The sequence below is a fragment of the Pseudoliparis swirei genome, chromosome 10 (genome assembly GCF_029220125.1).
Source record: "Pseudoliparis swirei isolate HS2019 ecotype Mariana Trench chromosome 10, NWPU_hadal_v1, whole genome shotgun sequence".
In the NCBI taxonomy this organism is placed as follows: Eukaryota; Metazoa; Chordata; class Actinopteri; order Perciformes; family Liparidae; genus Pseudoliparis; species Pseudoliparis swirei.
Genome location: NC_079397.1, coordinates 12377715 through 12499610, shown reverse-complemented (window position 1 = coordinate 12499610; position 121896 = coordinate 12377715). Strand labels below are relative to the sequence as shown.

Below are 121896 nucleotides of genomic sequence, written 5' to 3'. Positions count from 1 at the left end.
TCCTGTTAGCCTGGTGTAATGAGTCTGACAGTCATTACTTTGAATACACAGTCACAGTGAAGCCATTGTATTAGTTATTACAGCACAATGAACTACAGTTAGACTTATTATTCTCGTCTGTGACACATATTTAGACCTATTTAATGTCTCTGTCTTTTTATTATTTCTGCATCCTGACTCAAGTAGTCTTTGCAGTTCACTTATTTTTGGCAACATGACAGATTGTAACAGATACCGGTTTATTATGTGATGCATAAGTGTATTTATTTGTCTTCATGCTTCCTTTTTTTTTATGTCTTTCTTTTTTGCATCCTTTATTTGTCTACCCACACACACATTCCAGATGTGTCGAGTTATTTGTTTTAGTAATGCTCAGTGATTTATCCCAGGCCTCCTATACCTGGCGTCGAGCCGTTCCTCGGGCTCAGCGGAGAACGAGAGGAGAGGAGTGAGTGTTGGAGGAAGGAATTATGCAAAACAAATCAATCCCCAGAAAGGGCGGGAAGAGAGGGAGGAGAGCACACACAGAGCAAGAAGAAATACAATAGATAACCCGTGAGAAAATGATGAGAAAATGAATAAGAGAGAAAAGAAGATGACATTGTTTCCTTTATCTAAAGACAGCTGAATGCTTATTGTCTTTGAAGTGTGCAGTGACCTGCCGAGCGTGGACTCAATCAGTGCCTCCCTCGTAGGGAGGGATTCAGTGTACGCCGCTCTGATTAAATAGGATTTAAGTTTAGAGCCACAGAGATATGGGGTCATCTGGTTTGTCTAAAAAGTTGCATCCGTAAACCGCTGCGTTTGAGTGTACATGTGTTGTTCCAATGCGTTTCCAGTCTGTCATGGATTGTGGCCAGGTAGAGAATCATGGGAAACAGACCGGGGGAAATATTTCTTTCTGCATCTCCTTTTCTGTGAAAAAAATCAAAGAAAGGCGAAGAAGACAGAGGAGCAGAGTAAATTGATGCAACATGTATGTCAGAGATCAAATAGTATCCTATAGCTGGAATAATAAATGAAAACCTCTCATCTCCACCCAGAAAAAGAAACGAGTCCTCCATCGATTTAGCAAAGCAGTCCTTTACCATTGTGGGACTCACAGTGGACAGACAATGAAGATCACCGTCGACACAGCAGAAACAGAGATATCGGCCTACATTACCCAGAGATCAACTTGATTGCTTACAGGTAATAGCTTTCATTCCTGTTTCTTGCCTCTAATATTCACTGTTGTTGTTGCTTTGGTTCTGTCTCCATCGACTCCTGAGTGAAATTGCTGCCTCTTCAGTAGCTAAATGCTCCTGTGTTCAACAACTATTTCCACACTGTGTGTGTTGGCCGTTTCGTGCTGGGCAGGTAGCCTACAATTGTTTTTTAGCGTGTTTGTTTTGATAAAAGGCAAACTGGAGACTGATTGAATGCAGAACTGTGCAGCTTTTCCAACAGGATTTGGGGAGTTGATATTTTTCCTTGTGGCGAAGGCTGGAAATGCATCTTTATTCTTTAGCCTATAACGAGATGGCAGTTTCTCATGTTTTGGAGTCACCAGACTCGAAACCATATAATTAGAATGAATCATAGTGACATTTAGATGGATTTCCTACCTCCCAAGAAGCCACGATGTATTTGAAGGGGTGTTTCCATTCATTTAAATATACCTGCCTTCAGTAAGTTTTCTTTAAAAAAATGCTATCTACCATCAACAGTGGATTTTTAAAGATATAATTTGCCTCACAAAATTAGCCATGATCGCGCATTGCGCTTTCATCATGGATTTATTTCGACATTGACATCGTACACAGTGGCTGCAAACGTGTCTTAAAGGGGATGCATTGAGTTCAAAAGTCGAGCCGGCTCTTTAAAGAATGTGTTTGAAGCATTTTAACAAGGCGCTCGTCCTCCATCTCCCCACTGGCACAACAGCTGGCCTGGCACACGGACATCATGCCGGGGTATGGACGCACACACACACACACACACACACACACAGTTATTCCTTTATGCTGTGGCTGTATCGTCCCGGTAAGCATGCATGCTTTTTGCAGATGTGATCGTACAGTAGGCGCTTGGTGTTTAAGGCGAGCATTACCGCCCGACATCCGCTGCTAAACAGACAGTTTGACTGCTTTACGGCCTTTGCAGAAGAAGGCCCCCGGGTTTCCATCGCAGCTTCTACCCCACTTACTTAAACCGGTTGTTCGGTTGGAAGTGCTCTCAAGCTGTTTGAAGTGTTAGCAGTAAACAATCCATTCAAGCCAGCGCAGAATGGTGGACCCTAATATGGAGCTGTTTCCCTCTGTGTTGTTGAAAAGAAGAGAGGAGGGGAGACGGACGGAGCAGCAGTCTGTTGATTAGCAGGGATCACTGTCCCGTAGCTTCATAAAATTACCCAGAATGCCACTTAGTAGTAGAAGGAACTATTTGTGCGGGAGCTGTTTTGTGTCAGCGGTATAGAGAGTGGGAGGAATCTTCACCTCTCTATAAGTAAATATACAGACGTACTGCAGTGGGAAACAATTATACAGAGTTACCCTCCAAGAGGAGCCAAGTGAAGTGAATTGGAACATGTCAAAATAACCACGACAAAAATGACACCAACGTCTCAAAGATGAATCCTCTGAGGACCATGAATGACTGTTCAAAATGTCCTTGCGATGGTTTTATTTCCATATTTTTCAATCCGGACCTCGTCGCCAACGAAAGCGTCGGGACAGAATACACCACGCTATTAGTTGGGATGCAGTCCAGATGACGGGTGTCACACTTTTTTTTAGAAAACCTTGTGAAACCACGAGCTTTGCCGGCAACATGCACGGTCACATCGTTCCCAGGCTTATGACAAAGGAGAGATCTTCCACTGAAGCAGAGGCAGATGTGGGAAGTGGACTGAGGCGATGGAACAAAGCTGCTGCTACTTGCTATTTATATGCACGCGGCTGGAGGCCCGACACCACAGACCAGTGGTTGAGCTTTGTGCCACCCAGAGAGCCAATGCCCATGCTCTCTCTCTCTCTCTCTCTCTAATTCAAAAAGGCTGTACTGGCATGAAAGTTTCAAGCACAATGCTTCCAAAGTATCAGAAGACAAATCGTCCAAATATTTGGATAGTACACAATAACAAAATACGAACGTCAACACAACATTAATATTGATGTATATATGGCTCAGCACAGACTACATGGCGTACAAATTACACACAAATAGCAATAACTACAATTGTAATGTCAACGATATGCCATTCATTGTCTCTTTTCAAGGCCAAATAACAATATGATCTACTTTTGTTTTTCGTTTCTTCATAATTTGACTCCGATTGCTGAGAGCAATTGTTGAATGTCCATAAGTTGCAGCCCTCCTACACATGTACACGAGTGTGTGTGTGTGTGTGTGTGTGTGTGTGTGTAATGCTACACCAGACGCAGGCGTGTGGCTCCTTTGAGAAGCAGCTTTACTTTTGCTCTCTGAGTCCTCTCTCCCTTTCTCTCCTCACATTCTCGGTGCGAGCCAGCTGAGTGGGTGCAAAGCAAGAGAGGCAGCAGCTCGCATACGGCAGTCAATCACCCTGCACCACAGGCAGAGAGAGGGAGAGAGAGAGAGAGGGGGAGAGAGAGGGGGAGAGAGATTGGAGTAGCAGCCAGTTGCTCGTCCCTCACTCCAAGCTCTAACTTTATAGGCAGTCATGCAGATTTTCTTGGCTTAGACGCAGCGCTCATGACAGGATTAGGAGCCGGGGACGCGGGACCAACCGGAGATCTGCAGGTCCTAGTGGACGAGCCTGGGCCAGATTCTATTCCTGTACAGGTAGGACTGAAAACTTCATCTTGGACCAAAGGGCATTAGATCTGTCTCTCTGCAAAAAGATTATTCAGCAAATTCCCAATTCTTCATGATACACTGTTCAATAGGATTCTTTTTTTTTTGCCAAGTATTGCTGGAAAAGAAGACAGACAATTAATAAAGTCTTTAAGGTTGTTAGGTTGCAGACTAGGTCATAGTTTTGGTTCTTTTAAAAACTTTTCTGAAGGATTTCACAAGAAGAGTAACGTATATTTAGGTAGACATGTATTGATAGTGCATGCACAGAAAAAACAATGGATACACCTTCCTCACGGGAAGAGTTTGCAGCAACACAACATCAAGACACCGTGTTCAGTGTCAGACATCGATTAATATATCTTAGATATGTGAAGGTATGAACGGACAGCGCTCCATCCAACAATGCCGTGAGTTATTGTTTTCATCACCATGAAGTTGCGTCTCATGCCAGCTCAGTAGTTGAGGAACTGCTGAAGTAAGCTCTTTTTTTTTGTTCTTCAAAATTTCCAATTTGGAGTTGTAGAACTTGGGCCAAGTTTACAGAGGGTCACTGCACCCTGACTTTGATCGATTGTAGATAGTATCTTGAACAAACACAACATTCAAGGGCTAATTTGAGATGCTTCCTTGCTGCTTTGGTCCCACGCACCAGGACGACCAGGCCTTAGAAGCACATTCATTAACTCAACACACAGAGCCAAGCACCTGGTTGGAAAGCGATGGGTTCATTTACCAACTTGGACCCTCCTTGTACTGTAAGTAACTCTGGAAAGTCATACCCACCTTATGATTCATGTTCATTGAATAGCCAACGCTCGGTCCTCTCAAACATGAATCCGAGACTTTGGTTTTAGCTGTGGTTTAATTGATTTGTCCGACGTCTCTGATATAAAAAATATGTCCAGGAAGGAGCCAAAAGGGCTGCAGCGCTTCCTGCAGAGTTCGCCTGTATACTTTTTGACATGCCCCTGTGTACGTTTTAGAGAAAATTCCAGATTCATGCAGCGCAGAGTGGAGCAACGTGTGGTTTCCCTCTGGAATCCTGCTTAAAAAAACAGGGGGGGGGGGAGAAAAGGCTTGACTTGCAAGTTTACTTGGATTCAAAGAGCTAGGGTCTGACATTTCTGCTGTGTTGGCTCCATTTAAGTTGAAGTGCAACCCTTTGGAGAGTAAGTAGAGCGAGTGGGCCTGTTGCATGTTTGTGTGTGTGTGTGTGTGTGTGTTCAAAGTGCAGATGTGTCAGGCACCAACAGAAACCGGGGGGAGACCACTCGAACGCCTGCATCACGTCAGCTGAAAGCTGGCCGGTTGTCACACACACGCACAAGAGTTGCGTGGGCTCAGAAACAAACGCGCGGGCTTTGGACGTTGACCTCTTCCGAGGGTCGCCGTTTCTATCCTCGCGGTCTGGACTCCAGAGAATAAGAGACGTCTGGTTTCTCATCGGAACACACACAAAGACACACTGGTCTGTTTCAACCGCAAGGGACTACCTACCACCTCTGACCCACTGTGAGAAACCAAAGTGCAATTTTATTTTGTCCTTCTTTTCTTCCTTTTCTGCATACATTTACTTGCATGTTTTTGATTCGGCTCTCAGGTATGGAGGACTCAAAATGACTTAAGTATAAATAAATAAATAAATGAATGCATGAATAAATACAAGAATAAATAAATAAATACTTAAATAAATGTATAAATAAATGAATAAATACAAGAATAAATGTATAAATACAGAAATAAATACAGAAATTAATAGATATAAGTTATAACTCAACAGGACATCATTAAATAAATGTATTTCTACATTTCTGTATTTCTTCATTTATTTATATCTCTATTTATGTGTCCACACGTATTTCTTCATTTATTTATGTGTGACATTTACATGTCCGTATATTCAAATGAGCTGGGGGGGTCCGAACCTCATTGTTGAACAGGATTGGTCAAGTCAGGGAGCAAGACAGAAGCATTATTTATTTATACTTAAGTCATTTTAAGTCCTCCATACTCAGGGGTGTGTGAGGTTTCTCTCTCTCGCTTTGCTCCATTCACAGTACATGCCGCTCACTGCCTCATCCTTTGGTTTCAGGATTCTTGTCGTGCGACGTTTCTTTCCACCCTTTTCCTTCTCTTTACAACCCCGACACTCTCATTATTTCCTCGTGTTCCTTTCTTTGTTTGATTAAAGATGGATGCTGGGTCTGTTGCATATTAACAAGCCACAGACCTTTTGGGCACACTTTGCACATATGAAGGGAATTCAGCCCGAAGGAAAGTACGCTCAGCTTGCTGGGAGGTTGGCTCGCCGAGGAAAACACGCTCACCTTTAAGCGCGCTCCTTGTTGCTTTGTCGCCGTTTCTTTCGGACTGACTTTCTGCCTGCTCCTGTGTTTTCACCTGAATTCTTGACATTTTTCTATGGCTAAGAAGAAAAGGCTCATTCTTGTTTTCGCAGCCTCCAATGCTTGTTCTCGCTTCCTCTCTAGAACACAGGGGCCCCTTGTGTTTCCTCTGGAGGTCTGAACTCTTTCCATCCCCAGTTCCCAGTCTTGTGTTATTGGAGCATGGAGAGCCTCTACAGGCAGCCAGTGCAGGTATAGTGGCCGTGCCGCCTCGGGGTTGTGTGGCATTGTCTTGTCGAAGGCCTGGTTGAGTTTGTCCTTGACAAATGCATGAATATGGAGCAACAGTTTTGGCTACTTGGGGAAAACAGGACAAGTTTGACCTATATCATAATATTAAGTTGATGTGGCTAATGCGTTAGCAAACAATTTCTCATGAATAAATAATCCAGCCTTGGTTTGGAGTTGAGTTTCTGACCAATTAAGTGAATGGAAGTCCAACATTCACTCTACTTTTTGCTCCGGTCCAGCGTCCGATCTTCTCCTGAGAGGACATCTTGCTCTTTAGATGCTAAATGCTATGCTAACCAGCGAGTCGCTAACTGTGTCTGTCTGCTGTTTTACCTGCTGGGCGTGTGGCGTCCAATCATTTGCGCAGCTTTTTCAGTAAAAACATCTCCCAGCTGAAACGAGAGCAGCGAGAGTGAACCACAGTCGTAAAAGTGTGGGCCGTAAAAAGCTCAACAATGAGCTAAAAGAAACATTTAAAAGAATTAACACAGCAGCTAAGAAAGAACAGGGACAAAAATGATGGACAAATAAAGGTAAATAATAGACAGGACTATTATTAACATGTATTCAACACAAGAGCAACAGTGAGAAAACTGAAACTCAAATCCCTCCCCTTTCCCTTTAACTGATATCCTGATATATTTACACGACCGTTCAAAAGTTTGGGGTCATCCTGACAATTTCGTGTCTTCCATGAAAACTCACTTTTATTTATCAAATGAATTGAAAATTGAATAGAAAATATAGTCAAGACATTGACAAGGTTAGAAATAATGATTAATATTTGAAGTATTAATTTTGTTCTTCAAACTTCAAGCTCAAAGGAAGGCCAGTTGTATAGCTTATATCACCAGCATAACTGTTTTCAGCTGTGCTAACATAATTGCACAAGGGTTTTCTAATCAGATATTAGTCTTCTAAGGCGATTATCAAACACAATGTACCATTAGAACACTGGAGTGATAGTTGATGGAAATGGGCCTCTATACACTTCTGGAGATATTTAATTAGAAACCAGACGTTTCCACCTAGAATAGTCATTTACCACATTAACAATGTATAGTGTGTATTTTTGATTAATGTTATCTTTATTGAAAAAACAGTTCTTTTCTTTGAAAAATAAAGACATTTCTAAGTGACCCCAAACTTTTGAACGGTAGTGTATGTCCCATGCATTAACCTCATCTCTAGGACGTTCAGCTTTTCACTTTTATTTTTATTTTCAAACGCTGGTTTTCAAATACAGTATGTGTGCTTCCTCCATCTGTATTTTTCTTCAGGTCAGGGAGGGCCTCTTCTCTCACCGCCTCTTCCTGACGTAGGCGGGTTGTGATGGTTTTAGACGCCAACGTGTCTGTTTCCTCCGGTCTGCTGAGACCAAATGACCCGTTTGAGCCTCCAGGCGGTTCAGACAACATACACAGACACAGAATATGTCAACTTGTGTCTATGTGTTAATGTCTCTCTTTGTGTACATTAGCATGAATATACTCTTATAATATACACATTTATGGTTGTTTCGTGTGTGTGGTATGTGGAGGTCTTCCTTTGCACGTTATACTTTTGGTTCTTTGGAAGAGCAGTCTCACTTCCTCTCATCCTGGCTAACGCCACGGGTGAAGCCACGCCAAACCCACGCCAAACCACCGGGTTAAATTATACTTTCCACTTCATTATACATGTCTGTGATGTATGTGATGTGCTTCTGTAACTTAGTCATTTAAACCATTATATCTAAAAAGCTACGCCTTTTGAGGAAATGCTTTCATCAAAGTACAACATTGAGTAAAGAATGCAGGAATCTAAAGAATGAAAAAAGGAGGTAGGTTTCAGATAAAGGTGCATTGAAGCTGCTTCAGCAGGGAGACACATGATGTTCAGCTGGAGTTTAGATCGAAGTCCACACTCCCGGCACACGGTCCCCCAAAACACATTCCACACATAGACACAGGACAGACTTAAGCATTTATTCAGCGGTTTGTTTTGGTAGAGAGCACTTCTGTCGGGTACTTGCTGTCCCTTACTTGTCTAAAACACTGGGGCATGAATTGTTTGGTTTTTCAAAGCCATTAGAAAGATTGAACACAAACCCACAGATAATTATTATTCCATTTCAGACACAGTGGTGCCTTGTTTGTTTAGTGCACGTTGGTAACTTAATCTCTATCATAACTGAGGACATAAGCATACTCTCAGTGGTAGAAGTATATTTATCTGATGGGTTCGCTGGCAGCAGTGTTGGATTGTGGTCTCCCTGTGAAATCCACCTTATGCGGTTGGAATATGAAAGTATTGAAACTTGAGAACATAAAATGTCTGATTATTACCGCCTGATAAAAGAACTAAACAACATGTTGTGAACCTAACGTGAACCAATTCTTTTAAAATAAAAACGTAGTATTCTGAAAGCTGGAATATGAATGATGAGATACTATTTCACATACAGAGGTAACTCATTTGAGTTTCTTTAATCTTTTATTTAGAATATAAGAATATAAATGACCCCCTACGGAGGCTCTGAAATCCCAGTATGGTGCTCTCCGTGGTGCTAAAGCAGCAAACAGATTTGTAATTGCAAATTTCTTTCTAAATCTCTGCGTTCTGTTAGTTTCGGCTTGGATCTATAATATGCCAACCAAAAGAGTTCCTCATGGGGCCGTTCACTTCGCTGATTGGGGCTGAACAAAAACAAACGGAACAAATTGAAGATCGCTATCTTTCACACATACGGGGCAAATAAACCACCTACCATCACAAATAAACCACCTACCATCACAAATAAACCACCTACCATCACAAATAAACCACATACCATCACAAATAAACCACCTACCATCACAAATAAACCACATACCATCACAAATAAACCACCTACCATCACAAATAAACCACATACCATCACAAATAAACCACCTACCATCACAAATAAACCACCTACCATCACAAATAAACCACCTACCATCACAAATAAACGACATATCATCACAAATAAACGACATACCATCACAAATAAACCACCTACCATCACAAATAAACCACATACCATCACAAATAAACCACCTACCATCACAAATAAATGACATACCATCACAAATAAACCACCTACCATCACAAATAAACCACCTACCATCACAAATAAACCACCTACCATCACAAATGAACCACATACCATCACAAATAAACCACCTACCATCACAAATAAACCACATACCATCATAAATAAACGACATACCATCACAAATAAACGACATACCATCAAAAATAAACCATCTACTATCACAAATAAACCACCTACCATCACAAATAAATCAGATACCATCGTTTCTTGAGCGAAGGCCTTGGATTCTTCTCAGCGGCTCATTTTTCCATTGTCCAGAAAAGAGAAGCACATCGCCACCGCATCCTATGTCCAAACACAACTTTATTCTTGTTCAGCACGGATGGCAACGGCAGCAAACTGTCTGCGTAGTATTTAGAGTAATAACCATATGGAAGTGCCTGGAACCATGAAGGCTTTCTGCACAATGTTTACAGTGACAGGCTGACCAGAAGGAGCTGGGGTGGGAAATAATACCAGACTGGAAGAGGCTAATTTGAGCTGGTGTGGGCTAGAGGTAAACCACAGGGAAGGGTTTGGCCTGAGTGGGCTTGTTATAGTCCCAGCTGGAATGCGACTTGAATATTACAGGCTAACCATGGCCGTCGTTTTTTTTCTTCAAAGGGCTGGACTTTCCTCTTGAACAGCTGTGATGTGGAAAAGATGTGAAAAGTACCGGCACTGGTCCAAATGGTTTTGACATGGTGCTTAAATTATAGTGGGAAGGGGAGATAAAATGTTTAAATGCTTTTATATGTGCAATAAAACGTAGAACTTTTTCATCAGCTTGTTTTTTAAACGTGACATTATCTTTTTATGTATTTTTGGACACCATTGGACATTTCACTGTAGTGGAGTGTGTCTTTGCTGAGCTGAACCGATAGATCTTGGAAATGAGCTCTCTAGGACGACATGCCTCACAGTGCTGAACATAACAAGAGCGAATGACTTACAGCAAGAGAGAGAGAGAGAGAGAGAGAGAGAAAGAGAGAAAGATGATGTGTCTGGGTCCACTTAAGAACCCTTTCCAAGCTTTCAAACTCAGTCCAGTCCAGTCGAGTGTTTTGACTGGTACAAGTCTTGCCTTATTTTGAAACTTGTCTCTCATAAGCTGCACAATCATGCACCACAGGCACAGGAGCATGTGCTTGTGGTTAGTTGTACCTGTGCACTCAGACGAAGATACACACATGTCTGAGAATAACCTCACTGGAAGAGTATTACTGCATGTGACGGCTGCAGTGAAGGAAATCGAACTTTCCCGCTTGCTTCGTTTGAGACGATTGATGGTTGGCCGGTCGACGAGCGCTCAATGGACTGGAAAGTGTCTCCCTTGGTCCATTCTCAGCTGTTTCTTTCTGTAGCTCGCCAACATGCCCAGTCGCTTATTCACAATGGAACGACACCATCTGCATTGACGGGCTTGTTCCACTGTGAGAGAGACTGGAGGACTGTAAGGGGGCTGCGGTTTGGTACAGTTGGACTGAGTGTGTGTGTGTCTGTCTGGTCTTGGCAGACCTGTGGTCTTTGCCTTTGTTCCTCAGGGACCCATGACTCACTCTCGTTTCTTTTTGAGCAGCAAATGCACACAAGAAAATAACACGCACACACACACACACATTGATATTGATGTCTCAAGTCCTGGAGTTTTCATCTTGGTGGCTGATGATGGTTTCACAGTGTGGCAGAACAAACTGTAAGACAGCAAGGCTGCAAGGAAGAGAGGTAGAAACACAAGGGTATGAGTCAAAGAGGAAAAGGGGTTTGAAAGGAACAGTTTGGGTGATGCGAAGATTGAGATGAGACGATTGAACACACTCTCACATCTGTCTGTAAAAACAACGAACGGGCAGTTTATTTATCTTAGCATAAAAAATGGAAACAGGAAACAGCTGGCCTGGTAACAAAATCTGCCTACCAGCATCTCTAATTAACACGTGTATTATGTTTAATCTGCGGAGCATGTGCCAAACTACTCCCTGGCTGGGACGAGTTGCCAGGCGCCAAGCGGAGGCTCTGGGTTTCTCTCACTGTTTGCAGTCGTTATGCTACGCTAAGCTACCCGGCTTTGGCTTTAACACATTCTAAGTCTCAGTCAGAAAGCAAACACTGTAAGTGTATTTCCTAAGATGTCAAACTCTTCCTCTAAACAAGAAGTTCAGAGACAAACAGCCTTGTGTGGTCATCGCGTGGGGAATAATCACTCTCCTCTCTCAGAGGAAAAGAGAGACGCAGTGTAAAAACCTTTTTGAAAGAAAGTATGATTTGACTTTGCACAAAGACTGAAACTCCAACTCCCATTGCCTCTAAGTAGCCAATTATCCCAAAATATATCCTTTGTACAAAAACAGAAGTGTTTTTTGTTGTGGTTTTCTGGGAGGCTACGTGCAGGACTTTTTCCTGACCAGGTGCATTAACTTCTTTTAGTTTCCACTTGTTTCACGGCAACCTTGCAGTCACAATACGGTATCGACAGGGCCTTTATTGAAATTCAGGATAAAGCACATATGGACCTGACATATAGTTGATGGTAAATACAATAGACATATTTACCAGGAAATCAAAAGAGAGAGTGAGAGAGATGGAATGAGAGCTGGCACTTAAGACTCTAAAGGTAGAGAGAAAGGGTATCCGGGTCGGTTTAGCTGAAGGTAGAAAGCTTTTATGGGATATCCTTAAAATAAAACTTCACTTTACTGCGACTGGATTTGAACCCGCAACATGTTAACGCGTAACAAATGTCTCTCTTTAGCTTCAAACCCCTTTTCCTGTTTCCTCTCGCTCTACGACTCCACTAATTATTTCAACATGTGCCGTGTTGCCATTTTAGTCGTCAGCGTGTCTCGACTTGCCACTAAGACCAATCCCCAGGGCCGGAGTGGGGCCACTTTTCAGCCCGGGAATTTCAGGCTCAAGACCAGCCCACTTTTTTCATGGTATCGTGGAAATTGGATAAATGAAGCAACAGTTCAGCTCTTACTATCCTGTAGTTCTTTTATTAATACCATGGTCCAACAAATAATGTAAAGGTTAAATACAACAATAATAATCCACTTAAGATGAGAAGTTAACAAAAAATATGCACAACATTAAAAAGGGCAGAAGGGCATAGCAGGGGTGTCAGACTCAGATTAGGCAGTAGGCCAGATTTGTTGGAGTGAGACCTCATGGGGGCCGTCATGGTCATGGTCATTGTCATGGTCATTGTCATGGTCATTATCATTTTTCTGCATGTGTATTATATAGTGGTGATTTACTCCTTTACTACACCCACTTCTGAGCAAACAATGCATATTGGTTCATCAAGTACTGTACTGCTCTTTCTTAGAATATATAACTTTAAATCATATAGTTTCCTCTGTTATCCTCTCTACATGTCACTGTAGTCATGGCCTCCTCATTGCAAATGTCGGGCTCATCATTTTCAGCAGGAGACTGTCTTATCTGCTCCGAAGCTACAAAGAAAAATTAAGTCATATTACTGCATACTTCAATATCAATAGTATATATCAATATTTGCATAATATTTGCAAAGTCTATGGATCACCATATTTTGGGTGACATAAAAAGGCTAATATTTTAATTCAATTTAATATTTTGCTTGGGAATAGGTTGACAACGCTACAATGATATTAATCAAGGCTACAACGTTAGCCGAATAGTTATGTTGCTAATCATTCGGCCTTTGTCTCTCTTTACCAGTTGCCACTTGTGTTTGTCCTCTTGAAAATAAATCGGTAAGCTTGGCACATTTGGCAGCATCCTCCTCCAATGCCTTTCTTTTTTTCAACCTGGCTTTTTCAGCCCCTCCTGCCCTCTTCCTCCCGTCCATCCTCCCTGACGCGTATCGTTGCGGTCGGGCCGGCCCAGCTATAGGTAGCTGAGAAAACTTTTTGGAAAAGCCCGCTAAGGACCGAACCAACTCTATTTTGGAGGGGTGAACTTCCTCGCATGGTACACCGTTAGCCCATGCGTGAGTTCACCTCCCAAAATGAGTTGGTTGGTTCCATAATGGACTGAACCAACTCTAATATTTGGGAGGGGTGAACTTCCTCGCATGGTACAACCCATGCAGAGGCTGCGGTGTCAGAATGCTGAACGTGTGTAGCCCACTTTAAGAGAAGATGGACTAACGTGACAAATGTCAACAAATAAAATTCTCGACCGGCCCAGAAGTGAAGCGGCCCACTGGGAACTCTCCCGATTCTCCCGATTACCCACCCCGGCCCTGCCAATCCCTGTGTATTTTATTGTATTGGTGAATAAAAGAATTTCGCTTTTATTTAGCTTTGCCTTTTTTAAATCACTCACTCAGAATATAAAGAACTGTACAGCTTATTGTTTTCCTCCATTTAACCAATCCGATTAATCGTTTCACTATTACTGTTATATTACAATTACACATAAACATGTGGTGTGCACATGTTGATATTTTCATGTTTTCTGTCCCTTATTTGTAATTGCACATAATTGTGTCTTCAAATTGAACTGTAACATGCAGAATATTGGAACATTTGTGTTACATGTACACTGTTGCTTTAACCCTTGTGCTACAAACTGATACGGTAGGAGTTTATAATATTCATGTTGTAACTTTGCTTCTGCAAAGCTTGCAAGCTAAAGAAAACATTGTGTAAATAAGCAACTCTTGAATGTGTCAGACATTACCAAACAGCACTTCTCTTCTGTTTGTATCCTTAATCTTGGAGGCAGTGAACTTTCAAAAGAGAAACTCCAGAAACTTTATCGACAGAGAGACATTCATCAAAACTTGGCGAAGACCGCTTTCTGGCTTACCTCTGCATCGCCTTCATGTTTATTTACTCTTTGCAAATTAAGTTAAACATGTTGAACGTCTCACACCTCCTGGTCAGTCCGACATTGTCTGCTATCCAAAAGTACTTACGGTGGTGATTGACTTGCTTCCCATGTAAAAATGAATAAAGGTGAATGTTACTTTACTTTATGTCCCACTGTGCTCACTGAGTGTTATACCTTTCATACTTTCAATATTTTTGACAGGTTTAGTTCACCTTTGTCTGCACTTACGTATATTTCTGTCTTGTCAACTTTCAAGGCGTCAAATGCAATTAAATAACCTCTAAAGGCACAATTCTTTTGACCTGCTTGTTGTCGTGCAATCAGTGATCTTGTGTGAACTGGCCATTGAAGACCTTTAAATATCCACCTCTGCTTTTCTCTTCATACACACAGCTGTGACCGGCCTCCCGTGTCCCGTCACACCAATCTTCCGACAACAGTCGTCCGAGGCCTCCGCGTCTCTCCTCTCCTCTCCCGTCATGCGTCTCCTCGCCACCCTCGTCCTCTTGTTGCTCCTCAGGTCAGCTGAGCCCCGGAGAGGCCCTCGGTCGGGGGCTGCGGAGAGGGGCGCCAGGGGCCGCGTACGAGGCAGAAGCAGGGCCGGAGTGATGAGACGTCAAACTCAGGAGTGTCAGGAATACATGGAGGCGGGGGAGAAGTACCTGGACTGTCAGGACAGGCAGCTGACCACCGTGATGCAGGACTGGCCCAAAGATATCCACCACCTGCTGTTGGCAAGAAATAAGATTCAGGTTTGTGCCGACTGTTAAAGAGGCAAGACATAAATGGACTGTGGCAGGTGATCTGAGACCCAACGACAAATAACGAACAGGTTCTGAGTGTCGAGCACAGTATTGGGCAATAGAGGCATCACTATTCTGTGCATGAGCTTCTCGAGACTCTTACTCGGACTCCAAACCCTGCCAGCTTGTTGATATCGCGAGCATCTGTGAGCCATTTATTTGGCACCGGGATCAAAGGCTGACTTTTCTGCAACGTATGTGTGCGTGGATGTTTGCGTGTCTGAGTGAGCGCACAGGATGTGGGTCACAGGTGTTGAAAGCAATACAACATAAAACGTTGCCAGCAAAGTCACAATTAGTCAGAAAGACTTCTGGAAAGGCTGAAAATGAGTATAATTACTCCTAAGTTCAAAGAGTTGGCTTGTTGAATGAGTCGTTAGGAAAGAATGAACAAATTGGGATTCGAGTACATTTTTAGCTGGATGTTTGGCCCTGATTGTGCATACAATTATAATCATTTAAATGTATTCTTTAAAACTACACATTATCGAATATATCTTGCAATTTGTACTTAAAGCTGCAATTGTATATGGATCAAATGTTGCTTATCGTGTGGAGGCAGCTGTAACTTATGGGGGGAGCGGACATCCTGAGACCACAAGGTAGTCTAGTTTAGTTTAGTTTAGTTTATTTCGATCAGCAATAATATACAAAAATCAAAATCTCAACAAAAGAAGAAAGTGGCTGACCGAAAGGGTCAAGGCTGAAGCTATCAAGCTTATAAGTGCCCTAACCTATGTTTTCATGAAAATACTTATTTTAGAGAACCATATACATACAGGACTGTCTCAGAAAATTAGAATATTGTGATAAAGTTCTTTATTTTCTGTCATGCAATTAAAAAAACAAAAATGTCATGCATTCTGGATTCATTACAAATCAACTGAAATATTGCAAGCCTTTTATTCTTTTAATATTGCTGATTATGGCTTACGGCTTAAGAAAACTCAAATATCCTATCTCTAAATATTAGAATATCATGAAAAAGTATACTAGTAGGGTATTAAACAAATCACTTGAATTGTCTAATTAACTCGAAACACCTGCAAGGGTTTCCTGAGCCTTGACAAACACTCAGCTGTTATAAATCTTTTTTTTTACTTGGACTGAGGAAATATTCAAATTTTATGAGATAGGATTTTAGAGTTTTCTTAAGCTGTAAGCCATAATCAGCAATATTAAAAGAATAAAAGGCTTGCAATATTTCAGTTGATTTGTAATGAATCCAGAATGCATGACATTTTTGTTTTTTTAATTGCATTACAGAAAATAAAGAACTTTATCACAATATTCTAATTTTCTGAGACAGTCCTGTATACCTATATATATATATATATATATATACATATAAACATCAGAATCAGAATCAGAACCAGAAACAGGTTTATTGCCAAAGAATGTTTTCACAAACAAACGAGGAACTTTTTTTGGCGGAAGGTGCAAGAATCGCGCACCAAGACACCGAGGCGCCATCTAGGAGAGGGTGGATGAAAGATGACAGCATAACATGAGGGAAGAGAGGCGAGAAAAAGAAAAAGCTACCCCCCGACTATGCCCCTAGAGGGGTACAGTGTGGGAGCAGAAGAAACAAAAAACACCATTGCACATAAGCACATACATCTTAGACATGACTTGCAACGAGTAGGAAGGGGGGGAGGGGAGGTAATCCAAAGACTGGGCGATAGCCCCGTCATTGGGGGCAGAAGGTAACCAGCACCGACAAGCAGCCAGCCCGGTCCTTCGCCCACGGCGCGGACGCAGACCCGTCCTGTCACCCTGGGGGGGCAAAGCAGGCGAAGGCGTGGGATGGGGGGGGGGGGTAGTGAGTGCTTTTTCAGTGTGATGGTTGTGTGTGTAAGTGGCCTGATGTATCGTCCTCCCCCAGTCCACAACAGACAAAGTTCTCAGTCCACAAGATGGTCGTTGCCATGGAGATGGCCTTGAAGGGTCCTGGGGAGAAAACAACCACAGGTGTCTGTGGATAGGGGGAAGGGAATGAGAGAGAGTCTCGCTTCAGTGATCTTCGGGGGAGTTGTTGTTCCAGTCACGGCCTTGGCCAAGGCCCGTCCTGGTAGAGGGAGCCGAAAGCAGATAAGATTGGGATTGTTTGGTCTTCCAGTAGCTGCAATTCAATTTTGCGCACCCACTATTCCTCCATTTTCCTCCCGTTTGCCAATAGGATTTCAAATCGATCCAATTTCATTTGCAGAGCCGTAGACACATGCATACAAATTCACACCCATATAAACATATATACACACACATAAATACACATACCTACATAGCGGTACATAGTCTCCCCATAGCGTGCATGATGTGTCTCCTTGAGCAAACACTGAACCCTCAGGTGCTTCACAGCAGCCCACTGCTCCTAAGGATGGCTGAAATACAGAGAACTCTTTTCATGTACCGTATTTAAAACTGCAGTTAAGTTTTATGAAGCATTTTAGTAAACTTTAGCTCAATGTTTCTTTTTTTTATGGCTCACATCTTCACTGTTTTGGTTCAATCTCACTTCTCTCAGGAGCCATATCTTAGACGCTGCCTAACACAGATGGAGTGAGTGACTATTGGTGAATACAGTGGAGCACGTAGCAGCTCAAGATGAATATTATGAACATCTCGTCTGTCTATGAGTTTATGACAAAGCTCTGCTCGAGACAAACATGATTTTAAAGCGCTGACGTATACACCGACTGCTGACTTTACGTCTCGCCCTTTAGGTTTTGAGGACCAACATGTTCTCCCAGTTCACCCAGCTGAAGAGCCTGGACCTCCAGCAGAACCACATCTCCATGGTGGAGGACGGAGCATTCAGCGGCCTCTCCCGGCTCACCACCCTGCTCCTCCAGCACAACGGGCTGAAAACTGCCACCGAGGAGGTCCTGCTCCCTCTCCCCCGCCTCACCTACCTCCGTCTCTATGACAACCCCTGGATCTGCCACTGCTCATTAGACAGCCTGATCAGGACCCTGCAGGTGCCCAGCAACCGCAATCTCGGCAACTACGGCAAGTGTGCGGAGCCCGAAGCCCTGAGGGGCCAGAAGCTGAGGAGGCTGGATGTGGACTTGTTGTGTGCGGACAACATCCAGGTGGACAGGAAGCCGGGGGGCGGAGACGCGGGGCTGCCGAGGATTACGCCAACCAAAGTGAAGACGGAGGCCACGTCGATGTGCCACACCTACATGTTCCCCAAACCTCGGCTGGACTGCAGCAACAAAGGTGAGACCTCCATGTTCTTCATCCCTGTAATTGAACTATGCCATATCCTGTCTATAATTGTTATGAAGTGACTTCATCCAAACACAAATCCAAACCAGTGGCATTTGTGTGGTTAACTGAAGCTTCTCCACTTATGTGATGGATATCATGTGTGATGACAAATACTTTTCCTGGCAAACATATCCATAACAAATCGACTGCCCTGGCAGAGGAGTACCTTGTATAAGAGGTGTAGAGTCCTTCTTGCTTGTTCAGGGAAATTGGGCTCAAGAATTAATTTGCTGTTTCCTTTTTCGGTTTACAATGAGGCTGAGGGAGCAGAGATGTGTTTGTTTTATCAGGTTTGCAAACCGGGGCGTCTACACTTCATTGTAAAGAAGTAAAACCAGCTCTGTCAAACTAAAAGCTTCATTTTCCAGCATGGACCATCATGTTCCATTGTAATCTCACTTGGTTGAAAGCAGGATAAACAATGCAATACGATCACAGCATTGTTTATCCCTTTGATGAGCTGCATTGTGGAGCGTGTGTGCGTGTGTGTGTGTGTGTGTGTGTGTGTGTGTGTGTGTGTGTGTGTGTGTGTGTGTGTATTCTACTGGTGCATTCCTTCACTTTCTGCAGATGTGTGTTTTCCAAAACATTTCAGTAATTGCCACCAGCATCATACCCGGTTTGTGTTTCCAGCTTTAACGCTGAGTCAGCATGTCTAGAAAGCTGCGGAAAGATGGAAAGAGGCGGGCATCGGTACAAAGAAAGAGAGGAGAGATGGCGGAAAGAGAAAGCGAGGGCTTCTTTGACCTCTTCCAGTTTTCACATCTGGTTCTCTCCGTGTGTAAAAAGCGCCACTATGAGGCGGCAATCATAGACGCCATAACTTCTCCAGCGCGCCGTAAAAAGTGTTGCTTTTCATACACAGACTGGACGCACGGGTGACACTTTCCCAGATTACTTTTTTAAAAACTTTTATGCAGGCTCTTTGGTTGCTCTTTCATTTTCTCGTTATCTGTTTCCTCTGTATCGTCTTCTTGTTCCGCCCAAATGCCATCCGCACTGTCTGTGTCCATGTTTCAGAGCAAGTGAGCGCCCAGATTTAAATGAGCAATTGAACGCATCTATAAATGGAGAGCTTATGCCCTTTCGTAAAAAAAAATCTTTCCCGGAGCACGGAAAAGCCAACACCACACAATGCAGCGTCTCTTCTGTGTAAATGCTCGAGGGAGAGTTTTTTTTAAATATTTCCCCCCGTTTTTTTCTTCTAAAGTAAAACTTTTGAATCAAATTCTTTATCTGTACCACAGATAAGGTTTCTCTGTTTTTCTCACAGGCCGATTCCCTCATCCATCTCTCCAGATAATTTCCTCTTTTTGTGTGCTTGATAATAACTCACCACATCCTGCCTCCTAAAGCATGCCCCAGCATGAATGCTAGATGTGACGTGTGAATGTTGCTGTGCTACAGCTGCTGTGGATGACATTCAATCGATCGTCTCTGGGCAAGGACACACAGAATTGTGCTGTGAGCTGATGCCAGTTGAGGTTTGGAATCTCTTCACTTGTTTTAACTGCACCAACCTTTTGTAAATCTAATAACAGGTATAGATTAATTATATCAACATATATTATCTTTTTTCTCTTTCTCTTTTCGTGTGTTTTCCAGTCTCAACAATAAACAGATGCTGGCAGAGTTTGATAAAATATGGCTTATCTTTCAATATCCAAATGCATATTGAATTTTCATTTAATCCAGTTTCCATTAATCCGGTTCTGAATCCAGTTCAAACAAAAGTCATGTTCACAAACAGTGCATCTTTACAACATGCACTGTGTTTGCCCTATTAATGTGTGTTATATGTGTGGTCATTTCAAGCTTTATTATTAAGAATATGCTCATATATTTTGACACTAGACTCGTCCACAACATCTGCAGATAATTGTCCCCTGTTTTGTCCGACCTTGCAGATTTTAATTTAATTGCAAGACTGGTAGCTTTAAAAGCACATTCTTTGCGGTTAGACTGTAAAGATGTGGGGAATTTGACAAATATTGTCAAAATGGTCAAAAACAATAAGTAAAAATGAATGTGTGGAGCTGAAAGCAACAACATTTTTCTTTCATATGGGACTGGAAAGCCAGTGGGGAGCAATAATTAAACAGGGCAGAGTGGAAAATGTTGCTGAGGTCCTTCTCCAAACCCTATATTTTCCCATGTGCATCTCTTTCTCGCTCACGTTGGTTTGAAGGCTTTCTCTCTGAGGTGAACCACAGCAGATTTCAGGCTCCGTAGTATTCTCACGGGAGGCCAATGCTCCACAAAGTGGTTGGAGTTAATATGCAAGTTCTTCAGGCTGTTTCTAAAAAGATGGGACGTGGATTTGGGAGTACTCTGTGGTAATATCAAAATATGCCTTCAAAAAAGTATGAAATTACTGAATAAAGTAGATTGATCTGGATATTGTATTAGTATGACAGCAGATTGATGCCAAATGAGTTTTCCATGTTGTTTATTTTAAATACATCTCCTGATGGAGCTCAGAAACATTCACATACATTGATTGCTTTGGCCAAGTTCTATACTTTGCCTTAAAGATGTGCTCATGATGTCAAGACATCATTGGTTTGAGAAGGAACATCCTTCATATAAACTCATCATTTGAGTCGGCTACTTGCCAGTCACACAAACGCCCCCACACACATTATTATGTCAGGCTCTCCCTGGACCTCCTGGATCATAGACAGCGAGCCATCAGTCAGCAGAACAAAATGAATCTTCCATGGTGTCACGGATCATAAAGCAGAAAGCATGAATGAGAAAGAGGACAGTATCAAACATCACTCTGCGAACTGTGGGATTTAGATTCTGCCAGGCGCCAAGACGCTTAATAGTCTGAAGGTCCTGTCGACACTCTGAATTGAGCAGCCGTCACAAATCTGAACTGATGCGTCACTTATGGGGTTCACAGTTTCCCATAAAAATGTTTCAACCCTGAGGTGAAGAGGTCACTGACACATTATGAAAACAGAATGTGGAAATTACACCAAAACCAAATTACTATGATATTATTGTTGGCAAGTTGGCAATTACCCCCGGGTTATATTTTCATTCTCCTATTATTCCTGAGTAACTATTGCCATGGTGACATGGGGGAAAAAGAGGCAATCACATGTATTCAGTCTGGGGCAAGACAGGCTCTGGATTGATAAAACCTGATTTGCAGAAAGGAAGTTAAGCCTATACAGTTTATACTTGTCAATAACTCTTTTAACAAAAGCACTGATCTGTTTTTTGTAATATCGATATCTTATAAACTGAGTTGTCAGCATGTTTCGAAAAAGAGAGTTACGTGTATTACATGAAGGCCAAATAAAACCGCATGCGCAATCTAGAGCATAGAAGCCAAGGATATGAAGATATACTTCCAGAAAAATGTTCTGCACTTTCACTAAATCATGGATATAGTATAGCTCTACCTCTTCAAACGATGTACAACTGATGAGCATTTACTACAATACATAACCCTTGTGTTATGATAATCCACCTAAATCCACATAGTCCAAATGACCAACTATATTGTAGCAGGAAGTAATTCAAACCTGTCACTTTAACATAAAGCAGGCGCTATATTTGAGACTCAATGAATAAAGTATAATAGTATATTGTACAATCTAAAGTTTTAGCTATCTTGGGACATGCATAGAGTTTCTTAGGTAGTAGAAAAGCACAAAGCCGAGAGGGACAGATGTTCACATGTGCCCTGAAATAATAACTTTAGCAGACTGAGTCCACCCAACAACAAAAAACTGTCCAAAATTTAGAATGAATGACTTCCACGTCCATGTTCCCTCTCTTTCTCTCCCGCTCTATGCGTGTTTATTCATTCAGCAGTCTGCAGAGAGACAGATGTTAAAGTAGGAAACAGTTCCTCCCTTTAAAAATCCCAAGAAACCCAATACGCTCCTGATAAAACATCTAACTTCCCAAAAGCACATTTGGCTCCAGGAAGTAATGCAAAAAAAAAAAGAAGCAAAAAGAGATACGCAACATAATCAGGATAACATGAAAGATAATGTTTCCTTCTTTCGTTCAGCATCAAGAAAACGGGTCCGACTGGCACAGACGCCACTTATCCAGACTTAACCGACTGGTACTGTACACAGTGTGAGCTTCTTTGTGAAATACAGAAGACCACAGACGTATCCCTCATGGACAGAGAGGATCTGTTTGGGCTCTAAAGGTTGAAGCCTGAGATCTCACAGGGGAGAAACAGGGAATTTAAGACTACATGTATTTTCTCAACTTTTTCTCATCTGAAAATGCTGCTTGGACGAAGCTGCAGACATGGACACCGAAAGCAGGACGGGATTCCCGCTAGACCTCAATGACTAACAACGTGTGGAAAATCTGTTGGTGCCTTTGTAAATATCTCGGCCTGCTGCGCACTCAGCAGCCATCCCTGCACAACAATAATCACACTTCCTTCGTGGATTGGCTACATCTGTGTGCATGCCATATACATGTGTCCTTTGTGTGCATGTTTGATTATATTTCCTCCGTCAGTTATGATTTATGGCGCAACGGCTTGATTGATAAGTAACTTCGACATCTGTGGCGGTAAAGCGTGCGCACAAGGACTGCAACATCTGCTCCATAAAATGGCCACTAAGCATTCTTCTGAGCATGTGTATGCATGAATGCTAAACCACACACATATTGAACACAATCATGTTTTTTTTTTTTTTTAATCAATAAAATAAAGCATTGATTGTATACAACAATAAACATTGTTTGATTATCCCGTAGTCAGTTTTAACCGCCTGCACGTAATCATGTTTCTTCTCATCAACATCAATCAATGCATGTACATTTTGATGATGCAGGTTTCCGGGGCCCGCTCCTCCGTTTTAAACAGAATTGCATCATGATCGGCACGGCAGACGTTACCTCCCATTTAGATTTGCATATTATTACAGAAAAAGGTGTCAAGCCCGATTCAAAACCCATAGAAATGCCTGTTTTTTTCATTTGAACTACAGGAACTTGTGTAATTGGGGTCTTGAAACAAACCTGGATCAATTTATTATCTGCAGATAAGCTCCAAATAGATATATAGATTCATGCTTCAGCTCTGTGGTGTATAACTTTGGTACAAAACCTGTTGTCACTAATCTTTATTATATCCGTCCCAACATTGCAGGGACATTTTTTACAGTGTGTGATTTAAAACTCCAGAAAGGACCTGTTATCGATAGTGGATGTGTGGGAAACACTGTTTCATACATTACAGTCCCCAACAGCACTCTTACTGGGCGGGAATGAGTGAGTGAGGCTGGGAACACTGGAAAAGAGTGGAAACACTCTCCGCTCTGGCACAGAAGTCAAATAGTGTTACTCATGCTGTCACACTCGACTCCATCTTGGAACGGTTAAATGTTGCACACAACCCGCACAATATCTTAGAAATGTACCCTAATGCAGGCATATTCCCAGCTCTCCTCCTGATTCTGGAGCGTTGCACTTTGTATTCTTAGTTCATCTGCCTCAATCCTGAAAACCGAGCAGCGGCAATACAGGAATTCATCTTGATCGATGTAAATATGCACTCTGTCCTTCCAGCCCCTTTCACGGTTGCAGAAATGACGTTCTTTGTCTTTCTTTGTCTCTCCTTCTTTGCAGATTTGAAAAACATCCCGTCTGAACTGCCATCTGACATAGATAAGATGGATCTGTCCAGAAACACCATCAAACATCTCAGGCCCAAACAGTTCCTGCTGTCCAAAGACCTCAAGCTGCTCAACCTCAGCAGCAACAGCCTGCACCATTTAGACACAGGTAAAACACCACACACACACACACACACACACACACACACACACACACACACACACACACACACACACACACACACACACACACACACACACACACACACACACACACACACACACCTGAGCACACCTGAGCACAAACATCTGGATACTTCAGAGCATTATGCCCTGGCCACATGATTGGCTGGCAGGTGTTCATTAAAGTCATATATAAAGAGATACAATGACATAGTTCCTGTCTAAAGGTAAATTACCTTTCTACCTGTACATTTGTCTCTGCGACATTACCAGTTAACTCTCAAAGCGACCCAACCGTGGGTTAAACTAAACTAACGGTGGTGATTAACACACCTGCACCTAAATCTGACATGTGGAAAATGTAGGCAAACATCTACATTTAGTTAATCTTTGACTCTGATATTTTTTCTTAAGATCTACTTGATAGTTTTACATCTTCATGCCTCTTACAATTATTTAAAAAGAACAAAGTAAAGAATCCCACTCAAAAAACACTGCTGATGATCACAAGATAGCCTCTTTTTTGTCAATAGCCAAATAGGTTATGACACACTCTGATAAACTACAAATGATCTTCAAACATAGATGAAAATAATGATGAAAATACTGGCAAAAACTACATAAAAGGCCTATTTCAACCCACAAGTAACCCAATATTTGACTCTCAATACGAAATAGGGACACACAAAATAATTTAGTGAAATATATCTGCACTAAATAGTAGTTCCGCCTGAGTACAAGTGCAGACTCATTACTCTCTCCGGGCTAATGATGTCTGGGCTTATGTCTTCCGGACCAGGAAGGAAATCCTTTCCAAAACCTTGTTGTTTTTTCATTAGCTGCAACACATGTAAACAATTGACTGCAGTTCGCCCCAGTGTGTTGCATTGGAAACTGAATAATACATCATGTGTAAGTGTGCTCCATATGGTAACAATCATGGTTGCTCCGTCTAATTCTTTTCACATTTGGAGTAAAATACAATATTTATAATAGATTTATAGAGGTTGTTTGTCAAGCCTTTTCATGCCACGTTTCTCTCTCACTCTGGTCACACTCTGGCTCCGGCACACTGCTTTCATTATAAAGAGATGCACAATTATCTGCATTAGTCTCTCCTTGTTGGTTTTGGTTGATGTTTGTGCCCGATTGCTGTTTTTTTTCTCGTAGCAGGACTGACCCCCCCCCCCCAAAAAGACAAACAATAATTAAATTTAGACACAGGAGAGTACAATGTATTTGAAGGTGAATTTAGTGCATTTTCCTATGACTAATAAAAAAAGTCACAATGTGGGGGCTCCACCCATCTGAAACTCTTCTCACTCTGCAGAAGAAAAGAAGAAAACACTCTTAACACACTTTAAGCCCTTGGAGAAAATCTTGCTTGCTTGCATCTTTTTTGTAATACTGTAACTGAAGCAACAACGTAGCAGCAGACAAATGTAATTGTGGGAAAGTGGTATCTGTAGTTATAGTGACCAGAGAAATTGTGTTTATTTGTTGTGTAAAGCTGTTGCCAACATCAACCTGGAGTGGGGTAAGCCGATGCTTGTGCATTGCAGCTGGAAGACGACAGGCTTTAAAGCTTCATTCTCTGTTATGATGTATTTATCGGCGATCTTGGTGGGAGAGATGATTCAAATGCTTGGAGGTTCGTGTGTTATGTAGAACTCTTTGCTTGCAATTTTTTCCGGGACAAAAAGTTGGCAGTAGTTTTCAAGGATGGTGAGATAAGAATGCTTTGGAACGATAATGGTGCAACTGACATGTCAGACCAATTAGCTAAAGGAAGTGTGGTCATTAAAGGAATAGTTTTTTTTCAAGGCCGGTGAACTTACACTAGTACTGATGCTCATGTGTGTCTTACTAAAAGGGAGGAAAATGTACCGAATGTGGATTTTAAGACACAGTCCAAGTGTAGGATATTACACTTCTCTAAGTATTCCGATGACACCTGCAAACTGAATATATTTTAAAGAGAATGTTGCTTCAGTCCATTTTAGTGCATGGGAAATTACCAGGAAGGTAGAGCACACTGGGCTTCCTGTGGCCATAGTGGTTAAAAAAGCAATTACCAGTAGCCTATTTGGGAGAGTCATGAGTCTCATGAGGAAGAGAGATAAGACAGGGGAAGGGAAGGTTAAATGAGCTCCATCTCTCCTTTTTACTCTCCTATAATTCTATCTATCTGTGTCATCTCCGTGGTTGAATGACGAGATTGCAGTCACGATTTAAATGGATTTCATGAAGATTATCATCCCCAGCGTCTGTCCTTTTTTCTTTCATGCCTCTGTTCCGGTGATGTCTGTATCCTCACTATAATTCATATGTTCCACACATTCTCCTCTTTTTTTTCTCCTACTCCTCCTCCTGCTCCCATCTTCCTCACCTCCTCTCTTCCACCCAGTTAAGATTAAAGCTAAAGGCCCAAGGCTAGTGGACAGCATGAAACGGTCTCCGCTGTCCCATTCTTACACAGCCTGATTAAAAATGTCCGGAACCTTCAACGGACGTCAACGGTCACGTCTTTAACTCAAGTTATGCCCAGCTATTTTTTATGTCCGAAACCGCCATATTCCACTTTTTTTTCATTGGACAGCTACAATATTGTGTTGAAATGTAAAATAAAGTGCATTGTCCTGAAAATAACAGATGGCTAATTCTTAAAGCTGCACTCGTCATCAGTATATTATCTCTCAGCGACTCTCAAAATGGCTACAGCTGAACCGGTGGCTAGCAGCTAACAGTGCTAACAGCTAACAGTGCTGACGATACAAATAACGACCAAAAACGCTGGCAGAGCTCAGTTTTTTTCCGGAGTGTAGCATTTAACAGCTTATAAGTCATATATTTTCCTTCAGGAGTTGGTGGAGACCAAATAAAGAGTGACAAAAAGAGTCAACGTTGGGTTTACATTTGCCAGGTGACCAGGAAGTGAAGAGTAATGTTGCATCGTCTCTTCAGGATGTGTAAAAAAGCGTCCAGGAAGACGGGATGACCTTCTAATTGACCTTTCCTAATTTGCTCATCTTTTTGTTCTCCTCCCCCAGCTTCATTCGCAGGCCTCCTGCACCTCCGTGAGCTCGACCTGTCCAATAACAGCCTCCATTACTTCAAGTACGGTGTACTGGAGGACCTCTACTTCCTTCTGAAGCTCTCGCTGGAGAACAACCCCTGGATCTGTGACTACAACATCCACTACCTGATCTACTGGCTCAAGCACCACCCCAGCGTTTTCTACACTGGCCTGATCTGCTCCGAGCCACGGGAGTTCAGGGGCTGGCGCGTCGAGGAGTACGTCAAGACGTACAACGGGGAATGTCCCAAGGATAAACGCACTGGAGGGATGGATACGGGACAGGGAGGACAAGAGGGGACGGACAATAATTCACAGGAGGGGGCGGGGGAGACGGACGAGGCGCTGTCTGAAAATCTGCGTCAGCCCCACAAAGAGAAGAAGCCCAAAAAGTTTGAGATCATCCGGTTGAATTAGATTGGTGGTGGATCAGACGGGCGTGGTTTAGGATAGGGTCAACGGAGGGTTGTATTACAGTTAAAATGCAGGTCTTTGGAGGAGCTGATAAATGAGTTCATAAAGGTAGAGTCAGTGATTTCATGTTTAGATGTGACGAGTAAAAAGTAAAATGTTGCAATGAAATACTTTGTCATTTTAATAATGAATATTAATATTATTAATTGTACCTTTCACCAAAGGTTTAGAAGCTTTTGTTTGATCTTTTTGCAGAGCATTCCCAACACAGTCTGTATCAGATATAATAACCTCAACAGAGACACCTACTTTCCTACACAATGAACTGCAGGTGCTCACTTTATTTCTGTCATATTCATTGTGTTATCGAGTTCAGGATATTCTTTTTTTTCTCCTCATAGAAAGCAGTTTTTGGTCTTTTTTTCTGTTTCATTAATGTACGACGATGTCTGACCTGTTTTCTGGCAATAAAATTGGGTTTATTTTTTCTGCTAATTTCTTTGGACAGGCATGACGGACAGTCAAAGTGTCGATAGACGTAGCAAACGGTCATCAGTTAACCACCAAATAACACATGTGTGAGTTTCCATCTCCACCTCAAGCCTGATATCTGAATTTAACAATGATGAGGACGAACATATCCTGCCTTTAGCATCCAAATCAAATATTCCCTGAAATTTCCCACAGGTTATATTTATGCATTGAGAAGGTTTGACATGCATCCAAGAAGTACATGTGGAGTCATGGCAGGACTTATTGCTTGTCAGATTTGGGGTAAAGGACAAGGCTACTCTTTGTTCCCATCATAGTTCTGCATTAATCAATATTGCAGGTTAACTGTGTTAAGTTTAGGAATAATAACAATCAGTGCAAGTCCTGCAATGTGACCTCTAGATTGATGTTTGAATAAAACAGATTATATCCTGGATGTAAACCTCGTCAGTTACTTTAGCTGGCCTGTTGTGTTGGCTTTAAGGGGTTTTGGTAAAGTTCAGCTTTCATTAAAGGGAATTTTAAAAGATATTTCCTGGGTTGTATCAATGTGTGTTACACTCAATCAATTGTTTCTTTGCGCAGTCAAGGATGTTTTAAATCATCTTTCTATTTATTGTTGAAAGCAATGAGCCCTCAACCTGCAGCTGCTGGTCATGTATAACAGCACATTGCCCTCTAGTGGTCAACAGGAGGACTTCAGGAACACATTCAAAGCCTGACATATACAAGACCATTTAATGTAAGACATAGTTTTGGAGTATCTATTTCTTGACATGTTATTGATTTGTGAAGCCGCGGTACGATGATATGTAGTGTTTTCTGTGCAGGCCGCCTGTTAATAGATGTCATTGAGCTGTATTTCATAGTTGTTTGACTTGCAGCCGGCTCTCTGTGTCACACTTGGGTGAAAAAGACATAATAACATAAAATAGTCTGCAGAGTGAAGCATGAAGACTGCTTTTTGACTAAATGTGTGAAGGAGAATGTGGCGGAGGGCAGCAGGTGTTGAGGATGCGTGAGTGTTTTATGACCACCATAATGAAATGCCTGAGCTTTTACATTCAGATTTTGATTAATTTTACAACTGCAAACTTTAAAAAATGAAATAGTAACACTCAAACATTAAGAGAACAATTAATGTCTAGCTATAGCTGAAATAAATAAGATTAATTTACTGTAACTTCACCCAGCGCTGATCCCACCCGTCACCACTCCCGGTCCGGGTCCTTGTAGCACCAGCTAACAATTCTCTCGGGTCAGTTAAGCTACAAAAAGCTCATTGAAATATACTGAATTCATTTCTCAAGACTTTCAAAAAATTGGAAGCTTCCTCAATGCAAAACAATCTTGAGGCCTTGCCAGCCTTATTTAACATACATGCATCTTTGGAGCTTCGTCCATTTTGTCTTTCCCAACATTCGTAATCAAAAGTGTCCTCTTCCTCTTTTCAAATCAGCAACACGTCTTCTTCTCTGGTGGCGTGTAGGGAGCTCCAAAGTCATCGACAGCCCGAGAGTTGGACCGGAGGAGAACTTGAGGTGTGTCGCTGCTCTTTAATGACTCCTGATGGACATTAAGGCCGTTACGAGACAGCAGCTCTCGAGCCATCAAGATGAAGGCTTCTTCCACATTCTGACTCTCCTTGACACAGAGGAGAAGAAGAAGAAGAGAGGGAGAACTTTAGATTGTAGCCAACTCCTTCATGATTTACATGTGAAAGCACTCTCATTACCTTTGCTGATGTTTCTAGAGCAGCCAGTATCTCTTTGTCCTTTGCCAGATCGCAGGCTTCCTCAAACAGAACCTGACGTTCCTGCTCCAGGTCTGTTTTGTTACCTATGGAGACAATCAGGGAGCTGAGAGACGCACATACACCTCCAGATCATCTCAACCAAGCACGTTCATATAGTTATTAGTGCATCTCATTTACATGCTAGTGCTGTCAATACTGCTGAAAATGATCCATTATCATTATTATTATTATGCGTGATTATTATTAATTGCCACGTGTTTAACCCTTGTGTTGCCTTAGGGTAATTTTGACCCGAATCAATATTACACCCTCCTGCCGCCTTAGGATTAATTTGACCCCATTCAATGTTTAATGTCGGTGTTCTTTCGGTAGTCAACAAACAAACATAAAGTGCCTCACACTTAAACTTGGAAAACAATATTAATTCTAATAATTTTCTGGAGGTTTTAATTGCTGCCGTCAAATTGAACCCAAAGGGTAAAATATGTTAGTAAATATAAAGGTAACAGGAGGGTGAAACATTGAATCGGGTCAAAATGACCCAAAGGCGGGGGGAGGGTGTAATATTGATTCGGGTCAAAATGACCCTAAGGCAACACAAGGGTTAAAGTTCTTTTCTTGTAATATATTTGAAGTCAGTTCTTTAATTTAAAAGTCAAACACTTTACCACACAACCGATACAGTGCATTCTGCTCTGCGTGCGTTTTTACTCGCTTGACTCTGTTTTTCCTAATTCCATTTAAGTACATTTAAGGTTAGAAGTTTAGTTTGATTCCGCTCTCTGCTCAAAGTCCTTAAGATACCATTGGAGGTGTGTAATGTGATGCTTGAATACATTTTAAATATGCAAAATGCAAAGGTAGTCCAAGAGGTCTGAGTCAAGTTACGTAAGGTGTGAATGTTTTTATGAGCCAACCCACATTAAGTGGTGTATCTATATATTTGTATTTTCTGTACTCAGTTGAGTTAGATTTGGTGCCTTTTGCACAAATTATAAAAGTACCACAGCTGATTATAATTACCTTACATAACAATGATTAAAAAAAAGCAGTGTTGGCATTTTCCTCAAAAGAATATTGCGCATTAAACCCCCCCCTGCTGTGACCAGCTCTCATTGAATGGCTATTGCACCAAACAGCATTATGTTTTCAAATGTTTCTATTATTTTGTCCACCCAATCCCTCCAAAAACACAGACAATGTATCCATTCACCTCACATGTTAACATGCCAGATCCACACTCACCGATGAGAACCAGCACGACGTTGCTCGCTCCATAGGTCTCCACCTCTTTGATCCAGTTCTCCACCGAGTCAAAGGTCGGGCGTCGCGTGATGTCATAGGCGATGATGGCGCCGTGAGCGCTGCGGTAGTAGCTCTGAGTGATGGTACGAAACCGCTCCTGACCTGCCGTGTCCCACACCTGCATCTGTTACACACAAGAACAAGGGATCAGCTGTAATAGGTAAATGGATTTCATATACATGTACATGAATAGAGGTATGGCTGATATGCACATGAACAAAAACATGACAATAACAACCAAATAACACTGTTTATATTTACACACACACACACACACACACACACACACACACACGCACAGAATAGTGGGTCCCTCTGCAGATTACTCCCTGAGCAACAGGGCTGCTGAGCAACGTGGTAACGGACGTCATGGCAATTAATCTAAACTCACCAACTCATCCAATTTGTTTTCAACAGCAGTGAGGAGGGTTTGAACTCCGTTTTCCTTTGTGCATCTGGACAAGATTAACAACCAAATCAAAGCATCCTTTTTCAGCTGTATTGATAAAGTAAAAAAGACAAATGGGAGCCCTCATTCTTTGGACTGTTATTCTGTTACTTTTCCAACCATATGGGGGATCCTACATTGAGATAAACTGATTCATAAAACCATCACACGTCACTTAACTCTACGATGTTTATATCTTTTTTAGATTCTACAGTTATCTAAGTGGCTTGTCTACCGAATACAAGAGTTGGTCTAGGTGTGTTTGTGTGTATTAGGTGACTGGCTGCTCATTCCTCCTTACTAGGACAAATCTCCAGATAAACCATGTGACATGAACAAAAAAGAAAATATTATGATGAATTTTGATATATCAATTACTTTATTTGATAACTCTGGGCATTATTCCCCGTAGTAGTATAGAAAGAGACTAGCAGTGACTGTGTGGACCCAATGATCAACACAGAAAGCCAACTGGCACATAGATGTGAACTGATGGGATCTCAGGCCATGAGTACTCAGGGAAGAGACTGACTTTAACGTTAGATGTATGGGGAAACAATCACTGTTCACCTTAGTTCCCTTTTCTATATAAAGGACATCACAGAAAAGTCAGCAGGCTCCTTTTTATCCGTGTAAAATCTTGAGCAGGGCGACCTGAAGGGCAGGTCCTTCATGTGAGCAGCTGGTCTGACTGGTTTTGGATTGAGTCTAACTGACACTGGGACACAAGGTCAACTGATACGGTGTGTGGTGTCATTTGACCTTCAACCGAAACTGGTCCATCCTGTCGGACAGGAGCTGCAGTTTAAATTTTTAGCAATACTTTTGATTTTTGCCAAAAGGCATGTCCCTCATGTCAGTCACAGCCAGCTGACTCGACAACACCCATGATAATTACCGAGGCAGATAACAGGCATTACTTGTCGGCCTTGTTTAATGTAAGACGTTTCAATACCACATGCACTTACCAGCTTCAAAGGCATAGGGATAAAAGGATAAAATATAATATAGAGTGTAGGATAAACTATATAGGATTAAAATATGATATAAAACAAGAGGGATGATATGGCCAAGCATTATTTTGTACTATATACAAGTTTTGTTAATACTTCCCAGATGTATACTACAATATTATTAATGGTATAATTGAAATAGGATCTGGACCCTGATAAGCCACATAGAATGCATGAACTAAAAATGATGAATTAACCAAAGTGTTTTTCATTACTGACTTTATCATTTACGACTTTTTAATACCGTATAAGGCCTTTTAGGATGAATCCTTTTCATGGTTTTCAACAACCGAGGCTACGCTGATAATTTGCCCATCTTCAAGTCATTCTTTATCTCTTAATAATGCCAAACTGTGACTTCGATTGACAGACACATGCTGGTCGGCCCAATTTTGACAGCAGTTAAAAGCTTCACGGACTACAACATGTACTGTGCTTTCAAAATGAAATTCTGAATCTGTGGCTTGCTCGTAAATATCTGCATATGGGTGATTTGATGTTCTACCACATATTCTTATTACTACCTCAACACATACAGTACAAGCCCCAAAGGACTCAAGACACACAGAGTGCTAACCTTAACTCTCTTCCCCTCGATGTCCACGGTCCGTACAGTGAAATCCACTCCGATGGTGTTCTGCTGTCTCTCTGAGAAAATCCCTGACTTGAAATTCTGAACCAAGCAGGTCTTGCCTACGTTAGAGTCTCCGATCAGGATGATCTTGAACAGGAAATCGAACGTGTCGTCGGGGTCAGTTCCTGTGGGTTGCATGGTGGAGGTACAGTCGTGTCTTCTGTGGATGTGAATGTCTCACAAATGGAGGAAATGCTCTCTCTCCCCTTGTACCGTCGATCACTTGGAATGTTTGGACTTTGAGGCCAATAGGTGCTGTGTTATCTTGAAGCTTAAATAAAGGCACCCTCCACTGTGTCTCCTTTCAGTCAAAGCTACAGTTGGTCACCAGCAGAGTAAATGGAGCCTGTAAAACCAGTTTAGTGTTTCGAAAGGTTGTCAAAATATAACATGGTGCCATTGAAAAGGTTAGAAAGTGCCTAACATCCGTTTATCTCAGCAATGTTTTCAAATATTACATATAAAATAGTCTAAAAGTTGAACAATTTAGAGTGTAGGCCTACACATTGTGAAGGACTAGCAGCAATGTGGACACATCAACGGTTCCTGTTTTCAGGGACTACAAACTAAAGGTATAATAATGCTGCATTCTCTCTGTCGTGTGTCTCCAGCCAGTTCACTCTGTCACAATCCCCTCGTGTGCTCCCTTTTAGTAGGACAGAAACAGCCTCGGCCTCTGCTGCTCCTTTCAGCTTCTTCTCAGGTGTTGACCCACTTTGTGGCCCTCAGCAAACGTAAGCATGAGTAAACAGACCATCCTTTTTGTCCACCTGCACAGGTTCTGGTTAGCCGTCCTTGAAAGGAAAAAGGAACTTCTTCAATAAGATATACTTTCAAAAAGATCCTTGTTTGTAGGCTAATCCAGGTTCCTGTCCAATCCACTGGCTGTCCTTTAATACACGGCAGTTCTTTTCCTGTTCTTACTGACGTATGGTCTCTCTCTCTCTCTCTCTCTCTCTCTCTCTCTCTCTCTCTCTCTCTCTCTCTCTCTCTCTCTCTCTCTCTCTCTCTCTCTCTCTCTCTCTCTCTCTCTCTCTCTCTCTCTCTCTCTCTCTCTCTCTCTCTTCATAGCACCTGCGGAAACAATAGAAACCCGCCCTACCTGTTCTAGGAAGTAGCCCAACCCCATTGTGGCTGTGGGATCCTGGGAAATGCAGTCATTTTGACAGTAAATGAAAATCACCAGTCACACTAAAGAGTGCAAACACATTTTGGTGGTTTTAAACTTTGAGATCTCTCACTATAATTTAAAATTAAGCTCTGCTAATGTTAACAACTCTTATCCAAATGTAGGATATACTTTGTCTATCTCTCTGCTGTTGTTATAGACTCATACTGGGTGAATAATGAGTTGTGTCATATAATATAAGCGCAACACATTTGGTGTGGATCGCAGAATAACATTGCAGCGATGTTGTGAAAGATTTTAAGCTGAATGGACCATGCATGATTTTTTAAATGATAACTGATGGACAAAAATATACTTTGACCTCCCAATATAGTAGGAGCTGCTTCAAACGAAATAAGAAAAATAAAAGACTACTTAAATAATAGCTTAGAGACAGTCTTTCTGGAATGTCGTCGAAATGTTCTGAGGGTGCTGTGTGTATTTCAGTAACTCAGTCATTTTCGTGTCACTGCTCACATTATTCACACCCAATACACCTACAATTCCTCAATGAATTCCTTTTAATCATGCCTGAACGTCCTCCCTGTGCGCGTATCCTCTCGATTGCAATATTTCCGACTGCACGTGAAGGCGGCACAGAACCCTCGCCCAGTGCATCGCAGTGACGTCCTGTGCGGATAGATAGATGCCCTACAGTTCTAATCATAGGTCCATAGCCTTAATCTTTTCTTTATGTGACCGGGCGTGAAAAGCCTGGGAGAGAAGCAGCAGCATGCATCAGAGTGCAGTGGTCGTGGTGGCGGATAAAATGAGCCTGAAAAGGCCATTTATTTTTGCAAACGCTGTGCATATGGTAGGTAGCCTTCAATTCAACGCTCTTGAATGCAATGCAAAACCGGGAGGCCTATTGGTTCGCATTTTATCGCTTGTTTCCCCCTCCTGTGATTAACTATTTGTTTAGCTTGCTGTTGTTTTGACGCACATCATCATTCGCCCTATAATTAAGCCAAATAACACAATGCTAGTGCTGCCTGTGTGTCTGTCTCTCATACACAAACATGCTGCAGCCAATCCCCTCTATCAAAATGAGCATGGAGGTAATTCCTGCAGTTCGTTTTATGTAACATGTAACATGTGTTACGGTTATATACTAAATAACTGATGAGGAAGAACAATCTGTGCTAGCCTGTATCAAAAAGAAGTAATAGTGGTGGTACGATTTGATTGCATTATCAAAGGATATCCGTCCTCAAATAAACCCCTTTGTCGATCTATCCATAAAGAGTGCCTGTCATGCTCTTATGATGCTACTGTTTACAATAATATTTCCCAGCAGTTGTAAACATGAGCAGTCATGGGCAGTGTGAGTCTGGATATAGCTGACGTTACTGTCCTGCAGAGGTATTATCTTAGACTAATCCTGGATAGCTGTGCCACTGCCTACCATTCGTGCCGACTGAACTATACAACATTTCAAAACATTAAAACAATGGCTGACAAAATAACATTTGTAGATTTAGAGACACTGGCATCATAAACTACGTTTTCCCTAAATGTTCTATATAACACATGTTTATGCTCTTTTCTCCAAAGGCACTGTGCTTCTTCATGTTGACGATGACCGTCGCGTGGCATAGAGACCTGATACTAACTGGCAAAGTAAGACTAACTTCAGATGTTCTTCTGAGCGGATGAAAATGATTTCCATAGCAAATAATATTATTTATCGGAGGCAGAAATAACTCTTTATCAGGTTTCACAAGGGAAAAAAGAGTTGCGTGGACATCCATTGACAATTTGGGGATTATTAATGCATGAGTTTACATGGTCTTACGTCAATATTACACCCCACAGAGATATTTTTTAAATATTCCTTTGGAAGAAGCTATCGTGTTGGCAAGCATCATGCAGTTGAAGTGTCCTTGGGCAAGACAGTGAATTATCTTCAGATGTTGTAGCTGACCCTGACCGTTGACCTCTTTTGTAGCCACGCTATCTTGGAAATACATCTGTGACAACAAAAAACTATGAATATCAACATGGTCAGGCCTGTCCATGTATCACTTTAAAGCCAATGCTGTTTTTCTCCTCAGCTGGTGTCCAATGTTTCCGTCGTGATAATGTACGTTGTAGAGATCGGCTGTATGCTGCTCTCGGTGCTCGGTGTGATTGGAGCCTGTGCAGGAAAGAGATGGTGTTTGATTCTGGTAATATAAAAAAACTGCTTCATGTGCTCGTACTACCAGTGTATGTGTGTTTTTTGTACAATTTGCTTTTAACCTGCGAAGGACAGATTCCATACGTTTTACAAATAACTAGTGTTTGCTCTTTCACTTACTGTTGTTGGTTTATCTGTTTGTGCAGTATGCAACTGGGATGGCGGCAGCCAGTCAAACAATAATTGTCAGAACAGCACTAAGTTACCAAGATGTTTATGAGGTATGGTAATGTAATGCTCTGCTTTCACAAGCAAATTCAGATTTTTACAACATTTTATGTATATTTATGGTATTTTCTAACAATGTCTTGATGTCTCCCTCCTCAGAAACGAGTTGTCCGTGAGGAGAATAAGTTGCTGTCCATGATGCCACTGACTGGAATCAGCAAAGCCAACAGGACCCTGCTCTACAGTATTCAACAAGAAGTAAGGAGCTTTTTTAGATGTATAATCCAGATAATACATTCTGGGTAAATTAAATAAATAAAACTACTTCCAGTGGTATTTTTGTTCACCACACAATTCAAAGTTGTCTCATTTGTCCAATTTGAAAGCAAGTACAGTATATATCAAATAATGTACGCTATTAGTATTTTAATGCCTCTGCTTATTTGATTATTTGTCTTTCTTTAATTTTTTTGTGGTTCCAGTTTTGTAATTAGAGTTCCCATAATGCTAAGCATGTAAACAGGAAGTACAATCTTGCAATGGCACCGTATGCCGAATTAGTTATTAGAAGTCCTTGTTTGCAGTGAAACTACAGGTATACAGAAAAACATCCCTGGATTAATATACTGACAAAAACCTGAAAACTTTATTATTTTCAAGCAAGTTCAGGTTCTGTTGCGTCTTTTCCCCCGAAAAAGTGCATTTATTGAGGTGCAATCGTAACAATATGCATTATTTTATCTGTGTGTCGAGAATTTAATGATTTAATGACTACGGGAACACTGACCACCGTGCTCACCGTGGACTACCGCCAGGCATTTTCTCGGCCATCTGAGGCGGATAGTTACCAATTCTCGCACTCGCTGTTACGCAAAAATCTACCAGAATACTGAAAAGATAGAAGGATACAATGCAAATACATCTATGGAGGCTGCTTAACCCTCCTGTTACCTTTAGGGTCAATTTGACCCCATTCAATGTTTAACGTTGGTGTTCTTTGGGGTCAATTTGACCCCAGGCTGTTTTTCACTGTGTCAAACATAAGAAATATCAACTTTTTTATATATTTAAAGGGCTATTTAGGTAGTCAACAAACAAACATAAAGTACCTCACACTTAAACTTGGGAAACACTATTAATTCTAATAATTTTCTGGAGGTTTTAATTGCTGGGGTCAAATTGACCCCGAGGGTAAAATATGTGAGTAAATGTGAAGGTAACAGGAGGGTTAAAGAGGACAGGCAAAGTATTTGTCGGTAGCACTCTAGGTGGCGAACAAGGCCACAAAAACACCAGCAGTGTTGTGAAGGGTGTGGCCGGGCAAGCAGGTGTGTCTTATCTTAAAGAGCCAAGAGGTACTCGCTTACCCGGATGATGGGAAGGCGAGGGTCTGCAGACAAGTACATGTGCTTGCTTATGCATGTTATTCTGGTTCATCTGTTTTGGATGTTCTTCTTACTTGGCCTCCGTGTGCATGTGTGTGTGTGTGTGTGTGTGTGTTTGTCACCTCCAGTTTGAGTGCTGTGGACTTATTGAAGGCTATAAAGACTGGGGTCCCTCCATCCCTGCCTCCTGTAACTGTCACTATCCAGGAAGATGCGTGAGTATCTCCCTTTTATAAAAGCGACATATAACCAGTGAAGGTGGCTCTTATTATTAGGATATCTGATTATGTAGCTACACATTATCTTTGTCAAATAAAACACTTAAAGTAAAAAGAAATGTGTATTGGTTTGACCAGAGGACTACAATAGAGCTGAGCCATATTCTGATATACAATATTTAAAAAATACATGAAAGTAGCTCGATAATATCTAACACATGTTTGCAGTGCAGCTGCAAAATACAGCAACAACATTAGAGAAGTAATGTTATCACCACCGATGGGCAAATCCCTATGAATAAGGAAATGTAAAAGGAAGTCAATTATGTATCCTCCTGTTATTGATGTTGCACCAACCTTTTCGATATGGGGAAACTTATTTTTGTCATATTATGTCATGGGATGTTGTACTGCTCTCCAGATTCGACTACGAGGCAGCGCCACACTGGGGGCGCCAAAGAACCAGTACGTTTATCAAGAGGTAAAAAAAATGCTAAGACTGTTTTGAAAGTGAACTCTTAGTTTCTTTCCCATCTTTTTTAGCTTGTGACAAAACATCCAAATGAGCTGCAACATACCCAGATCAGTTTTTTTATTTTTACATATAATTATAAATACTTTAGCTATGCCTTCACAATAAACCCGCAATTTTTTCCCCACAGCCTTGTTTTCCAATTTATGCTTCTGAACTGAAGCTTGCGTTCTCATTGGCGATGGCTGTGCAGTTTGGAAGTGGAATATTTTGGGTGAGTTTTATTGCGTACATTTTTTTTTTACACATTGATATGCGTTAGAGTACTTCACACAGCTACTAATGCAGTGTTGAATTATTAACTTGATCTATTATATGCCAGATAATTTTTATTACACAACTTAGACTTCCTGTCATGAAGAAGACCTTCTACACAATAGTTGTGGCGGTCAGGCCAGCAGAAGATCCTGCGGGAGCCATTACTGAGCACCACAACGTGCTTGTAACTCCTTTGCTTCCCTCGCCAGGTGGTTCTCCTCATTATGAGCATCAAGCTGATGGGCCAGATAAAAAGAAAACAGGAGTTCATAGCTCTTCTCCAATCAAACAGATATGTTCCTCGTGCCTTCTAGTCACCTAGTATGTTTTGATACACGCTTTAAATTATTATCAAGCATACCATATTTGTATTTGCACATGTAAACATATTATGATGTATACCATATTCCGTCTATTTTGTGCTATAGCAACTTGTGTTATTCTTCTGTTATTGCATGTTACTGATATTGAAAAGTAATCTACATGCAAAGATCAATTTAAAATGACTTTATTTGTTGCCTTACTGTTGTAAAAACATTGCAATTTAATGAAATGAACTGTCTTGTAAAATGTGCTGAATATCAATATAATCTGCACATTTTCAGATGCTTTTGTTCAAAATGAATATCTTATCAAGCATTATTAAGCCATCTGTTTTTATTGAGTAGCTGGAGCCAATCCCGGCATTTTGTTATTTACAGTAAGTGTCTTATCTGGAATATATTCAGATATTATTTATCTCCATTTCCTTCATACATAACTTAGTGTTTGGAAAGACATATTAATCGAATTGAATCTACTGTACCTCAATTACTCAAATAATGGGTTTAACTCAACACTTGTCAACTGGACCAACGTCTTTTAAACACATATTTCCATATTCATACTTGTCTTAAGCTCACTTATTGAATTTTCAGCATTAGAGTAACCAATAATCTATAAACAAATAATAGTATTAATAACCCTTATGGAGCACATTTCTTCAACATTGTTTACAAAGTGCTTTGATTGAAATATAATCATGTATTTGTTATTGAGCAATGTATTCTCTTGGGTAAATAATCAGGTTGGACATTAGGACAACAGAATGTCTTGATGCCTTGTTATGCACAATGTATATGTTAAACTTTGTCACTCCACTCAGTTGATCTTAAAGCACATTTAGTTGGTAAATGATACCCACTATGAGGGGAAGGGATTCTGTTTGGTTGCACACCCAGTAGACATGCAGTAAATCCTCAAAAAGTTTTGCATCCCAAATTTAATTTTACGGTTTGGAGACATTTTGGCAATGCCACTGCAGACAGGTTGTGAGAGACTCTTGTAGGAAAGCGCGTCACCAATATTCTGTAACATCCCTACTGAAGCTACTCTCACCGAAGCCTTTACGCCACGTCACTAATATGACTTGCTGCATGAGCTGCCTGCGGCTGAAATGTCTCCTTGACCAATATATTGTCAAAATGAATTTCATCTTAAACAGCAGATCCAATGTCTACCTGTGCACTTTAACCATTAATGCCTAACATACAATATCTTGCTAAATATGGTATTTTCATTTCTGTCACACAGTTTTTATTTATTTATGGAATGAACGTATGTAAGATTTTGTAAATAGCAGGAATAAAATATGTGATTCTTGTTCCTTCTTTGAAATTGTTTTTTAGAGCTGAAAAAAGTACATTTACCTAACAGTATTAAGATTGTCTGGCACGTGTACTTGAGTATTTCCATTGTATGCTACATTAGATGCTCCAATCCATTTTATAGGGAAATGTTGTAATTTTTTATTCTTCCATTGTTCAGTTTATGCAAGAGAAAATAACTTGACCGCAGAGATGTAAGCTTGCCAACCAGAGGGGGGAATGTTGGATACAGTGGATTTTCATTTAGTCCATAAGATTGATTACAGGATGTCGTCAATGTCAGTAAGGTCACACATATTTGGAACTAGAGGGACAAGAATAAACTCCTTAACAGTCTCCTTTTGTATGCAGACAATACGGAAGTGAGAGGAGGCTGTGGAACTGCATTTGCTTCTTTGGCACCAATAATATGGAAAATACAGTTTATTAGTACCGAAAGTATCACATCCTCAAAATGCATGTAGATGGATTGGAAAGTGGCAGCTGCACTGCTCCAGATCTTGAACAGTATTTCGGGTGCATCGTAGCGGCAAGGACCAAAAAAACAAAGCGCGTGTTTCGACGAGAAGCCATCGGCTATCTGTCTTCGTTTCTCTTATCCAAGTATGTACCAAGGACATCACAATGTTTTAAAGAATTTTTAAAGTTCTCCAGTAGCTTCTTTAATCAAAATGTGATAAGCTTGGCAGAATACAGAAGATTCTAGCTTTCTATAATACACACAACCATGAAATACAGACGCTTAATAAAGCTAAAGATATAAAACATTCATAGTATACATATTTCTGTAGTAGTTATCTTCTTAATCAGTGCTTTTATTAAAACCACATTTCTTTTACCTATCTCATTCTCTATTGTCATATTTTACATTACGACTCATTTCACCGCTTGCCAAACAAATGTGCAAAATGACGATGCCACACCTCTTGAATACCAGAAGGGTGTAGGTCTCAGACTTAATATCAGGCTTATACTATATATTTATATATACACACACACATATTACAAAGAAAATATTCTCACAGTGTGTCCCGTTTCTGACCATTTTCACAGACCACATGTTTCCCCATTGAGTAAACATGTACTGCATCTTCAGGGATGACAAAAGTGAATAAAGGTTACATGGTTTTACCACACATACTAACTAACCAAACATTTTAAAACAGAAACAATGAAATGTACATGTTTTTCATGCGACATGCGAAATATAAAAAAAACACATCATAAAACACTTTGTATCGTCGTACCCAGTCAGGCGTGCTCTGCTGCGTCTGTGAGGGCTGCGTAGTTGCCTGCTTTGGCCTCTGCACTGTAGACCACCACCGGGACGTCGTCCTTCTTATTCAGCTGACACAAGATGAATATACACAGCACCACTGACGATAACTGAAGGAAAGAGAAACAGAGATGGTTCACTTTAGAAAGAGACCATGGGGGAGAGAAAAGACCACGCAAACATACGGACAGATCGCCTTTTGTCGCTGAAGACACGGCACAGGTGTAAACGATTAACTAATTAACAACGGCTGAACTCCATTTAGCTGGAGAGTCATAATGAATGTCATTGGTAACACCTGTGCTTTTCATACTGAAGCATGAGGGTTATGTGTTCTTATGTAGTCAGACATTTTCTATATTTTTGGTTTTGATTAATTGTGCAGGCATTCCTTTCAGTTTTCATATAAAACCGTCACCAATAAGATAGGGAAACCTCTGTGCCGCCAATGTTGATTGAGTGAGTTATATCAATTAGTTTAAGTTTTTCTTATTAGTGGAGAGGGTGTTGCATTTTGTCTTTTTCTTTTTTGGAAGTCAAGGACACTCTTGAAAATGTTGGGAAGGGCCTTGCTTTCTAAAAACTGAAACATAGATTCAGCTACACTCTTTAACCCAGGCATGTTTGAGACTGTGTGTTGCAGTTTCTAAGATCAAGATTGTACTTTGAACTTCCACTTTTAAGTATTTTAAGGGATTCCACTTCAAATTGGATTTAGTCAACAGCTGTGTCTCATTGTTAATAAAGGCTTTAAAGCCTAAAGAACAAAAGAGTAAAATGAAGGATACACAAAGAACAAGGGATAGTGAAGTTAGAGTAGAGGCTCACTGACAATACATACCAACAATAAACTGATTCCCAGGAGTATGCCCATTGTAGCATCAATGATCATCAACGTATAAATGAGCAAGTATGGAATGCAAGACTGAAAAAGGAGAGCACATCAAACAATGTGACTTAACGAGAGTACAATGCTTCATTTTAAGGGGCCAGGCCAGAAGATAAAAAAGGCTGGAAATCAGTTTCAGACAAAAAATACGGATATTTTGCACAATTATCAGAAATGATTAGGACCCTCCCTTCATAGTAGGAGGTTTAATAAATACAACAAACTTCAACAATACAATACAGGACACAGCATGCCTTCCTATAGTTGACTTAGAAAGACAAAAACAAGAAGCGAAGAGGAGGAAAATTGGCAAAAAGATGGACATAATGTGAGGATTAAAAAGTATATATATTAAATAGTTGTTACAGTTGAAGCATAGTGCAAGAACACTTTAGACAATAGTAACGTTCACCAATTTACTCCCACCTGAAATTTTCTTTTGTTCCTCAAAACGAAAAAAACAATCCCAAAGAGATAACACTATTCAGTCTCTGTGTGAGTGTATGAACACATTGTTTGGTGGTTGAACGCGCTGCGATGCAAAACTGTTTCAAAACTTTTGATCAAAACACTAAAATAATCCCATTTTTTTAAGAATCAATATTTTTGGTTGATGTTTTTTTAATAGCCGTTGTAAGAGCCAAATGTTGTGTGTAGGTGCATGTATGTTATGTATACACTGGGTGGCGCTGTTGCTGTTATTTGTCCGCCTACATTAATCACCAGGTAATTGGCGACAGCAGGTGTTTTGACCCCGGAACGGGGAAATAGGTTTTGACCGCATCATGGTGGGCTGGTGAACTGTTTGTACCGGACTTCACTAAATTAAAACCCGATTAACAACATTCAGAGTCTCGGAGGCAAGTTATTCGAAACGAACAGCCAGCAGCAGAACCACAGAGCGCGTCAACCATCAAGCCGGAGGAACCAAAATGCCTCAGTAGCCCATGTGAAGGACAGGGCTCCTTTAACAGCAGTCTTGAAATAAAAAAAACATCATCAAATAAAAAAATTCTGTATTTAATTCAAGATTCTTTTTTTTACATTGTAGTTCAAATCTAGTGACAATCATTGATATAGTACCAGTTTGCACATCAACCTGTAAATGTAGAAATAAACAGTATGTGTGTTTTTATTACCTCTTCATAAATCATGATGGGCTGGTCATCGATCATGTGCTCAAACAGACTGCTGTTTCTGGGAGCTGCCACCTAGAAGACACAGACATAAATCAAGGATCACCAGTTATTACAATTCACGACGAGGCAAGTTCACATCCCATATTTCAGCAACAAGGCCATTTGTAATCATACTACTCTGACCCTCAAATGTCAACGTCCTAGTGGCCTTGGATGAAAGCCAGGGGGTCGACGGGCCTTTTTGACTTTATTACCATGTGAAACTTTTTTTGAGTCATAATAATATACATCATTATTTGACTTTTACCGATGAAGACAATAAACCAATTGATACAAAAGAGTTTGGAGAAGAAATGGAGTAGCATTCACTCTCACACATGGATTAGTGGACTCCTCCGTGCACAGGCAGGATTCTGGGATGTTGTAGCCCCAATCCAAGTAGCCCTGTTCCAGTCCACAGCACTGATACTGAGAAGATGGAAGGGTGGCGGATTACTTCAATGCACAAAATATTCAGCCTTTTCTCTGCAATACGTTTTTTTTAGTTGAAGTTTTTCAGAGTAACTTTATCAGGAGAACATAGGCCTCTGTGTTTGATCCTCCACATCCATACACAAACATAATCCGCTTTATATATCAATTTGTTTTATGCTGTTGGTGGTGTGGTGTGTGCTGTTGGTGTTGGGTGTTCTCATTCTAAAGCACTTGCAACATAAAGAGCACTTGGGAATTTAGAGGTACCAACAATATGCTAGACATTTACTCCCCCCCCCACACACACACACATAAGGTTACCTACATTATTCTGTATTTCAATCAATTCTTCAGGAATGTCACTTCCATTAGAATGCATGAACTCCATCTGCAGATCTTCAGCCATCTGCATGACAGAACAAAATAATATTAATAATTCATACAACCAGCAATTTGAAAATGTTTGTATTTGTGATTCACAAAATGTATTTTGTCAAACCAAAAAACACAGCCATGTTTTTGTTCTTAATAAATCTGTCAACTTGAAAAATGTCAAAAGTAAAGTTTTAAAGTAGTTTGACATCTTAACCATTTCATTTCATTTAATTTTAGCTGACGCTTTTATCCAAAGAGACTTACAATCATGTTACATTCATACACGCAGGGAGCAATTCAGGGTTAAGTGTGTTGCTTAAGGACACATGGACTAGGGTGGGGATTGAACCTCCAACTCCCTGATTGAAAGACGGACCTGCTCCTGTAATAGTTTCATCAGGAATTCAGTTGTTGATGCAGCCTGCTACACAAAAGGACAACACATCAGTGTCAACTTTGCAATACCTGTGGTCGATGAACCAGTACTTGAATATCAGTTGCAATAAAAAACAGAGTACCGAGGATCATTCCGATTGCAAACTGAAACACACACATATACAGACATTAGCAATCAGATTCATGGAAAAGATTAAGGGTATTCATACTTGTTCATTACTCCATCTATTTACGTTGTAATGTATGTTTGTTTTTTTGCTTCACCCACCATTATGAGTGCCCACTTCTTCTTTTTGCAAGCACCATACATACCAATGATGGTCAGCATCATAGTTATGATGGTGAGACTGTACATTAACTGAATGCTTGGCAACATCGTTTCCATCTGTGCAGAGAACAGAAGGCTCGGTGAGTAGGAAAAGAAAAGATGAGTTTAATAATCTGGGCAGAATACGAATTGTTGCCTTTTATCTCCTGAGGTCAATCTCGGCCGTTTCTACACAGATTGCAACTACGTCAAATATTCGGACTGTCAAGGCGAGTTTAGGTAAACATCTACACAGAGCAGGATTATTCTACCTTTATTACTGTACACAATGGGTTCAGTATTTACTATTTACATGAGTCATGACGTTCAATTCTTATTTACTGAAAGACATGAGGAATCAAGCACCATCACCACGTTCAGGTTTCCCGAGTAACGACCTTTTGCAAAAGATGTAATTGATAACATGGAATTGCATCATTCAGAGAGTTTAAGAAAGGCAGGTATGAACCTGTTGAAAGTCTTCTTAGTCCTATGATGCTGAACTGGTTTAGAGCCTCGAATATTGCAGTAGAAAGATATGTTCTTGGATAAAAGTGTCAGCGAAATAAACTTAGTTAACTTATTCTAATCTATGGGATGGAAAAAGTATACAAACATATGGTCAATGTGGACTCAGAGTTGAACTTTTACCCTTTCTTTTATTTTGATTCATGGTAAAAAAAAAAATGAATAAAGCATTCAATAGAAACAAAAAAGAGTGACTTTTTGAAAGACGTTCGACAAGTCACCATCCAATCGAGTCTGGTATCACGTGTATGGACACAGTGCTAAAAAGCAGCAGTACAGATCAGTATAGGAACACAAAAAAGAGCTCATTTTAGGCATAGAAAACAAAAGTTATTAGTTTAAGAACCATGCCAGGGTTTTTGCTAATTTACGCTCTTGCAAAATGCATACATCACAATGTATGAATGCAAGCCTTACAGCTGTAAATAGATAGATAGATAGATAGATATATACTTTATTAATTATGTATTTCACAGGGAAACATTTATTGCTATACATTTTTGTACAGCAGAAGCTCTCGTCACTATAGACTGCTCAGGGATGCCTGTAACCGCATAAGAAATACATCAAATTAAAATTAAAAAACAGTAAAAAATACAGTACAGAAAATGGTTATTGCTGGTTTACTATCATGTTCAGAATTAATTGTGGAAGGTTTTGCAAAACCAGTGATATTAACCCCTTAAATAAATTGTATGAGAACTATGTTGAGTATGAGTTACCTCATCCTTCTCTGTGTGGATGTGTCCGTGGGTAAACAGAGTGGCCGCCAACATCAGAGCACTCAGTATCTGCAACAAGAGCAACACACTTAATTAGTCTTTATACTTTCAGTATAAAGTTAGCAGAAAAGCCAAGACCAATTGGAATGCATACGTCCACAATTGTCACGAGTTCACCATCATATCAGTTGTTTTCATTCTGTTTGCTGATTTAATTAACTCTAATGTCATTTCAGACCCGCCTGATCATCATTCATCCCCTTCACCTGGTTCTCACGCCTGTCCCACCTGCAGCCCATCCCTTCGTTTGTGTGTTAGTATTTAGGTCCCCTCACTTGCCCGTGTCCTCTGCCAGACTATCTTGTGTGTTATTGCCAAGCTCGCCAGTGTGTTCCAAATATTGATTCTGTTCTGACCCTGATTGCCTGTTTACCTCACCTAAGAATTTTGCCTGCCCCCTTTTGGATGCGTTGCCCTATTCGACTGACCACCTGGTTTTGACCCTGCCTGAAAAGACAAGTAAAGATCCTCTTCTTGCATTCCTGTTTCCGAGGTCTGCTTTTGAGTTCAAGTACCTGTAATCGTTACAACGATACTATATTGTTTTGATGGCCATGAAATATATTCATCTTCAGCTATACTGGACAATGTTGAAGAATAAGCATAATATGACCTTATGAAATGTGTACACGTCCGATAAATCATTAGAGAATTTCCCGGAAAACTGGAGAGCGGGCCTAGATGCTAAAATGTTATATCTGTTGTACAAACATGTTGAGCCTTGCAAAGAACAGTCAATGACCGGCTTGGTTGACCTGATCTGGACAGGAAAGCAAGGGTCGGTTGTAACGAGTGTGTGGAAATGAAAAAGAGATATGGAAATGAACAGTCCAGATGTTTTCGGGTTGACTGCTAACATCTGATTGGTGGGAAGAGGTGGGTGTATAATTCAGCCTTAGGGAGTCTGCTCTTTTGGAAATGTTGAACTTGTATGAAGAACAAGCAATACAAACTTCTCCCCGCTGGTTGCCAGACATCTGAATCCTGTCTCTCCTTCATTTACCACAACAACAAGTGCACTTCAATTCATGGTGCAGTCCGAACGTGTTAACAATTAAGTTCCCAGAGCCCAAAGTGACATCTTCAAACAACTCATGCAGTGAAAATCATGAAAAGCAGCATATTCAGGTATTACACAAGGGCTGCATTAGTAATATTAATAATTAGGGCTGTGAAACGATTAAAAATGTTAATCAAATGAATCACAGGTTTCTGTGGATTAATCATGATTAATCACATATTACCGATAATCTCGGTATATTTTTGTTTATTTATACACAGGGATGCACATAACTTGCTCACCAGTGTGCGCGCATCGCGGCTGAGCAGAGTTGTTGACGGGGCGGGGGCGTTAACGCCTTATTTTTCACAGCACTATTAATAATGTAACTCATGTCCTGGATTAATGTTTCATTTACAGGACCATACTGTCCATATTCCTTTCATCCACTGGGGATTCCCTTTCTCCCCTGTATGTTAAATCCAGCTTTTTCAAAACGAACATTTAAATAAACAATCCCTCTGGTTTGCCGTAGACTTTAGCCGCAGTGCTAATGTCAACAACTAAGGCAAAATAAGACAATTGAAAACAATTGAAATCATCAACTTGCAGATTCAAGCATTCGAAGCAACAGCTGGTGTATGTATACTTTGACACTGCTAGACACTTTCCGTCTCTGATTGTGTTCAACTATGAACAGTTTTTTATGTGCAGCAGGAAAAGAAAAACACTTACCGCAATCAAAGTTATCACTATGCTGTAACTCCGTGTCAAGCAGGCGTTCACTTTCCCCATGTTGATGCGCTTGAATGTAGGTCGAACACAGTTTTATGTTTTCTAATACTAATAGTAAATGCTATAGCGAGGCAATGCTGATCTTAATATAACGGCATACCCAGTGCGCCCTGGTTTTAACAGGAGTGGAGGAGGAGGCAGCTCCCCATGAGTTGCTGGCATAAGGTCCTCCCCATCTGGAGCTGAGTATGTGTGTGTCTACTTGTGCGAGTGTGTGTGTATGTGTATGTGTGTGGAGTTGGACAGGTGGAGGGATTCATTTATTTCATTTCATGCCACACAAGTTTTGCTTTTTTCTTAGCTTTCTTCTTTAGTGTACTGTGCTGACTTCATTGTGTGTGTCTGGGTGGGGGCAGAGAACGAGAGAGAGAGAGAGTAAAGAGAAAGATTGTCAGTGTAACTGTTGGTACAGTTATCAAACCTGATCATGTTACCGGCGAAAGATTAGAGAAAGAGGCAGACCTGGAGACAGATTATGAAGAATTCAGTGATGTGAATGGCATCAAATTCTTGTTTTTCTATTTATGTGGTTCTGTGAGTGAACTTGCCTTCAGTTCAGTTCCATAAAGTACTTTCTGTCTGCTGTTGTTTTGGATACAAACAAAGGAACTACTGTAGTGAAAGGCTGCATCACATGACCTCCCATCAGAGACGCCCCCCCCCCCCCCCCCCCACACACACACACACACACACACGCACACGCACACACCATCCATCCACCCATATTGCTGCAACATTATTGTTCCCTAGAGTTCCTGATGAAGGATTTCAATTGTTAAAGCAGGTCAAGAGTGGAGCATTTCCTAATAGCATAGAGACATCTGGAGAGCATGATCAACACACACACACACACACACACACACACACACACACACACACACACACACACACACACACACACACACACACACACACACACACACACACACACACACACACCTACACACCTACACACACACACAAAACAGACATCTAAATCTGAGAATGCTTTATTAGAGCTTCCAAAAGTTTCAGTGAACTTCACATCAGTTATTGGCTCACACATGTAGGACAGGAATGCAGAGAGACGTTCTGTGTTTCACAGGATGTTGGTGGGCGGAAGGCTGGAAATGTGATTGCGTAACTTTCCAAACTTAGTTTTCCCTCTTTCCATGTGTGAATGAGAGTCAGAAATATATTGATATGAGAATATTAAGTTATATGTAAAGTTTTTGTGGTCATGAAGCTAACTGAAAATACTTGACACCACATAAGCATCAGGAGCAACACAATAATCACTCATGGCAGATGAGGACAAATAGTAAATCACTCGCAGTGTCATGATTTTTGTACAAAATCAATACTAAATTGCTTTTCAAAGTGCCCTTTAGTAATAGCAAGTCGGAAAATGACAAAAGATTAATATGTTTTTCTAGTGATCACCAAAGTCAACTTACAATAGGCAAATGTTACAGTATAAGATGTCTATGTCAAATACATACTTCAGATGCAGATATATATATCTTTGAGTGTTTTTAGTGTTCAACTTGCAGGAACCATATTAATGATTCAGGAGAGTAGGAAGTGTGTGTTCTGTTTCAATCATAGTAAGTGTGCTTATAAGTAGCCAAGATAAGACGTGGCAATAAGACGATCAGATATCTGGCAGTACAACATAATTCACATACTTTGACAGTAAAAACCCTCATTTAAAACACCCCATTAATTTGTTTATAATATTAAAATATTTCGGTTGATCGCAAAGATGCAATAGACTCCAAAAATATATTTATATTAGCACGCACAGCATTATTAAAATGGCATGTAGTGCTTCGCAAACGGACCATGACTGTTGTCGGCCCCTTTAAGAAAGGTCACATGAAAGTCACATGACGCGGAAGTAAACTGAATATTTTCAGCGTTGTTGTGTTTACATCAACAGCTCCTCGTCTACACACCGCGTGCAGGTTCGTTGAGTAAACAACCAGTTACGTTCTCGTTATTCCCTCAAAATAAATGCATATTCGCGCTTTAAATGCAGGCATGTGTTTTAGTTCCTTTGTTACAGCGCGTACAGCTCTCTGTCAGCAAAGTGGGGGTAGGATTTATGTTTCGGATACGCATCCTACTGTAACTAGACGGGCTATTTCGCGTGAATAACCAAGGTTATAAGCAGTAATGCAGCACCTATCGTTTTTATAAACCACCCTAAAATATTGTGTAAGGTGTATCTTAACTCTAACCGCTCGATAAAGGCAGGCTTTGAACCTTATTATTTTGTCTGTGCCGTCTATTCGCATGAGCTAGCGTGAGAAACTATCTTCTGTATCGGATCTAATTTTCTATAAACGTTTACATTCTATTTCGGATTCAGTCTTGTACATGTTGTTCTCTCTTTCTCTTCGAGACGAGTAAAGCACTGTAACACAAGTGTATGAATTGTGTCGCATACATTCAGATGCCTTGCTTTTTTGTGCCTCTAGTAGCAGCTGACACATTTAGTCAAAATGTGATCCTTTTTTACATTACATTACATGTCATTTAGCAGACGCTTTTATCCAAAGCGACTTACAATAAGTGCATTCAACCGAGAGTACAAACTAAGAACAACAAGAATACAGAAAGTAACATTTCCTCAACATAGTCGAACTACAAAAGTACCATAATAAGAGCTATTTAAGTGCCACTAAAGTGCTAATCTGTGTTTTAATCCAGATATTTTCCTTTTCAGAAACAGGAGTAAGTGAAAACTCTGCAGTGTTTGGATGAAGTGACCATGAAGCAGGACGGTGATGCTGTGAACATCCCTGTGTGCTTCATATCAAACCATGAAGGTTTTCTCGGAAGCATCAAAAACTTAATCAAAGACTTTGTGGTGACTGAGATAGACGTCACTGGACAGCGCGTTAACTCGGCAGCGGCCACACAGACGCCAAACTGTGCCTCCCCCGATAAAAACGATGAAACCAGTGACGAATGCAAGTGGAAAAGTTATTCCCCAGTCTCACAGGAGACTGATGTGTCAGCCGATTGTGGGCTAGATGTCACCATACCTAGTCCAGGCAGTTTTGATTTAAGCGTGATTTTAGGCCAGTCGGTCAGCGAAGAGCTGGAGCAGTTTGTGTTGACTCTCAAAGAAAAGCCAAACAAGCAGGAGCTTTCTCTCGGATCCTTCGCTGACAAACACCACAGAGCTAACGTCCACCGGGCCGTCAGACACCGCTTCCCCTTCCTCATGACAGTCACCATTCAGCCTGAGATCAGGGTGAGGGAAGACCCAGACTACAGAGAGCTCTCCCATCTGGTCACGGAGGACGAAGCAGAGGACTTCTTCAGGTTCATAGACGCCAAAGTGCGAGGTTCATCCTATACGTTCGGGCCGGATGACGATAAGGATCACAGGACCACGGTCCACCACTTTCTCAGCCGAAGGTTCGGCAAACTGGTGGAGACTAAGAGCTTCACCGACCAGGGGACGACGGCAATCTCGGTGAGGCTGAGAGAGCAAGGGAGGCCGAAGAAAAGAACAGCAGAGGAACGTAAAGAAGAGGAAGTTTACACTGGTATGGGGAAGAGTTGCAACTTTAAAAAAAAATGTATTACTTTTTGAAATGACACTTGAAATGTCATGAAATAGCCCCAGGTCACGTCTTAAAACTGCCTATTTGTTCAAACCAACAGAACCCAAAGATATTCAAAACACTCGCATACAACACGAAGAAAACCAGTAAAAATTCACATTTAAAAAGCTGAATTTCAGGCTGGTTAAAAAATGACTTAGTTGTAATTCCATCAGCTTCTGAATGCATAACAATAGGCATTTTCTTGATGAGTGTAAGATAGTGTATTAATCCCACAGGGGGGAATTCAATTGTCAGAAGTCAGGACAATAAGTGATTATGTGATCAATAAAAATGAGGCGGGATACAAATTCATCATTCATCATTGTGAAATAATCCTGAAAACACCCTGTGGTGCATGTGTGTGTCCTCTCTTGCAGCTTTCACTCTGCGGAAGGAAAACCTGGAGACTCTAGAGGCCATCAGCTACATGGCAGCCGCTCTCGGGGTCCTGCCCTCAGACTTCACCTACGCTGGGATCAAGGATAAGAGAGCCATCACCTACCAGTCCATGGTGGTCAAGAAGGTCTCAACTCAAAGGTAGTTCTGCGTGTCTTTCAGGGATTTGGGTTTGCAAATCCTTTTTTTACCCACTCATAAAAAGCTGCAGTCGTTCGAAGGTGTTTATGGGTTTGTACTATTGTTAGAGTTCCCTCTAAAGCCTCACACGTCATGTCAAATATAACCCAACTCATTTATGAATTTGATGTTATTGATTACCAGGTTGAAAGAGAAGACGGCCGAGTTCGAGAAGAGAGGGATGCGCCTCTTCCAGATCCGCTCCGTCGGCGAGCCCCTCAGGCTAGGGCGACTGCAGGGGAACCACTTTGACCTGGTGGTCCGCGACCTGAGGCCACACGGGGCCAGTGACGCACACTCCTCTGGTGCAGACACGCACACTCGCCTGGCAGCGCTGGTACATGAAGCACTGGAGAACGTCAAGGTACACTCAAATTCTCTCCAATTACTTTCACACATTTGTCGACAGCGCGATGTTCGCTCACAACAGTGTGTATTGTCACACGCTTGCTTTTACGGTGACACTGAAAAAATAAACAAATATTGTCCTAATATAGATACACACAAAGTATAATTTGTGACACAAATGATCTGTTTTTAAGACATGTCCCTCATTCGATGGAGGTGTCGTAGTTGTTATCCTAACATGTAAAAAAGAAATAAGAAAAAGCTTAGAGATTTGCATTAAAAGGAAGGTAAGAATCACAACGTGGCGCATTTACTTTACATTTCTGTCTTGAAGGAATAATAAGGTCATTGATAAAGCCTGTTTGCCTGGCGTGTAAGATCAAATAAAACAAGACAATTTAAGTTTTATTGTAATATTCCATTATCAAAAGTTCCACATGCTGTCTGGGTCAAATGTAAACCTGCATTTACCAAGATCCAATACATTTCTCATGAAAATTTACATTGACAAAAATAGCAAATAACGTGTGACTTCCTTTACATTTATTCTCTTGAAGTAGTGATGTTAAAGCCTTTATGACTTCAGAATCAGGACAAGGCACCCTGTTTCATTATATTATCAGAGCCGTCCTATAAAATGAGATTCCTTTTAAAGGGCGGACCTGGTGATAGTCTATAGTTTTTAAATATTTTATTATTGTGTAACATAGAGCTTCACTATATTAGAAACACATCAATGAGCCATTATTGCACTCGCTGATATTTTCCTTCGTTACGATGAATGAATGAAATGATCATTGAAGTTTCCTGCTGCTGTATCCTGATGAGAGCACCACCCATGCACTTATCTGCAGCTGAAAATAGGGCTATACTAATGCACCATTTCCTCCCATTTTAGTAATAATTAGTGAAAACTACAGTGCCCAACAGCTTGAGGAAATTATTGTCGCTTTTCTTCAGAAATTGTATTCAATTCGTGACACAATTTTGAAGATGTTCCTCATGACTAGGATCCCAGACAGGCAGGCTTTGTATAGGATTTGTTGATCGTAATATAGAACAGTACCAGCCTTATGCTTGGGACGCTCGTTCTTCAAAATAACTCCCGCTGTTCAGTAGTACTTGAATTATGCAAGTGATTTTTAAAATAAGCTACAGTACAAATACCTGATTTGTTACTCTTCGCAGGCCAGAGGTTTTGTCAACTACTACGGACCGCAGAGGTTTGGGAGCGTGAAGACCGTTCAGTCTGACCGCGTGGGCCTGGCTCTACTCAAAGAGGACATGGTAGGTGTGGCAGACGGGCGCTAATGTACCTGCTACTTCCCGTTAGGCCAGGAAATGAAACGGCGCGTACTGGTTCCTCAGAGTGAATATCACTAACTGCATTAAGAGCCTGGGACATTGCCAGAAAGAAGTGTATATATTGTATGATAGATTAAATTAGATATTACTTTAGCAGCGGGTGCACATTAGAGCAGTAGTAAAAGATAAAAAGAAAGTATAATACAAAATACAATAACATTATTGGCCTCAGCAGCTGGCTGATTCAGCCAGCAGCCGAGGCCAATCAGACACCCCCCACACACCTCCACAGGTGCCCCATCAGACTTGTGATTATGTGTGTGTGTGTGTGTGTTTCAGGTGAGTGCTGTGCGTCTCTTCTTCACTCCAGAAGACGGCAATGATCCTCAAAACCACGCAAAGAGACACTTCCTACATACCGGTGAGAGCGAGGACAACACTGACCACTTTGGTTTAATTTCTCCTGTTGGGAAGAGTTGAATGACATAAGCTACCCAGTTCCTCTTTATTTCAAATAATTTGCTGAAATCCATCATATTTAGTGTTGAAAGCAATTAATGAAGCACATTTCTGATGGGTTCCATACATTAAGTTTAGCTTTATTCAACATGCTTCACCCCCCTCCTCCTTCTTCTCTCTCCTGCTTCTGCGTCCCCAGATAACGCCAAGGAGTCTCTGGCGCTGATGCCGTTGTCGAAAGCCAGGGAGCGGCTGATGCTTCGGGCCCTGAACCGCTACGGCTCAGGTCCGGATGGTTGTACCCAAGCCTGGCTCAGCCTGCCCCACAGCATGAGAGTCTTCTACCCCCACGCCTACTGCAGCAGGTCAGGTCTCCTTCCTTGTTTCCTTCAAAGACTTCCTGTCGATTATTACTGCCGACTATTTAGCAGCTCCGCTGCAGACGTGACACAAAATAGGAGGCAGCCTAACCTGTGCTTCTTATGTATTGTCATCACAACTGAGTTAAAAGCTGGCGTCTGATTTTCAGAAATGTTTAACCCAGCATCTCCTGCTTTTAATCTCTTTGGTTCATGAAATGAATGGTTCTTTTTCGAACTATGCGGGCGCGTGCGTGTGCTCGTCAGAGTGTGGAACGAGGCGGTGGCACACAGGCTGACCACTCTGGGCCACAAGGCCAGGCGAGGAGACCTGGTGTGGAGGCAGGATGACACTGGAGAATCCAGCTCGCCTCAGGTAAGGGAGGGGGGGGGGGTCGTTTTTGGGAGAGTATCGAAAGATGATGTCATATCTGAGATGTAATGCAGGTATCTTTTCGGTGCACAGTTTTGAGTTTTTTGCGACTACACATTCTTTATCCGGGGCTCGTGACCTCTCGATCGCGGGACGCTCTCTAAACGTTGGGACATCTTGTTCCGTCTTTGATTTTCCAGATCCATGTGGTGACGGACCGAGAGGAAGACGAGGGAGTGTACACCCTGGCACACGTATGTAGTCCAGGGAAATGCGTCCACTTTTAAATGCTCCTATTTCTTTCTACTTGTCTCAACTCTGTTGCTACGCTGTGTTTGTCGACCCGTCAGGTGTTACTGCCGATGCCGGGAAACACTGCGAAGTATCCCGAAAACGCCATGGGGACCTGGTTCCAGGAGAGACTGGCCCGAGACGGACTGGACGGCTGTCGCTTCAGAGTCAGCGGCCTCAAACTGAATCTGCCTGGCTGCTACCGCCCCCTGCTGGCCTCGCCAAGCAATCTCAGCTACCAGCTGCAGAGAGCAGCCTGTGGGGAGGGAGGAGGAGAGGCGATAGGGAACAGCAGTAGGAATAGTGACAGGCAGCTGAATGGCAGTACAGCAGAAGGGAAGCAGGACTCGCTCACTCTCACCTTGAACTTCGACCTGGACTCCTCCTGCTATGCTACTATCTGCCTCCGAGAGATCATGAAGTGTGACCCCTAGAGGTCACGGGACATTGCTCCTGTTGTGTTTCTATATATGTTGCAGGAAAGAATGTTTTTTTGTTCTTGTTTTTAGTTTTGTAACCCATCATTGTGATACATTATCAGTAGCCTTTTGATTAGTTGTTGATGTATTGAGCATACGACTGTTTATAAATTGGAAAAATGCATAATGTGCAATTGATAAAAGAAGTGAACAAATCTAAATGTTAAACCATGTAAACAGTGTTAATGTTTTGTGCCATGAATAAAACTTTTAGAAATAATGACACGCTCTGCACTTTAATTTTGAAATGTCAAGTTGTCCAACTCAAAACAATCTCTCTTTGCATCCTCTCCCCATTTGGATTAACCTGCAATTCTTAACAGTTTAAGATTTTATAAATGTGAAAAAGGCTCAATTTCTCTCACTGTTTTTTGTAATAATTGGTCAAGAAATAACTCATCTTCCAGGATAATACACTAGATGTATGTGCTGAATAAGTAATCATAATTACTATATCCTTCTGTTACTGAGAGAAGGATCAAGTGCAGTGTCAGACAGATACATCCAATCTCTTTTCCCTTTCGAACAAACATTATAAATTAACTATTAAATGCCGACTTTTTGTCTTTGAATTTTCTATAATCCAGTATTAGTTTTATAGTCCGCCAGTTGTGACCATTTCCTTTATGCATTGAATTAAACTCCTAAAGCGAATGCAGTCCGATACAACAGCCATAACGTCCAACCTGATGAAGGCTTGAATGTAATAGTTGTGAGTGCTTTTAATATACCTAATTCAATAACTTGACATTGTAAACTCACTGCATACTAACAATTCGAAGTATTTTTTTATTACAGAATATTGACACTTTACGTTTGTGCACATTTGTTGGTTATTGTACCTTCCACCAATCACCACTAGGTGGAGACAACACACAATCAAAGTGACTCACGTTACATCTGCTCCTCATCCTCTGGTCTAAATGATGCCCTCTTATTTCTAAACCTGTGAAATTGTTCCACTAAATTACCCTCAGCCTTGTTGCCATGACATTGAGCTCCTAAGGTGAGAGGAGCAACAGCCCTTGCACCACATGACTAAAAGCACAATGATGTTGAGTACATGAGACTAAATCCATGCTGCCAGTTCATATCATCCACTCTCACGAACATTAAACATATTAAATAAACTGCACCAGCAGGAGAGGCATTTCAGAACCAATATAAAATATAATGAAGCATAAAACTCTGTTGTAATTATGGTACTGAGGGGCAAACATCCGATCTGTATTGCAATGGAGCCAGCTTGGCCTCCTGAGACTAATGTATGCAGTTTTGATGGGAATGTTTAAAGACAGCAGCATATAAATCCTCGTGATTAACCCTCCGGGCTATTTTTGTGTAATACTCGTTACTGTAAGCATCATGGGAAGTGACTATATGGATGGTGTAGTCGTCAACCCGCAGCGCTGTTTGATAAAGTGGCTGCCTGAGACAAACCGTCTGCCAAGGAGACACATTACCACTAATGAGTTTATTCACCATTTGAGGAGTTTGGTTTCAAAATGACACACAATCCCCTAGAAAGCAGAGTGGGTAATTGAAGGCGTCGCAGTAACACTTAATGACCCGATATTAAGCGTTTTTTTGCCATGCAGTAAAAGTTTATCTTGATAGAGCTTCTCAACGTTCTTTACACTCGTAAAGCCCTGGATCTCATCAAATCCTAAACACTTTTATGTTTATGAATCATCTCAAACAAGTGCAACTGCATTATCAATTATAATAAGAGCCAAGTAGCAATGACTGTTTTATACACGATGAAACATTAAGACATGAAACACATGGACAGCGACCCTCTAGAGCAGGGGTGTCAAACTCATTTTGGGCCACATCAGCATCCTGGCTGCCCTCTTAAAGGGCCGGAAACACTTTATAAACTCCTCGAACATATTGTTATATAACTCTCTTTGCATTTGATTATTGTTTATTTGAGTGTAGAAATATTGTACATAAGAACATTTCTCCAGTATTACAACATAAATCCATTTAATTTGAAACCTTCAAAATAAAAGCACGGGATATTTTTCTTCCATTTCTTTGAAGAAAATGTGATCACATGTCTTTCAAGCCGCCAGGGGCCACATAAAATGATGTGGCGGGGCCAAATTCGTACCTGCTCTAGAGGAATTCATGATGAAATTAATCTTCCGCCAACAAATGTAAATGATGCATCACCAAATGTATACTTCACTGGCACACTTTTGTGATTCTGTACTGGGCGCATATAATAAACTATATTGTAGTGTGCTTGTTTGGCTCAGGCCCAGTGCAGTTACAGTTCAAGTAGAATTGGCCTGATTACAGTGCAGAGAGGACTTCATCTTTCTTTGCTATGATTCTTCTTCGCAGGCAGAAATGCACGAGTGGCTTTCCCCTCATCCTCGGGCTGAATCCTGTTCCAGCCGGCTGTAGATAAATGTTGACCCACTTCAGCGGCAAAACATGACAACTTCACTTTTCGTCTCGCTCGGTTGAAAGGAAGGAGCGAAGGCCTGAGAATGAGGAGGAAGTCAAGGGAAAGACGTTCGGCATGGATGTAAAGTGAGGAGGAGGAGGAGGAGGAGGAGGAGGAGGAGGAAGCCGGGGGTTATGAAAGACACAAAGCAGTATGGCTTTTTTCTGGCCAAGTTTTTTTTCCCGCAGCCCTTTTAAGGCCCTCAAACATATTTTGTTAATCAGCTTCATACTATGAGACATGGGGCCCTATGTGAATACAAAGCTTTCTTCCTAGATTTGAACAATCTTTGGTTATTTCCCTTGAAAGAACGTTTTTCCATGCGCTCTTCGGACTGGTTTGAAGTGCACTGGGCTCAGGGTTAAAAAGCTGATGTCACATACTTCTGTTCCCCAATAACAATTTGTAACTAGAATGGGCACTCGGTAGAGCGCATACCTTCACATATCACAAGATTGGGCATTGAATTATGAACATGTTGGCATTAGTTGCATGCCAATTGGACAAAAATGTATGGTGCTATGGTAAAAAATAGATTTGGACCTTTCCATGACCTTGACCTTTGACCCGATTGATCCCAAAATCTAATCAAATGGTCACCGGATAATAACCAATCATCCCACCAAATTTCATGCGATTCAAGAAGATTTTGACCTGTTCATGACCTTTGACCTTGACCTTTGACCCGATCGATCCCAAAATCGAATCAACTGGTCCCCGGATAATAACCAATCATCCCACCAAATTTCATGCGATTCAAGAAGATTTGACCTGTTCATGACCTTTGACCTTGACCTTTGACCCGATCGATCCCAAAATCTAATTAACTGGTCCCCGGATAATAACCAATAATCCCAGCAAATTTCATGCGATTCGGTTCAATACTTTTTGAGTTCTGCGAATAACACGCATACAAATAAATAAATAAATAAATAAATAAATACACGGCGATCAAAACATAACCTTCCGCATTTTCAATGCTTTTTTTTGACACCTTCTGGCTTTTCTTTTTCTTTTGCCATCATTGTCGATCTACAGGGATGAAACCACAGCCAACCGGAAGACAAACAGTTAGCTGTTCTCCTTTCGTCGAAGGTTGTTTCCAAAACTTGGACTCTAATTGAAAAAAAACACAGATTTGAAAGTTTTTCGTGTGAGAGCCATATACGTATAATGAATAGCTAACTGCTCTTGGTCTTGAAAACACCTGAGGAGGAAGACGATGAAGGCCGTAGTGACCATCATGTTCTGATTTGATTCGCCTTCTCTGAGCTCATGGTAAGGTGGGAGGTTTACTGGGCCCCCGTCAACCTTGTTCCGCAGGAGTATTGTCCAGATGTGACAGCATCTGTACACAAGGTCAAGAGTGGCTGGATGGAAGCATCAGAAGCAACGCTGCAGTTACAGTGGCGAAATACATTCACCCTGTAACGTATCTTTTACAGTATGTGCATCTTTACTTTTAAACGGCCACATTCATGCGATTATCTTTCATTTAGGCTTTAAGGATTTCCAGTGTTGTCTTTAGAGTTCCCACCGTTACATTGCAGTCTTTTATTTAAAGGATTTATTTGACTGATGGAAGGAGTTCACCGAGCATTACAGTTTCCTTGTACTCCGTCTCTCCTGTCATTGGCTGTCTGCGTATAGACGTATAAATAGCCTCGAGATCGAGGTTCAACAAGGTTGGAATAACTTGGGAAGTGTATTAATGTGATGAATGAGGATAGATTTGGCATTGTAATGCGCTGCGTCATCATTTGGCCTCAAAACGGATCAAAATCAAATCAGATATTTTGAGCAATTAACTTCACAGTTTTTATTATATGTGTGTCCCATAAATAAATAGATGTGGAAATAACTAAATGAATATCCGGAATAATAAATTTGATACATTATTTACATAATTTACCGATTATGAAACATGGGTTTTGAGTAGTGATGCGATACCAGCGTGACATTAATAAGCTGTACGCTCACTGTGCATGGGGACGTCATGTGACTGGAGTCATTATTTAACGTCATAGGCTTGACTTCAACATTTCTTGCCTAACTTTATCAAATACATTTTAACAAATAAATAAGTAGATGAAGATAAATTGAATATTTATTAATTAATAATGATAATATAATACCAGATTGGCATATCGTCACAGATACCAAATATTTCAGTCAGTTTAAGACTGATGTTAGAAATATGTTTCGGTATCGCTGAATCTCAAGAAATAAATAACATTAATGTTAATTAAATCATTTTTAAAGCCATATTTCATGTTACAAGTGATGCTCTTTGGGTAGGTTATCGAATTGGATTCTGCTGATGTGATTATGAGGATTGAAGCCAAGACGGGTGCCATTTCTGGAAGGGAAAAGTCAAAACCAGCTGTTGCAGTGCACCAAATTGTACCTCATATCGGACCATACATGTTAATGGATGAATGTACATAATAAGAACTCATGTAAAGCTCATGCACTTTCCATATGTTTTTCGTGTATGTAGAGCAGTCGGATCCATTGGACACAAATACATTGTGTGCAAGTCGGATGAGACATTCCCACGATGATGTCAGGTGAGATAAAATCATATAAACTGCTCATTGCATGCTCAGTCAGCATTCCCTGCAGAGGCTGTTCACCATAACATGCGCTTAAGCACAATTCACGTTTTAAATTAGATTAGATTGTTGGACTAACAAGCAACTGTGGCACAATGGGTGTTGCAACCTGGGAGAAAAAATGATTATAGTATTACTGGAAACCAAAGGCTGGTAAATTCTATGTCTGGCCTCGAATGAAAAACTTTTTTTCTGTCATAAAATAAATAAGAAAGCTATAAAACATCTGGCTGCTTCAACATAAAAAAAGAGGCTGATGACTCTTGGATCGGACGCACTCACTGTGTCCAGCTGGTGAAACAACTTAATTTCCTGCCCTGTGTGTGACCCAACGAACAACCCAACTTTTAACACACTTAAGCACAACACCAATCGTGGTAAACTACTTGCACGTGAGTCATAAATGGGTTACTCGCTACAACTGGTAATATTTCTCACACTGTAAAAGTTAAGGGGAAAAGAAACTGTTAAGCCTCTGCCTGGGTACAGTGAGCACTCTGTGCCAGAGTGGAAGAATATGTTGAATGGCAAGCACAGGGAGGTGAAGGAAAGCTCATTATTTTTAATGCCATCCCTCCACTGGTTTTGAGAGAGAGAGAGAGAGCGAGAGAGAAAAAGAGAGAGAGAGAGAGAGCTATGACACTATCTAGGCTAGCTCCAGATTGTAACACTGAGACCTTGTCGAACACACACACACACACACACACACACACACACGTGTGCAGGCCATATGAGAGGCACATGGCTGCAGTGTGCCGTCCTGTATCCTTTCTTTGTCATCAGCCTTTCTCCTTTACATCAATCAGTGTCTCGGTGGTGTAGCTAGTTTGGAGGCGACTGCAGTCCTGTAATTACATTGTTGACTAAATCCCAGCTGTGTGTGTGTGTGTGTGTGTGTGTGTTCATACACAGATCGGAATGGAAATGGGAGGCAGGCCACTTTTGAGCAGCTGCACCGGCGCGTCAGTTGGGTTCAGTGCCCGAGGAGGAGGAGGAAGAGGAGGTGGAGGAGGAGGAGGTAGAGAGAGATCTGTCCTGGTGGTGATTGATAGACCGACTTCCTGTCCTGGTAAAGGTTATTTAGGAGCTCTGAGGGACCAACGTTATTTCCTCACGCTCTTAAACATCCCGCTCCACTTTGCCCTCCCCCTCTTCCTCTTTTTCACTTTCTCCGTCCTTCACCCTCCCCTCCATACGAAGCCCCGTGCCCCGTCTCCCCTCACTCTTGTTCTACAGATAATGACATATATTGTTTACATAGGCTGCATACGGCTGATATCCCCCACAGGCCAAATTATCTACCCGGTATCTCATATCCAGCCATGCTTGGACCATTAGATAATATTTTGAGAAAAGTAAAAGCACCATTTATCAGAGATGTAAGCTGATGGACACATTACAGCCGAGACTAAGACGGGATACGGACAGCTGTTTATATTTCTCTGCGTCTATACAAACAGTCGGGCATCATGCCTACATGCCTTATATCTGGCCTGTTTGTCCACTCCCCTCGACATCTCTGTTCTCACTTTGTTTCTATCGCTACATTTTTGTTCTGCTTCATATCTATACTGTATTAAAAGCTTAAGGAAATAGTAGATAGAGATATTGGGAAATTCTTGCCAAGAATTTGATTGATACCATGCGTCTGTCTGTATGCTAAATATGGAGCCATATGGATACTTTCTCTTGACTTAACCCTCCTGTTACCTTAGGGTCAATTTGACCCCATTCAATGTTTAACCCTCCTGTTACTTTTATATTTACTGACATATTTTACCCTTGGGGTCAATTTGACCCCAGCAATTAAAACCTCCAGAAAATTATTAGAATTAATATTGTTTTCCAAGTTTAAGTGTGAGGTACTTTATGTTTGTTTGTTGACTACCTAAATAGCCCTTTAAATATATAAAAAAGTTGATATTTATTATATGTTTGACACAGTGAAAAACAGCCTGGGGTCAAATTGACCCGAAAGAACACCGACATTAAACATTGAATGGGGTTAAATTGACCCTAAGGTAACAGGAGGGTTAAGGCAACTAAGCGTAACTATTCTTGACCTAATAAACCGTAATATGTCGACCTTTATACGTCTGAGCATCACACGGCTGGTATTTAAACCCAAATGACAGTAACTGCTGGTGAATAGGGCAGAGACAGAGAGAGAGAGGACAACTAAACAAAGGGGTTAAGAAGCAAGAACACAAAGTACAGCGTGCAACAGTTCAATGTCTAATTTAATTTAGAACGAGGGGAAATTTGCCAAGAATGGAGCCATTGTTTTCGGGGCAACTGGAAGAAACAGACGTGCATTCTTTTTAAAACTGTTGTTCTGCAGAGGAAACATTCAGTGCACTTTGGAGCAAAAAAAAAGAAAAAAGAAAAGACAAACTATTCATCATAAACATAGTAGAGTAGAAACAACTGGGCACAATAGATGTGCAGTTTGGTTTTATGGTGAAACAGTTCAGACCACACAGGGAGAAACAGACATGAACTTTTCTTTTTGTCGATGTTCTCGACGATAAAGCGGCGCTACTCTGAAGCTACATAAATACACGATCATGCCGAGACTGATCCGAACAACCTCAGCCATTTTCTTCCCTCTGTTATCAGCTCCTTGCTGTGATTTGTGTAACCACACAGGCTCAACGGACCGGCATGCCCTCTCTTTTTTATTCGCTGACATGGTTCTTTGGCTGCATGTTTCACCGATCACCAATGGGAGCGCAACACATTCCGATAAGACACATGAGAACATCCGTCGCAGCCAATTTACTCCAAAAGGATTACTCTCCATTGTCAACAATATCAAACCTGTCAAAAAAAAAAGAAGGTCTCGTCGGAGGGCGAGTACAAAGCGTTCGGTCCTCTTTTGACCAGATGTGTGAGGTAGAGGAGTAACGCTGAAATGGAGTTCTAATGGAGGTTAACTTTCTCAAGCCTGAGAAATGTTTGACAACAGCAGGTTGCAGACAATTTTTCTCAAACAGTTTTTAATAATCAGAACAAAATGCAAGCATTACTCATCGTGGATCAGCTGCCAGTTGGAGGGCTTGTTGTTGAGAAAGAGCACCAACAGTTTACAGTGTTTATACAAACTGAACAGCCATTTATATTCCTGCATTGCTCGAGATAGAAGGTGCACAGAGTTAAATCAGGAATACAATGTATTCAATTCCATCACCATAGCAACATATCGTTCGTTGCATCACTTTGGTCCACACACAAATATTGGATGGATTGCCGTGACATTTGTTTCAGCTATACTTTATCCTCAGAGCACGAATCCTCCTGACTTTGATCATACTCTACATTTTTAACACTTTTACCGTAAGTTAGTATTACGTAATGGTACACATATTTCATCAGTCACTGTATGGGATGCTGTTGGTAGCATTTAGCTGAGAGCTAAATACTGCTCTTCACAAATAACATAACCTAATCCTATTACACCGTTTGATTTAGAGACGTTAAATGACTAGAATTAGGCTGATGATTTGTGTCTTTCATTTGGTTAGTATTTTTTAAATAAACTATTTTGAGAGCGAGAGAGAGAGCGAGAGCGAGAGAGAGCGAGAGAGAGAGAGAGCAATGGGAAACAGAGGCTCTGAATTTAAATGTCCTACTTTTAACTCCAACCATGAATCCAATATTTGACACTGCCCACAGACCAGGGTGTGACATTCTTCAGCCTATTTAAAAGCACTGTTCAAGTCTATTGCTTTGTAAAGTTGTGTTTATGGCAGTGGAAAAAGCGTCTCACATTGTGTCAGCCATAGCCAGGATTTCAGGAATGACTGAAGCTCTTGACTCTGACTGACAGTTTTGTTGTAAAATAACTTTTAACGGGCTAATCAATGAGCTATGTGGTCAAATGACCCAACATTACCAGATGATGACCTCATCATGTAGGGGTTGAGTATGAAGTGATCAGGCAATAAATTCCACAAAATCCCATTTGGAAATGTACTTTGCAACGATTGCACCTCATGTGTTGTTCATCTGCTTGAAATACATGTATCCCAAAGGGAAATGAGCTCTTTTTAATATTTGTTTTGATTTTAACGATGGATGAAATTACCTAAAGTGCAATGTTATACAGGTTGCTCATACCGATCAATCTACAACTAATTACCGTCCGACTCTGCAGTTCCTCTCAGCTCTAAAGAGACTTTTAGCATTTCTTTTGCGGACCAGCAGCTTTAGGATATGAAGGCACTATCACTCACTCTATGAGTGTGTCGGATGAAATGAATGAGACTCCAGAGAGAGATTTGAAAACGTAGACTTTTTTTCGTTTTTCATTTTAATTTAGTTTTTTGTAAAGCTGCTATTTTGAATAGGATGACTGACATTCTCTAATGACAAACATATAACATATCCATAAAACTATGTGAATGAAGCCAACACTTACATATAGGGAAAAAACAGCGATGTGAATCACTGATTTGGACCAAAGGAAATCCATAAATTAAAGAAAAACACCTACAACGTGTCTTAATGGAGTGCTGGGCCATTACACACATGCCAAAAACATGCTTCAGTATATTTTGGCATTGATCCAAAATAAAGTGTGACACTGATTGAAATGACCCCAGTGGTGTTCATTTGGGTTGAGGTGTGGGACAGCCAACAGGGTGTTTCCATTGCAGCCAAATAGGCAGGTTGCAGCACCTGAGCAGCTGTTTCTTCTTTTTAAGGAATTTAAATTGACAAGTATAGTCCAAGTTCCTACATCTGTACCATATCACAGCACAGGAGTGCACTCTAAAATATCCCTTTTTTAGCTTCCCATCTGCATTTCGTTGTAGTGCTCCTGCTGGATTTCCCCTCTCTGCAGGTATGATATCGGATGACACATTCCCTCACTCGCTTCACACGTGCCCCGCCGCCTCTGTCAGAACTGGCCCACGTAGATATGGATTGCATGCACCTACGCAGATGATCCACCCCGAGATGTCCTTGTGCACGCACAAACCGCATGAGAACACAGTGAGATAAGAGCGGAGACCAGCTCAGGCTGCCGTCTAGATTATGACGACTATCGAGAGAAAAAAAATAGGTCAAACGTTTTTTGAGACATCTAACGATAATATCTAATAGAATAATTGGGAATGGGATGGGAATATAGAGGAAATAGAGGGCAATAGACTGGAAACAGAACTTACTCTTCTTGGTAATAAAGCGACTAACATTTCTGCTAAGGATATAACTCTCCGTCATTTAGACAGTGTAAGTCGTCCCTTGACTTTTTTTTAACCCGGATGCTGAAGTTTCTGTGATGGACAACATGTCGGATCACACTGCTGTGAGGTCCTTGTGTTTTATGAAGTGTCTGTGATGTTCCTGCTCCCGTTGAGTCTCTCCCTGATTTTACACCACCACCGAGGGACTCATATTCCACAGATTGACAAGAGTAAAGGGTGAGAAGCCGGCGCCACGGTTCAGCAAAGTCACGTGAATGGACTGACCATTTAACGGTCGGAAAGAACGGCTTCACACATGCCTTTGAGGGAATGTTTTAGTATCTTTTAGCGTGTGTGTGTGTGTGTGTGTGTGTGTCTGTGTGTGTGTGAGTGAGTGAGAGAGAAAAAAGATGGATATACACAAAATCTGTAACTAATCCCTTTTCCGAGATGCATCAGCCTCCCCGCATCTCGATATTACCGGTTTACAACACCACATCCACATGTTCAGCGCCGGATGCCGAGTAAACAAATACGTGTTTGTGATGTTTATTGTTTCTGGCTTGAGGTTTTATCATCGAGCATATAGTTTCATCAGGAAGAGTGCAACCCTCAGAGCACAATGCTGATTAAGGACAGATCTGCTCGAAACAATAGATGTAAGAAAGAAAGATGGCTGAATGGTTGTTTAAATAGCACAAAGGCTGGTTAGATTGCATGTAACTGATATATATATATATATATATATATATATATATATATCACTGGTTGTCCTGTATGATCCTGAGGTATGGAATCCACCAATCTAAGCCAATTTATAAGAAAACATTCCCCATAGGACATTAGGGATGATGGAAGACAATGATTTCCACATTGTTGGCCATCATATCCTTATTCAACCCACCGGCACTATCCTGATGGCCCGCCTCCTCCCATGGATACGATTCAGAGCATTTACATGGTGGTCTTCTCAGCCTCTCGTCCATTGAGTGCAACTGCTGTTAAGAAATCAAATGTAATTGAAAACTAAAACAATTATCTAATTTACTAGATATTCAGTGTGAATTCAAGAAAAAAATGGAAGGACATTTGGTCAAAGTGGTGGTCCGTGTCACTGGGTGGCTGGTTATTAGTGCCACAGGCCATCACCTTCAGCCGGGATTAACTCTCCATAAGCAGCCTGAGCAATGTCCCAGACTAAACTCCGAACGACAGGATTTAGTGAAATGTGTCTAAATTAGCGTGTGACGGTTCCTTAATGCCTCTGACATATTTGTCCCCCTCCTTGGCCATGTGAACGCTGCAGCCAGCCAATACAAACTATATCAGATTAATAGTCTCTAATGGATGTTATTGTTGAGTAATAGGAGAGTCAACTGCCAAGCTCCGTTGTGTGTTAGAGAATTGGGATGGGCAAAAGCTTATTGCTGATTTACACTGTAAAAAAACTATTATTCTTATTGTGAGATGCTTTAAGTATTTAATTATGATTTCAATTGATTCCAAAGCAATTTAATCTAAACCTGTTTTCTGGCCACTTGAAAGCAGCTGAAAGAAGCTGGACGCACAACACTGACACATTATCACCTTTTCAGTGGGCGTGTTAGCAAATAATTTCTTGCTTACACACCCGACAGACACGCAGCAACATTAGCATTCATTTGGTGTCTTGTCTCTGCCACACGAAGAATATTGATATTCATGCTTAGTTTTGGTCTCCACCAGCGCTTTAGGGTAATATTCGGCCTTTTAGCTGCTACATGCTACACTGGAAGGGGGATGATGAGGTTCAGCACTGCTTGCGACGCCTCCAATTTGTAGTTTGTCGGTCCGTGGTGAACAGAAATATTGATTATTGCAGCTTATGATGACTTGAGTCTTGATTTTGGTTTTAATCATGCTGTGATCTAAAGAAAATATATATATTCTTTAAAAAAAAAAATTTTTATATTGTCTGTCACTGTTTTATGTTGTATTGTCTGAAACTTTGTGTAATGTGCTACTGCTGCTGTCTGGGCCAGGACACTCTTGTAAAGAAGATTTTTAAGGCATTTCATGGGTTAAATAAATTTAAAATGTAAGAATCTAAAAAAATCTAAATTTCACCGGCTTTAGTTTAAAAATTATTCACAATGGTACCTCTTTGCAAGAAACATATTTGAATTGATGTTAAGTAAACAAAAGAAGAGGACCAAAAAGATTTGCACTCACATATACAAATTAAATAAATGCTAAATAACTGAACTTTTATAGTGTATCCTGACTGCAGACTTTCCAGCCGAGGCCAAAACAAAGCTGTATCTTGCGATCCGACTCCTCAAAGCTTCTGATCCCGTCTGCTTCAGACAAAACGCTGGTCCATGCCAAAATGAGATATCCTCCATCTGACAAGAGTGACACCTACACTGGAAAGTACTTTGTGGCATTAAAGTAACGGCTCATAGAATTAGTTTACCGTGTAGTTGGAGAGACTTGACATTTGGGATGGAAGCATCCATCGGTATTTTTTATATTTCAAGTTAACGTCCTATAAAATCGAAAACACATGTGCACATTAACATTCCGGTGAAGGAAATCTTTGTCAAACGGTTTTAACATCAGTCTATGAAGAAAAAAAGAAAAGGTCCTGCTGGTTTGTCTACTTAAGAACCTCGGTGTGCTTTCATTTTGAGCTCCGGCGTCAATCATTTTGAAAGCGCAGCTGTCACTTCGTTGTTTTTTTCCAAATGATGGATTATTTTTTATCATTTTGGAGAACAGTGAACACTGCATTCCAAGTTGTTTTACACTTTAATGAACAAAGCTGCATGCACATCATTAAAAAAAACATTTTCATGGCAACATACAATGACATTAGAGATGTTTAAATTCAGCATTATGGGTGCTCTCCAAACACCAACATTTGCATTATCCGATAGTAAAGGTGCAACAGAAAAGTGCAGATGTTTGGGTATATAAAACACTGCTAATGGTTATTACAGAGTGTGTGCCTGTAGCTCTGTCAAACTAAACTTAAAGCTTACATTTAATCAACCGGCTTTAATTCCCGTTCGCCAAATCTCATCGGCAACAGGCTGAAGCTCGCTGAGCCGAGCCCACAGCCGCCTCTCTCCGCAGCCACCCTGTCACGGCTCCACCGGGGGAAAGGAAGAGCATGTCACAACACATCAGCCGTTTGTTAAAGGCAGAGTCGCGCGCTAATGGCCGCAGCGTGTTTTCTCTCTCCCCGCTGACACTTCGCCAGCCGATAACCATGTGTGCTCCCGGCTAGCTTAGCGCATAACCTGCAATTTTCCAAGGATGAATAAGGGAATTCTGGGTTTTTTTTTTACGCCGGGGTCAGGAACAAACACAGGTGCGACATTTGAATGCTGTGAGCAGGTTCAGGAGGAGTTCAAGGGAAGCAGGGCAGCATTTTCACAAAGTTGCCTTCCTGTAAGTACGGAGGCCCCTAGCCGTGAATGAACTTGCCGTGAATGAGGCTTTAAAAATTTTTTTAAACACTGTGTTTATTAGCTTTATTATGGCTGAATCAGAGCCGGTCTGAACAGTTCCTGCCGTCTTATTTCTTGTGCCATGATCCCCATGAAACTGAATGAATTTGGTAATACTACTGCTCCAGCACCACCAGCTGGTCACAGTTTTCCCTCACCCAGTGTAAAGGGGGTAACATTTAATATCCATGGTGAACCAATTTCCACGTAACTTGGTTGAAGGACACAGCGTGGGCCGAGGAAGCAACCATTACATTTTGGAGCAGATCCCCAAAAAACGGGATACGGATACAGGTATCATTGTTCACTTTCGTTATTATTGCCAGATGCGACATTGGGCCTCGGCGGACGTCTGGGCTCTGCAAGTCAGATTCTAGTTCACGGATGTTTGCATGCTCACATAGAACCAAACTAGCAAAGATGGGAACGATCAAAGCTTTTAAACATCCGCATGTGAACATTGCCATGTTCCCACCAGCATGGCTGCCGACGTTGTTTTCCCCAAAGTTCCGGCCGCTGCTTTAACTTCAGGTGTCAGTTAAAGGTGCTTTCTTCTGTTCCTAATTTCTTTATTAGTGGGAGGTTGAAAAGGACAAACGAAGACCAGAAAGGGAAGAGTAAAGGTGCCTCGCTGTCTGTCAGATGTTTTATTCATTTTGTATCTTAAAGCCAGATGGAAGAGGTTTGCTACGCAGCCTGTCATATAAACTCTTGAGACATAGGTTTGGGCTAAACACAGGGAGAAGAAAGTCAAGGGTTATTAAAGACACTAGCCATGCAAAGAGTGTGATATTTTTCCTCTCAGACAGCAGAGGAGACCGAGAGGAGAAAGTTTGATGCATTTCCTTTGCACATGTGAACTGTCACATACATCTTTGCCACACATAAAGATTTCGGGTTGAAATGTAGGATCTGGACAATAATGTTCACACCTCCTCCTTGTCTTCTGTAAAGGTGTGTGTCCAAAGGAGGAACACTCATCATAAGGGAGGTTGGAAAAGTGCTGAGGGGAGGCCAAAAGGTTTCAGGGTGCATAGACAGGAAAGGGGAGGTAACTTCGGGGGAGCAAAGGGCAGGGAAGGTAGACAAGGGTGAGAAAGGGGAGACAGAGAGGAGACCAATGTGAAGTGGATGGGAGGCGGAGAGGAGAATAAGAGGGGGGGGGGCTTTAAAGTGTCTGGGACAGATTATCCTTGGAAGGCAATCAATCTTCCCCGAGATTTGGACGACTGCAGGGGGGGCAAACGCACGCACACACACACACGCGCACACACCGAGAGAACACCCCTCTTAACCTCGCCTGTCTCTCTTTTTAATCTCTCCATCTCTCCTTCCACCCTCGCTCTCTCTCCGAGCGATCGCTCCCTCTCTTTATACACTTGAAGTTTAAAGTCAATTGTAGATAATCGTGTTGTTTCTCAAGGTGTGCGTTTGAACCTCAGACATGTGGCTGCAATTTCTGAAACGCAGGGGGGATCGAGCACCGCGGAGAGGGAGAGAGAGACGGACAATGTGTTTGGGGAGGGGGGCGTGGGGTTCTCTTTTCGGGGGAACATGAGGGTGCATTTAGCCCGTGTGGAGGATCGCAGGATCCACGTGAGCTGCTGTAAAAAAAAAGGACAGTTTGATTTGCGGATGGATGAATCGGGCCTGGATACACTGAGGCACCCTGAACTTTGCTTTTCAGCGCGCCTCGTTGCCCACTTTAAAAAACACTCCTCTCACAATATTCGTCCATCCCTCCTCGGAGGCTTCTTGCCTGCATATTAAACTGAATATCAGAGGGAAATCTGTGATTCCATTATGTCCATCTACTTGGTATGGAGGCCATGACGACATGCTGCGGAGCAAGACTCAATTTGTGTGGCAGCAGCAGGTCAGACGTAGCAGATGAAATATGCTGAGAGATTAGAAAAAAAGGATCTAATTAGTTTGCCATGTCAGAAGCTGGGGCAAATCACCTCAAGGTGATTTAATTTGACAGAAAATGTAATTTGTTTTTGATGACTGCCACAGTATGAGATTATGCAAAAACATAATGTAAATTAACATGTACAGACGTGAGTGAAATGTTAAAACTTCCTCTTGAAATTGGGTTGGATGTGCTCAAAGTTTGTCATCAAGCATCTTTCGATGTAGAACGGTTATTATTTTGACTCCAGGGTTATCAGGAAGTGTTTATACTGACAAGACGTGTGTGTTTTTTTTTTTTTAAATAGAGTATTTCCTGCTTTCTGACTGACTTTGATAGTAAAGTTTGTTGGGCTTTAAAATTAAGCAATTTAAAGACACTTTGGCCTCTGCGAAGTTTTGATAGGCATTTCCTTTCTTTCTGTGTTACCATCTAACAACATTTTATAGACTAAATGAGTCACAAGACATTACCTCACACCTACACACAATGAGTAAAATGCGTGCTCTTATTTTGAAGGTTGTATGTAAGATAGTATGATTATAACTAATAATGAATTAGGATCAAAACTCTGACAACACAAAATATTTTTCTTTTTTCATTCATTCATTTTGACAGAACAATAACGCTTCCATCTTTACATCTGTATTTGAATAATGATATTTAGGTGGAAGAGTTTCATGCATTGCATTTTTGACTTTCACGATTTAAATAGTCCCCTATGTGAAGAAAGGACTCCTTGTTGGAAAAACTAGACAACAGTGGCTCCACGCACAAATTGGTGCCATGGATTTTGAGTTAAAACGCAAATCCCAGGATTAAATATGTCTTGTGTTGCTGTGTCAGAGTGATTGAAGAGGTAGAGAGTTTTTGGCAGAACGTGGAGCACGCCAACCTCCGTCCGTGCGCTTACCTCCAAGTCATGTGTTCGTTTTCTTTTCAGAGATGGGATGATGGCAAATTTAGTAAAAGAAGGTGAAGAAACTTTCACGAGGCGTAAAAGGAGGTTGTGAAACGAAACGCACACTTTTTTTTGACTTCTTGCTGGTTTGCAGCAGTGAGATCATTGTGAGCGTCCATCTTTTAATTTTTTTTCTTGTCTCTTCCTGAAGACTCACACACATGCACACACACCCCAATACACACACACACACATAGAGATGAAATCACCCTGTCTGTTCAGCTGCCAAGGCTAAGTGCCCTGAATCTGCAAGATCTCTATCAAATTTGCAGACCCACAAAGCAATTTCTCAGTGTGATTGCACATGCATGTGTGTGTATGTGTGTAGATATGCGTGTGTCTCCCTGTTGTACATCTTTGTATGTGTGTGTGTGTGTGTGTGTATGTGTTGATCCTCAGTCTGTGTACACCAAACTCGGACCTCTGCCACAGCATTTGTTCGCATTTCTTTGTGCTCAGCTTTAAGACAAACAACTCTTGGCACATGTTATCCCTCTCTCTTTAACACACACACACACACACACACACACACACACACACACACACACACACACACACACACACAAGGACGCTGCGGTCTGCTGTCCCTGATTGATAAGATGTCTACTGAGAGGTCTATCTGATCATTTCAACATGGTTGTGTTGACTGTGGCTTTGCACCGCTTAACTCTCTCTTCTTTTCTTCCTCTTCCTCTTCTGTTTCTTTTCTTTTGTTCTGCATCACTTTCACTTAACTTAACATTTCTGGTGTGTATCAATTTAGTAAAACAGAGATGTACTGTAAATTGATTCTGATTCCACTGTCATTATATTACTAGTTTGGTTATGCCAGGGAAACATGAATATTCCTTCGATGTACTTTCATCTCTGTGGTTGGACACAGAGGTGGTCATCTGAGAAATGAAGCTCTCTCAATTGTTGCTCTCATTTTGGATAAAAGCATCAGGGAGATGCTTAAGATGTAAATATTTAGACAGGGAATACAAATTGGAAATGTACTGCCTCAGGCCTAATGAAAGACCTGGCAGGAGTTCACTAGATTCCTTTTCCCCCCAGACAGAATACGAAAGGAAATGTTCGCGGTGGCCTCGATTACATTCAAAGTCAACGCGAAGATACAAGTCGCTGTTTCACCAATCAAGAGTTCTGGGAGGAGTCCCACGAAGAAATGTAGCAACGTGTCCTTAAAGGCAGTTAAGAAACTTCACAAACATTGATGTAAACATTGAAAAGAATTATTGGTTTTATGATAAACCACATTCATTGTACAAGTTGGTTCAACCCATAGACTGTATAAGAGAATAGGATGTAGTCACTGCGACATCACACATTGGTTTTTTTAGGCGATCAAAAAGGTTACAATTAACTTTCCCAGAGGGTTAAAGTTGTAAAATGAAAACATGGATAACTCCCGGACCAGACAACGCCGTGGTAGCGACCTGTCAATCACAGGGTAACCACTCCCTAAATTATACCTGATCTATCGTATTTTGTACTAGTTTAGTAAATGAACATCATTCTGTAGTGAACAAGACTTGAAACTATGGACTGAGACCATGAAGTCATGTTTGCAATGTTTACTGAGGTAATACACATTTTCTCATAGACTTCGATACAATCAGACTTCTTTTTGCAAACAAAGGAGTCGCCCCCTGCTGGCGATTAATAAAAATGCAGGTTTAAGGCACTTCCGCATCAAGAATACAGACATTTTAAAGCCCTTTCTTTCTTGCCCTAAGGTGGTAGTATAAAGACAAGCAACGCGCGAACAGTTGGGGGTTTGGTGACTTGCTCAAGGGCAACTCGGCGGTGCCCAGGAGGCTAACTGGCCCTTCTCCAGCTGCTAGCCCTCACTCCGCACTCGGTCGGGACCTGTCTCGTCTGGTTCTCAGGCCAACCTCTGCATGACGCTCCCTATTTGTCTTCCCCTATCACTTGTCAGTACAGTTGTTTACCGCTGCCACTCATTTTCTTGCCTTTAACCCATTTATGCGTGTGAGCGTGCCTGTAGAAATGTTCCACGCATCAGAAACAGGGAGACTGGTTTTGGCTCGTCTGTCTGTCAGAGACTTTCCCGGGCAGCTGCTTGGGGTGATGTTTAAAGTGGGACTCTTGGCAATGCTGTGAATCATATGTGGCTGCCTTGATAGATGTTTGAGGAATGCCTCAAGGCTATTTCAGTCTCCGCGTCTCCAGGCCTTTCAGCATCTCACACAATCCTTTTCTTTTCTCTTCTTCTGTGGCTCTCAGTGGTATAAATGACGAGCCCTCTAATGTGACTTTCTCTTCCTCTTTCATCAATCTGAACTTATTCCACTATGGAAGACAGACAGGAGGGATTTATCTGAAAGAGGCCTAAGTGGGTGTATATTTGTGAGTCTATATGATCTTGTATCCGGGTGAACCAGAAGAGAATTTCTCTCCTCTGTCATAAATCAGCCCCGAGGCGAGACACTGAATATTATTTCAGTGGCAGAAACAATAACTTTGGAGCAGCATGACTCTGTCTACAAATAGTGTTTGATGGATGGCAATGTAATTGTTGATGTATTTATTGATTATGATAGCTGAAATTTTTTTTACTTTCTCCGCAATAAAAACACGGTGAGAAAAAAATAAGGACATAATTGCACCTTTTACTAGTGTGCGTGTAGAGTATTGTTTTTTAAAATTTCACAATTTCATTTGAAACGATGCGTGAATGCAAACACACAAACAGGTTTACTCACTAGAATCGGTGCGTGAATTGCAAATACATGTACACACATGTGTGCTGTGCCCTTGCAAAACATTTTCAAGGGCACTTGAAGAAGAAAACATGAAACATACCCTTTTTTACGTCTCTCATCTGCTGTCATTTCTGGATCTTTTTTTAAGGCAAATGAAAAATACAAGCACTAGTTCAAGAATTACTTTTATTAAAACAAAAGAAAGTTAGCAAGCCGCTCTGGAGACTGTACTAATACATTTCTAATTCACACCACGTGACTTGAGCACTGACTTCCACTCAGCGATAGTTTTCGAAGCTCCTGGACAAAAGCCCCAGATTGCCAATACCTCGCAGACACATTTCAGATATCAAGCCGGCCAACAAAATCAACAAGCATGACTACCTGCGCTAGATGAAGAAGTCAAGGGGTCACCAAAGTCACAAGGACTCACCGTGAATGTCTTTTAAATAAACTTCATGGTAACCCATTCAATAGTTGTTGACATATTTCGGTCTGGCTCACGTTGGTCTGCTGACCCATCCAACATCACCATTCATGGAACCAAAGTAATATCTGCGCTACCTTCGTCTAACTTCAGCTTATTTAGCTATAATCAGTATCTTCATCGGTGGAGTAGTTCGCTGAAGAGAATAGGATGCAAGTCTATGTGGCCTTCCTCCCACTATACTTCCTTTCCTTTGAATCGATACTGCAACAATGGATGCTCTCACGGTTTAAAGGAATGCTACTTAAGAGCGTTAAGCAATTTGTTGTGCATTGGAAAAAGAGAAGCCCAATTAGGAAATATGCAATATCAGATAAAGATCTTGGTCTCATCTAAATGTCATCGTGTCATTGCTTTCCTCCCTATCTCTCTTGATGAAGCGGATATGACCTTTATGTCCACTCTCATATTATTGAAGTGGTTTCTTGAAATCGTATTAACCGAATGCATGAGGGATATATACCTCATCAGATGGGAGCTGAACTCTTAAGTAAGTATTATGAGCTGCATATGAATGAGTCCAAGATCAACACAACTGATGAAGAGCTCCACAAGGTCTGCGGTTAGTTCTGGGTCTTCAAATTGGGCGCCCTTGATCACCATGAGAAAAAAACAAACATCCAAAATACCTTCTGTGTCCTTGTTTCAGACATTGTTCTTCTATGTCATACCAGTACAGATCATCTTGCTCTAGGTGTTGTAACTCCATCAGTCTCCGTCTCTCATTAGGTCCACAGGCCGACCGTTGACCTGAGTCTGCTGACCTGCTCCAGGGGTTGTGTGTCTGGGGTGTAACAGTGAGCCGACAGGCACACGGAGAGTGAGATAGTGATCATTTGAAGTGTCGAGAGGAGGGATTGGTTGGTCTGCATTTTTGTGTGTAGGTGATGGGTGGCATGTATTCCCGGGAACATTGTCAGTAAAACCACCCCAAACTACCTTTTCTACTACGTTTTTTCTGTTATAGATAGTTTTGTGTGTGTGTGTGTCTGCATGTGTGTGTGTGTGTGTAGGTGTGTGTGTGTGTGTGTGTGTGTGTGTACGTGCCTGGTGTCCCTGTACCTCAAGGTCCGATAATCCACTTGTCAACTGACCGTAAACTGGAGAGTGTGTGGTCGCCGTGACGGCTGCTGCGTCTGCGTGTGTGATGTGTGACATTCCTGCCATACCAGACGATCACGCAGACTAGGAGAGAGAGAGAGAGAGGGAGAGAGAGAGAGAAATAGAGAGAGAGAGAAAGACAGAGGTAATAGGAGAAAAAAGGAGGGAGAGAGAAATCAGCTTGGAAGTCAGCAGTGTGAATCTCTCCAAAAGGTTTTGTTTCTGAACCATGAATGTTAGAATATGCAGATATGAAAAGGAAACATGTCATTTTTCGTGGGTGTTGATATCAAAACCAGAGAGAAAGCAAAAGGTTCAAAGAGGTGATAATGAAACAAATCATGTGCAGTTAAAGGATTAAATGTGGGTCTTCTAAGCGTTGCCATTTTGCAACACTATTGCTCAACAGAACAGATTCACTTGTGGTGTTAAATAGAGATGTAACACCACAAGTGAAACTGAGCTGTCGCAGTTTATTTGGTCGCTCTCTAATTTTAAACTAAATTCCTCCTTTCTCATTTCCCTGAGCCCTCTGTGCTCTTTCAAGCTTGCAGGATATTTGTCGTTAAGCCCCTCAACATGGCCAAACAGCACAAGAGCATCTTAAAACAATTATGGGCCTCAGCGTCATTAAAAAGCGAAATGTGTTTGAATGGACAAATGAGCAAAGTACCATTTCAAGGTGTTGCTAGGGAACCAGTTGATTGGGATAATGTTACTGGAGGATCAGAGGAAACACATTTGGTCATATAATTCCTGTTTTGTAATTTAAACCAGAAACACAACCACACACACACACACACTCTCAGATGTACGACCTCCTCCAACATAACACAAACAAATGGCAGTGCATGATTGTGTGACTGGAAAAGATGAATGGTGAAGCTATAAAACAACACAGATTAAAGTGCAGCTGACATTGTGTGTGCATGAGCCAGCCCGATGGTGTTATTCTGTTGTGCCACTATCCTTCTTTAAGAGCCTGCAATTTTTTCCGCCTCAATTATTCCCATTTCCGGTGCATCTTGATGCATTCGATGAGTAACACAATCAAACCTTAGTTTGTTGAATGATGCAAGATGGCAAAATGTCACATTTAAACTTTTATGACCCGGCATGCTAGTGTCCTCAGCAGTGTCGTCCTCATTCCTCCGTGTAAATATCTCTTTATTGATTTAGTGTGCTCTCAGGTATACAGCTTACTTTTATTGCTCTGCCTTATAAAAACCACATCCTCCTCCCATTGGACGGGTAACCACCTCTTAAATCACGGCAATAAAAAGTTCACTGTCTTGATTCTGACATGTTCCATTTTTCTACAGTTTGTCCCCCCTTCCTCTCTAGCTCAACATGATCTTGTCTTTATCGTCCACGGCCCCCGTTATTCTCGCCCTCCTTCTTTATTATTTTTGCATACAAGCAAATATTTTGAAATTGACTGCGCTCCAAAGTGTTCTCCGATGGGTCTTTCCACACTTACTCAGAGAACCAGCAGGAGGTCTGAGCCTGATGTGAAAAGTATTTTCACAACTCTTTCCTGCAAGAAATGACTCAAAAACACATAGATGTTGCTCACCCGAATGTGTCTTTATTCACTTGTGTGTTACAATGAGAAGTGGTTTGGAGCCAGAATCCTGTGGTGTGAAGAAGCTCAGAGAGGCTTGGATGGGAATCTCTATACAATATAGTCTCTCCTCTTTTCTCAGGGAAAAGAAAGCCTTCCTGGTTGTTCTTGACAGTCCATACACTTATCACAGAGAACATACAGATGTAAGTGTATGGCATGATAACTTACACTTCCCACAATCATCTGTCTAAAAAGAAAAGAAAAAAAGAGGTCCTTCGTGGACACGAGGCAGAGCTCCGTGTTCACACTGCAAGCAACACCAGCAGCACGTCATCGGAAGTCCATCCAGTTCATCTGACGAGTGACGCAGGGAATCAGCCAACGTGTGATGATGAACAACTTTCTGAGTTCAAAAACTGAACTTCTTATGATAATCCTCCACAGCTTTTTGGTGTGATGCCTTTTTAGGAGAAAAATAAGTAATGGTTTATTCCAGCCATTTGAGGCTTTAGTTCTCTTATCATTCTGATGAAAATATTTTTTAACTCATAGACACATACTTTGTATGTCCAAAATATTGTGGAAATTAAATACTTGACAAATGAAAAGTATTCAATATGTTATTGCATTAAGAACGTTAGTGTAGAATGAAGAACTAGTTTGAAATGATGAATTACAAAGAAAAAATAAACAACTTTTTCTATATATTTATCGAGACAAAATGTCAAACTCCTACTTTGTATTTATTTTACAGCTGCTTGTGGTTATTGTCATCTTCAATTGGATTACACAGGTCTTAAACTATACTGTACATGTTCTGCACTGTACACACAGTGTAAAGTTAAAGGTTTAGCTTGTGTTGAAGGCCAACCTCTTCAGGCATTTCTGAGTCAGTCAGTGTGAGTGATTTAATGTCCACGGTGGTGAGATAAATGCCTGCCACAGAGATAGCATCAGCCCTACCTGCAGACTTATTAGGGCCCATCCCATTCCATTCGTCCATTATCTCTCTGTCTCTCTTTCTCAAAGTTTTCTTCCTCCTCCATCCCAAATATCAAACCAGACATGTTTCCCTCGGGCGATAATTCAGACGACTGCAGGGTCAAGCTGGTCCTTCTGCCCGCGGCTACATCTCACCGCCTGCGAATGAGTGATGAGCTCTCAAGTGTAATCACAATCCTGCACCGAAAACATATTTCTCATTTAGCTTCCACTTTTTTTGCATGTCTGACCTTTTTCAGAATTTGACCACATCGTCAATGACACATACAAATTACTGCTAATAATTCACATTTAGGGAGTTCATAGTGATTAATTGCTGTCATGTGAAAATTGCAATACACTTGCTTTATCAACGTTCTTTTTCAAACTGAACATGTATTTGGACATTTAGGGAAAACACACTATTTGACAAGACAGGATAGTTACACTGACCTGGGTGAGGCTAGTCTGTAATTAACTAGAACGAGTGTTGCTGGACATCTCCTATCACCAAATCCAAGAGATAATGGCTACATTAGCATCATCCCGGAGACAGGAGAGAGGAGACATAGTGCTGCATTTGGCTGGAATGTGACCCAGATAAGGAGATGCCCTGGACAAGCTACAAAGAGCTAAAGCTAAGCACTCATCACACTCTTATGTTCCCCCCTTTTCTTTCCCACACTTCACTTCTCATTCCTTCCACCCCGTGTTTCACATTCTACTTCGGTCTCCTTTCTCTTGCCCTCTCCCTCCAATCCTTAGCCTTTTTTCCCCTCGTTTTTTTACCTCCTTCTTGTCTTGTGTCTTTCTCCCACTCTCAGTCCAGTTGAAAAAGAGCCAGGAAATGCCCTGTGACCCCCCCCCCCCCCCCGATACACAGTGTAAATCCAACTGTTCGCAGTTTAACCGCCCTGCATGGGGCTGCGTGAGTTATATTCCCGTGTCTGCCCACACTGCTGGCTGACCCCACCGTGACACTGTAATGCAAAGCAAAAGGTACGCTAACTAATGGCTGCCTGCACATGCACGCCCACTCACGATGATAAACACACGTTCACGGTTGAATAATAATGTACTCCGGTGTGTGTGAAGCTACTTGCGATAAGACGATATAGGACACGGTGGCACGATTACTTCTCCCGTCCTCTCTCCATCTCTCTTAGGTTCTTATCTTTTCTTTTTATTGTCTGTCTTTTTCCTCCCCCACATGCAACTCTGAAGTCAGCGTTAGGCATGCGGTGCCTGATCAGTCACCTTGGGCTAATCGTGCATATGGACATGTGGAAGTACACAAACGTGTTTGTCTGCGCCCACAGCTGGAGCCTGCACATTGTGTTGGGGGGAAAACATGAGTAAATCCTGGCTAAGCAGACCACATCCTCTTCACCATAAAGCCCTGCAGGTAATGAGACAGTGGGGTGTTGCCAAACATCTCTTCCTACTAAAGAGTTTTCTGCTGTACAGGGGGAATTATTTTCTGAAATTCATTGCAGTGTATGACCGTGTGGCACTGTTCCAGTTCATTAACCTGTGTGTACTAACCTGTAGAAAAGTTTTTTGACCTTCACCATTTTACTATGTGCTTCATGAGAAGGTCCCCAGCTGAGCGCATTGTAACGAGAAACAGAGTTATGCGCTTTATTTTAAACGGAGCATCATCAAAATAACTGCACACCATCACCTCTGTATTCAAATGTGTGTTCGGCAGCAGAAACACGATGAGCCTGAGTGAAACAAGAATGGATGAACTACATGTGTTGGCAATCAATGAATTAGATGTTGAGATATTTCACTGGATGAGTGAAAACCGTGACTTTCTAAATAAAAAGTCATGAGACCAACCGAGTCATTCAAGTTCATCCTGTGGCAATTTCATTCTGGGCAAACATTTAATACCTCATGGTTTCTCAAGATGGATGAATCCTATTGGCATCACGGAAGTCAATAGGATTCATCATGTTGGGCCCATGAATGTCTGCAGAAGACGTGACGTCCCATGCAATAGTTGTTGAGATATTTCAGCCTGGACCAAATTTGAGTGAACAATCGACAGACAACAATGTGCACATTCTCAACACAATACATCACGCAAACACATCATAAAACAACACAGGTCCGTGCATTGGAAAGTAAAACAAATGTGCATTGTCCCAAAACTCTCCCAAAAAAAAAAAAATCCTCTTCCAGAGTTTAAAAAAAAAACATCAATACATATGTCATTCAGATAATGTATGGTAGCATGCCATTGAGTTTCAGAGAGGGGATGTTGTGACCACATCCTCTCCACAGTATAAGCCTGTGTTAAATCCCATCGGTTTGATTTTACTGCTCATTGCTGTTTGTCTTTAGCTTAGTGGTGTAACACTTTATCCACATCCTGTCTTAGAAGCTGCGAGGGAAAAAGAAAAATATGGCATGAATATGCTGTTCAGTTCACATGCATGTACGTCGGAGCCACACTGTGTCCGTCTCAACACCTTTTGGGTGAATGCCAGTGAACTGCCCAAACGTAACCTTCAAACACACCAACGACATTCAACCCCTGTTCTCGTGTAAAGTTCCTCAAATGGAAAAACACGCTGATTATTGCCGTTTAGCTCAGCGCGATGCAAGCAGCCAATTTGTGACTGACATTCTACATAAATATACCAAATGCAGCAGTAGAAACTTCTTCAAACCCATTTTATTTAAATGGAAGGAAAATGCAACTTTCAAACTCTGCTAGCAGACATTTTCTCTCATTGAAGTGAAAACAGGACCGTAAGACTGAATGCTGGAATATAAAACTTGTTGAGATGAGTATTTCTTTTGATGGTGAAAGAGATGCCAACTGAGGACAAGGCAGCGGGGAGGAGAGCGGCGCAGAGGAGAGCTGGCTGTTAGCAGACATAATGGGAACCAGGCCTGGTGGTAGAGAGGTAATTAAACTGCACAGCACAATGGCATCACCACTCATAAACTCTTCAAGAGACGTTTTTACCTCTGAGCTATTGCTTATTTTCCTATTGACTCCCTTGTATCCAAGATCTGTAAAATGTGATTGCATTGAATTAGGTGATGGACTCAGCTTAATATCATCAACTGTCGTGTGGAAACATAAGCATAGTGCTGGGATAAGTCCCGGGATAATCATTCATTTCGAGGTCAATTTCGAGGTCAAAAAATGGGGAGGAGTTCTCTACTTCTGCCGTTGTTTTTTAAATGTTAATTTTCGAGTTTCTTTACATCCACATATGCAAATTACAGCATATTTAACTTTAATCTTAAAGTATTACAACGTAACATTGTGAAAGACCATGACAAACAATCTGTGTTTGCTTAAGAATATTTAAGATTGTTCAGAAACAACTTTTTGCCATCAAACTTTCTGCCAACAAAGGACTTTATAAATACTTTGGGTAAATTGGAAATTAGTAACATTCAACAATGACCAAACTCAAGCGTGTTGTTACCTTCGCATTGAAAATGCGGAAGGTTATGTTTTGATCGCCGTGTATTTATTTATTTATTTATTTGTCGTGTTAGCAGAACTCAAAAAAAAAGTATTGAACTGAATGCATGGATTTTGGTGGATGATTGGTATTATCCGGGGACAATCCAAAGGCCAAGGTCAAGGTCATGGAAAGGTCAACATTTTTTTTTTTTATAGCATAATATATTTGTGTGTCCAATTGGCATGCAACTAATGCCAAAATGTTCATAATTCAATGCCCAATCTTGTGATATGCGAAGGTATGCGCTCTACTGAGTGCCCATTCTAGTTTTCTATGTCTTTGCTTGCAATTTACTTGTGAAAGAAGACTGTTTAAGGTTGTGATTAGCCAAGTTCAGTCCAATTAGTCTAGTCTAGTTGAGTTGTGTGGCAATTCAAGTGGCCACTATGCCCAGAGACAAATAAGTACAGCTTCTGCAGTCGTGTGATGCTAGAATTTAAGGTAAATGTTGTTGAAGTTTAGATTATTTTATTAAAGCAGCACTAAGCTATATTTGAATTTGCTTGCTCATGCACATCACTTTCAAGATACTGTGTCAATAGTGTGTTGACAGCTTGGATTAGAAATGAATTAATGCAGCTTTAATGTCATGAGTTTCAAAGTAAGACATTTTTGTGCACGTCATACTGTAAAGGTGTGGAAAAATGTACATTTTGTAATGGATACTAAAGTTATATTGCATCGTAAATACAGATATCTGCAGTGGCAGTTAATGTGTGTGCACAGGGAGTGGATCGAATCAGTGGCATGTCATTTCTTCCAAATTATTGACTTTCTAAATGTGCAATGTGTAGCTCAGGTAGACCAGCCATCTTTGAGAAAGAAGTAGCGTGCTATACCTCTCTCTGGAAGTGATACGTAATTCTATAGACATCCATGAATCGGGCGAAGCTGAGCTAAGCATACTTAAGATATATTCATAAATAAAGAGACATTTTACAGCATCCAATTTGCTTCATTAGCAACCAAAGAAAACGTTCCCCTCATGTAAATGATCTTTCTGAAATGATTAACATGCTTTGGTTGAACCTTATCTCTTGCACTCTCCTCCCACTCACTCAACTGATACAGTCGAAGTGAGGGCACAGCGTCGCACCCCGAGGCTCTGTGTGTGCATGTATGTAAGCCAATCACCCTGAGGAGGGTGTCATAGTTCAGGGGGCATCAGAGGGGTGCAGGTCACGACCTGCCATGTCACGCTCTAATTGTGATTGTCATGTTGATGGAGAGGAAAGAGACTGGAAAATTAGCAAGCTAACATAAACTGTAATGGTAGGTACTGGGCCATGGAATTGTGTGACAGAGTTTGTGTGGAAGTGTGTTTATGTGGGTGTGTGTGAGTGAGTGAGTGACAGAGAGAGAGAGAGAGAGAGAGAGAGAGAGAGAGAGAGAGAGAGAGAGAGAGAGAGAGAGAGAGAGAGAGTTATTTTGTCCCAGGGCAAACGGAAACCATTGTTTAAGCACCAGCTCTTGTCTCATACGTGTTTGTGCTGTGGTTTTGGCGTCACAGAACAATAATATAGTGTTACACTCAGAGAAACAGAAACGAAGTGAGGAGAAGAGAGAGAGCAGATGGAGGGAGGAAGAGAGCAATAGGGCAAGAGCTGCAGAAACAATATGAGAAAAGGACATAATGAGACACAGAAAAACAAAAAGCCGGAAAGAATTTCCATGCAAACCAGAGACGGAAACAAAATAAATTGCATGAGAGAGAAATATAGACAATGAGAGACAGATACCGAGAAAGGCAAAAAAGCAGAGAGAGAGAAAGAATACATTCAGTAAAGTGGAAAATCGAGAGTGGACAAGACAGAGGTGATTCCTGCCATGCCAGTCATTTTTTTCTATGATCTTTCTTTTCCAACCTCGGGCCGTGTGTATCCTCAGGCCGGCCCGATGTTGGAATTTACAGTCCGGTCGGCCTGCCTGCTAATAAAACACATGTGGACTTGTAGAGGAATGGGGAGGGACGGGGTCCTGAGAACAGCCTCTCTCTGTATCCCAGTTACTCAAAGCCCACGCATACATGCACAGGAACAAACTCATTCACATGTAGCCCACGTTTATATCTGCTAATGCTAATAACAACACATTCACATGCTGGTGAACATGTTCAGTGCACATTCAGTTGGTCCTTCTGCTTCTACGACACAGCAACGCTTTGGGCTCAATGCGAATGTAAGCATGCTAACACGCTCACAGGGACAATTCCAACATGCCGACGCTACCATGTGCACCATCTTTACGTTAGCATGCGAGCATTCTTACGTTCGCTAATTAGTAGGCCTACTGCACACAAAGTAGGCGACCGCTGTTAGTAGTTGTGTGAGTATTTTGTACCAGTGGACATTTTGAACTGGTTGTCGGTACTAAATTAATAGTGAAGGGACCACACGTCATTAGGATTCATGTCTGTGTTGAGACGTTTCAGTCTGAACAAAAGTGGTGGACTGACTGACCAACATTGACTGCCCGAACCCTCGTGTGGCTGAGAAATGTGAATACAAAATATGCAAAACAAAAGAAAAAGATATTCAAAATACTATTTGTAATAGAGTCCTATAAATGATCTCCTTGCCGGCCATTGATAACCATTTGAAAACACAACAAAAGCTGTCCTCGGCTGAAAGCATATATTCCAACTTTGTAAAGTGGATCATTGGGGGATTAGGGTACAAATGTTGCACACATGTCATTAATTTCTATTCGGCAAAGCATGAACACTAGCCCGAGCAAAGTGGCCTCAAGTCCAACTGAAATCAGTCCTGCATGTCTTCCCGGTGCTTTGCTCCAAACAACAACTGAGATGAAGAACACATGCAGCTCTACTTCCTCCATTCACAAAACTGTGGCTCATTGTCTATCCTCCGCCAATGGTAAATGAACAGGATCCCTGTCTTACTTGTTTTCTCTCTTTTCCTCTCTTTTTCTTGTCCCATTATTTCTCTTTCTCTGTGATCCATCCTCCAGCTGTCCACAGAATATGTCCTCGCTGGGCAGATATGCTCTAGGATTATCTCCTGCGTAGAAAAGCTTGAATTAAATGTTTTATATACTTTCTTTTCCCCTGACAGAGGAACAGAGAGTGTGTGTGTCATCTGTGCTTCCAACCGGGGCCCTTCTGAGTTTTGTGAGACTCGAGGGGGTCGAGAAGAGAGACAGATAGAGAGCGCCATCACCGCAGCCTCTCAAACTCAAACTCTCCACTCGTTAATCTCGGGCCCTCAGAGAGTGTGCAGTGATGCATGTCTGTTTTAGAGAGATGTGTACAGGTCGCCCCACCGGTCAGCATACCTGTGAGGTGATGAGAACACAGGCACCAAAGTCAAGCATGTGAGCATGAACTCTGCAAAACAAATTCATTGCTGCGACGAAATCTTATCGGCACTTTAGAATAATGAGTCGAGGTTTGAAAATTTGGGATTTTAAAACATGGCAGAAATAATTAAAAACATTAAATGTAAGCTAAAATCACTCCATGTTGAAGCCGCACACACACACACACACACCATTCACATAATAACGTGTTATATTTGTTGATATAGTAAACTTACAATTGCTGAGAACTGTAAGACTCAATCAAAACCAAAACATTGATCTAAAATAAGCAGGAAATAAGAGGAAGTGCAGAGTTGAGTTAATCATTTCTGGGTTCAACACTCGGAACAACCCCTGACATGTAATCCTTTTTAAATACAAATATACTAATAAGAGCATATTTAAGGTAATGTATGCTCAACGTAATGTACGCAACGGTGTTAGCGACAATTTCTGTCACGACTTTTGAGACTGTCAAAACACACAAGACGCCGGGCGGCCTTGACACCGAGATACAATCCATCAGATGTTTCACAATGAGGAGGGTGTAAACAAAGAGGCGGAGCTTCGCGGAGGGGGGGGGGGGGTAGGAATCATAGTACTGGGGTCACACCTATAAGAGTCTCATGTCAATGGAAGGAGGAGTTGGAGTGGTTATTCGCTCGCTGTCCGTGGATTGTCTCTGTGTAATCTGTGATAATGAGGAGGGCAGAGAAAGTATGTAGGGCACTGTTAATATGAATCTGAATTATTAAAAGGTACTGGTGTGTTGCAAGCTCCTGCAAATACAGAATAACATCACACAGCAGATGGAATATGTGTCTGATAAGAAATATTATGTCTGCCCCTCAAAGTGTAGGTGCCGTGCCTCGCACAAAGCCAACACACACTTGTTATCATGTTGTTACAATGAGAGAGGGGGACGAGGCCACAGGGAGAAGGGGAGATGGAGCAGACGAGAGCCGGTCCGAGGCCAGGATGACGCCACGCAAATGTGGGTGCTTAGAGGGCCGTGCTGGGCTTGGGAGGGAGAGGCGTTTTGGGGTTTCAACGTGATCAAGAGATTAAAAGTCTCCCGAAAAGACGAGAGGACGAGAGAAGGTCGTTGGCTGAATTATTCAGCGACATTGCTGGAAATGAGTGAACTGAGTCACTTTTCGGCTCAATAAACTCGACTAGAGTCGTTATTCGTGCTCGAGACATATTTTGAGAGAAACTCTGTAACCGTGTGTGTCATTTTTGTGATGTCAGCGTTTACATTTTTCTCCATGGTGGATATCTCATTAAAAGATTAAACTTGGGGGGCCCATCCGGCTCAGGTCTGGGGAGGGCTTTTGACCCTCTGGTGCTTCTGCCCTGTCTGACAGCAAATCTCCAGGGAGTGATAAGGACTCTTCTCCTTGCATGTACAAGGGAAATGGGAATTAGGTCCAGGAAACTTCACCACCTCGTGTGTAAGTTATATCCACTGTGCATGACCATTATTGTCAGTGTTTATCCTTTTAGAAATGGACAGTTCTCACAAAGAAGAAACCAGTGTATCTGTTTGCCTGGGCAGTTGTTTTGTGTCTCTCTCTAACCACAGCCAAATACAAATGTATTGGTTTTATTCTAGTTTCTAGTTTCAAAATTATCTTTTTGTAAATGTATGCTATGTAAATTATTCTGTGCATTCAGAATCATGTGTCATCATTTGGTTCATGTCTCACATGTATGGTCTAAATATGGCTTTGGAAGGTTTTACATTCTCCTATAAAGTCATATGAAAGGTGCCATAGAAAGTTCATGATGATTATAATTTGGCACTTTTGGTGAATGGGTCACAGAAAATATTCTAAAATGCTGAATATGCAAAAGGTAAGGGACCTCTAGCACAAAACCCCAAATGATTGGACTCTTTACCTTCGCATTGAAAATGCGGAAGGTTATGTTTTGATCGCCGTGTATTTATTTGTATGCGTGTTATTCGCATAACAAGAAAAGTTTAAAACCGAATCGCAGGAAATTTGGTGGGACGATTGGTTATTATCCGAGGACCATTTGATTAGATTTTGGGATCAATCGGGTCAAAGGTCAAGGTCAAGGTCATGAAAAGGTCAAAATCTTCTTGAATCGCATGAAATTTAGTGGGATGATTGGGTATTATCCGGGGACCATTTGATTAGATTTTGAGATCAATCGGATCAAAGGTCAAGGTCAAGGTCATGAAAAGGTCAAAATCTTCTTGAATCGCATGAAATTTAGTGGGATGATTGGTTATTATCCGGGGACCATTTGATTAGATTTTGGGATCAATCGGGTCAAAGGTCAAGGTCATGGAAAGGTCAAAATCTTCTTTTTACCATAGCACGGTCAATTTGTATCCAATTGGCATGCAACTAATGCCAACATGTTCATAATTCAATGCCCAATCTTGTGATATGCGAAGGTATGCGCTCTACTGAGTGCCCATTCTAGTTTTAACATGAAATGAACGTTGAAATAACCTTTACACAAGAAAGTAAATGAGTCTTTTTTTTCTCATTTTACTTTCTAGTGTAACGGTTCTTTTCCATCTCTTCCCTTGTGTGCATTAATGTTTGTTAAAGTACGTGTTGTGCAACATGAGGCTTGAGCTTGTGTAAATGTGGTTTCCATAACCCTATAATTGCTCTCACATCCCTGATCCCTGCCGCGGGCCCGATCGTCCCGTGTCCTGCTGCCGCAGTGTCAGTAGCATGCCAACAAACACTGTTACATACGCAATTGATCGGTCTCCATGATGATGTGGTACCTGAGGAGTCGTCTGTTGCAACATGGATGAGAGACCAGACGAGTTAAAAAAACGATGGACATTTTATTTAAAGAACAACACAACTAGCTTAAACAAACAAAACAATTAAGCTGCAGTGTCCGCCACAGGAGAGCAGCCAGCCAATCAAGGGAGCGACCTCTGTCTTCAGGTGTCAACTTTTTATAGCAGCCTCCAGGCTCAGGTGTGGCTCAACAGCTGATGAACGGCCTGAAAGACAAAACTCAAAGCAAACAGGATCCAGAGCCCTAGTAGGAGGGAGGAGTCGTCAGATCATCGTCCTGCTGATCTCGAACCGATTCACAGGTTTCTTATGTGATTATGTCATACTCGTGTAATTCTTACTTGATTGTGTAATTAAAATGAACAAACACGTTTCTTTTTTTTCCTAACATGTTCATTTGACATGGTTCAGGTGGCATGCAGTTGTCATTTTCACTACTACTGAACAGGAGGACTGTTGAACCCCTCACACATGATTTGTATAAAGGCACATAAGAAACGCTTAATAAAAGAAAATGTGTATTTTTTTATTTCATTATGAATAAAATGCCCTGGAGACCACATTTATATGCATTTTGGAGTAACAATAGTTTTATTTGAAACAATGAAGCACTTTTTTTTTAAACTAATGGGGACAAGAGTAAAAACATCCTTGTCTGGCAGATGAATTAATCATTGATACGTTCCCAGATTAAGGCCCGGGGGATGAGGGAACTAACCGTGATAAATAAAACCCAGGGACAAAGAGTCACGGGCGACGAATGAATAAGCAGAATATTGATTTATTATAACAATAAACTGAAATGCTCACAGGGCAACAACTGGAAACTGCTTTCTTAAAAAGTAAAGCAACATTCGTTGACAGCAGTGACAATTGAACTCAAAAGACGACAATAGGAAACGGACCAATCTCCCAGCCTCTGCACCACCGTGGCTCTAATCGGTGATTGAGTCCAGCCATCCACACTCAGCCCAAAATCACCATTTATGAGTTGACGTGAAAACAAAAAATCTCACCCACGGGGACAGAGCTTTGTTTTTCTCTCTCTTTAAAAGCGCGAGAGAAGTTGGGAGAAGACAACACTGCAGAGGAGAGACATTAAATGCCCGACGACGCTCAAGGGCATGGCACGAGAGCAGAGAGACGCGTCACAACCGTAACAGAAGCAGGTGTGTCTTTGAGCATATATCAAATTATATCTGGAAAGCATTCATATGTTTCGGCTGTAAGTTGTGAAATTGCCCGAAGTTAGTGGGGTATAAATGCGCCACGGTATTTGAAGTATGCTCAAATAAACTATCATCGCCACAGGTGCACATGCATTTCAAGGTCTGATAGGTTGAAGAAAGCTGCAGTTTGACAGTTACAAGCTGAGACTGATGGGCTTTTGCTCGAGGACGGGAAAAAAAAGTCACTCAGAGTTCAGACACGTCTGTCTGTCCGTCTGGCGGATGATCGATGTGCAGCTTCTTTCTGCATAATGTGGAAATCCCAGTGGAGTCAGCCAGAAAGGGCACAGCTGAAAGGGAACAACAGGCTTTAAACCCACTGGGTAGAGCGTGACACGGACACTTGGGAGGTTTTGACATTCAAATGCAGTCCAGGACACCAATAGTAGAAAAGGTTAAAGGAAAACTCTGTGGAACATACAGTTAATACAGGAAATAAATAAATGTCAACACACCCAGCGTGAATGCAGAAATAGTTTGGTGCTGGTGAGCTGGGAACACACGCATCATGGCGCGATATTGACAATTTATCAATTCAAGATGCAATTATCTGGATATCATAACAGCAGCAACTGGGCACAGCCAGACTATAATAGCTGGGTGTGGTGGTTGAGGAAATGATAGAAATGATGCACGTGTATCAGGCACAGACACACAGATCTTAGACTGGCTGTTAATCTGAATATGCCCCCCTTATATGAACTGTTTCTACAAGGACAGCAACCCAGAAAGATAGGGTCAATTTGGGTTGATCGTTGTTTTGTGTGTGTGTATGTGTGTGAGAGTGAGAGAGAGAGAGAGAGAACTTATCATCCTGTTGCTGATTGATTGGCCCTGTAGTGGTGACACTCATGTGACTGGATGGATTCATCTGATGCTGAAACACACGGATGTGAAAGTCCTCATTCTCACATTCTACGTGGTAGACACCTTGAAAATCACAGAATAAAGGATTTGCAGGCAAGTGGACACAATTTCGATTTTTTTTTTTTTTTAAGTCCTCCAAAGAATAGATTGTGCATCATTGCCTTTTTATGAAGCGTTGTTTTCAGCATTTTCTGTATTGACAATGTATATTATTATGCTCACGTTAAACCCCCTTCAGAAACCCGGATAACCTTAGACATGCCGAGGAGTCTCGACTTTCTCTTCATCTTTCTACACCGCCCACTTTACTGAGTGTCTCGTGGTTTCTGTAGAAATACAACATTAATAGTCACTTTCATGTGCTGTAAATGCAGTGAGGGAACACAGGATGTCTATCCTAAAATACAGACGTTTTAATAACAGAGACTGCAATCCGCATGGCGTTGCCCGAGTGGGGGGAACTCTGCAAACACTTCTATTTGTAATAGGAATAATAGCTTCAGAACAATTAACGTATTTTGTGTCTTCTTGCCCTCCAAATAATTGCTCGATGTACAGAAAATCCACATAATGAACACTTGGCCCTGAATGCACAGATTATCAAACAAAAAGCTCGCTAATCCTGCGGCATCACTTGTTAATGAGTGTGTGCAGCTCTTTGTGTTAATGAGCCTCCACTGTACACCACTCTAACGACTTTCTCCACATCACTTACAATGCCTCTGTGGTTGATGCTGGATCCCAGAATCCCTCAGGCTGCCGAGAGATGTCGTCTGTTGCTCTGCGCGGCGCCACCTTGTAATTAACCTGTTTATTTTTATTTTTTTAAACATTTAAAAAAAGCTTTCTGAACAAATGTGACATTGCTTGATGTGATGGATGTGCGGTTAGCTTCATGCGTTGGCCCTGCTGACTTCTGAAGAGCTTTGGGCCCTGTTAGTGCCTGGCTCTGATATTTACTTTCAGCGTTCAGCTCCAGGGGGCCGCGCCGCTGGTACGGCTTTAATGAACGCCACTGCAACAGCAGGCAGTTACCCCCCACACACACACACACACACACACACACACACACACACACACACAAGAGGCAGCATACGTAGACTACGCACAAAGAGAAAACACATGCACACACCCGTGGTCACTCGAGCAAATGAGGTTAATCAAGCGCCTCCTTTAGGTGCTGTAGTTGTTTACACATTTAGCCGATCCTCCAGTTTGTGTTATTTATTTGACCGACTGTGGCCGGCAGATTCTTTTCTGCTGTAGTCATCGAGCTAATTGAGCCAACGTCGGTTTAAATAGCAGTGTCCTGTTTTCAACGGATTACGCCGTTTCCTTTTAAGACAAGAGCTCTTTAAAAGGAGTCTTTTTATGTGCACTTGAGAGCCACTGTACATGCAGTGCCAAGGAAGAGCAACTCAATTTCTTAGATTTCTGTGGATTTGTTTTCCATTCCCGGTCCTAAAGGGGACCAATACGTGAAGATGACTTCAGTTACTGAATAAGGATTTGTTTTCAATAAAAGCAGCACAGAGACCATTCCATATAAATGTATTTATTTTTTCGTTACCTACATTTGGCCAATAAGATAACTAAAAGGCTAATACAAGTAACCACAAGACAATGACGCAAAGGTTGTCCACGTGCAAAAGTAAAAGAGTTCGGACAGCCACAATTAATAACATGACATTTAATACGACTTACACGTTACATTCATACACCATAAAAAAAGCTAAAGGGAACATTTCAGGGTTTAAGTGTCTTGCTCGACTCGGGCGGGGATTGAACTGCCAACCCCCTGATTGAAAGGAGGACCTGCTAACCACTGACCCACAGCTGCTCTAATATCAACACAATGCATCCAAAAATGTGACAACAATTGTATTTTTCGCTTAAAATCATCCATCACTCTCATAACGCATCCTAACATGCATGCACACACACACACAAACACACACATAGAGACGCACACATCGGACGCCAAGTGCATGCCGCGTCGTATTTATTGAACTATTTGTTTGAACGTTAACGATGACTTGGTTTTAATAACTAATTGAACCTTTTATTACAGCAGTGGCGTCGACCAAAGTTCCCTGCATGTTTTCATCGTCTAGGAGGAATCGTAGAACATTTTCCTGCAGTTTCATTATATTGATATTTCGGGAACGGCTTGCATGAATGGCTCTCTTCAGATTATGTCAGAATCTCAAGGCCAGGACTCACCATAAAGATTTTCAAACCATTCTGAACCAGATTTTTCAAACTCTGTTCAGGTACATTTTTGGTGCAACGTCCCTCAACTTTTATGAAGCATCAGATGACTCACAGCGGCCATGAAACTTTCAAACGTATAAAGGGGATTTTTACAAGTGCATGCATTGTGTTCTCAATGAGTCATGGTTGTTCAGGCCCAGGGGGAGCAAAACTGCTACTAATCATGGTGAACCTTTTTCCGTGCTTCACTTTAAGGAGGATGCTATTTTAGGCCATTAGGCTATTTGTTTCAAGTTTTCACATAACAATGTCCCAGTAACAGGATAGATGTTCGCCATTCTGTAACCCCACAGAATGATGCTTGATGTTAATGCTGGGTTAGTCTTACTGTAGGTAGTAGCAGCAAGCTAGTCACACATGCAGTTTAAGTGAGAGTGAGAGAAGACAAACAAGCACGTTAATCCATTTCTTACACTCGTGCTATTTGATTTTTGGTTTCAGAGAGGGTAAGAAATATGGCAATAACCTCTATGCTGCTGACATAACTGGGCACGGTATTGTGGAGATACAGGGGGCAAAAGGATACAGGCTTTATACCTTATGTTACCCATAATTGTAATGTTCCTCCCTCCTTTCCATAACTAAACCCCCTCTGGTCTCAAAGAGAGTGGCGGCGCTGCAATATGGACTGCTTGTTTGGCTCAACGTTTCATTGTGAGTCAATGGGGTGTGAATAACAAGCATGAGCTTTCTGCAGGTCACAGTTGGGCCTTAAGAGATGAGCTGCAGAAAACAAAGGATCATAGGGTGTGAGGGAGACACTGCGCCGGACTGGAAAGGTTTACACACACAATACAGTAGAGGGATCAAAGCAGAATGATAAACCCTTCTTTTGTAGAGGTTTGAGGATTAGAGAATGCAGTTATATGCATTAGTGCTTTATATTAATTATTTGAAATGGATATTATTCACAAATAGTTACGTTTAGAGCAAGACAGCGTATATTCTGAACTTACATTTGAATTCATCCAGGCAGGTTCTGGAGCAGTCTACATCAGTATATGCTTTCGTGTTTTCTCCCCCCTCTGCCTAAGTAAACAGTAATCGGGCCAGTAAGTCAATGAATAGTGTCTTTATTCCACATGGATGGCTGCAGTAGGGATCTACTTGAAATATCCCCTAGGTGGTCTTGATTCAAGTGCAGAAGGGAGGTGAGGGAATTACTGACCAAGACTCGTATTTTTATTCAAAATGCAAAATTTAGCAACAAAACGTGAGACTTGTTTCAGGTTGCCTTGAAAACTGGATTTGGAGGGAGCCCAGTAACAACGTTAAAATGGCTGATGTGATTACCAAACTGTCGGTCGGCACAGAAATGTGACTTTAAAAGCAGCCGACTTATGATTGCGACGCTTCTTGGTAGCAATCGGTTTAACTAGTGGAGGTGTCAGAGTTGCCGGGCGCACTAAGAGGGACATAATCAAACATGATGTATGGTTTCTTCTATACTGGGAGTTGGTTGGCCGGAAATGCACATCCATCAAACTAACAGGCAACCTATTTAGTCTCTGACTGAACACTTTCAATTGTGTTTAATTTGATTGACTTTTGTAAAAGGGTGTTTCCCAACCACATTTGCACACGGATCCTATTGAGGAGCCTTGTTTTGTGTTTTTGCATTTTGCAGTTGAAGGTCATTCAAAAGGGTTTTACCAACATGAACTCACTGTTTGTTAAAGCAGTACATTTAGAATGAAAGGTGGTGTAAATGTAAATGCTTGACAGAGCGAAGAATCTGTGGCCGTGTTTAATGCTTTGTGCTCAATGCTTACACCATGAGAACATGTGTATATATGGCTGAAGGGAATGTCATTAGTTTTTCAGATATAGGGTCATAAACCAAGTATGAGACAAAGTACAGATTTAACCTGTTTGACCAAGAGATCACAAAATATATAATAAGGGCTTACCAAAGTGATAACTCCTCTTCCTCTGGAGACAAGGAATGTCTTTACAAAATTAAGTGGCAATCTATCCTAATTTTTCCTGAGATATTTCACAAAATAAAAGATCCAAAGATGAAAATCCCCTGGTGACCGTGAATTATTTCATGGCAATGCATCCAATAGTTTTCGATATATTTCAGTCTGGATCAAGGTGGTGGACCGAATAACAGGCCAAGATGGACATCCATAAAGCCACTGCGTCGTGGCAAAACGTGTTTTTAGCTTTCTCAAAACACTTTCTGTGCCTTAAAAATATACAGAAATAAGTATGCCATATTTGTCCAAAGTGGATATAAAAGTTTTGGGAAGAAACCTCTAAATCTTTTGTTTTTGTCAAAACCAGAATCCTCCGTTATTTTCTGGAATGCTTCGTCGACTCCAAAACATTTCAGAACCGTTTAAGGTAACACACGCGACCTTGTGAATGTCTTTTTTTGGTTGTGGTGAACTGAGGTCACTCTGTGTTTTGTCCTCAGGCTAATAGCGGGTTAAATGAGCCCGGCAAGTTGCAAAGAGGGCAATAGTCTGACTGAAGGGTATCAGAGCTGATTATTCCGCAGACATCCAACACGATGCAATTCATGCAATTAATTAATCTTTTGGAATGAATTCAATTCTTCTTCTTTTTTCTTCCTTGGACATTGCCGGGGTAGCATTTGGGGCTGTCAAGTTCGATGTAGTGTTCAGACTGTTGAGTCAAGCCTGTAGGTCCGCGTGTCGCCACTGGTTCCCCCGGGGATGGGTGACCTTTGACCCCCTTGGTAGCCAAGGGGTCGCCAAGCTTTGACCTCGGCAGTAACAAGGGTGCATTCCCACTGAGAGGGTTGAAGAGCTGAAACATCAAGGTCGCAAACACAGACATTCAAACAAACAGATGCACATACACACACACACACACACACATTCACAAGCATAAACACCTTCAAAATACCGACTGAGCTCTCGCCTCTTGTGCCGAGTCAGCAAAAACAAACTTGCTTGGTTTTGATAATCAAGTTTGACTTTGAAGGCGTTTCTGTGAGCATTTATTGAAGTTTCCCCAGAGTCACAGAGTCTGGCACGGCTTTATTAATTAGTGCAATGAGTAGCGAGTGATTTACGGTGGGAGTCTTTGGTGTCAGAGTTTAGAGTGGTGGAAATAGGTATCATTAGTCTGTGAGACGCTCTAAGTATTGGCCATATACACATAATGAAAGCTTTCATTAGGAATCTGGGAGGATTGGTTGTGCAAGGTGAGTAAGTGTGTGTGTGTGTGTGTGTGTGTGTGTGAATGAGTGTGTACATGTACCTTTTGACCTGGTTTAGTTTGGCTCCCCTTCTCATCAGGGTTGTATTTGACAACAAGCAACACGAGTAGCACGCACACAGAAGTTTCTCTTACTCTTCACCTCTGACTTTCCCTCTCATTCTTTCTTACCTTTCCCACCTTCACCTCCGTGTAAGATCTGACCTCATTATCCATGTTGCCATTTCTTCCTCACCCCACATGACCTGTCTCCCACCCACAAGAATGTGTTTTCATTTAATTAATTTACCATTTATCTTTCTTGTGTACACGTATTTTGCATGTACTCAAGTATATTCCCACAGGTTGCTGACTGTGCACACATACTTACAGTACTGGAACCAGCATGTTTCTTTTTAAACAGAGAAGGTGGAGCTAAGTACAACTGAAAGCTGAATAAGACACTTTTAGTTAACCAAAGTTATACAATTAACTTTCACAAATTGAAAGCACAATTTGAAAGGGTCAAAGTTCAAGTACAAAAACACAGCGAGACAACAACGCTTTGTTCGTGACCTGTGAATCACAAAGTAGCCATACCCTAAAACTTACTCAGATTTTGTGTCTATATTTACTTGAAATGAGACCATAATATACTAGATGAACATGGTGGGGTTTTAAAGAATACAAGAAACTTGTGATTTAGCTCATAAATTCATGTTTACAATGTTTACGTAGGTAATAAATCAGCGTTTTATCATAAACTTCTATAAAAGTCTGACTCTTTTTGAACCAGGAGTAGCCTTCTGCTAGCCATTATACGTAATGGTTAGTCTCATTCACTTCTGCATTGGCTTCACTTTTCAGAAATGGAGGTTGCTGCCATGTAAGTATGCTGACGTACGCACTTAACTCAAAGCACAGTTGTGTTCAATTACAGCCTCATGGAGCCGCTTACACAGCCACAGACTCTCTGTCTTGTGATGCAATTTGAAGGTATGCTGAACAGTGAGATTAACCGAGAATGACAAACCAACTATTAAAAATGTTACATTTCATTTTGATTTTAGGACAAATCACAGTTGAAAAATAACTAATTAAACTTCGAATCAAATGTTTGTGTAGATACTATACCTAATGAGCTGAATGTGTTTTAGAGGCCCACAAATATGTTCAACAGAGAGCAGTTTTATTTTCTTTGTAGATTACACTGTAAATATTTGCATGTGTTTGTAGTTCATGCTTGGATGCAGACAACAGGGCTGAGGTCAAAGAAATAACAAGGGGAGCAAGGCGGTATATGTATCTTCTCGTTAGGAGCAAGTGATTGCACCTGGGGTGGGGGCGTGTCCTGTCCAGGTAGAAGCGTTTGTCCTGATCTCTCTGGCCCAGGTGTCAAATCAGTGGCCTCTTGATGGGGATTTGTGACAGTTTCCATAGGCTAGAAACTCATTTTAGCACCTTTTACTTAATAACTGAGAATAGGAGGCGCTACTTTCTTCAAACAGGACATTTAAAATGTGTCCGCCTCAGGAATGAAAATCCAATGATCTCTTTACCAAAGTCTCCCATTCGATGTGAATTTATGCAGCACAATCCCATTGAAGTGTTAATATGAGCAATGCCTTCTGCCCACATGTGGGTTTCAAAGTTGAAAGTGGATAAAACTAAAGCAAACACACACACACACACACACACTGCCAGCTAAAAGCAGCTAATTAACCGCAGACCACACCAGTTCATCATTAACATTGTGAGTCTCTCAGTGTGTGCGTGTGTTTGTGTGTGGACAGAGGGATCTCTAACCTTATGTAATCTGTGCATATCCTGTAGGCTTGTCATCTGTTGGTAAATTAATCATTAAATCGTGCGGCTGCTGAACTGAACTATCTCTGGCCCTCTGTTTTTTTTTTCAAGCTGGGCATCAAGCTGTTCTTTTATATAATACTAAATCTAGTGTAAAAGAAGTAATACATTATCTTGTATGACATTGTTATTCCTGTCTGTAAAAAATAAAATACAAGCTGACTTTAGCGTAACTGCACTTACTGTGAGTGAAACAGCATTTAAACAAAAAATTAGACATAAACCAAAGACTCTAAGAGATAGAGTTGCATTAGTAATACTATTAAGAGCTTATCCACAGGGGCATCTTCTGATGGATTTGGTCCTCAGAGACTCATTGATCTCAGCAGCAGGTTTTATCTCAATTCCTGTCTTCCCTGCTGCATTACGCACATGGTTAGCTCCTTCAAACAGCTTAAAAGGTTTCTTAAAAAAGCACCTTTAGGAGAGTGAAATATCTGTGCTTTCAGATTAATGTATTCTTTATCGGTTATTCTCCTCTCTCTTGGTGCACATACATTTGTTATCCTCTCTTTTTCCCTCAACACACACTCACAAACGCACACAGTCTGTGGGAGTTGACTGCCATGGTGGCTGAGTGTGCGATGCCAAGGCAGCAGCCTGGTGCGGCAGTGACGGTGAGTCATAGCTCGCAAGAACACAGCAAGAAGCCATGGCACCCAGTCATTACACACACACACACACACACGCACACACACACACACACACACACACACACAAGACAAGGTAGAAACCAGGTGCAGTGCAGATGCAGATGCGGCAGTTTCTTTGATTCAGTATGTTGAACCGATGAGTTTCCCTTCGCCATCACTCACTCTCTGTCTATTTGTATATTTCTCTAATTCTTCTGTGTGTATTTATTTCTTTTTTATCTGTTCTCTCATCAAAGTAACATGATTTCCAGACCACTTAAACACTGGGCCTTAGTCCTGTCAAACAACACACTCTCGCTGTTGGGAGCACAATCAGCTATACAAATAACCGTAGCCAAATACACGGCATCAATCCTCCCCTGTTTACATACTTGAGGAGATGGCGATGCCTGGCTTGGTTTCATAAATCGATGGTGGTTTGCCGCATGCGTGACCATGTGTGTGTTGACGTCTGTGTGCCTGCATATACACATCGGCGTTCATGGCCTGCGTCTGCATTAAAAGCCCTCATTAATGATCTGGAGACTTGATTACATGCAGGAATCAGAGTTTTCCTTCTCTCGATTCGCGAACCTCCAAATGTCAGCTGAGGCGAGCACAGCATGGTTAGCGCTGCGCTGCACGGCACCACTCTGGTGGCTGTAAGCCCCATTTGACTCTAATGTGGCGTGGTAAGCAGCAACACAGGTCAGGTAGAGAGCTGACTTATCGCAGATGAAGAACAGCGGAACAAAATCAGATAGTCGTCATTTGAAAATTACGGCTCGGTCTAATGGGTGGAAATGGAAAAAAAAGACCCTTTAAACACGAGTTAATACCCCGTTCCCGATGCTGTAATCGTGAATAAATTGCGTCATCAACTGTGCTGACCTCCAATAAAAAGTGGTGAATCATAATTTATGGACGGACGGGGCAGACAAATGGTTCACACGGGCTCTCCTGGAGAACACACAGGTCACAAGTTCACTCCAAACAGCTTCCCATTTGCTGACATCACGAGCCAAGTATTAACTCTCAGTTTGAGCTGTTCTGACTGTTCCGCTCGTCCGCTGTAACTCCCTATAATGAGGGTGTTTACAGAGTGAGATGAAATGATCCATCAACATGTGAAGTCATTAAAACAAGTATGTTGTGTTCCCTGTAAACAGCATGCGGGTTCCCGAGGGTGGCATCTTTACTTGCAGATAGTTTGTCAGGAGATGCACTGAGGTGGAAAAAAACAGCAACCCTAATAGTTCTCTGTCTTTCTCTTCTCTGCACACACACACCTGAGCCCACATGGTGTGTGTTATTCTACACTCGGTAGTTGCCCCAGGAGAGCTCAGGCAGGTGTCGTGTTACATCACTAAGACAATTAACCATTAGCCACAGCTCATTAGGGTGCTTCACTACCTGCTAATCACTGTTTGGGAAGTTCTATTTCTTGACATGTTATTGATTTGTGAAGCCGCGGTACGATGATATGTAGTGTTTTCTGTGCAGGCCGCCTGTTAATAGATGTCATTGAGCTGTACTGTGGAGTACCTATATTTAGAAAAAATTAGAAATTGTGCCGACGTTACGCCACTATATCTTTGCGAAGTAGTTGGATGCAATATCAAAGCTCTGAGTCCCATATAGACAACTTTTAAGTACCATTTTTTGAGTATATTTTTATTTGAGTTTTTCCATTTTATGCTACGTTATGGCAGTTTCAGTATTTAAATTTCCCCTTGGATTCAAACCGTACTGACGAAATTATTAAATGTAAACTACATATTGTACTTCATAGTATCTGCAGTTTGCCCTGGTCCAAGTTAGTTAAAAACACTCTCCTCTCTGCTGCTGCAGAACGACTAAATGGAAACAGTGTTTGGATTTGTAATGTTTATTCATAGTGTTTATATATATAGCACACTGTCTGTCATACATTGTGCACCATCCCGGTGCCCCTCTGCCGAGTGTTCCAGTGTTCTACTTGGGTTCGTTCAGTATTTGTTGATGTGTCTCACCACCGGTCTCTAAACCAAAACAACCTCCTTGTCCATTTATTGCCCTTGGCGAATAAAGTGATTTGGATTCGCATTATGAGAGTGTCAGAGCTTGTCTCGCCGCTGCTTTCTATACTTCAGAGATGGATGAGAGACGAAGACACAGAGGGGAGGAGGAAGCGTGAGGGACAGAATGATAGATGGACCAGGCTCAGGGGAGGCATGTTCAGTGGACACAAGCCAAGATTTCTTTCGGAGGGGCCGAACCCAACAGGGTGAGCTTTCTCACATCCTCCCCTGGAGAGTTTCAGCCCCTCTCCTCCGCTATGTCCGTCCCACCCATATCCCCCCTATCCCTCATATTCCCCCTCGTTCCTTCTCTTTTTATAGCTCTCCTCCATCTGTCTCCGCTCTTCCCTTCCTTCCCTCCACTCTTCTCCCTCTCTTCACAGGGGTGATGACAGAACTTCCCCGGCACGTGTTGCGCAGATGAACCTCCAGAGTCTCTGGACACACACCGACACACATGCACACCCCCGTGCAGAACACATGCTGGATGGATTTCTTCACCGTGCCGTACCCACCTGGGTTGATGAGAGGCTGATGGAACACACAGGGAAGTCTACATGCAGGATGCTTTACTGCGTGGCCGTGGCGTACCATTTCCCCATCTGACGATTTGGCTGCTGATGTGCAGTCATGTAACTGAATGTGCGTCCGTGCCAGAAACAAGGTGTTACACAGCGAGCTTTAAGAGTGCCGGAGGGCGGATGTTTTCTACTGTGAGAGCCAGGTTCGCTGTTTCCCCCCCGCTTTCACTGTTTATGCTACGCTAAGGTAATTGGCTTCTGGATATTTAGCAAACAGTCATCAGAGTGGTATTCATCCTCTCATCTAACTGTTAGCAAACACGTCACATGTGTACAAAGGTGTCACGTCCCACCCTGCTCCTTCATTTCTGTCAGATTTGTCAATGTGACGCTCTGATATCCGTGATCAGATCGCAATGTATTTCTACGTCTTCAAAAGGTATTCAACGTTTTCAAGATTTGGGGATTTTTTTTGCTAAGTGTGTACATATTAAAATAACTCCAAGTTTGTAGCATCCTTAAAGAAGCAAGCAAATACTTATACATCTGTTTCTTTGCTCTTTTCTTCCTCCTTTGATTTATTTGATGATTAATGGAACATGGAGAGCGTGTGTCCTCTTGTGTTAGTAGGATTGTACAGATGAGAGGAGTTTTCTTCGTTCTCTGGACTATGTCTTGTAACGCTGCGTGTGCTGGCTGGACTCAGACCAACAAAACATTGAGCTCATTCAGCCACTAGAAAGCCGCGGACTTTTTATATGTTTGCTGACATCAAGCGACCAAGATCGAGTATGTAAATGTATTTTCGATAGAGATTTGCAATAGATGACCATTTCTTGAGTAATTTGAACAGATGTTATGGAGTAAAAGATGCCTCAAATTAACGTATTGGATTTCAAGCACATGAAATCAATCTGTGGAAATGCCAGACACATTTTTTCGTTGCCAGAAAGTGTTTTGTTTCTTCTCAAAGAAAATAATGACTGCATTATCTGGTCAAAATCTGCACTTGTTTTCTCTCCTGGGCCTGTGGGTGTCTGGTTTAGTGCTGGACGAGGCTGTGCGCATTAGTTGAGGCTTTTACGGCGCGTTATTCACGGTGTAGTTTGATAGGAAGGCGTACAACACAGCATTGCATCATAATCACTGTATATATCATAACCTATATGTTATGAGCCCCGTGTATACACATTCTGCGCATACATCATCTGAAACATAACACGGCTATGCGTTTCTGTGAACGTGTCTCCTTCGTAGATCAGAGAGGCTGTCCATGTGTTTCTCATTTAGTTTAATTTGCCTATCTGAGCCAGGTTCTCACCTCTAAAGCCTCTGGGTGTATGTGAAACAGAGAGAGATATATACACGAGACAGGTTTGAAAAATAGATTGTTCTAATGTTACAGATGCAGAGGAGAACTGGAACGCTTCTGACCACATACACGACTGAAGGAACGGCAGGGAACCGTGGAGTTGGAGGAGTGCCCGTTGTTTGTTGACCACCCACTTTGGTTTTCTCAAAGTAAAGGAGGAGTTAGACGAGAAACTAGAGTTTTAAATCTGCAAGCTAACGCTAGCAGCGGGTTACGTTAGCACAAAGATTGCCTGGCTCTTTCGATATGTGACAATGCCTCTATAGCTAACCTATTAACATGTTATATGTTATTTGTTGAATGCGTTCTGCTCTGTATTGTTTCATAAGTGTTGGAGCCTGAATAGCTAACCCCCCCCCCTGCCATTCCTTTCCAGTGTTTCCAAGCTAAGCTAACAAGCTTCATTGTACAGTAGCCTACAGATATGAGAGTTGTATTGATCCTCTCATGTATCTAACGCAGGCAAGAAGCATATTTTCCAAAATGTTGGATAGTCAAACCCCAATATGGAGGTCAAGCAACACGCCTGACGGCATACCGTAGGGCATTTCAAAATGATCAACTAATAACATAATACGTCAAAGAAAGAAAAAGAAAGAAAAAGTTCCTCGATAAATCTTTTGATGGATCTAAACTATAAGTGGATACTGAATTGTTTTTAACAGCTGTTTGGAATTGAACACTTCATCTGCAGGAGAAAGACAGAGTCCCCGGGGACACCTCAGTCATGGAACCTTCAAAGAGTTTTTAAATCAAGTATTTTTCTCATATTTTATCCGTCTTTGACGTGCTGGTCTGGGGACTGTAAGGGAGGATTTGACGTATTTGGCTGCAGTTGTAACCACGGCAGGGAAATTCATTTCTGGACTGTCAAAGACATTTGTTCTCCCCGGCCTCCCAAGGCGAGAGTGCGGTCCAAGGTCTCTCCTTTTCTTTTCTTTCCTGTGGTCCCTCCATCCTCGCTGTCTTTCGACCCTCCTGCCAATCTCCAGTCTTGCCCTTGGCTGCCATACCCCCTGGATTATGTGCGTTCGCACATGTGTGTGTGTGTGTGTTTCTTCGTAAGACATTCCTCAGTATGGTCGAGGAACTATACATGCTGTCACACACTTCCTCCCAGAGGCCAGAGCCTTGAGGAGGGGGGAGGAGGAAGAAGAGGAGGAGGAAGAATAAGAGGAGGAAGATGAGGAAGAAAAGACAGGGGGGGTTGACTACTTAAAAAATACATTTGAAAAATGCACACAGGTGCATTAATATCTCATAAATACTTAACGATAAGTGACGTGATGTCATGCAAACTATCCCAGAAGTAATTTTGCATTTTTGTTGAGAATCATCTCACTCCTCGTAGCTTACACACCTGGATACAATTTTGCTTAAATCCACAATATTTAAATTAATATATTGTATTTTATTCAACTGGCCCAGATGACAATGCTACTGTTGTCTATTACTTCCTCAAATAGTATCTCACACCTGCATGTTAAATAGTAACTTGCAACACAAGATGAATCCGTCATCATTAAAGTTACACATCCACACCCAAAGTTACACCCATTTAAAATGCCTTTCTTTGTTTTACTGCTTTGGAGAGTTGATCATATATGGTGTTGATCGGCTTAAAGATTAGACAATGTCATATAGGAGAGGTTTAGCATTAACTCAGTGAGCTAATCCCGTTAAGATTTATAGAGAAGCAGACAAGACATCCTATATATGGTCACACAAATATCACAGTCAGTGTCAAGATTGAATTGTCGAATTATAAATTGCAATAGACATAAAGATAAAGATTTCTATATGATGAAATCTAGAGATAATAGTTTTAAGGCTTTTGTTTTTGCAGAGCCCGATGTGGATTGCATGTGTGATTATTGGCCTCTTTGATAATAAATGTAATTTCTTGAACTGATACACGTATATAACTGATGGAAACTCCACACAGAGACACAATCAGATGTTTACATTGCAGATGTGGATGAGTTTGATCTGTAGGCCAAACATTAGTTGAAGTGTTGAAGGGTCTGGATTCTAGATGAAAAAGCACAGCATCAACGCAAGGGGCAGAAATGTAGAATATAGTGGCATAACCGACAGGTCTGATGGAAACTTTGATCTAATTAAACTTCGATATCAAGTCATAAGCCCAAAATCACAGATTTGAAGTACTTTACAAGCTGTAAAGCATCCAAGATCTTTAGAACGTTGATTTGGCAAGAGTAAAGTCACCGAAAAGAAACTTAAACTGGGAGAACAAAAGGGAAAAGAGGAAGTAACTCACTGTGAGTAAAAGCATTGAAAGTATAAAAATAATTGCGGGTACAACACACTTAAACTCATTAACAATTCATTATTTTTCTTCCGCACAAGTTGATTTTTAGATGTTTCATGAAATACATGTTTAACAGCAACCTCAAAAAGCCTCCACATAGTGTAGACTTTGCAATAAAACTATATTTTGACACTCAGTTTACAAAGGGGTGCCATCACATCCTTTGGGTCGAGTGGAGTGTGGCTCTCTTGGCCATGCAGTGACTGACATCTCCAGTCATCGTGTTCAGGAGTGGGGATGCGGCAGGAAGCCGCAGGCAGCGATGTGGCGACTTCCATCCCCTCCAGGCCACCTTAACGACCACCCAACCTAATATGGTCAAAGACTCAAGAGTCAAACAGCTCTCGGGGGTTCAAGTGCCTCACAAAGTTCTCAGGTATGCACAGCTATGGTGGCTTAGCTGCTGGAGGTCCTGCACAGGTTGGAGGTAGCACGCCGGATGTGATGTGTGTCTTTCGCCTAATTAGGGCAGTTTGAGAGGTATAGTTGCATATATGTGTGTGTGTGTATGTGTGTGTGTGTTTAGGGACTAAATGTGCCTTGAGCAACGAACAGTAATGGGATTAAAATGTAACCAGTGCGCTCACTCTCTGTCACACACCTGTTTAAGAAAACACCACACCAGTGAGTCAGGAAACGGTGTGTGTGTGTGTGTGTGTGTGTCCCGGTAGGAGGGAGCAGACTGTTGATTTACTTCATTCAACGATTACCACTCAGAGGTGGCTGGAATTCCAGAAATGAGGAAAGATTGCGTTCCACTCCATCCACTTTGAGCCTTTCCTCTCGTAAAAATGCCTGAATTGGTTGCAATAGTTGCCTCAGTCTCTCCTGTGTCATACCACATCTCACCCTTGACGGTCCACTTGGCATTCTGAGTTACGTATTCCTCAGTAAAATGTGATGTGTGGTGGGGCCGGACGTTGACTTTACACAGCGACGGATGTGTTGGTCAAAATGTACAGGTTTGACATTTTGTGAAATATTCTCTCTTTTCAGATGAGGACATTAATCTTTGTGCAGTAAATATGAAGTGACTGCCGGGAGCCAGTTAGCTTAGCATTAATCAAAAATGTCTGCTAGGGGGGCAGGAAACAGCTAGTCCAGCTCTGTCCAAGTCTGCCTCCCAGTACCTCCACAGCTCACAGATCAACACATTCATGAACGGCAGGAATAAACGAAGCGTGAATACAAGTGTGTCATGGTGAGCGCAGAGCATTCACACCAAATGGGAACGCACGTGATCAAATAGATTATTTAGCCACATTTTCTCTGGTTTAAAGTGACGGTTGAATCTATAATTCAATGTGACAACGTGAAAAAACAGCCCGTGTGTGCGAGTATAAATGGCTACAACTGCATCTGAAAGGTGGACGACCGGGTCATGCATCCTATAGATCTTCCCAGCGAGTGTAACCGAACACCCCCTGACTTGAGTTAACGGACGCATCTGATGACAGCTCAGTGACAACAAACCCCCCCCCCTCCCCCCATTCTGCCCGGGGTAATGACAGAGATGACACAGGCAGATAGACTAATGGCAGGGGAGAGAGGCAACAATATTACAGGTAAAGATACATGTGATGAGTGGCAGCGAGTGAGCGGACATCCGGAGAAATGTGAAAAGTGAAACTTTTTAGGAGACTTTTATTAATTTTTTTAAAAGGTCTCATTTCATCTGAAGTATAAAGAAACCTCGCCCGGACTTTATTTCAAGTGAAACAGAAGAGGATGATTCAGGCCACATTCCTGTTCACTGTCTCCTCCAGATGATGTTCTGGGAACGACCGGACGATTATGAAACCTTGTCCATATTCCCACAGCTTGATTGACAGTTTTCCTTCAGGGCCATATCTGGAACCACTTATCGTCTTCTCTCTAAGAGGGTAGGTAGATTCGGAGCTGGGTTATACAGGGTCACAGAAAGAAGGGGGACCAGGAAAGGGAATGTTTTTTTCGGGTTGTTTTTTTTGCACATCGCTTGATGATCCATGAACTATTTTCACCAGCTATGTTTACCGTGTACCCAAAGCTGCCTTGACCACATCTCTTGGTTTGTGGTTTGTTCTACCAGCTGGTCGTTATCTCTCATCTATTACAGGGTTAAATATTACTTTAATGCAGGAATGCATCAGTCACGTTAACGACACAGTGTGTGGTTCTCCAGTGTTTTAATGACCCTGCACTAAAATAACTTTTTTTTCCATTTTACTTTCACGACTGTCTGGTACACTGGACCACAATCCACTTTTAAGTAAATTGCCAAATATGAGCAGGGACGCAAAAGCATGGCCGTGCTTCCCATTCCCACAAATATGCCACACATCTGGGATAACTAGATGAGCCTGGTGTAGTTCAGATGAGAGGCTATTTTCTTCTTCCTCCGACATCCAGATAAAGGCAGATATTTTCATGGAGCAGTTTGCCACTCATTGCTCTCGACATCCAAGCTGCCGTCACAAAGCACACAGTCCCACATCAATCTGGATTGTTTTCAAAGCAGTGTTCCATAAAGAAAAGAGAAGGGGGGGGGGACAGATATTAAAGACAGGATCAGAGATGTACAATGTGCAGCGCCTGCCTCTGACACCCAGAAGGTGACAGGGGCAGGATTTACTCACGCAGAGGCCCCTTTTGTGCTCTCCACGCTGCACTGATCCTCACTTCCTCTCTGGCTGCATGTGTAGGCCCATTGGGCTTACCTTTTTATACCCCTCTCCCTCTCGGAGTGTCTGCTGTAAACAGGCTTAATGTTGCAGATGTCTGTGCGCGAGCACAAAGAGCCGAGGCCGAGCACGGCGAGCGGCTCTATTCGGCGCCAAGGCCACGAGAACAGGTGGAAGGAGAGCAACCGGGACACAGGAGGTGATCGGATTTCCCACTAAAAAGTTCAGTTGTGTTTTACTGTAAGTGTGGAGCTGTATTTGTGTGTGTGTGCGTGTGTGAGTGACGCAAAACAGGTTGAATTAAGTGGTGAGAATAGATGCTGAGTTAAAGACATACACTGTTTTAGGAGTTAGTGTGGATGTTTTTTTTTTTTTTTAAGTATTTAAAGTATTTTTCAAGGCATCAGTGAAATATTTGTTAAACATCTGAGTTAAGACATACCGCTGTTTGTTTTCACCAGTTTTGAAGTGTATTTTCTACCGCTGCGCTCATTGTAAGTCCCTCTGGATGAGAGCTAAAAGACTCAAACGTGAGGGGTACATTCAAAGTTGTAAATCAAGCTGTCAGAGCGGCAGCCAGCAGGGTGAACGAGGGCGTCCGTGGGTCCCTCGCTGTGTGGGCTGGCTGGCCGGCCGGCTGGCAGGGACAATAAGCCATACTGTTTGACTTGCCCAGTCGGTGCCACTGCCAGGCTCACGGATATTCAAACGGCTCTCCTCACTCCCCGGACTCCACGGCTGAGAGCGAAAGATTCGATCCAAACGCGATGCTTCACAAATCAGGATCGGCTGCTTTCGGAAACTCTTCGGTACTTGATGTTCATCCACTATTGTTCTTCATGTACTATTATATCATGGTTTATTTTGTTGACTGTACCTTCTGAGTCACGGGCTTGCAGAACACGTTCATACAGCTACACACTCCCTCTACCGAGCTGCCCAGTGCAACCATCCCTTACTGTACAGTGACCATGGAGCAGTGTGAGATGAAGCATCCTCAAGGACTCAGCAGCACTAATGGGGATAAAACCGTTTGTCACTCATGTTCCAAGAAAGCAGGAAGCAGGAAGCCACTTCTGGATGATTGAATGACTGAACACATGGGACATAACACCTGCACACGTCATGCCCAAGTGTCATTGTTTTACTTCTAGAGGTCATGGTGTGGTGTATGCATGGAGCATGTGAGCGTATATGACAATTATTTGATCAATCTAGGACTGTTTTTGTACTTATGCATACAGTCTATCCAATTAAATATTCCTTGTCAATCGGAATAATTTACGGAGAAGTGAACAGAGGACATTTTGTTATATAATTGCTGCTGTATTCCTATACGGGCACTTTCAGTGTCTCTAAGGGAGCAACTAATGAGTTTACGATGACCTCATCATACTTTTAATGGTGTTTTTAGTCACATAGATTCGAATGTGAACCTCATGTGTTTCTGAGAAATAGATCACGTTGACTTGAGCATGCTTTCAAAACGCATCCATAAAGTCGTGGCGTGGATGTGTACACAATATGATGCGTGCCTGTGAGTGAGAGGGAGGCGTGTGTGAGTGCGTGAGGGAGAGAGGGGGAGGGAGAGGGGAGGAGGAGGGGGGTTAAGCCAATGGACGCAGAGCAGCGCTCGTGTAATTTCTTCGACGCTTAAACTTGGTGCCAGAGCTGCGCAGCGTTCAAACCTCGGTGAGCGTCCTTCCCTCTGCTTCTCTTTCCACCATCATGCTCTGAACGACTGCCTCCGTCGAGCTGGTTCAGGACTCGGAACGGCACTGAGTTGTGTTTTGCTGGTTGCAGTCAGCCCGGATGCCTCCAGAGTCGTGATTTTATTCTGATAAACGGAATATTCAAACCCGATCCCGGACCAAGTTGTTGCTTCTGAGGTGAGTGCGAAGTTTATTTTTTTGAGCTCTGAACTATTTTAACAATCGTTTATGAATGTTCCAAATGTTGTGACTTCGCTGTTTGAGTGCGCGTAGTCGTGTGTGGATAGATTTTCAATCATAAAAAGTGCAGTTCAAGTCTGGAGAAGCTTAGAAATCACCATGGTCCAACGAGACTGAGGGATGGACATGATTTGTTCCTCCATTACATGGCCGGACGCATCAAGACGCGTTGAGAAAAGAGTTAGTTAAGGCTCTGTGACATGTGTTCAGTAAAGGAGGAGAGTAAAAAGTGAAACTGTGACTGACTCTGGGCTGAGGAGGGGGGAGGGGGGGATCTTGGAAAAGTGTTTGTGCGTAAAGACGCACCGTAATGGAGGGTTGCATTTTGGTTTCCAGATGCGTGCACCCAGCTGTTGCTTGTCTCTCAGGTGGTCTCTCTCGGTCTGTCTATACTCTTCTTTTTCCTGTTCTTTTCTTTTCACGCACTCACTCACTCCTTTCATGCAGCTCATCGGAACCACATCAGTGTGGACGGACCACAGCCCAAATGCTCACCAACCATACACAAGTGAAGCCACGGCGCTTCAGCCAATCAGAACAATTGACCAAGGAGGGCATTTTCTCATTATATAATCCTATGTCAGAGACTTCAGAGAAATGTACTTTTAGTGCAGGTGTTTGTAATCAAGGTTGCACTATTGTGAAAGAGTCATTCTCTCCATTTCGTTTCAGTTACCTCCCCTGTTCTGAGATACTGACTCTTGTCTCAGAATGTGTATTTAAAGATCCCAAAAAAAATGTTTAAAAGGCAAATATGAGTCCTTTGATGGACTTTCTTCTCAGTCCGGTGTGATCTGTTTTGAAGCCAGTGGCGGCACCTAGTGGCGGGAAAGATTAGGAAAGATTAGTAAAGATGCTGTGCAGTTATAGCATCATTACAAATCCGCACAGATGTTCAGAGCACAGTAAAAAATCACTCGAATCTACCTCGAATTAAAAATCTCTACATTTTGAAGCAGTGTCCTGTAAGAGTGTACGTGCCGTGCAGTCTTGGTCCTGTAATTGAATGACAAGCTGCTGTGTGTTTAGCTGATCCAGGATGAGAGCGCAGCCGCGGATCAGGTGACTGAGGCGTATTCCCCCTCTGTGGGAGGCCAGTCCACTCGTTGCTGGGGGTATACACACTGCAATGCTAAGCCTTTGTTAATGAGTATGTATCTGTGTGTGTCCATGTCTGTGTGTGGTAGGCCCACTGGGGGCCACAGGATCTGCGTGTCTGTTACTTTGTTTGCTTGTGTGCACGCATACATGTGTGTTTTTCTGTGTGTATGCATGTCTCTGCTTATTAACATGCATATGTGTGTGTGTTTGTGTGAGGGAAAGAGAGAGAGAGAGAGATGGGTGTTTGGACCCAGGAGTTAAGCTGCTGTTAATTGGTCAGCCATTTGAAGCACATGGGAGTCCAGTCAGGCAGTAGCTGAGATGATCGGTATGCTCGGCTCGACAACCGCCAGTTATGGGACATAACATTGATTCTATGCTTTCAATGGATGCTGAAAGAGGTCTTTTGTCTCTCTCTATTTCATACTTTGGTTGTAACTCAACAAACAAGTTATTAGTAAGTGAGCTTTCGAGGTGCTGGGAGGAAGACTGAGCTCTGATTGGGCTGTGGCTTTATATTTATCCAAAGAAACAGGAGCGATACAACTCTGCTCATTTAACTCTCGTCAATAAAGTTCATACAAGTATACTTCCCAAACAATCACAGGCGTTTGTGTCCTCGAGTAGCTTCACAAACGAGACTGTGTGTGGAAAAAGTTGATTTAGTTGAAAGGAGGAGGGAAATGACGTGGCTGAAGAGGATGTGAATCATCGGTTTAAAGACAGAAAATGACTGGACATGGACCGTCAAGCAACTCTGAGCCTTTGGCGTTGGCAGCCGAGACACATTATGAATGCATGCGTGACTTTTTTTGGCTGCACAGCTTTTTGTGAAGCACACCCGCTGACTTTGTGTTTAAGGACACTTTTCTCGACAGACAGACTCATTTTTCAGAGCAGTGTCTTCATCCTACAAGTCTTCATTTTCTCAACCCATATTCTCCAGTGGGGTTTTAGTGCCAGAGAGGAAATCCAGCCTGCAGATTGTTTTGATATTGTTGGACCCTCTCCCGGAAAACCTCTTTGCTCAGCGACCAAGGGTGTTCTCCATTTAGAACCATCGGCTGCTTGAGAAACACCTCATCTGATCACGGCAGTGAAGCTGTTTGAAGAGCTCCAGATTTCACTTGTGTGTGTGTGTGTGTGTTTGAAGCTGAAGAGGCTCAATCCAAAAGGAGATTTTCGCCATTTAAATACAACATGGAGATAAATTCGACAACTTTTTAATGGATAGCAGGCAACCTAAATCCCTCTCTACCTTATCATAATGCAATTCCCACTCAATGATGAATACGGTGTTTCAGAGCAGTTCACTTTTACAGTGCCTAATATTATAAACATGCGCTAACAATATAAGGGGGGGGGGGGGGGGGTCATGCAGCTGGTGTAGATATATTGTGTCCCGTGGATTTCAGCATTGGTTGCCATTAGACTGCAAGAATGGAAGCAATAAGAAACACACATATGTTAAGTGTGTTTGTCTGTCCACATTTCTTTATGAGTAAGTCCACAGTGGCCTGTCTGTGCTGCCTCTGTCAGCCTAATGCCTCAGACCAACGTGTGTACACACAGGCAAGTTTGTGCTGTCATACTGGAATTAATCGGGTGTGGGGTTGTGTAAATCATTCCAAACCTCAGAAAACACACTCAGTCACACACACATCCCCGCCAAGCAGCTTTCCCCTGTCGATGTGCGTGAAGGGCCACGGAGTGAAGGACCAATCGCTGAACGGGAGAACTAGAACTGTGAACAATGGAAGACAGAAAAACTGTCTTGGAGGAACCGAGATTAAACAAGTCTCAAAGTGATACTGTGAGTTTGACACGGGAACCACGCAGTTATATACCAGTTATCAGCAGCATTATCACTGGTGCAATGGGAGACTGCATACAGTTCTGGAACCAACCTTGACCAAGCAACACATTCCCTGGCCACAGCTGGGCTTTTTCTATTCACATTTGAGACTAAACAATTAATCAAGATATCCGTTGAAAACTAAAAAAGTTTAGTTGCAGCACAAGGTGCATTTTTCACATGTGATGAAAATGTCAAGTTCAGTGTCTGTCAGATTGTTCATGGTCAAGGAAATATTACACTATAGATGTTGAAAGAAGGTATATGTACAATATGCATACAGTGTATGTATATTGGCCGACAGTAGCTATAAACCAAGGCCATGCCGAGGGATGTGAGTGTGTGTGTGTGTGTGTGTGTGGGGTGGGGGGGGGGGGGGTTAGGAGGGCAGTCCTTGATGTGCGAACACCAATCCTGATCCCTGTGCTCATTGAGCGGTTACAGACCAAACCCTGTCGGCCGCATTGGCTTCACAAGCCTGGTATTATGGTCAGCTTGTGGGGAGGAAAAGTAAACGGGGGTTTATAAGAGTATCAGACGCTAAGTAATGGACTCGGCATTGTGTTAAAACGTGCATGGACTATAGTTGCCCGCAGCACTTGCTATAAGCGATGCAACTCTGAGGTTTCGTTGAGAGTTCCTGACTCGTGCCTGCGAGTGAGAGTCGATTTGGCACCGACTTAATTACCTATACACACAGCTCTATTTGATGATGATTAAAGCCACTAGCATACACAGATACACACACCTGCCCAGACACAGCTCGCCAGTCACAGTAGTTTGGGAGACATTAAAGGTGATGATTATTAGATGGTAATAATTAAAAGGCTTTAAAACCCAAGTAAAGGAAAACTTTATAGATAGAAGCACAGTCTCGCATAGAAAGACAAGATTGCCGCGCAACAACCACGTAATTATTGCTCGTCAAATGACCACCCTGAGGCAGGACACAAATGATAGCTTCCAGTTTTGTTTTTGATGGGGAAAAAAACATTAAAGGTCTCCATAACAGATCCTGGTGTGTTGGGTGATACATCACTCGTACACTATTGCTGTTGTGATGTGAAAAACTCCTAATTCCATCCTTCACAGTCTGCTGCTTGGTGGTTTCATGTTTTCAGCTCAGAGGAAGGGCGACCCTTTCTAAATCCAGGGGCTCATGTCAGAAATGCATCGCCGCAGAGCCAAAAACAATCCCAGCTTCCAACTGTTTGCAGCGTGCAAAGAATATATTTTGAAAAATGTCCTAAAATGTAAGGGACACCCACTAAATTTAGCATGAAAAAAAGTTGATGGTTGGTAATAGATGCAGAGAGACATTATTGAGCAATCGTTGGCTAAAAATAGCTGCACTGAATCAACATAAATAGGAAGGAAAAAAAAGGTAATTATAATTCATTCATAGTTCATAAATATTCTAAAATGGATATATAAGGAAAGTCATTATATGTGATCGAAGTTGCGGTGCGTTTATCAGAAAAACATGGCTACGCTGCCGCCGTCCCTCTTTAAATTGGTCTCATGTGTTAGACAGTTTTCTCATGAGGCCAAGACGAGCTCCTGAGCAGAATGTCTCAACTCGGTTGTAATCAGGGACATTGTGCTCCTCTCCTCTTCCTCTTCCCACTTCACCTCTCCTCCAATATACATCAAGCATCAGATGGCACAGGATGTTCACATTCATCTAACTCTGTTTTTTCCACTGCCTAATCATTGTCAGTCTGCCTCAATAAACAGATGCAGATGAGGTAGAGAACACTTTGGAAGTTTTTTGACAAATGTTAAGTTGCGCAATTTCAGGAAGACGTCCACATTTATGTAAACGGTCCGCTGTTGGCATGTCTCTGCAGAGGTCTCTGAGGACATGTCCTATCGGCCATTTTATCTCCATCTGGCTGTACACTGTTACAAAGGAAAACCCGCCAGTTTATTCCCCCAAAGGGGAAACGTCTCCATCCAATCGGATGCCACTCAGTCAGGAAATGGCCTTTTTTGTAGATAACTACCGTGTAAATGAGGGTGGAGAAAATTACAGGATTCCACCAAATTCACAAAAAGTGGCACACTTTCTTCAGCACTCATGTGAGTCTTGCTTTCAGAAGGAAGTTGTGATTAAAGCTGCTTTGAATAATATTATTTCTAATAGCAAGTAATGAAATGACGGACTGTATAATGTGAAGGGGGTCAATCTGAGTAACCCAGAGAAGATTGTTTTTTCTTTTGGTTCATCAGGCAGCTAACAACTCACTGTTAGCACCATAGTGGAACATTAAGCCAAAAACCGAGATTAAAAAAGAGTGAATATTGAATTTACATTTCTTAAATGGAAAACTGTGGCTAAAAACACAACTCTAAATGTTGCTCAATAAATATTGGATGTGTTAATAGACTAAAAGGAATGCCCACATGTTTAACATGTCAACTTAAAAGGTGATATGTCAGCTTATTTCAGCTGCCCTCACGTAATTTCAAGTTTAATTTGCATTTGTTAAAGCAGAAATCATGCCAGGCATTTCTAGATGGTACTTACTCCTCAAAGGGAAAGTCTGCACTTCCTTTTAAGAGGAACTCTGCCTTCTACTCTAGCCTCTCCTCCCGTTAACACATCCACAACTGCCTTTATGTTCTATGGGAAGTAATCAAACAGCAATATATCCTTCGGCTAAGACAATTTCATCTCCAGGAAAGGGGGAATGTAACAGATATTCACCAGTCGTGGTTTGCTGGTGAACGCTCGGGGCTTTCCAAGTGACTGTCGCAAAGCCAATATAAACAGTTATTTGACAGCTTTCTGGGTTTCTGGCTGTCGGATGCATCCGTTTCGTTTTTTATGCCTGAGAACGGGAGCTTACATTGCCACTTGCATTGTTGTTCGAGAAAATAAATGGCTTTTGTGTTTACACTAATGACCTTAAAAAACCAGACAGTAAATTGAAGGCTATGGCGTTTATTATCTCTGACCAGCCACCCGTGAACTCCCACATGCGTGTGCTTGTTTATGAACATACATTCGCTTGTTTCAATACATTTTGTATTTCTTCAGTACTTTACGCATAACTGTGAGTGTGTGAATGAGTGTGTCTGCATGTTCCCGTCAGAAGAAGCGCTCATGAATCCCCACTCAGCCATTTCAGACATCTGGTTGCGGATGTACAGCTTATATCTCCAAGTAATATGTCCAGTTAAGCCCCTGGGAGCCGCCTCTGTGCACATCATTACAGCCCTCCTCCGGCTTCGCTTGGAACTTCGCAGAAACCCTATCGTTTGGTTTAAAGGGGTACAAATATGCTGAATATCCTTTTATACTACTTCCTCCGGTCCGTCTCCCATCTGTTGCAGATTAGTCTTCGGAGTGTGTTTAGAGAGCTGAGCGGGACAGATAGTAAACCCAGAAGGTTTTAGTCAGAACTGTCAGGTAGGTCTGAATTAACAGAGAGGCCAACTGAGGATATGGCTGGCTGAGAGGAAGAACAAGGGGGTCCAAGGAGAGAGAGACAGCGAGAGGGTCAGTGTGGAATGCCAACAGCGGCTGCTTGGCCAAATTCAACCACACTCACCGGGAGCGGAAGGGGGGGGGGGTGACAACGACCAGTTGCACCGCGTTCCCCGTGATACTGAGTTTATTCAAGCTTGGAGCACAAAGAGAGCCTTCCTGTGACACGTAGCCTCCATGTCTGTCGCTCTCGTGGCATTCCAAACCCGCCACCCAAAATGTTTGCGTGCTGAGCTCAGCTGATACCACTCAGCTGTTTCGTTAGCCGTCTCATTTTCTATGGCTCAGTAACCCATATGCGGCGAGACGAAAAAGCGCCTTGGGAATTGGCTATCGGAGCTAAAGGCTATATGGTTACACACACACACACACACGCGCACACGCGCGCGCACACACCCTTCTCTGACACTGCGCTGCCTCGAGAATGGTGCCAACCCACGTCGGCCAAACTGCAGCCCAAGTGTGACAAGGTGCTCGGGGCGGGGAACTTGGTCCAACCTGTCGTTCCTAGCTCTTGTTGTGTTTCCAATTCCTGATTTTGAGAAAGTGAGGGCACTGGTTGTGTAATACACAGACGGTTGTGTGTGTGTGTGTGTGTGGATGTCTGTATGTTTGTCTGTTCCCCTTGACTGATGCTCCATCCCTCCAGGGTTCTCTCATTAAGCCTCTGTGTACACAACCCCGATCCCTGGCCTACATCTATCTCTTGTTTAAAACTCAAAGGATTCTCTCTCACACACATACGTGCACACACACACACACACACACACACACACACACATATGAAAAAACAAACAGCTCGGCCTTACTAAGTGTGATGCAATGGTGCTGCTTGTCTTGCGTGATATGTCTTCACGTGTCATTGTACATTTGCTTCACATTTGGTTTTTTTAGAAGCAGTGCTTCCATTCATTGAGTGACACGGCTCATTAAAAACCTGCCGTATCTGTTTCTTTTGGCTGAATGTGACATGTGACACACTGGAGTCAGACCGATGGAGCCTTAGATTAATAGAAGGATTGCAATAACAATGCTGCATCATTCTTTTTTTTTTTACCAACGAAGTAAAGCAAAGCTGCAGTGATATGCATTGTCAACAAGAACAAGACAATCTAGTTCTTGAAATTGTTCAATTATACCATCAGTCCATCACTCACCAGTGTTCCAGTTATAGATATCTGCTTGTTCTTTCTCTTCTGTACTCTGCATGTGAGGAAATGTGATCGCAGCAGCCTGAAACAAGTCTTCTCTTTCTTTCAGACACACACACACACACACACACACACACACACACACACATATATAGTGACAGGAGGTTCCTTTTGTTAACTAATAGGTATTAAAGTTTTGTGATGGTGTTTCTCACTTATATTCCAGTTCCTCGCTGAATGTGATGAGAGAGTGTGAAAGTATTCTGCTAATACAGTGTGATGCTGTTTAACACGGCGGCCTGTTTGATCTCTATTCATTGTTGACAGCAATACAGAAGCCCCACCTGTATGCAAAGTTGTGATTTCACAGGTAAAATATATGCCTATTAAATCCAATAATTTGAATATGTGCATATCTTTGAAGAACTGGACCAGCTACTCTAAGACCGTTTACCATTATATTGAAATGCAGAGAAATTCTTAATTGTTTTTCCACGATGGATAACTTGTATAACCCAGTTGCCTGATGAAACCCTTTGTTTCCAAGCGGATACGTCTGCTTGGCAAGATGTGTTCGCCTACAGGGATCGTCTAGGACTTGCATGCCGTGAGATTCAGGTAATGACTCGTGTTAAGCTGTTTAAGTTATGCAGACCCGGCCACATCACGGAAAGAAATGACAATAATTAATAACTTACCCCTAGACATGAAGCTATTTAGCCCTGGCATTGCATATTTCTTCAACGTAGTCTAATCAGCCTGTGAGTAATGAAGGGATTTATAGAAATTTCATAATAATGGGCTACATATGCAGGGATATGGGCAGATCCAAAAGCACAATAAAGATCAGATAAACATGTCAGGCTGAACAGAAGCTGCATTGAAGCAGCGATTATTATTCATTGTGCAACGATTTATCTCAAATCTGATGCCTACTATTTTGGAAGCCAATGAATAGAACATTTGATCGCATCTGTTGGATGCACGCTGGTGACTGAAGTCAGCTCTAGTTTCAGATGGCCCGGAGCAGATGAAATGATCTTGCGAGAGATTACAAACACTGTTGCACAAAGGTTTCCTGTCTAATCAAGGAGTTCACTCGTAAGGCTAATGCCAGCATGCTAACATGGTGTCAGTTGGCAGGTACGTCCAGCTAATGTCATTGGTTTTGCAGTTATATGGTCCAAACTTTAAAACCTGATACTCTTTCTAAATTGAAAGTTGAAAGCTCACTGAGGGCTTTGCTATTCATGAATAGTCGGAACCTATTTTTCTGGCAATATATCCGATAGTTGAGAATCGTGGAGTCATGTCACACAGTATCCCATGGGGGCAATAGAGGAAGAGGATCACCAACGTCATTATTATTAATTCTCTGGGCTTCCATGACATGTTTTAGTGTGGGCCAAACCAACACCGCCATCCCAAAAAGTAGATCAACATCAATCGGGGACGTCCACTTTGCATTCTCATAAATGGTTGAAGTCAAGCGCTTAACAAGAAGAAACTTGACGGAAGCTTCCCAAACTCTATAAGCTCCCGTTACTTGACAATTTCCTGCATTTTACAGCCCTTTTATTGCGCCTCCTATTGTCCCAAAGGTGTGCAGGTAACACCCTGCAGTGGTGAGCAAATCTCTGCAGAGGGTTTTATGACAGAAACTTCCATCTCACTCGGGCCGGGAGTGTCAGGGAATATTAACACCAAACTGGAGAGACCACTTAGCGGCACTTTGGCGGACCTGATATGCAGTAGCGAGTTAAGCTGGTGGGCCTTGTTAGCGAGGTCTAAAGATCCATTTCCTGGTGTGAAAGGCTGCTGAGAGGCGTCTGTCGCCGACAATGGGGCTGAATGAGGCATCATAATGGATGTGAATTGAGACGCGGATCGGAGGTCTTTATCTGGAGCGGAGATGTGTGTGAGCTGGTTTTCCAGTTGTCGTGCATATGACCTTTGTAAGCGGGACACTTCTGTAATAGATAGCGGTGTCTTTATCTGAAACACTATACATGTCGAAAGATTCATCTGGTGGGAGTCGGTGTAGATGTATATTGTGCAACAAAAAAGACCATTCTGACACAGGGTCGAAGTTTCACTTTCAAAGTTTAAAATTGAGTTGTTGGTTTATTTTCGTCTTGGCTTGTCAGTTTTGGTTCAGCAGTGTTACTTGTTGTGTTTGGACATTTTTCTGTTGCAGATAACATAACAATGAGGAGACGAAGTGTAAACAGCTTGAACAGTTCATCGGGTCTCTTCCCTCTTTGCGATGGCTGATCGTTGAGAAGAGCGATACACGTCGGTGCCTTTCGAATTGCCGAGTCAACAATTGTTACACACGAGTTCATTTCAAGCATACACTAGTCTAATAATTATTGTTTCCTCCTAAATATATTTCTAACTCCACCACAATCTCCACACCCTCACATGTAACAGAATGATATGAACATGGCTGTTGGGCTGAAAACCTTTGCAACACTCAAAGCCTATGTTGGTTTTAATCCTGCGTAGGAGAACTTTTTGCACAATCTTATATATTTCATCTGGTATTTGCACTTTACGCTACTTTAACATAAGGAATGGTCTCCGTGTTTTATGACGACCCGTCCTGCAACAAGCTGAAACATGCCACCGTCCTTGTGGATGTCTGTTTTGAACACACGTCGCCACTAATATTTGCATTCTACGGGATCAGTTAAACCCCCTCCTGCCTCCTGGGGATGAAACAGTGTCGCGGTGGTAGAGTCCAAGTGTGAATGACCGTAATAAATGGAAAAAGCACAATGAAGGTTTAGAAAGTTACCAGTTGAGTTATTTTCCAATAGATAGATGAGATGTGCAGAGTAAGTGTGCCGGGTATCTTTAGGCTAGACGTGGTCTTGGATTTCAAGTTTAAAGAAAGCCACGAGATCTTGTCTGAACTTCAGTCCAAACGCTTTTTCCAAAGAAAGAAGATACCACTCAGAAAGTTTTTTGAAAGACTCGATCGAAAGCTTTCTGGCCAAACTCTGTCTGGCTTTCCTGAGCTCAGTATTAGACTGAATACAACTGAATATCAGCCAAAAGTTCCTCCATTATATCAGATACATCAATCAGCGTTTCTCCCCCGCCGTAGAATAGTTGTGGTTGGATCCGTCTTGCTTCAGCCGCTGGTGAAATGTGAAGCTGCCAGTCAAGTGATATCATGTTGAGTAACTCAGGGCACATTGAAAGCAGTGATAGTTGGGTGAAACTGTGCGTTTGTGCACATTCACTATGCCTGCATTGTACATTTAAATTTGTAAGCGTTGGCTCGGGGCAGAGGTCACTGCATAAACCCTCCATTTGTTAGTTCCTGCTCATCGGCCTCCGGCGTGTCAATGAGACCAGAGTGTCATCCATTCAGCACATGTCCACTAGCTTTGCAGAGTGCTGATACATGATGCCTTCGCTTTATAATGACAAAGACCCATTAAAAACCGCAGTTTATTCTTGCAAAGGGAGGGATATAAGACAGAGGTCTAAATATAAAGAATAGTGCTAAAGTCCTTTTTTTCTTGGCTGTAAAAGACAGACAAACTGACCTTTTTC

General features: G+C 41.9%; 6 protein-coding genes across 11 annotated transcripts in view; 4 read left to right on the top strand and 2 right to left on the bottom strand.

The window, feature by feature from the left end:
• Positions 1-3611: 3611 nt before the first annotated feature.
• Positions 3612-28656, top strand: lrrc17 (leucine rich repeat containing 17). Of its 3 annotated transcripts, none has more exons than XM_056424890.1 (5): positions 3612-3804; positions 14767-15125; positions 17900-18398; positions 24069-24224; positions 27289-28656. In XM_056424890.1, the coding sequence occupies exons 2-5, from the start codon at positions 14853-14855 to the stop codon at positions 27729-27731; spliced, it is 1371 nt and encodes a 456-aa protein (XP_056280865.1). In that variant the 5' UTR covers positions 3612-3804; positions 14767-14852; the 3' UTR covers positions 27732-28656. The 3 variants fall into 3 exon arrangements, with proteins under 3 accessions (XP_056280865.1, XP_056280867.1, XP_056280866.1); XM_056424892.1 differs by lacking the exon at positions 3612-3804 and adding an exon at positions 4473-4574; XM_056424891.1 differs by lacking the exon at positions 3612-3804 and adding an exon at positions 5104-5331.
• A 154-nt stretch (positions 28657-28810) lies between these two features.
• On the bottom strand, positions 28811-34284 carry LOC130200528 (ras-related protein Rab-19-like). The gene is made up of 4 exons (XM_056424893.1): positions 33320-34284; positions 31222-31405; positions 29956-30059; positions 28811-29864 (listed from the first exon to the last, which is right to left on the bottom strand). Exons 1-4 carry the CDS (start codon positions 33512-33514, stop codon positions 29676-29678), a joined length of 672 nt encoding a protein of 223 aa, XP_056280868.1. The 5' UTR covers positions 33515-34284; the 3' UTR covers positions 28811-29675.
• Positions 34285-35220: 936 nt separating this feature from the next.
• Positions 35221-40925, top strand: LOC130200451 (tetraspanin-8-like). Its single transcript, XM_056424758.1, has 9 exons — positions 35221-35358; positions 36099-36164; positions 36599-36712; positions 36870-36944; positions 37051-37149; positions 38405-38491; positions 38916-38975; positions 39157-39240; positions 39494-40925. The coding sequence occupies exons 1-9, from the start codon at positions 35278-35280 to the stop codon at positions 39596-39598; spliced, it is 771 nt and encodes a 256-aa protein (XP_056280733.1). The 5' UTR covers positions 35221-35277; the 3' UTR covers positions 39599-40925.
• Positions 40926-41057: 132 nt separating this feature from the next.
• Positions 41058-49057, bottom strand: LOC130200450 (tetraspanin-8-like). 2 transcript variants are annotated; one of them, XM_056424756.1, is made up of 10 exons: positions 48832-49054; positions 47037-47105; positions 45748-45864; positions 45549-45623; positions 45034-45114; positions 44610-44702; positions 44235-44306; positions 43048-43131; positions 42178-42316; positions 41555-42020 (listed from the first exon to the last, which is right to left on the bottom strand). In XM_056424756.1, the coding sequence occupies exons 1-9, from the start codon at positions 48889-48891 to the stop codon at positions 42182-42184; spliced, it is 786 nt and encodes a 261-aa protein (XP_056280731.1). In that variant the 5' UTR covers positions 48892-49054; the 3' UTR covers positions 41555-42020; positions 42178-42181. The 2 variants fall into 2 exon arrangements, with proteins under 2 accessions (XP_056280732.1, XP_056280731.1); XM_056424757.1 differs by lacking the exon at positions 43048-43131 and having other exon boundaries at positions 41058-42020; positions 48832-49057.
• On the top strand, positions 48492-56906 carry pus7l (pseudouridine synthase 7 like). 3 transcript variants are annotated; one of them, XM_056424755.1, is made up of 10 exons: positions 48492-48735; positions 51602-52433; positions 52871-53030; positions 53214-53433; positions 54606-54704; positions 55062-55143; positions 55381-55546; positions 55808-55916; positions 56114-56167; positions 56264-56906. In XM_056424755.1, the coding sequence occupies exons 2-10, from the start codon at positions 51647-51649 to the stop codon at positions 56636-56638; spliced, it is 2052 nt and encodes a 683-aa protein (XP_056280730.1). In that variant the 5' UTR covers positions 48492-48735; positions 51602-51646; the 3' UTR covers positions 56639-56906. The 3 variants fall into 3 exon arrangements, with proteins under 3 accessions (XP_056280730.1, XP_056280728.1, XP_056280729.1); XM_056424753.1 differs by lacking the exon at positions 48492-48735 and adding an exon at positions 50783-50837; XM_056424754.1 differs by lacking the exon at positions 48492-48735 and adding an exon at positions 50819-50857.
• Positions 56907-110484: 53578 nt separating this feature from the next.
• The window catches only part of LOC130200839 (prickle-like protein 1), a 28007-nt gene continuing 16595 nt past the window's right edge, over positions 110485-121896 (top strand). Inside the window, exon 1 of the mRNA XM_056425402.1 lies at positions 110485-110666. The gene's annotated coding sequence lies outside the window, so the exon portion shown is untranslated. The remainder of the gene's footprint in view (positions 110667-121896) is intronic.

What these genes read in the sequence shown, in the direction of transcription:
- LOC130200450 (XM_056424756.1), bottom strand. Translation starts at nt 48,891, where the DNA reads ATGGGGAAAGTGAACGCCTGCTTGACACGGAGTTACAGCATAGTGATA. An exon ending in TACTGGTTCATCGACCACAG is followed by an intron (nt 45,115 to 45,548) that starts GTATTGCAAAGT and finishes TCTGTCATGCAG; the next exon opens with ATGGCTGAAGATCTGCAGAT. An exon ending in AGGAGTCCACTAATCCATGT is followed by an intron (nt 44,307 to 44,609) that starts GTGAGAGTGAAT and finishes TGTGTCTTCTAG; the next exon opens with GTGGCAGCTCCCAGAAACAG.
- pus7l (XM_056424755.1), top strand. Translation starts at nt 51,647, where the DNA reads ATGAAGCAGGACGGTGATGCTGTGAACATCCCTGTGTGCTTCATATCA. An exon ending in GAGACACTTCCTACATACCG is followed by an intron (nt 55,144 to 55,380) that starts GTGAGAGCGAGG and finishes CTGCGTCCCCAG; the next exon opens with ATAACGCCAAGGAGTCTCTG. An exon ending in GAGAATCCAGCTCGCCTCAG is followed by an intron (nt 55,917 to 56,113) that starts GTAAGGGAGGGG and finishes TTGATTTTCCAG; the next exon opens with ATCCATGTGGTGACGGACCG.
- LOC130200528 (XM_056424893.1), bottom strand. Translation starts at nt 33,514, where the DNA reads ATGCAACCCACAGGAACTGACCCCGACGACACGTTCGATTTCCTGTTC. An exon ending in CGTCGTGCTGGTTCTCATCG is followed by an intron (nt 30,060 to 31,221) that starts GTGAGTGTGGAT and finishes TTGTCTCCATAG; the next exon opens with GTAACAAAACAGACCTGGAG. An exon ending in CTCTAGAAACATCAGCAAAG is followed by an intron (nt 29,865 to 29,955) that starts GTAATGAGAGTG and finishes CTCTGTGTCAAG; the next exon opens with GAGAGTCAGAATGTGGAAGA.
- LOC130200451 (XM_056424758.1), top strand. Translation starts at nt 35,278, where the DNA reads ATGCATCAGAGTGCAGTGGTCGTGGTGGCGGATAAAATGAGCCTGAAA. An exon ending in AGAGATGGTGTTTGATTCTG is followed by an intron (nt 36,713 to 36,869) that starts GTAATATAAAAA and finishes CTGTTTGTGCAG; the next exon opens with TATGCAACTGGGATGGCGGC. An exon ending in GTTACCAAGATGTTTATGAG is followed by an intron (nt 36,945 to 37,050) that starts GTATGGTAATGT and finishes CTCCCTCCTCAG; the next exon opens with AAACGAGTTGTCCGTGAGGA.
- lrrc17 (XM_056424890.1), top strand. Translation starts at nt 14,853, where the DNA reads ATGCGTCTCCTCGCCACCCTCGTCCTCTTGTTGCTCCTCAGGTCAGCT. An exon ending in TGGCAAGAAATAAGATTCAG is followed by an intron (nt 15,126 to 17,899) that starts GTTTGTGCCGAC and finishes CTCGCCCTTTAG; the next exon opens with GTTTTGAGGACCAACATGTT. An exon ending in GCTGGACTGCAGCAACAAAG is followed by an intron (nt 18,399 to 24,068) that starts GTGAGACCTCCA and finishes CCTTCTTTGCAG; the next exon opens with ATTTGAAAAACATCCCGTCT.